Genomic DNA, 126,881 nt, shown 5'->3' with positions numbered 1-126,881 from the left:
TTACCTTACTGGAAATGAGACACTCTAGTCTCTTGTGTGAAAAATGCAAAGATTTGTCCAGTTTACTAAAAAAAAAATTGTAACCTTGGGACTAGGTCAGTGACTTGTTATTCAAAACTTCATCAGTAATTCTCTTGGAAAAATGAATTTAATCAAAAGTCATCAACAGCCAGGGAACTTTCAACTTTGATATCCTTATTGCCTATCCCTAATATGAAGAAAAAATTGTAAGAAAAGCAATAAACTAAGCTTTATTTTTTTTTAATAGAAAGTTTTAGGTGGTGGTTGTCAGTAGAGGAAGGCTGTATTTGAGAGTCCTTAAACACATCTGACACATTTGCAGAGTTCAGTCAGTGAAATGATAGCTGTCAGCTACCTCATGTCCATGTTATGTAACACATCACAGTATATGACGGAAAATTTGACTGAAGTGATTTTACCACTATGTATTCCTATTCCCTAATTTTAAATTAATTTAGATGTTTTGGATTCCACTAAATAAACTTTCATTATGCTAGCACTGCTAGTCTATATGTAATCTATTAAAGTAGAAATGGAACTATTCAGCTCTGAGAAATAAATGTTCACTTTCAGGAATCTCTTTAGATTAAACAACTGGAAGAGATTGAGATACATTGCCAGACTGTCATATGGTTGGTGACAAGATTAACAGACGACTAGTGTGAGTGTGGAGCCATTGAGAAACTATCTCACTCTTCACTGAGTCGCTGAATATAGAAAAGTGTTGGCTTTCTGTTTGCACCACATGTTGTCCAAGTTAACTGTGCAATGTCTGTTCCTCCTAGTCTGTTATTTGATTATGGATCTCTGTGGAAATCTGCATGCCAGTTCCAGTTTTTGAGAGCAAGATCCATTTTGCATGTTGCAAACAAGCTGTACTTGAATTTCAAATAGTCAAACTGATTGTACAAAGGGGTAGCTAAAAAACCACTCATAATAATGAAATCTAAGCAGGGGAATTTTGAAGCAATTGTCCTATTGAAAAAAGGCCAGAGTTGTAGAAGTGTACAGTTTATCATTAAATAAACTCTTAAAATGTCCATAGATTATTGTACATAGGTCAATAGGTGAGACCCTTAAGGATGATTTCCTACTATTAAAGGATTCAAAACATAACTGCTTGTCCTCCAGTTGGGTCACATTATGATTTGATAAGTCCAGTTTTTTGTCTGGTAATTTATTTTCTGTGCTTTTTTGGGGTTAACTCTTTAAACCAGGTTTTAAAAAATGTATTGTATTATGATATAATAGGATTTTTAAGCATGGGTTTCCAATGGTTAGTGGTTTGTAATTTAATAAAGAAGTTTGTGCTTTTTTTGTAAGTACAATACTAGGGTAAATAGAGCACCAATTTAAATCAAACCACGTGGGGGAGAAAAATCAAAAGCTTCACATGTAGCGCATTTTCAAATTATGTTGGAGTTGGTATAATAGAAGTGATCTTTAACTGGAATTTAAACTTGTGCTGTACTCTGATACCTAGCAAATGTGTTAAATTAAATTCTGCTGGGTAAATGCATAACAGGAGAAAAATTTACATATGTTGTATTTATTTCATATATTGTAGTGACTTACTGTTTAAAATTTAATGGGCTGCCCTTTATTTCTACTACCTGTGCTATTAATAATATTCTGTATTCTTTTACATTTTGCAAGAGTATTGATATAAGGCCTGATCCTGCAACATGCCTGGCACACTCAAATCCCCTTAAAGTCAATGGTATTTGAGGATGTGTATGTAGCACCTTGCAGGGTTGGGACAAGAGTGAGAGTCCTTGGGATATGGATGCCCAGCCAGTCTTAAATGTTCATTGTTACTGTGAATACATGTAGGGCTGTCGATTAATCACAGTTAACTCACGCGATTAACTAAAAAAAAAAAGAATAGTGATTAAAAAACTTAATCACAGGTTTAATCATACTGTTAAACAATAGAATACCAATTGAAATTTTAATAAATATTTGTGGATGTTTTTCTACATTTTCAAATAGTGATTTCAATTACAACACAGAATATAAAGTATACCAGTGCTCATTTTATATTATCATCTTTGATTACAAATATTTGCACTGTAAAATGATAAAAGAAATAGTATTTTTCAATTCACCTCATACAAGTACTGTAGTGCAATTTCTATTGTGAATGTACAATTTACAAATGTAGATTTTTTTTTTTACATAACTGCACTCAAAAACAAAACATTGTAAAACTTTAGAGCCTACAAGTCCACTCAGTCCTACTTCTTGTTCAGCCAGTTGATAAGACAAACAAGTTTGTTTATATTTACAGGAAAGAATGTTTCCCGCTTCTTATTTACAATGTCACCAGACAGTGAGAACAGGCATTTGCATGGCACTTTTGTAGCCAGCATTGCAAGGTATTTACATGCCAGATATGCTAAACATTCATATGCCACTACTGGCTTCGGCCACCATTACAGAGGACCTGCTTCTATGCTGATGATGCTAGTTTAAAAAAAAATAATGCATTATTTAAATTTGTGACTGAAATCCCGGGGGGGGGGGGGGGGGGGGATTGTATATCTGCTCTGTTTCACTCGCATTCTGCCATATCATTCATGTTATAGCAGTCTCGGATGATGATCCAGCACACGTTCGTTTTAAGAACACTTTCAGTGCAGATTTGACAAAATGCAAAGAAGGTGCCAATGTGAGATTTCTAAAGATAGCTACAGCACTTAATCCAAGGTTTAAAAATCTGAGAGGGATGAGGTGTGGAGCATCCTTTCAGAAGTCTTTAAAGAGCAACACTCCGATGTGGAAACTACAGAAACTGAACAACCAAAAAAGAAAATCAACCTTCTGCTGGTGGCATCTGACTGAGATGATGAAAATGAACGTGCTTTGGATCATTATTGAGCAGAACCCATCATCAGCGTGGACATATTCTCTGGAATGGTGGTCGAAGCATGAAGGGGACATATGGCATGTAAATATCTTGTGACACCGGCTACAACAGTGTCATGCCAAACACCTGTTCTCACTTTCAGGTGACATTGTGAACAAGAAACGGGCAGCATTATCTCCTGCAAATGTAAACACACTTGTTTGGCTGACCAATTGGCTGAACAAGAAGTAGAACTGAGTGGACTTGTAGGCTCTAAAGTTTTACATTGTTTTATTTTTGATTGAAGTTTTTTTGTACATAATTCTACATTTGTAAGTTCAACTTTCATGATAGAGAGGTGAATTGAAAAATACTGTTTCTTTTGGTTTTTACAGTGCAAATATTTGTAATCAAAAATAAAGTGAGCATTGTACACGTATTCTGTGTTGTAATTGAAATCCTTATATTTGAAAATGTAGAAAACATCCAAAATATTTAAATAAATGGTATTCTATTATTGTTTAACAGTGCTATTGAGATTTTTTTTTTTAATTGCTTGGCGGCCCTAATTATGATTAATGGAGTGTGTGGGTGACATGCGGCCAACATTACAATGCAAGTAATGTATTTTGCCCTAAAACCAAATTGTAATCTACAATAAGATAAATATTTGGATTATTAATTGGATACTTTTAAATGTGTGGGGGTTTGATTTACTTAGGTGGAAATGTATTTCCCCACTGCAACAGCCTCTGGGAACATTTAAGTAATCAGAACAATAGAGCAAATATGTGGGACCTGATTCTCTGCTTAAACACTGCTGCAAAGGGACTGTAAAACTGACCACCTGAGAATTCTACCAGTATAGAGGCAGTTTAGAAGCTGTACACTAGCCCCTTGCAGCTCCTGATGTAGGCAGTATGGCCAAAATATGTCTACACTCTTGCTAATCTCAGCTGCAAAGATTGCTTAAAGCTAGCTTTGGCCTATCTCCTCCGTTTGTTCAGGTCACACACAAAGTGCATTCCAGCCAGACCCTCAAAGGGCCATAATATTTTGATAAAGTATTCATAAGAAATGCGGCTCTAAAGAATCTGTTTTCAAAATATTCTAGGAATTTAGGAATTGCCATATCAGAAAGGGGCAATGGTAACTGCAGATAAGCTTATGAAAAACTCTTGGTAAACACTGAAACCCAAGAAAACAGATGGAGAAAGAAAAGACAAAACATTCTAGAGACCAACCAAAGACTAACCAGAAGGGACTTCTTGGGAGACATCTGGCATGAACATAAGAAAGGCCGTACCGGGTCAGACCAAAGGTCCATCTAGCCCAGTATCCTGTCTACCGACAGTGGCCAATGCCAAGTGCCCCAGAGGGAGTGAACCTAACAGGCAATGATCAAGTGATCTCTCTCCTGCCATCCATCTCCACCCTCTGACAAACAGAGGCTAGGGACACCATTCCTTACCCGTCCTGGCTAATAGCCATTAATGGACTTCACCACCATGAATTTATCCAGTTCTCTTTTAAACTCTGTTATACTCCTAGCCTTCACAACCTCCTCAGGTAAGGATTTCCACAAGTTGACTGTGCGCTGCGTAAAGAAGAACTTCCTTGTATTAGTTTTAAACCTGCTGCCTATTAATTTAATTTGATGATCCCTAGTTCTTGTATTATGGGAATAAGTAAATAACTTTTCCTTAGTCCTCTTTTTTTAGTCCTCCCAATAATAATAGATGCTTCAGAAGGATTTTTAAGCCCCCGAAATGTACCTCAATAGCCTGAGACAGGCATGCACACTTTTTTCTGAACTGCTTTGGTGATCACTTTATTCTCTAAAACAGGGGTGGGCAACCTCTGGCACTCATGCCGAAGGCGGCATGCGAGCTGATTTTCAGTGGCACTCACGCTGCCCGGGTCATGGACAACGGGCTGGAGGGCTCTGCATTTTAATTTAATTTTAAATGAAGCTTCTTAAACATTTAAAAAACCTTTATTTACTTTACATAGAACAATAGTCTAGTTATATATTATAGACTTATAGAATGAGACCTAAAAACGTTAAAATGTATTACTGGCACGCGAAACCTTAAATTAGAGCGAATAAATGAAGACGCGGCACATCACTTCTGAAAGGTTGCCGACCCCTGCTCTAAAACATGATGCTTGAAAACTTGTGTTTTGTATCACAAGATGCTCCTTGGCATGCCTGCTGAACAATTTTTTGTACATTTCAGACTTTCCTTTTCTGTTGCAGACCTGATTGGTTTTGGGCTGAAATGACCCAAGGCATACATCATGTCCAAATGTTGAAAACATAAAAGTAACTTATGTATGCTTCCAACTTGGGAGAAAATACAGGAAAGGATCACATATGGCCAAGGAAAGACTATACCTTTTATTAGTTAATATTCAACCATGCCCACTAAAGGTGTTTTGCATTTCTATTTTTATCTTTTTTGATAACTAATATTACCCTTTCTATAAGAATGAATGTGATGTGTTCAGTGGTTAAAATCAGCAACTTTTTTATTTTGGTTGTGGTTCCATTATTTATTTAAAAAAAATACAGTGTATTTAACACATCTGTACCCTTGAACTATATAATGCTAAACTGTTACAAATGAATATACAGTTAATTTCATTCTATGGATTAATAAGTATGTCATACCTGCTCTTTAAGTAGCATCCTCCTATTTAAGTAGTTTCATTGACAATGTTTTAATTTAGTTAGCATTTTAAAAAATGATGAAATGTAAAGCAAGATCACTTTTATTATTTATGCTGTTGTCAAACTCTATAAACAGATAACCTAATGGATGATGGTGAGATAGTGCCTGATTAACCATTATTTGGGATTTCCTGATGTTAAGTGCTAATGCATTTTTTCTATACTAATTGATGACTTTCCATCATTTCTTATGGAAACAACCCAACCTCCTGCTTTTAATATATACAGTATGTATAATATATAAACATGGTTTGTAGTGTGTATATATACTGTACATCACAGATAAAAATGCATGTTGTATATCATATTTACCCCAAAATACCCCTAAGGAGGAGTTATGTAGATATAACCAAGGAAGATGTTTTAATCAGCTGCATTGTGTGTATATCTTTTTCTCTCCACAGTGATTCTTCAGTTATGGATATATAAGTAAGTAATTTAGTATGTTGGGTGTTTTCATTATGTGATAGGGTCATTCAGAGGGTATGTAACTTTTTTAAAAATGCATCAGTGGAAGAAAATAAAAGGTAGACTGGTTCCCTCTTGTTTTAGCTGGATAAAGATTCTCTAGGAAGTGAGCCTGGTGGCTGTAAAGGCAGCTGTTACTGCCTGGACAGTCTTCATTGAGAAGACATTGAGTTGAATCTTATGCAACAGACCTGGAAAATTCAATTTCTGTCATCCAAGATTAAGAAGAATGAAATACTCTGTACCTAGGATGAGCAGCTGAAAAAAGTAGAATTATGGAATTTTGCAGCTTTTGCCCTAGAGAGAACCCAATCACATGAGGTGGCATCACTGATTTTTTTTTTTTTTTTTAAAGAAATATGGTGCCCAGAGGCCTCTGAAGGCCTTATATCCCTTGTGGAAGGCAAAAAGTTGGTTAGGAAGCAAAACTCCAAAACACAACTTGCAAGATTGGGCCTAATAACCTGTGGATTTCTCACAGTAAAAAATGAATATCCTGAAAGTAGCAAAATCATAAAACAAAATTGTTACGGGGGGTAACGTGTGTGTTCTTATCCAAACTATTTAACTATCTTTGACAAATAAAGTTTTTTTTGACTGAATTTCTGTCAACTCTGAGATGGATATTTTTGGCAGCAGTTCGTATTCAGCCATATTTTAAAGGAACATACCTATTTTTTGAGGGGTTTTGTTTTTTGTCTTTTATATATAGATACACTGGTCAGTTTTGCACATTTCAGGAAGATCCTGACATTGGGGGTTGCAGGTATCTGGAGTAGAGGTCATTGGTGGTGGGCTGCCTTTAAGGCGAGCCCTGTTTCCTGTGATATAGTCTACTTGTGTGTGTTTCAAAGGAAAAAGTAAAGCAATTCTCAGTGTTGGATTAAAGGTCTTCTAAATAGGCTGTTCTGTGGCTCTAGACTGTGATAAAATGGGTATTTGAATTCCCTCATTCTGATGCACCAGAAAAGTAGTGCATTCTATTTGTGGCACCTCATTAGAATAACTCCTTTAAATGTTTTCCCCTGGCAGAAGGAGGTTAAATACTTAATGTATCATGTTTGTTGAGGATGGACAAAAATGCATATGTGAAATGAGAGAGAGAGGAAAAAAAAATTTTTTTCCCCCATGTTCGTCCTATTTATAATTTCAGCATACATTACTAAATACTATAATGGGCCACAAACAAAAGAGACACTAACAATAATATGCAAGAAAGTTGTTAAGAGCTTTTGGGTGCCCTCTGAGATTGATGAGAAGACTCCTATTGGCTCAATGAACATTGAATCAGGCCCTGAAGATATAAAAATACTCTCCGTTCAGTTCAAAACTGAACGAAATAGGTTGCTAGGCATCACAATAATAGGTTTTCGTATGTGTAATTAATTATTCAGACTGCCAATACATTAGGCAAATAGTCTAAACTAATCAGATTATATTAATTGGTTTTCAATACCTTCTATAAAGATCAAAGCTTAAATTTAGCCATATTGCGTTTCTCTGATATAATTTATAATGAAGCAGTTATCAATACTGGAGATGATGAACTTGAAATGTGAATGTTTAGTGTGGTATGATTTTCAGAAGTGGTGAGCATCCACATCTCCTGCTGACTTCAATGAACTGAATTTGACTGTGTCTAATTTAGAGCCAGTGTAGAGAACTGAGCACCAGGTCATAAGCTCATGGTAACCAAGCTAAACAGATGTGTTGGTTCATTTGGAAAGGTTGCAGTTTTTTCATAGCAATTGGCTTCAGTCCTAGTTTTGAGTATGAATTACAATAATCTAGACCAGAGCTCATGAAAATGTAGATCATAGTGGCCAAATCTGTGGCTGATAGGATGCAGTACAACCTTTTGGCTAGTCACAAGTAGGTGTTTAGCTATTTAGGCATCCAAAAGGACCTCAAGGCTGCTAGATCAATTTAACAATCTGAGGACAGATGCCCTCGTTGTTAGGAAGTGCTGTTGAGTACTCAAGTTCTTTGAGAGACTTCACTCTTCCTAGTAGTATCACCTCTGTCTTGATGCTAGATTCAGCCTTAGCACTAGCCAGCAGCTCCATGTGCTGTTTTCAGCAAAACATTGAAAAAAAAGTAGAAGCTCTTTGGGTAGGGGCTGTCTTTTTGTTCAGTGTTTGTACAGTGCCTAGCACAGTGGAGTCCTGTCTATGATTGTGACTCATATGCGCTATGATAACGCAAATTAATAGTAGTGCTGTTTATGTATGACATGAAGGAGATCTAGAGCTGGATGTGTTGGTGTGCTTCTGGCACTTCAGGCAGTGTTGTCTTCGAAGTCTTGCCATGGCACTATGTAGATACTGAATAACATGGGGGAGAGGATTGAGTCTTGTGGGAGACTCTGTGAGGAAGGTTTGGGAGGTGAACTAGCATTTCCCCATAACAACCCTCTAAATTCAATCTGAGAGGAGGGACCTGACCCATTTTCCATTCATCTCTTCCATCTTTCAGAGGTAGGACAGGAATATTTGGTTTTCAACATTATTAAATCTGCAGTGAGGTCCAGCAAGATGAATTTTGGCACATTTCCCTTGGCTGCGGAAAGGAGAAAGTCACCCCCTAAGAGCAACAAGTGCTCTCTGTGCCCTAGCCTGAAGCCTGAGGGAGAAGAATCTAAGATACTGACAAGAGATGATATTTTTGCTAGATTTTTTTGATTAACTTGTTTTAAAAAGGGAGGCTGGACATTAAGTGGTTTGAGTGATGGCTTCTTTAGCACTGGTTAGACTTCCATGTTTTTACATGTATGACAGATTCCCCTTGTTAATAGGTGCCCCATGAGGTCTCTGTTTGTCTTTTACAATCCAGGAAAGGCAAGTGTTGCAGCTGGTGGTTCTGATTGGAATGAGTACTTCCATAGCTACTATTGGCATGACGGGGCTGAAATCTTGTGAGGAGAGTTTTTGGTCCTATGGCTGGTTTGTTCCCCTTGATGGCCCCGAGGCTTTCCCAGATAGAACCTCTTTCTGGAACGAATTGTGTTCCCAGATTGAATGGAGACTGTCTGGTTTACAAGCAATTTACAGTTATTTTAATTTTGTTTTCTAAACATTGTTTCTTTCCTCTTTACTTTCTGTATATGTAGGATTATCTTTTAGCATGACTGTCCAAACCAAAGTACTTTCTACCAAACCAGAAAAATCTCTGATCTCCTGCCCTGTAGTATTGCCCTGAAGCAGTACAACTTATTTGCAATATTTAATCTTTATGCTCATACCAAAAGTGTTAATTTAACCATATATTTTATATAAAATTCAGCATCATGTGTGAAACTCCACAGGATGAGAATTTTTACCACAAATGCAAACGTTCTTGTTTGATATTTTTCCTTCCTTAAGAAATATGGTTTGCCATTTGAAATACTGGAAGAACCTGGTTGCAGATTTTCATGCTATTGTGATGTTTATAGATGTTTCTCGATAATGAGATGTTTTTGTCACTATTATTGATGATATTTACATTTTTCTGTTAAACCATCACTCAGAATGTGGGTATTTAACATTGATTTGTTATTTTTAAATCCCATAATAATCTTAACCTGATTGGTAATGGATTTGGGTTTTTAGTGACATCTTGAACAGATAGAATATAAAATTCAAGCTGTCCATTAAACCGTTTTGCTTTCAATCTGTCAGAGTTATATAAGCTTCTAGCGCTACTGACTGATAGTGATGAACAATACTTCCCAGCGGTTTTAAAAAAATACAATATAGTTGAAAACATACTGGATTATCTCCTTGAATTTGATTGAAACTTCCTTGTTATACAAATAACATAACAAAGTTACACATCAATCTCCAGTGCTCCATTGTATTCAGAAATTAATTCCACATTCCTTTTGTGATTTATCTAGACTGTATGGGTATAATGATGTACTATTATCTGTTTTACAATAGTGCCCAAGGAAGACTATGCACTGTTGTGCTAGACATAAAGGCATGATCCCTGCCTCCCAAATTCTTATAATTTAAGAAGATAAGTGATATATGGAGGGCGAGGGAGATGGATACAATTAAGTATATACAGTTTTTATATGTACACTATATATGTTTCTTAGAAAACATCTCACCTATACCTAATTTGAACTGGGGTGCCAAGCAACTGAGCATGTGTCTGGTGTTTGTACACCTTCCAATACAGAGAGCTGAAATTACACAGGAGAGTCACCTAGATAAAATGGCAACTGGGCATTTCATACCTACAGAGAGAGCTGTTGATGTGATATCAGAACTATGAGAGTGAACCTTGAGTGGTTCGATATTACCTAAATCAAAAGTTAGAATTATAGCCTAATAATTCAGGGTTATAATGTGTAATACATCTTTTTGTTTAATGTCTGGAACCTGTTTTATTTCTATATTTTCAAAGTGAACATGCGAAATCATGGCAACAGAACGTATATGCAAATCAAGAGTGAAATACCCCCACCACCACTAATGGACTAATGTTGGCAATAGTCCATCAACTTCCTTTTCCCACTAACTAGCAAGACTGTCTCACAGTTGCGTGGCCATATCAACACACCCCACTAATGGCTTAGATCAGTGAGTAGCAGTAGTTCAAGTGCCTCTTTACAGGTCTGCCTCCAGTCCCAGCTTAGCAATTTAGCTTTGTTAAGATGTTGGGTATGCAGGGCCTCACCAGAGCCCATTCAGCTGTCTGTCCTCTGTGTTGCCTCTCAATCTGCATTATCACTTGCTGCAGAGCCCATATGTGAATGGGACACAAGAGAACTTAGGATCCTAGCTTCTTGGAAATGAGCTCCTTCCTCGCTCTGTGAGCAGAGTAACCCCCAAAATCCAAGTTCATGTATATTTATGGTGATGCCAAGTGTCTGTAAAGGAATTATGGGTAAGTAGCCTATGCAAATGAAGTTCTCTGTGGCAGCACCTTTTCCTTCTGGGGATTCTGGCCTTAGGGTTACACAAGCACTTCTTCATTCTCCTGCCAGAAATCTCTCCTCTGCTCTATTGTGAAGAATTTCAACATCTAATACTGTGGTGGCAATGGTAGAATTCACCAGTGACCACCTTCCAGAATTCAGTGGAGGAGTCAGCTTTGGAGGAAGGCCTAAGACCAAGGAGAGAGTTCCCAGCATGGATTTTGGAGAAGAGAGACTCTGTCATAGAAGGCAGTAGAGCTCTTCTTCCTCATTCATACTATGCAAGACAAAGATGTGTACCCTAAAAGGACCTTCGTTGAATAAAAGGGAAAATTCATGCTCACCCATGTTAGAAAAAGCAAAGTAGATGGTTTAATTGTCTAATCATGAGGTTTGGAACATCTAGACTCTTTAGGACTCGAGTTTGAGTTCTATCATGGATGAAAAAGTCCTTCATCCTCCCAGTGGAGATCAAACTGAGCTCCATGCAATGACTTTGGTCCACAAGAAAGAAATTTCTTAATAAAAAATTTCCATAGGCTCATATGGAAGCATATTACAGGGCCTAGCCGGCCCTCCAAAGAACTGTCTATCCGAAGGAATTAAGCAGAGTTTTAATTTCCGAAAAGGGACATAAAAACATTGACCAACTCAGAGGCCCTCGAAAGCACTACCCCTGTATTGGATAGACAAGCCCTTTCAAAGTGTTGAATGTTCTCTGTTGCATTACATTTTTTACATCTGCACCGCACAACAAGGTGGCTTCATTAATTTGCCGCACAGTTCACTGGCTTTTGGAGGGGTTATGTCTAGATTTGTCTGACTGGAAAAGGGGTTCTGAGCCTAAAACACCACCTGGCACCTAAGAAGAGCAAAGAATAGAGCTCAGCCCCACAAATACAGGAGACTGACTGACTCTCTCTGTTTGAGATTATGTAGATATAATCTGTCGTGTAAACCAAAAGGTAAACTTGGAATGAGTCATACTTATGCCATCTGTGAGGAACAGCTTAAATTCTGGATACAGGAGATCAGGCTAAAAATCAAGTTATTTAGGTATGTTCCACTCATTTCTATGCCTGTTCAGTATATTTTTATCTTCATATACACAGTATGAACATTATTATATACAGGGCCATTTGTGCACACAAATGTAACCCAAAATATTTATATATATATTGTATAAAATCATTTTATACAAATATAAATACATATACACACACGCATACAAGATGTACGTAAATAAATACATCGGGTGAAATCCTGTCTCCACTGACGTCAATGGGTAGTTTTCTTTTTCTTTACACACTCTCCTACTGCCCTCCTCCCCATTTTGAGTTTGGAGCAGAATTATAAATCCAAGCAAAAACAGCACACAAATTTTAATATTTAATTACAACATACATTTTATCACTCTGATGAGGAGCAAAGCCAAGAGCTTGGCTACTTGTGCTCATTAAAGACCCTAACATTCTTTAGGTAAACGTCAGCTGAATTCCAACTCAGATTATTGTTATGCCTCCCTAAATTGTGCCTGCAGTTTCAATTGGAAAAAATAATCTTTACTCTTTGCCCTGAATTGTTGCATAGTATTTCTGTGTGCTGCTAAATAACTGCTGGGTTCCCCTCAAGTTGGCTGTATTTCAATGGTGTTGATGAATTAGCTCCTTGTTATCATAGCTCTCTCAAGAGTACCTCATGTATTCCTAATGTACCCATTGCAGTGGCATCCCAGCACCAAAGACACAAATTAAGGATAGCACTAACATTTTTCCTAAAGGGACCTCATTCTCCACCTCTCTGACTATTCTTTTTCTCAGGGTTTGAGGGAAGGTCGCAATTCTTTGTTATAATCTGTAAAGTGCTTTTGAAAATCTTGGAAGCAAAGGACCAATATAACACTCAGATACTAGAGCAATAGACACATGGTATAAGAACCTAGGTGGATAGATAATGCAGATGTGAGATCATTATCAAATATAAGATGTATCTATCTGACTTCCATGCATTTCTTCCAGTTAACCAGCAATCACACTTAGTGATTCTTCTTACCCCAGCCATTTAACACTCATCACTTGCAGCCTGACCAGGAAGCATTCATGCCAAATCTGAACAAATCTGCTGTAACTTTTCCATATTGTCTCATTGCAGAGCCAACAGTATGTAGCAGCTGGAATGTAGCAGATCTATCCTCCTCTGTCCTGTTATGAATTACCAAAAGCCTGCACCACAGAAGGCAAGCACACAGTATTATTTTATTTTCTGTTTACAGTAAATATTTCTGAACTACTGAAGTATATGTAGACTGGTCTGCCCTCATCTGACAATTGTACTCATAAAAATGTCCCTGGCCTACAGAGTGGTTGTGCTATGCTGATTTCTGGTGGTCTTTTCTCCCTTCTATTAAATTCACCTCAGACCTGTTTGCCAGAGTAGAAATAAATTTCAGGATTTAATGAGAGTCTCAGTTGAGCATTTTTCTGTAATAGAAAAAAAAGAAAACAAATAATTAAATAGAAATAGAAAAACCAAGAGAGAGATTATGCTCCCTCAGCAACAAAAGTATCTCCTATTTACTGTGTATTTAGGGAAGCAAAGAATCTTACGAATTTGTGTTGTACAGTTAATTTGTTCAAGAATGAAAAATTTCAACCTCTTTACTTGTGCCATTTAAGTCATTTTTAAAAAAATGCTCATATAATTTTCAAATGTTAAAAACCAGAAAGCATTCCAATTCATTTCAATGCCCATTTTAGGGGTTTCAAAGAGCTTTAACATTCATTGTGCCCTACTCTCAAGATTGTACATGATTTGTGATTAAGTATGTAGGCAGGTGTTGGTGATGAATTTAAGTGAAATGAGAGATACAGTTCAGTAGTTTATAATTAAGCATGTGCCTGAGCTGGACACCCTCGGTGTTTGGGGATGTTTGGACCAAAAGCTGAATTCTGTAGCATGGACATGTTTATGCTTATCTCAGATGCACCCTTTTTATGGACAATGCATGCACAGTACAGTGGGTTCAATGTATTGCTTCAAATGCTTCAGCATTCTATTTTTTATATGAGTTAACTAAGACTTTTGAAGAACCTAACACATGTTCAGTTGATGTTTTACAAAAACATCTCCCTTTTTAAAGTCGTCTTCACTTGTACAGTCACTGAGGAAAAGCTAGAATTATTTCTGACTTACCAATCCACAATTAAATCCCTCTATGTCAAGTGAATTTTTTCCCAATTCTGGTTCATACAAGGTCTCAGTGACACAAACAAGCCAGATCTATGTACGGTCACAACAAACCAAACCCACAACATAAGTCAGCCGGTCTCTGTTGAACATCACCACCCTGGTGCATTTTTCCATCTTTACCTTTCATTGGGAAGCAAACTGACTAGTGTGTTCTGTCTCAAATAGTTCTTGTCAACACTCCAACGATTCTTGGGGTTTTGGAAATGTCGTCCCTTCTTTCCTGTAAGAGGTGTGTGGATAATAGTGAAGAGCAGATGCTGCTGATAGAAGAAAGGCCTGATTTGATTCATTCTCTGGATCCTAGGAGGTGTTACAGCAGCAAGCGAGATGGCTTAGCAAACTCTAATTGCAGAAAGGAGGAGAGAGAATGTCAAGCACCCCACGAGAGTTTGGATTATTTACCTTCACACAGCAGAGTTTACAAGAAGTGGCTACAGGAGAAAACGTACAGGTAACAATGCCCCCAATATGTACTGTCCTATTCCTCCTAGATCGCAGGCAATTTGTTTTAATTCTGATTAGCACCAAACTGTAGAAAATCAAAAAAATTGAAGTGTGTAGGTCTTTCTAGAGAATAAATTTTTTCAATTGTGGAAAATTGGGGAGCAAAAAGTCTATCTACTGATGTGTGCACCTCTCCATTGTAGTTTCTGAGTGCCCCACAAATACTGATGAATTCATCTCTGTAACACTCCTGAGAGATAGAAAAGTATTATCTCCATTTTACAGCTGGTGTCTGAGGCACAGAATAAATTATTTGGCTAAGATCACACAAGAAGTTTAAGCTAGCTCTATCTTTCCCTTATGAAAGCTGCTCAGAAGGGTGGGGGTCAATAAGTTAAGTAGATACTAGAATCATGAGATGAAAAATTATTTTATTTGTGGAGTTGGGGAGGCAGAATGATCTTGTGGCTTATACCCTGGACTGGACATCAGACAACCTAGATTTTGTTCCCATTCTAGCTATATAAACATACCCCATTCCCTTGTGCGTCTGTCCTAGAACATTTTCTTATGCCTTTTTCTCCAGCTCATAAAATGGTTTGAGTATACATATTCTATCTCATAGGGGTTCTGAGAGATTCAATTCACTAATACTCACAAAGTGCACTGAGCTAATTATATGCAAGTTGCTACTGAACTGCAAAGCCTTATTTTAAAAACAATAAAGTGAATTGTGAAAGATGCTCACAAAATGATGGGGATAAGGGAATGAGTGGCCTTTTCATTTATTTCCCTGTTTAAGAAAATGTCTTCACGTAATCATAGCCAAGAAGGGAGGCAACTGGACAACTAACCTTTTTATTCAATGTCACTTCCCTGGAAATCCTTATACCTTACTGAGCATGCAACTAGTATAACCTGTTGTTCAATTTGTACAATTTGGAAGGAAAAGGCATGTTAAAGACTTTGCAAGGGATTTGGGGGTACCCTCTTCAGGGGAAATTGCTTGCAAATATCTGACCTTATATTCTAAAGCCAAAAATGTTCTCTCCTGAAATGTTTTATGAGCCCAAGAAATAAGTAAACTCTGTCAGGGATGATTTAGCAGTAAATGATGCCTTATGCTAACCAGGAATTATTCGTAAAACACCATAGATATGCACTCTATTTAAGGGATATATGAACTGGATGCAAAGGCATAATTTTATATAATTTATGCTTTGTGTCAATGCATTAACTAAAACTGGGGAAAACACAGTAAAACTTTTGAGGCCAAGATGATAGAGATAAAGCCACTGCTGCCATTCAATATTTAATGCTACTTAATAGCCTCTATAGCACTTCTTATGAGTGCAAACGTTAACTCAGATGAACATGGGACTGATGGCTGAGTAATATGTGCCCCGTTAGCCCTCACATAACTAAACTGCATTATTTCAGCAAACATTCTTTAGTGCTGGGCACTGCCTGGGCCCACCTGGAGGGAGATTATAGTGCCACCAGACCCCTATGGTTGTGTATATCTAAGATTTTAGAGCCTTTTTTCAATGAATTATTGGTAAAAAATCTTGCCCAGGATGGTAGTGTCCTAAAGTTTGTTTTATTATGTGATTGATTGCTCTGAAATGAGTTGGTGACCTCAGATCACATCACAGGTATTCCCCCTGAGAAAATCTTCACTACAGTGGATGCTTATTGGGAGCCCCTTCATCTCTTAGCAGAGACCAAACGTTACACAGACCTGAAGAGACTGCCAATGGGGTGGTCCCTTCAAGTCAGGAACGGGGCAGAGTGGGGATATGTGCAATGCCAATAGAACAGATGTAGCATGGCCGTGGACAATAGAAAACTTCAGTTTTCAGGGTTGTGAGTCTGGCACCTCCATGAGCACTCAATTCACTAGAGAGGAGGAAAAACACCTTACTTGTTTTTGGTGCTCAGATACAGAAATACTATTTCTTGGCCCTTAGGTTAAAAAGTTTTAACATCCCTCTGTGTGTTTGTGTTATGTTGTATTTACTATAAAATGTATTTTGAGGTAGCACTATCTAGCTCCTTAGCCAAATGGAACTGATTCCCAAAGGAAAATGGCTTTTTGTGAATATATGTAGTCTTCTGCTTAATATACCAGGTTTGTGTGGTTTGGCCTCTTTCAGTCACAGATAATAATCAAAACAAGCATACCTTTTTGCAGGAGGCAATTTGACAAACCATCCTGAGCTCGCTGCAAAGGACTAATGTTACTATTCCATCTTTAGAACTGACTGGGATCGATGGATGTTGATGGGGCTAATTGGAATAGGAGTAGGAATGCTGGGATTCCTGACACATCAGATAATTGACTATCTCATCAAACTAAAATGGGAACTGGTGAAAAATTACCTCCAGGTGAGCAGAGGAAAAACAAATTGGCCTCTCTTTTTACTTTGTTCTGATTGGTAGTAAAACTCCATGAACATGAAGTTTTTACTCAGCTACTCTACTGGCATCTTCTGTCAATGATTTTTTTTTTTGCTGAAGAATTTCTTCCTTTAAAGGCTTGAATGAAGCATCTGCTGACTAACTGGCAAATACAATAGCTGACATTCAGTACATGATAAGCTGTTGGTTTAGCAAGTCTTCTGCATATACAGGCAACTGTTCGGTAAATGCGATCCATAACAAACTCTTCTGGACTGATCTGCAGATCTGAAAGGAAAATGAAACCAGGTTTAATTTTCTAGAAAGCTGTTTCCATCAATCACTGTCTCAAAAGACTTCTATTTCTATTAACCAAAATTTAAGAGATTTCCCCACATATCTTGAAAAAGTAACACTATGCATGTTAGTTACTATACACCTATGTACCAAATTATGGGCCCGTTATACAACCCCCTACTCTCATGAGTAATCACACGGCCAATGTGATTTATTGCATGAGTAAGGATAGCTGGTTTGAGAATCAGATTTGCATCTGAATTTTAATACATTGTGTCTTGAAATTGGAACTAAATACATACATGCCTATGGTAGCAGTTAGAAATAAAATTCATCTGCATCACTGATAATACAAAAGCAGCTAAAGGGTGGCTTGGATGCTTATGCTTCAGGTTTGTAATGGCTACACACTCTGGCACCAAAGGTACAAATCCTGGTGGAGTTAACTCAGGCTCAGTCTTTCTAAGACAGACAAACTGAGTACCCTGCAGTTTATTGTGTGCGTGCTTGCTTGATTGGAGGCGGTGAGGACCTGATGGATGGGAAAAGAAGGAAGCTGGTTGTCAGTACTTGGCAAGCCCACAGTTAAGAGGTTCATAACAGGAAGGAGCTTTCCCATCTTTGGCAGAAAAATGTAGACATTCTAGGCTGGACTCTGATACCTTAGCACAATGACCATGGGTATGGACAGGTGTTCAGATATCCGTGATGAGCATGGTATGAATACCTAATATCTTTGTTGTATGTCTCATGAGAAGTCAGGACTTTGAAATAATGCTTCCAAGGCCTTCTCAGCTGAAGGGAGCTCTAAGCACTTCAGGAAAATGCAGAGGTGGACTTGACATCTACAGGAAATGGGGGATGAGAAGATCAGTGTACCTCTGAGATATGAAAACAATTAAAAATGGGTTCCAGTAGTATGACCTATATGATGCTCTGAGTCCGAGTCTGCCAAGAAAGCAGACTTTGTCCCCAGGCATTGTAACCGTCCTAGTACTGGATCACAAAATTTTCCTTTGTGTGTGTCACTGCTTCCAAGCAGCAGGCAGAACTCATCCCACTATCCTTGTGATGGTGGTGTTGCATTACAGTAGTACCAGAGACCACGCTAAGATCAGGATCCCTTTGTGCTAGTTGCAGTACAAACAAGTATTGAGAGGGTTCCTGCCATAAAGACCCCACAACCTAAATTCATTCTCCAACTACAGAGCAGCTGAATTCAGTTCTGTGTACCTTACCTTCCTGTTTTGCCACTCTGTACAGTACACTAGAAAAAAGACCTGGCATGAGGTGCAGACAGGAAGGCTGAGGTGGCCTGCTGTACTACTATGATTTGGGAAACAAAGGGGACAGCTTTGGCTTGCATACACAGTGAATCAAAGTCGAACAGTCGGGAATTTTATAAAGTATGTGGGTGCTGATGTGCTTGTGATGAGTTCTGGAGACAGCATGACTGCAGTTAATCCAAACACAAACAAACCAACCAACCTTGGCAGACTGAAACATGTTTAAATTGAAAAGACTGAGTATAAGAGATGTCACTTTATTAAAGAAATAACAGAGGGAACTATCTAGATGAATTTACGGTTAGTATTATTGGGTAAAATTTAAAGAGTTATCTATTGTAATAGATTCAGGCCGCAGTTCAGGAAAGCATCTTTATTCAGTATAGCACTTAAGCACATAAGCAATGGAGTCAATGGAACTTGAGTAAGTTCTGTCTTGGTTTGGGGCCTTCAGGGAACACTAAAATACCCTTTGCTATGTTGTATGGGCATGGGCAAATTGGTTTGGAAAACTAAGAGCCACTGTGAACCTTTCTCTTATCTAAAACCCAGACTCAACCCCATATTTTCAAATAGTCTGCAACACTTGCTTCTCTCTTTCCCGTTTTCATTCTTATATGCTGTAAATTGTAGGACTTGCTACAGTGGGTTATGAAAGAAAATGGACAAATGAACAGAAAAATGTATCTCTAAATATATATCACTATCTAGTGTTGGCAGAGGGTTTGAGACAGTACACATACTTGTTTTCTATACCATTGCTTATGCTAATAAATTATTTGTAAAACGCAGAACGGCAACTTCCACATGACCTGGATTTGCATACTTGGGTCAGGACTGGCCATGATTGTTGTATCTTCAGGGCTAGTGGTGGTAAGTATGTCTCTTACTCAACTACTGTAAAATATCAGTGGAGTTCTGAGAGATGGAGGCTTAATTACAGAAAAGGAGTCTTAGAACATATACCCCGTATAGTCCTCACTGGGAAACAGTCAGAGGCCTAACACAGGTCTATAATGCTGAGATCAGACACATCCCTTGCTCTTGTGTTTTTTTGTTATGTCAGTGCCTTCTAAGTGCTACTATAGTTAAGCATGATCAGAATTTCTCCATGATTTCTGTTTTACTGGCTATGTAGGGAATCCTGGGATTGATATCCAGTCTGAGATCCAAATTCAGGCCCTGTGAGCACATGCAATTCCTATGGCAGTCTTGGGCAAAATAAATGTTGGTGTAAATGGTTGTATAAGTTATACTTTAGGTATACATTGGTCATAAAATGGATACAAGTGGCAAATTAGCGTAGCTTGCACAGAGTTGGAGCCTGATCCTAAAATAAACACTCACAATGACTTCAAATGGGGTTTGGCTCAGACCTCTGTGTGAAATGAGTGTGACTTACATTTCCAGTTCTTCTTTAAGGCTCCAGCACCTCTATCAGACTGCAAAGCCAACACAGAAAGCCCGTTTCCCATCTACCATCTTACTGGGTTCAATTTAGTCACAAGAAGGCAGCTAGTAGCGTCAAGGGGGAGAGGGAGAGAAGAGAAAAATAAACATTTAATGGAACTTTCCAAAAAAGCTAAGGAAAAGGTATATGTGGGATACACTTATCTATTTGCTTAATACAGAAGTCTTGAGCTATGTCAGAGAAGGAACTGAAAGAATGGATGACTTGATAGAACAAGTAACTGTAAGTTGTGAGAGAAGTTATGAACTGTTTGTGAAAGCTGCAATTATTAGCTGCAGGTGGATCTGAATGCCTGTATTTGGAAATCATTTTTGACTCTCTCTTTACAGTTCTTTTGCCCAGCAGGTGCACCGTATGGGCTTCCAGAAGTCATTGGGTTTCTGAATGGTGCTTCTATTCAACACATTTTTAATGTCAAGACTTTTTTGGGGACGTTTGTTTCTTGTGTGCTGGCTGTGGCGTCTGGGCTCTTCTGTGGACCGGAAGGCCCTATGATTCACTTAGGGTAAGGAACACGATGGAAGAGTTTAAACTGTCAGGGTCTGATTGTCTGTTGCTTTACAGCGGTGCCAAGTGGGTGTAAAATGCTCAAATCAGACTTGTTTTCTCACAGAAGTGGTGGTATTTGAGGCCTGCTTTGCACAGGGTAAATGACTGCACAAGGTGCAAAAGAGTGGGAAATTGGATGCTCAGGTTCCATAAGATCCCTAGATTAAAAAGAAGACAACCCACAGTTATAGTCAATAGTGACCACAGAATTGGTCAAAACTGCTTCTCTTTGCAATTCCCACAGGATAGTAGATTGCAAGTCAGAATGGAGCTGTAAATTATTTATATCCCAGTGTAGTGCCATATTTGTAGTTGGGAAAGTAATATCACAATATGTTCTTGCTGAAAGAAACATTCAATTTTATTTTTTTCCTATTTAAATAAAAAGAAACAAACAGAAATCCTCCCAGTCCTTCAGCTGGGTCCCTGGGAGAGGAATCCTCTCCTTTTATTTCCTCCTATTAAGCAGTCTCATGAGTAGAGGTGATAGTCAGGTTCTTTCTGCTTGTGTAGTACATTTCCTTTTTTGGCTGACCTATTAGGGTTAGGGTAAAGTATTTATCCTTGAGGTTTGCTCTCCTCATCTCCACGAAACCCCTTTCCTCCACTCGTATCATTTTACTTGTACATAGGTGCAGCAGCCCTCAAGGATTCAAAAATAAGAGAGTAAGGTTTAGTCAGAGGCGAACACAACCATTTCAGACAATGATTACCAAGGCCAACCCCCCAACCTAAAGCAAATACTCACCAGCAACCACACATCACTGAACAAAACCACTAACCCAGGAACCTATCCTTGTAACAAACCCCGATGCCAACTCTGTCCACATATCTATTCAAGTGACATCATCATAGGACCTAATCACATCAGCCATACCATCAGGGGCTCGTTCACCTGCACATCTACCAATGTGATCTATGCCATCATGTGCCAGCAATGCCCCTCTGCCATGTACATTGGCCAAACCGGACAGTCTCTACGCAAAAGAATTAATGGACACAAATCTGACATCAGGAATCAAAATACTCAAAAACCAGTGGGAGAACACTTTAACCTGTCTGGTCATTCAGTGACAGACCTGCGGGTGGCTATATTACAACAGAAAAACTTCAAAAACAGACTCCAAAGAGAGACTGCAGAGCTAGAATTGATATGCAAACTAGACACAATCAACTCCGGTTTGAATAAGGACTGGGAATGGCTGAGCCATTACAAACGTTGACTATCTCCCCTTGTAAGTACTCTCACACTTCTTATCACACTGTCTGTACTCGGCTAGCTTGATTATCACTTCAAAAGTTTTTTTTTTTTTTTTTTTTTTTTCCTCTTAATTAATTGGCCTCTCAGAGTTAGTAAGACAACTCCCACCTGTTTATGCTCTCTGTATGTGTGTATATATATCTCCTCATTATATGTTCCATTCTATATGCATCCGAAGAAGTGGGCTGTAGTCCACGAAAGCTTATGCTCTAATAAATTTGTTAGTCTCTAAGGTGCCACAAGTACTCCTGTTCTTCTCCTTTTCAGGTTTCTTTTGTATGCTTTACTTTCAGACTTTTGTCTCCAGGCGCTCAGTGGCTGCAGCTATAATTCCCCCCCCCCATGTTTAGTTTTGTAATAGTGACGCATGATCCAAAAAAATGCAATCAAATTTCCATAAAGAAAATCAGAACAGTATTAACTTAAAATAGTGGCATAAAGAATTAATTTAATTGAATTTATTTTTTAAAATATCCAATTTTTATTGTACATCAACACACACAATTTTGTTACAAAGAGTTTTATACAAAGAATATAAATATTTTCATGATTTTAAATGTCAATGAAAACTGTTTTCTTGGATTTAAGTGCAGCCCTGAAGCATTGTCTGGGACATGGTATAGTAAATGAAACCATTATGCATCTTCCACTGGGAGTGAGACTGCGTTGCTCTCAACGGTGATTAAACTTGAAATGGATGATTGAAATGGACTATAATTAAGGTTAAGATTTTGTCACGGAAGACCTTCCAGAGACCTCTGTGACATTTTCTGCTTCAGCCCCAGGGCAGTGTGGCTGGAGGTGTCAGCTGGCAGGGCCCAGCAGCTCTCAGGGGCTAGCTCTAGCGGCCAGCTCTCAGCCACTGCAGGTAGTGGGGAAACCCTTCAGCACATGCAGGTGATTGGGAGCCCCCCCCACAGCTCCCAGCCACTGGTGATAGCAGGACTTGTGTGTCCCAGCCACCATGGGCAATGGGGGCCGGGACCCTGGAGCCCAAGCAGCTGTGGGTGCTGGACCCTCCTCACCCGTGACCTGTCTGTGACTTTTACTAAAAATAATCGTGACAAAATCTTAGCCTTAACTATAATCAGTTGTTGTATGCAGTGTAGTTGTAGCCATGTCAGTCCCAGGATCTTAGAGAGATGAGGTGGGTGAGGTAATATCTTTTATTGGACCAACTTCTGTTGGTGAAAGAGACAAGCTTTTGAGCTGCACAAGCTCTGTGTGGCTCGAAAACTTGTCTCTTTCACTAACAGAAGTTGGTCCAGTACGGTACAAGATAATACCTCACCCACCTTGTCTTCCTCTCTCTCTAATCCATCATGTCAGTACTCTTAGGCAGATGCTAACATGCAGCTCATCAAAGGAGCCTTTAGAGTCTTTCTTCACAGTACATGTTGTGAGGGGCCCTTTTAATCTCTGAATTATTAACTTGGAAGCCTTTCCTTTAATAGCTTCCTCTCTTGTGTCAACAGGACTTTGCATATTGAAAAGCAAATGTGTTCTACAGTCCCCTGTTACACTTGCTGAAGTCAATTTAGCTTTGCTGCTCTGCAGCAGCTGAGGATCTGGCCCTTTTATCTTTAACTTCAGTTGATATGTGAATAGCATATTAAAAATAACACTAACTTTTATATCATTATTTTAGGGCAATAATAGGGTGTGGCCTGACCCAGTTCAAGTCAGACATCCTCGGAATTCAGCTGCCCTTCTTCACCCGGTTTTGGAATTCAGCTGATAAGTATGTAATTGATCAGATGTAATTGTTTAAAAAGTCTTCTGAGACAGAATTGCCATATGCTGACTCTCTCAAATCAGATGTATCAAGGGGTTAATCAAAAAGCTAGGGACTAATAGAACCTGGCAGAGAGTTGGAGTGAATGATCTAATAAGATTCTAGTCATTTCAGATATTTGTGATCTTAGATGGAAAATACTGGGAGATATTCCTGGCCCTCTCCATCAGAAAGTAATCTCTTCCTCCTTCTGTGATTTCCATAGGTGAGCTGTGCTGGGCTCTAGCAAATGTTGAGCCATAATTAAAACGACTTGTGATAAGTATGTAGGTTGAATGCTTATGAAAACAGTGTGCTTAACACGTGGGCCCTAATTCTCCATTGCTTTGCACCTCGTGTTGTCATTCACACTGCTACAAAGTGAGTGTAAAATACTAGACTTTTGAATTTAGGTTTGTCTAAATTAATATAGCATTAAGATACTGTGACAAAGTTCCTCCTCTATCTTGGTGGGTCCTGCGCTTATTGGCGGATTTTCTTGCCTCAGAGATTCACCATGTGGGTTGGGGAACAGCCCAGAGACCTTCCCCTCTGGGAGAACCCACAGTCCAGGTCAATTGGGAGGTTTGGGGGGAACCCGGGCCCGCCCTCTACTCCGGGTTCCAGCCCAGGGCCCTGTGGACTGCAGCTGTCTATAGTACCTCCTGTAACAGCTGCATGACAACAGCTACAACTCCATGGGCTACTGCCCCATGGCTTCCTCCAAACACCTTCCTTATTCTCACCACAGGACCTTCCTCCTGGTGTCTGATAACACTTGTGCTCCTCAGTCCTCCAGCAGCACACCCTCTCACTCTCAGCTCCTTGCGCCTCTTGCTCCCAGCTCCTCACACTCCCACCACAAACTGAAGTGAGCTCCTTTTTAAAACCCAGGTGCCCTGATTAGCCTGCCTTAATTGATTCTAGCAGCTTCTTCTTAATTGGCTCCAGGTGTCCTAATTAGCCTGCCTGCCTTAACTGGTTCTAGCAGGTTCCTGATTACTCTAGTGCATCCCCTGCTTTGGTCACTCAGGGAACAGAAAACTACTCATCCAGTGACCATATATTTGCCCTCTACCAGACTCCTGTACCCCACTGGTCTGGGTCTGTCACAATACTTATATATTTAGTTAAAATGTTTTTTCTTTCTTCCTGGCTATCCTGAGGATTCCACAGTTTCAGTTCAATCTACACATTGTGCATAGGAGACACAGGCTTGTTTCCCTTTTTCCCTGCTGTAAAATGATACAGACTGTTCATACTTTCTTTAATCTGAATCTTCTCTGATAATGAACATCTGTGGGCTGGATATTGCAAACCTGCTTTTGTAAATACTCCCACTGAAGTCAAAGGAATTACTCACATGAGTAAGGATTACTTGCATCAGTAAGGATTTGCAGGGTCAGGCTCTGTCTTCTGGATATTGCTCATTAGCTCATTAAAGTAATAAATAAAAAGCCCCATATTATACTGGGTTTTTTTGTTTTTGTTTTTTTTGTTTCCAAGGCAAGGGCAAAGCAGGGCAAAAGCCTCATTTGCCAAAAGAAAAGGCCATTGTGAACTATTTGTGGCTCACAGGATAATCATACAGTACAGCTCGTACGATATGTGATATGCTTTGTCTTTAACTTTCATCTTCAGTTAGTGAAATAAATCCTGAGACATGCTTATTAAAACAAATTGTTACTCATGGAAGAAATTAGTAATTGCTTTAAGAGGAGCAGTAAAAGATTTTGCTTTTGTTTTGTAAAAGTACAATATAAGATAATTAGAGAAGAATTGATTTACAGAGACAGGAAAACTCCTGAGAGAAACATATCATCTAGAAATCCTGTTTATACAGAAAGGATTAACTGTGAACAGCAAGCTCATCTTAGCTTCTCCTCCTTGTTGTTGTCTTTTGGAATGTGGGATGAGAAGCATGCTAACTCCTTTCTGGTGTATTTTTGGAGCAGCAAATAGGTTTGGTACCCTTTTTAAAGTCTTTTAAAATAAATGTTATAGCTTCACAGATGAAGCAACAGTTCAGTAAGTATTCAGGCATCATGTAACCCTTACTCCAGTAGACAGTACTAGTTGATATGTATAAGGGCACGTCTATAAAGCAATTAAGAAAAACCTGTGGCACTGAGTCTCAGAGCCTGGGTCATCTGACTTGGGCTTGCAGGGCTCCGGTTGTGAAGCTGAAACTTGCTGTGTAGACATTCCCGGTTGGACTGGAGCCCGGGCTCTGAGATGCTCCCTCCTTGCAAGATTTCAGTGCCCAGGTTCTAGCCCCAGCCAAAATGTCTACACTGTGATAGTTAGCTCTGCAGCCCGAGTCCCACAAGCCTGAGTCAGCTGAACTGGGTCAGCTATGGCCATGTTACTCTAAAAAAAAAACTATGTTAAAAGAAGGTTAAGTTTCCAAAGTCAAGCAGTCAAAAATTATGAAATGCCAGACTTAAGATTGCCTGCATAGCCTTAACTCGGCCCTCTTGTGCATATGCATTATGATATAGCCTTTAGTGACATGGTCACCTACTATTTTTTCCACCACATCTCTGCATCATTCAGTGCACAGGATGGACAGTGCTCACTGAACGAGCAGCAGTTCAATAATTTGTTTTCTCCTTGTTTGTGTGGTCCCAAGCCTTATTTGCTACATGCTGTTTAAACCTTGCTCTGAAGACTGAATTATTTATTTCCTGATTGGCTTTTTCTATGGCTTCACAAACAATGAATTAATTTATCTTTGTAAAACCCCGGTGAGGGGAGGTGGTGGTATTATCCCCATTTCATACAACAAGATTAAAACATTTTAAGATCAGAAGGAACCATTAGATAATCTAGTTTGACCTCCTGTATCTCTCTGGCCATTAAATTTCAACCAGTTACCCTAGTGTTGAGCTTAAAGCATATCTTACAGAAAGGCATCCAGTCTTGCTCTGAAGAGATCAAGAGATGGAATCATAGAATATCAGGGTTGGAAGGGACCTCAGGAGGTCATCTAGTCCAATCCCCTGCTCAAAGCAGGACCAATCCCCAACTAAATCATCCCAGCCAGGGCTTTGTCAAGCCTGACCTTAAAAACATCTAAGGAAGGAGATTCCACCACTTCCCTAGGTAACCCATTCCAGTGCTTCACCACCCTCCTAGTGAAAAGGTTTTTCCTAATATCCAACCTAAACCTCGCCCACTGAATCCACCATTTCCTGTTACAGTGGTTCCAGTGCTGCCTTTGCACTGCAACCTTAATTCTGGTATTTCCTAACTTTTGTGTGCTCGACTCAGCAAATTTAATGTTCTTTTAACATGGCTTTTTCAATACAACTTCCTTGATTTTTTTAAGAAAAGCAAACTGAAAAAAAAAAAAAAAACAGAAATTCAATCATGTGAAACTATATTGACTCCCACATGGTTCATCAGTAGGGTTTGGACTTTTAGATCAACAGCACAGACATCTGCTACTTGAGCTAACAGAGTAACTATAGCAGTAGTAGGTTGTCATACTCTTTGTGGCCCAGCCACTAGAGGGAGGTGAGGCACATATTTTCCCAGTGGGTTCCACAGCCATTTGACAGCGGGGGAATGGTAAGACTCAGGAATCATAGGTTTTATTCCAGATTTATATGGGAGTCTACTGATGTGGTTTCAGATCCTTCTTCCCCTTTCCCTCTGCAAATCTGACCCCTTTCTGCCGTTGGCCATTCTAGCTTATCCCAGTCTCCCCTCCATGTCCTAATCTTCTTCCTTGCCCATCTGCAGTCCAGGCCACTTCCTTGTCCTTCTCTTCACTGCAGGAGCAGTGAAAAGCCGCCAGCTTTTTTGCTGCCCTAGGCAGTGGAAAGTCCCGCCCCCGAAATGCCGCCCCGACAGAGGAGGCGGAAGGTCCCGCCCCCGAAATACCCCTGATGACCGGGGCGATGGAAGGTCCCGCCCCCGAAATACCGACGACGACCGGGGCGGCCGAAGATCCTGCCACTGCAGTCGCCGCCCCCAAATGTTAGTGCCCGAGGCGACCGCCTAGGTCGCCTGATGGGTTGCGCTGGCCCTGCTTCACTGCATGGATGCCAGTAGTAGAAGCATTGAGAGCACAAAAGAGACAGTCGTTCTCAGCTTCTATGCCTGTGTCATAGCAGCTCCCAGCAGTGTTGAGGAGCAATTGCAAAGAAAATCCTGCTCTGCCCCTTCAGCCTCAAACTGGAGCATGCTCCCTGAAGATGGAATGTTCAGAGAATTTAGCAGTCAAGTTCTAACAAATTTCTACTGAGCGTGTGCAAACTGAGATTTTCAGAGGCCCGTAACTTGACCAAATTTGGGTGGATTTTCACAGCGCTGGCAAAAGGCACATCCCTGATAACAGTGTGATACTCCTCCTGGTTCCCCTCATTGCCAAATTTCAAATCCCTGCTGCAAAGCATGGAGGCAGTAGAGTTTCACAGTTAAACAGTTGGAAAGAATTTTTTTATCATTGGCAAAACAATGTATTTTTCTTAAAAAAACAAAACAAACAAACAAAATACCGATGAATCATGTGAGTTGAAAATGTATAGAAAATTTCAGCCTGACCAGACACCCAATATGGGAAATTGCCAGACTTTTGGGTTGAAAAATTATAAACCAATGAAAACAGGGTGTTTTAATAGAAAGTGTTGAGAAAACTTAACTATGGTGTCGCTATTTATAATACATGCAGTGCTCTGAGGAATCAAGAAATTGGTCAGCCTACAAAGACACTCTAAGAGTTCCTAATGCAATGCACTAGGAGAGAAAAGTTCATTGGGACAGGGTTAAAAAAGAGAAAAGCTAATATCTTACAAAGCAAACAGAAAAATCAATCAGTTAACCAATCAACACATCCCCTGCTGCCCAGTCCACATCCCCTTTAGGCCTCAGAATATGACCCTCATAGTATTACTAACACATGGATTCACAGCTAACAGTTCTGAGAGTTATGCTTATCTTTGGGCTCACTGACCCCTCTTTTGGCAGCTTAGTTTGACATGGACCTTTGTGTCCTTGGCAGTTGACTGAAATCAGCTCACTTCTCCTATGCCACCGAACAGCCACTAGTTATTACTGTTGTTGTGGATCAGGTTTGAATTTAGACCCCAGAGGTGAAAAGCTCTATGTCCCCAAAACAATGCCCTGAACAAGTCAGTCCCCCTATATTTAGCCTTTAAAAATATATTTGCTTTAACAATAAATAGGCAAGGATTATTTTTTTACCATTGTTGAGTTTTCTAAACATATAAATCTTAAAGCATGCCTTGCTGTGCCTCACTGTTTTCTGATGAATTATTTTTCTCCATGTTGTAGGAGGAATTTCATTACAGCTGGTGCAGGAGCAGGAATAGCCTCGGTATTCCGTGCTCCAGTGGGTGGACTCTTGTTCACATTGGAAGAGGTGGCCTCTTTCTGGGACATCAGACTGGCCTGGCAAACTTTCTTCTGCTGCTTGATGGCTGCCTTCACTACGGATTTACTCTCTTCATCTCTTTCTGGGTTTGTTTACAGAGGTCATTTTGGATTTTTCAAAGCAGAGAAAAGAATTTTATTTTGGGTATGTATCAAACGGACTATTTTTGAATACAAATATAGCTCATGGATTTATAATTTATACGGCAAATACTCATATCTCTTTGGGCCTGGAATCTGGGAAAAAATAATCTGTGGCACTAGTCCTGTTTTCTGTCTGAAGTGAAGAATCTTGAGAAGCATAAATGGGAAATTAGCCTATGAAAATTAAAAATAGTTTATGGACTGTTTTTAAGCCTTTAGGGCTCTAACAGCAATTGACACTGACTGAAAGACCCCTTCTCTTACCATGCCATACCGCATACCAGCTAATATTAAATGACTACCTCTGACAGCAGCATCATTTCTGATGAAGCACTTAGTGATACAGTCTTAGGCCATGTCTTAGCTAGGAAAAGAGGTGTGTTCTTACCAAGTGTTCATTAACAAGTGGTAACTAACATGAGATATATCCTAGTGAAGCTGAGGCAGTTTGTAGTTTTAAATGTATTAGCAATTGGAAGTAAACCCTAGGCTCCACCTTAATGCTGGAGATAGCCAGTGAAATCTCCAAGGTGAGAGAGGTTGACAAAGAAGGGGGAGGGAGCCAGCCCAGCCAGGAAAGGCACTAGCATCTGAAGAAGTGGGCTGTAGTCCATGAAAGCTTATGCTCTAATAAATTTGTTAGTCTCTAAGGTGCCACAAGTACTCCTGTTCTTTTTGCGGATACAGACTAACACGGCTGCTACTCTGAAACCTCTAGATTTAAAGCTGCACTTTCCTGTTGTCACCTTATCTGAGGGGTAAATTTCCCTCCCTGAGCAGGCTACGCCTGTGGGTAGCAAGTGGGGAGAATTGCTGTTTCCAATTTTCCTTGACGTGCGTCTGGCCCAATCAGTTAAACTTTCTCTCAGAACCATCTTCTGTATGCAATTTTTTTTTCTTAAGCAACTTCTTAGTCTCCTCCAACCTGTCCAACACAGTTTTGGTCAACCATTAGTTAGCAAAATTCAGCTGCCTTATAGAGTTTTCTCTATCTGCATGGGTGGAAGCTTAGATAGGTTTGACTATAGTTATTTTAACTGTTGCAGTTTTTGCTGAGCTGGCATTAGAGTGAAACAATGCCAAGGGCAATCTTGTTGATTTCCACACGTGGTTTCTGCTTAATGGCTCAGCCTCGGAGTGGGAACTGCATTCCTGGTAATTAATAGAAAATGGTTAGCTCTTAACATAACAGAACAATTATTTCCGAAGCCCTTTTCCTTCCCCGTGGGGATCCTTGCATTGAGCTCAGACTATTAGATGGCCAACAGCTTGCAGTGCTTTTGGCTGGGATTATCAAAGGGTTAGCTGCCCAATTGTCACTGAACTCGGAATTGGGCATATAGCTCCTTTTTATTAGGCTCTTTGAAAATCCCAGCCCCAGCTGTTACCAGAGAACAGTATGAGGTTCCCTGGGATATGCAAGAAACATACCAAAAAATGTGAGGTATTGGGGGCAAAGGTATCTTTTTGGCATAACATTAATATCCATACATTTTCAACCTGCTGCGGCCAAAATCTGTGACATGTTTTTTAAAATTGGATGATACTCAAAACAAAGGATACATTGGAAAAATAGCAGTTTTAGGCAACAATAGGTAGGGAGACTTTGGTGGTGGTTTAACACTTGGCTCAGCTAAGTCTTGAATAGCTTCCTGGTAAGCTCTCTTTGTTGCTGTTTACCCAGCTGTTTCATTTTGTTGCTTGTAAATGGATACAAATACAAAGAAAAATAAATAATACTTGGAAGACACAAGTATTTATTTACATACAAAAAGATATTGTTGAACATGTCAGATCATGGCACTCCAAAAAACGTCCCATCCCCACAAATTTTGTTTGATCTCAGGAAGAATATACAACAACAGACATGAAATTCCATAATTTCCTTTGTTTTTCAAAAGCAGCATGTATATAAAATAGCCATAGGACAATAGCTGTCAATCTTTGCTCAAGTACAGTTGAGGGTTTGGGTCTGTATTCTGCAAAGTGCTGAGTGAGTGCCCTTGGTTCCCACTGACTTCAAGCAGAGATAAGAGCACTCAAAACCCCATAGAACTGTGTGGTGTTGGTCAGATTTGAGATCCACTGGACAAGCTGTGTGGGGAAGTTTGCACAGAACAATCTTGCAATATCCCTGCCTCTAACCAGTGCTTAGTAATACTTCTTCATGAGTACCAACAATCATCCCCCACCCTAGAAGAAGAAAGACTCTGCAGATGCTACTCAAATATACTACTCTTTGTTTCTGAGGGGGGGATGTAAAACCCCTGAAGTGGACAATGTTTCCTTTGAAGGAAGTTAGGTATATATGTATTATTATATCTCAGAGAACTGGAACAGACCCTGAAAGGTCATTGAATTGCGTCCAACCACCTGCCTTCACTAGCAGGACCAAGTACTGATTTTACCCCAGATCCCTAAGTGGCCCCCTCAAGGACTGAGCTCACAACGCTGGATTTAGCAGGCCAATGCTCAAACCACTAAGCTATCCCTCTCTGAGCTATTGCTTTCTTTTTTTCCTAACCCTAAGTAGTTAATGGTTGGCTAATGTCCTGAAGTCTGAGGGTTTTGATATTCTTTTTGAATTTTTATTCTGTCCAGTATTGCAGTGGATATTCTTATTATTCAATAAATGTCTCACCCTATTTTGAATTCTACTAAGCTTTTTGCTTCAATAATATTTTTGACAGCTACTTCCTTCATTCTCTTTCTTGATTTCTTCCTGCTACTCTGTTGTTTCATGTTCCACTCTAACTCTCTCTGGTGTGTGAGCTCTCTAAAAGACTTGTAGATTATTAGCTTGTCTTAACCTATAAAAATATTACGCAACTGTTATGTATTGCTTTTCATCTGTTGATTATAAAGCACTTTATAATGGAGGTAAGTATCATTATCCTTATTTTACAGATGAGGAAATGTAGGCAGGGAGAGATGAAATAACTTGCCCAAGGTCACACACCAGGCAATGGCAGAACTGGGGCTAGAACCTAGCTATCCTGAGTCCCAGCTGAGTATCCGCTCCTTAGTGCATTCCTCATAAGGACAGCCATACTGGGTCAGACCAAAGGTCCATCCAGCCCAGTATCCTGGCTGCTGACAGTGGCCAATGCCAGGTGCCCCAGAGGGAATGAACCTAACAGGTAACGATCAAGTGATCTCTCTCCTGCCAGCCATCTCCACCCTCTGACAAACAGAGACTAGGGACACCATTCCTTACCTATCCTGGCTGATAGCCATTAATGGACTTAACCTCCATGAATTTATCTAGTTCTCTTTTAAACCCTGTTATAGTCCTAGCCTTCACAACCTCCTCAGGCAAGGAGTTCCACAGGTTGACTTTGCGCTGTGTGAAGAAGAACTTCCTTTTATTTGTTTTAAACCTGCTGCCCATTAATTTCATTTGGTGGCCCCTAGTTCTTGTATTATGGGAATAAGTAAATAACTTTTCCTTATTCACTTTCTCCACACCACTCATGATTTTATATACCTCTATCATATCCCCCCTTAGTCTCCTCTTTTCCAAGTTGAAAAGTCCTAGCCTCTTTAATTTCTCCTTATATGGGACCCATTCCAAACCCCTAATCATTTTAGTTGCCCTTCTCTGAATCTTTTCTAATGCCAGTATATCTTTTTTAAGATGAGGAGACCACATCTGTAAGCAGTACTCAAGATGTGGGCGTACCATGGATTTATATAAGGGCAGTAAGATATTCTCCTTCTTATTTTCTATCCCTTTTTTAAATGATTCCTAACATCCTGTTTGCTTTTTTTTACTGCCACTGCACACCGCGTGGATGACTTCAGCGAACTATCCACGATGACTCCAAGATCTCTTTCCTGATTAGTTGTAGTTAAATTAGCCTCTATCATATTGTATGTATAGTTGGGGTTATTTTTTCCAATGTGCATTACTTTACATTTATCCACATTAAATTTCATTTGCCATTTTGTTGCCCAATCGCTTAGTTTTGTGAGATCTTTTTGAAGTTCTTCACAGTCTGCTTTGGTCTTAACTATCTTGAGCAGTTTAGTATTGTCTGCAAACTTTGCCACCTCACTGTTTACCCCTTTCTCCAGATCATTTATGAATAAGTTGAATAGGATTGGTCCTAGGACTGACCCTTAGGGAACGTGACTAGTTACCCCTCTCCCAAGGCTGGCTCCAGGCACCAGATGAGAAAGCACATGCCTGGGGCAGCACATTGTAAAGGGCGGCACATTCCGGCCGCCCTGCCATGGTTCTTTATATATAATTTTTTTTTGCTTTGGCAGCCCGGTCCGCAGCTCCGGAGCCCCCGGACAGCTCCCCGTGCTCCGCCAGTCCCAGCCCAGCCCTGCAGGGGCACGGACCCCGGCCCGGGGGTCAGGAACTAGCGATCCCCACCGCTTACCATGCCGCTGGGCTCCCTGGGACGTGCCACTCCCCACCGCCTGCACCGGCCTCCGCCTCCCGCGCCGCTCTGAGCCTGGCCCAGCCGAGCTGCCTTTAAAGGAGCGGCTGAGCCAGCACCTCCTGCAGCCCCCGGGGGCTCTGCCTGCCTGGCTGAGAGAGGTACCCCAAGGCTGGAGCGGGGAGCCCCTCTTGCCCGGCTGCGAGCGGGCTGCAGCGCCTGGCTGCCCACGGGCGGAGGAAGCGGGCGGATGCCGCCCTTCACCCCCTGCGAACCGCCTTGACCACGCTCCCTGCGGCCGCCCTTTTTTTTTATTTTTATTTTTTTTATTTTTTTCTTGGGGCGGCAAAAAAGCTAGAGCAGGCCCTGCCCTCTCCATTCTGAAAATTTACCATTTATTCCTACCTTTTGTTCCCTGTCTTTTAACCATAAGTAGACTTCACTGGCCCTGATAATTTTTCATTGCGTTTCTCTAATTCTCTCCAGTTTGCCTCTGCGTTTCTGGTAATGTAGTGCATGCAACTGAGGCAGTATTCCTGGTTGTGTAGAGAGGATTCTTACTTGCATGCTCCATGCTATGCTGACTCTGCATGTTCTGTACAAAATTGTATTGGGCACTTCTGCTTCCACATCATATTAGACTTGCATCTAACTTACTGTATCTGGTACCCCTTATCGCTGCAGGCTTTTATTAACTTCAGCATGCTTATTTAGTTACCAACTTCCTTTTGCATTTCTGGAAACTTTTTTTAAACCTCCTGTTTCTAAGCTGTTCCTCATGAAATCACAATAGCCGCTCCTTTTATAGAGGTACTGAAGTCTCCTGCTTTCTAGTTAGAGCATCTTTTAGAATTTCCCAGTCTTCTTTCACACTGACACATTTTAATACCTCTGTCTTGTGCATGTCTTTTCACAGATGTCAATACCACTCTGTTTTTTAATTCCTTGACATTTTCTGTCCTGAATTGTAATATATTTGTACTGTTGTGTTCTGTGAATTCAGTACCCCACTCAAACTAGTTATCATGACCTGCGATGGAAAATGTCTCATTCTGCCATACAGTACTGGAAAAGTATATAAATACACATAGCAGTTGTGAAAACAAACTGGAGGTTGACCCAACACAAAAGGAGAACACCTCTCTGTAACAAAAACACACAAGAGGGCAAAATATGAGAATGACCTCTGTTTTTAGTATTTGTAGCCCTTTACAAGCTCTCATATTAGGACATCTTCAGAAAAAGGCAGTGGATGCTGGCCCTCTCCATCTTCTTTTAGTGTCAGAGGAAAAACTGGATAGAATTACCAGCACATGACTTCTGCTGGTGTTCTATAGGTTTTGGCTGGCCAGATGGTACAGATAATCAGAAATATTTTCACTTCAGTTAGTTTGGGGCTCAGGGGAAATTTCACTTCTTTCATGTTTGTGGCATTAACCAACACAGTTTATAATGAATAAACTCTGAATTGAAAGCTTGTGGGTTATGTTTCTCAAGAAAAATATTTATTTTCCTCAGTTTCACTCTACCCAGGATAATGTTACAAGAGGAATTTATTACATGGCAGCTCCATGTGATTTTGCAGAGCTCAAGATTTTTAGGTTTCAGAGTAACAGCCGTGTTAGTCTGTATCCGCAAAAAGAAGAACAGGAGTACATGTGGCACCTTAGAGACTAACAAATTTATTAGAGCATAAGCTTTCGTGGACTACAGCCCACTTCTTCGGATGCATATAGATCCGAAGAAGTGGGCTGTAGTCCACGAAAGCTTATGCTCTAATAAATTTGTTAGTCTCTAAGGTGCCACAAGTACTCCTGTTCTTCTTTTTGCAAGATTTTTAGGAAGCTTGACTTTATTTATTGTTACTTGGACCACTGGGTTATTTACAAGTGTGAAGCTCATTGGGGCAGGCGACAGATGTCTCTGTGTGGGCTGGTCTCCGATTGCAGCTCGAACTGTCACAGGAACTAAGATCTACCAATACACTTTGCCCCTTTTTGTTCCAAATGCAAGGCCTATGTGCTTGACCTGCCTTTGCTAATACAAACGCACAGCGTACATATAATATATTAAAACAATAGTCCTCCTGCAATTTCTCCCAGGGAAAGGGAGGCAGAAAGAGAGAACCACACATGATGTTAGTCACATAACTTAATGCAGTCTTGGAAGGCACTCCGATACTTTAGTGCTGAGGATGGTGTGAGAAACTGAACAGAATAGAATTCTTGATATTTCAGATTTAGCAACTGCCCTCTATATTTAATTTTTTATACTACCTATTTAACCAGTTAGGTCTGTAGACAGGTCATTGTTCTAAAGAGGATGATTTCGTTGTAGCAATTGCTGAAAATAATTCCAGGGTTGTACACTATGGACAGATAGCATGTGTCACAGTACTCTGTGTCTGTGCAAATTTTTGGAGACTGTGTTTGTCCCCTCCATAGTCTTTCCGAGTGCACCCCCGTTAGGTGTCAGGCCTCTTGTCTTCATTTTTTCTGAGTTGGAATCCCATAATTCTCCCACTCTTAGACCTTGTCCCAGGGCTACAGCGTCCTGTGTACCAACAGTGAGTACTTAGCAGTTCCAGTTGGGTTTAGCCCCTGCATGTCTTTCCTCATAGGTGATTTGCCCAGTGGTTAATACAGTGACCAGGCATCTTTCTTAAAACTACGTATTGTTTAATCTTAACAGTAGGAACAAAGCATAAGACAAAAAGGGTTTTAAAACAGTTACATCTATACACATCTGTCTCACTTGAGGCTTGCCATTCCCTGGAAGATAAGGAAGACCTGATTACTTCAAACCTCCTTTGCAGCCCCTGACAACTGTCCCTGCCCACTCTTCTAGTGAGTCACCTTTTAACTGTTTTGTGTCCTTCTGATCTGTCTGTTCCCAGCCTTGGCAAAATAGCAGTGTAACCTTGGGTTGGAGCAAAGGAAGTAGCATTTACATAGCTTAATAGCCCGGTATTGATTCTTAATGACCCCTGCCATGTTTACTAGGAGGTTACTGGTCTAGATCACATTGTGTTGCCTTCCTGCTGGTTTCCTAACAGTCCTGCTATAAACCAACATATGCATACAGTAAATATTTCCAATATAAGTATAAAATAACTGTCCAAATAACTAGGTCATACACAGTATTAATAAACAGTTACAGATTAGCTCTACCTCCAATTTTACTTGCAGTTTATTCAGTGATTTTGAAACAGATAGTTGCAGATTGAAGCTTAATAAATGATTATGAATGATGAGGTGGTTTAAGGTATAGTGAGTAAAATCCTGGTCCTGCTGAAGTCAAGGTCAGTTTCTGCATTACACTCTGAAGTTCTGAGCTCTCTCAGTAATAAGAGATGCAGCACAAAGATTTCTGCCTGATCGACTGCTTCTACTCAGGGAAAGAGGGGCTGAAGAAGGAGCTGCAGTACTGAGCCTTCAGCCTGATTTGATCAAGTCCTTTCCAATCTTTTTAAAAATTAAAACAACTGGCTGGTGGAGCTATGTGCTGCCTGGGCTTGTATTTTCTGATCCTGCAAGGTTCTGAGGAGACGGCTCTTGGCTCCTTATGGGAACATCCCTAAATTTGAGAACTGCACTCCTTAAGCTGCAAGGAAAGATCTGTTTCTTATAAAGTAAATTTTGCTTATTTGTTGCATTGTTATATCATGTTTCACTTAGCAGAGTAGCTGCTGTATTTCAAATCACTGGCAGAATTCTCAGAACGTACTGTCTTTCTTTTCTCCTTCAATTCAGGTTAAAAACTTGCTGGATATGAGTGTCTTGGCCTTCGTTCCAACCATTTTCCTTGGACTACTTGGAGGACTTTTCGGAGCTCTCTTTGTTTCCCTAAATATAAAGATTAATAAATTACGTGAGCGTTTCTTTAGCTCAATTCAAAAAACATCCCTCAGAAAAACAAGCAAGCTCTTGGAATCTGTGCTGGTTCTTGTAAGTAAATGTGTGTTTCTCAATTAAAGATTGAAGTCATGTTTAAAATAGTTCAGGTAAGAGTGAAGGCCAGTCACAAGTTGGCTAGATGAAACAGCAGATGACAGGGAAAAGTGACTTTCTGGTGCATGATTTAGCACAGTTGATGTGCAATGGGCAGAAGGGACCCAAAATGTTGTACAGGGATTTTCAGCTTGTGTGTACATGGGTAGGAGTGTACAGTGTTTATTTATTGTTATTATTCATCATTTATTATTTTTACAGCACTTACCACGTTACTTTCCGTGCTGCCCCAAGCCATTCCTTCATTCTCATGATGCTACATTTATTTAGCAGTATGGAGAACTGTTTTGCTGGGTTGATGGCTGTCACATTCATTTTTGGTGTTTGGATGGTTGCCACCAGTAGGTTCCAAACATTTCCTTTCTCCTTATTTTTCATCAGCAATGACAGACCACCTTGGCATTTGGGAGAGGCATGGTTGCTTGCATCCTCTCTCCATCCTCTCTGCCCTCATCGAGGGGTGACATGTTCTCCTCCTTGGCCTTTGGTATCTTCAGGTGGCAGTCTGGAAGGCCTGTTTCCCCTCTAATCCACTTGTCATTTTGTGGGGTCAGTCTATTCCCCTGCTTTGGTCCAAAAGAATCAATTAGATCCCTCTGCTACATCTGCACTTTTAAAACGTAAAAGGCAATTGGGAGTGTATACCCCTTAGGATTGTGACATATCCAAGTAACATGACACACCATGAAGAAGGATCTCTGTTTGTTGGGGGAATGATAGATGCATGGGGCGTAAGGGTTGGAGAGGACTTCAGAACTTTTGGATGAATTTTGAGAACTTTTTAGACGTTGCTTCATAGCTGGATTGAGGCCTGGGCTAGATGTGAAGGGATCTATCCTATTTACAGTCCTTGGAGCTATCTAGTCTCCCACTGAGTACGGTTTTCAGTTTGTGGGAAGGATTTTTCCATAAGAACTAGAAAAGTAGTGCAAGCCTAAAAGGTTTCCATGTGTGTGTCTATGTGTGTGTTTCCATCATTTTCAATTTCAAAATTATGGTGAAAGATATGGAGAGGGGGTTTTGGGGTGGAGGTGGTGAAGTGTTTAGAATATTCTTCTGTACTTTATTTGTAGATTACTCTGAGTTGGATTTCTCCACCAGTTTTATCTTCTGAATGCCCACTTCCCATTATTTTCCTTTCTCCGTTTTTTGCAGACGTTTGCAGGGTTTTCAGATATTTTAAAGTGTCTGAATATTCCTATTGTACTTTTTTTCTTCAGAGAAACGTGTGCAAACCAAAACCTCATGCTGTTGACATCTCTTAGGTGACGTGCCAGTATATTTACTGAGTTCAGGCTCCCTTCTGAAGAGGAAATGTTATTAAAGGGCACTGAGCGCACCCATGCAAATCCTTGCCTGCCCGTCTGCCCAAATGACCCTATCAGCCAACCTCTGCTCTGAGACAGCAAAAGGATATTGGTGTCACAGGAGAACAATGGTTACTGGTTTAATTCTTCTATGCTTTTTGAGCTATACTGACATTAGGTCCTGCCCTACAACACAATTGCAACCAGAGTAGAGAGTATCCATTTATAACAGTTGTACCCCATTGCTATAGGCAGCATCCACCTCTGTTATAACAGGATATATAATTATAAATAAATACATAAAAAATATACTGTGGCCCTGGGCAAATTTCAAAGTTTTAGAACGTGATTGGATCACAATCCCATTGTAGTTGAGTGCCCCAAGGGGACGCTAATTATTGTTATGGTAGCGTAGAAAAGACAATTAAATGAGGCATTAAACCATGTGTTCCATAAACCTCTTGAAACCCCTGCCCCTTATCAATCTCTGATGTTTTACTTCAGAATTTCTTGTATTCCTTTACTTACTTACCTCATTTAAAAGAGGCAAGAGTGAGATGGTGTTCTTGCCCTAAAGCTTAAGGGCTGGTCTCCACTACCACTTAAGTCAATGTAACTAATGTCGCTCAGGGGTGTGAAAAAGACACCCCCTCTAAGCAACATAAGTTACATCAACCTTAGCGCTGTCCACACTGGTGCTGTGTCGGTGGGCGACACTCTCCCTCCGATATAGCTTCCACCTCTCACAGAGTAATTATGCTGATGGGAGGCTCCAAACAGAATTGCAATGCCATTGAGGCCTAATAATAACCAGGGGCTTTTTTTATGTCCGGAAAGCTTCATGCTTTTCCTTGGTGCGTAATGTCATGAATTGCAACTATTCATTTATCATTTGTAGATTGTCTGAGCTATGGAAGCCTCTCTTTCTTCCCTCTACAGCTTCACCTGTTGTTGCCTTCTCATAAATACATTACAAACTCCTTGCATGAACTACTTACATGTACGAACGCAGACTATTACTTTATCAGGACACAAGATGGGTTTTAAATTTACGACCAGCTAGCCAAGATCTGGGATCAGATATAAAGAGAAAACAAGATGTAATAAAAAGTTTATTTTACACCACTAAAGGGCCAATCCTACATGATACTGAGCACTAGCAGGATTCAGAGAGTGTCACAATTACCAGGTGAGCTGTGCTTTAGATCCCTCTCAGTCAGTCTTGAGTGCACACCTCACGTGGCAGAGCTGGCTTGCCCTGCACCTCACTGTGTGTGGAACCACACAGTACCACCACTCTTAGTCTGGATCTCTGGACTGCAGCCCCACCTCCTCTTGACCAAATACACTAATAAGAGGCCCAACTGGGATTAGGACCTATAAGTCCTTTCACCCTTGGGGTGGCCTGTGACAGCAGCTGATTAAAGAGACTCAAATAGCTTCTTCAAAATGGCGCATTATTTATTCACCCAAAGATGTATAGTATGCAGAGTAAAGGGCTAAAACAATGAAAAGCCTATAAGCATGGGTCTTATTTACATCTTAATCTTTTCTTGCAGGTTTTGGTAAATTCCCTTCAGCCCAGTTACCCCATCTCTGGTTGCGAGACGCAGACGATTGTTGCAGCTTCTCCCTCCTTCTGTGGCTATGTCTAAACTTGGAGCTGGAGGTGTGATTCACAGCTTGAGCAGACATTGAGCTAGTACAAATAGTAGTCTAGTCATGGTAGCACAAGCAGTGGCAACAGTGGTACAGGGATAGCTGCCTTGAGTACAAACCCACCCGGAGCTTGTGGGTACATACTGAGGGTGACGATCCTGTGCTACTGCTGCCACACTACTATTTTTAGTGCGCTAGCTTGATGAGAGGTAGCCACGAGTATGGCTACTCAAACTGGGAATTGCACTCCCAGCTCCATCTGTAGAGTAGCCTATGTGTCTGTCAGCCTCTGTGTTAGCCTCAATCTGTGGACAGCCCTTTCTACCCCTCCCCTTCTGCCATGAATCCTTTAACTGACAAGTGTTGTTTTTTTAATCTCTCTTTTTTGATATCTTAGCACTGTGTAACTTTGCTGGCTTCAGCTCCTTTACAGCTAATTAACCTGGCTACAGTGGGATGCTTCTTATCTAGGTCATTGTTTTGCCTTTCCTGTTTGATTCCTCTAAATCCCCTTGTGATCTCACCTCATAGCAAGTAACCCAGCATAAACACACAGAGGCATGCACAGTATTCCTAAAAATAATACAGATAGTCCTCAGTTTGAGTCCATGGGAATTGAGCGTGTTCAGCATCTTGCTGAAGTCATCAAAATAGCCCAAATGTTTTAGCTATTAAAATAGCTTTGCTTAAAGCTTCATATTTCCCATGGTTTAAATATTTCATCCCTTCCCCCCCTTTACTTTTTAAAATAAACATTTTATCTAAGTTCTTCACCAAAGTTAATGAAAGCAACAAAGTGAACTCCTATTCAGATTCTTTCCTTTTTATTGGCTTGAGAAGGTCCTTCTTAGGTTACAAGCCTTGTCTTATCATGTCGTGGTCAAAGGAAGGCAGGGCAGTAGTGATTTGATCTGAAAGAAACCATATAATGCATTTATTAAAATAATGTAGAGTCAGGAAACTAAAAGAATCTATGTCACCATGACTTTAATTAACCAAGACTAATCCTATATAAACAAGTCAGCATTTAAACTTGGAAAGAAATCACAGTGGTATCTCCCACTCCCACAAGATAACCCTAAGCACCTTCCCTTTAACGGGAACTGAATTCCTAATCTCCAGCCCTTAGAATAGGGATGGTTGTCTTTATAAAGTGCCCTCCTGACCTATGGCCATATTTGCTTCTCCATAATTCATAACCTTTCCCTGTAAAAAGGAAATCACAATGTGGATAGTGTTTGCCAGGAATCTAGGGAACATATCTTTCCTTTTCTTTATATTTTTATCATGATGTCTAATTGTTAAGTTCCAAAAGCTCAGAGTTTCCCTAGGTTGGGTAAACAGTTTCATGGCACATTTTTTTAAATTATCAAAACTTTTAAAAGTTGCTTGACTTAGCAATGAAAACCAGCCACAACTGGAATCCCCTAGCCAATCACCTGTCTAACACCCATGTACAAATTTTGGGGGCTTTGGATAAAGTTTGAGCTGGATCTGAACCATATCTGATTTTGATTTTGCAAAAACAAAACCCAACTTATGTTTTGTAAGACCCAAACGATTTCCAGTTCAGTCTGTCTGTTTTAGCAGGGCTGTGGCCATAAGCTTGTTATGTTTGCGATATAGAGAAACAAAGACTTGAGATACAATTGTATGACAAGCAGCTATACTTGTAGATACAGTTGTATCTTAGCTCCTTGGTTTCCATAAATGTACTACCTAATGTGTTTTAATAACTATAGAATCATAGGGTTAGAAGGGACTGCAGAGGTCATCTAGTCTAAACCTCTGCCAAGATGCAGGATTTGTTGTGTCTAAACCATCCAAGACAGAGGCTCCTTTTGAAAACCTCCAGTGAAGGAGTTTCTACAACCTCCCTGGGCTGTCTGTTCCATTGTCCTACTGTTCTTACAGTTAGGAAGTTTTAATCTAAATCTGCTATGCTGTAGTTTGAACCCATTGCCTCTTGTCCTGCCCTCTATGGCAAGAGAGAACAACTTTTCTCCATATTTTTTTATGGCAACCTTTCAAGTATTTGAAAACCTCTATCATGTTCCCCTTCAATCTCTTTTTTTCCAAACTAAACATACCCCGTTCCTTCAGCCTTTGCCCATATAGCTTGCATTCCATCCCTTTGATCATCCTGTCACTTGCCTCTGCATCCTTTCCAGTTTCTTCACATCCTTTCTATACATTGGTGACCAAAATTGGACACAGTGCTCCAGCTGAGGCCTAACTAGCGCCGAGCAGAGAAGTACTATCACCTCCCATGACTTGCAACCTGTGCCTCTGTTAATGCAAACTAAAACTGCATTTCCTTTTTTTTGCAACAGCATCGCATTGCTGACTCATGTTGAGGTTGTGATCCACCACAACTCCCAAATCTTTCTCACCAGTGCTGCTGCCAACCTAGTTATCCCCCATTTTGCATTTGTGCATTTGGTTTTTCTTCCCTAAGTGTACCACCTTACTTTCCAGAGTGTGTCTGAATGTCTCACTTTATGCCTAAAAAAGGGCACTTTTATAATGGCCCAGTGTGTTTCAGTAGTTTCCTCACAGACACCTGCCTAGTTGTAGGGCAGATTTATTAAAAAAAAATCTTCTCTTTCCTTATAGTAATTTTACCTTCATTTGGCTAGAACTGTAGATGGACCTAAATCATAGTTCAAGGTCCAACCAGTTTTGAGGTTTGGGGCAGTTAGGATCAAGATCTCAGCATTGTGGCTTAGCCCAGTGCTGATTTACAAACTGGGGGCGGGGGGGCGGGCGGGGGCTTTTAAACAAGAACAAAATAATCAGGAAAAAAACCCTCCATTAGTTTTATTTTTAGTATCCTCTTCCAAATGGTACAATAGAACTAGCAGAAGGAACGTGGATGGTGAGGGCTCTCCTTCATGAAGGATTACAGTGCCTGGCTAAACCTGATCTCTACTTGTCTGTGTACAATATTTTATCTAATTTATTTCAGGCATTTGTAAGGTGCCCATCACTACTATAGTGTCTAAGAGCTTTCTTGCATCTGACGAAGTGGGCATTCACCTATGAAAGCTTATGCTCCAATACATCTGTTAGTCTTAAAGGTGCCACAGGACCCTCTGTTGCTTTTTACAGATCCAGACTAACACGGCTACCCCTCTGATACTTAAGAGCTTTCTGTCAGTGAGCAGCAAAACAATATTTCTTTCAAACCTTTCAGAAGTCTCTCCTGAGTGGATTGGTTAAGCAATGAGGCTACAAGGCAGAAATAAGTACCTGTGTACTATGATGATGAGTGCGGAAACATGTCTACAAATAAGTAATACTGTAGTAAAATAGAAATAGCCAGACATTACAGAGTTTTAGGGGGTGGGCTTGGGGCTTTTTAAGAGCACAGATAATTTTAAGATGCCCCAAAGTGTGCTAGATTCTTCCCAAAAGGTACACAGAACACAGTTTACACAGTTTCAGTTTTCAGTCTAAGATCTCTGTTCTGCAAGGAGCTCTGTTTGGGGTATAACCCATCTGTGTGTGTGTTTTACAGGTGCCCCTCTATGCCGATCCACAGAGAATAGGAGTCGATATAGCCTCCAGCTACAAAACCTTGATTCTTTAACTCAAGCTGTAGCAGCTCAGCTCATGCTTTTAGCTCTGGCGATCTCCAGTTCAATCCCTATGGGTTGGCCAAGGTGGTGGCTGTCACGGGTGGACTCCCATTGACTTCACTAGGGTTTGGTGTGGACACAGTGGTCTGACTGTGTGTGGGATGTTTCAGGATTGAGGTTTAAGTGATTGTAGTCAAACAAGATAGATCTCTCAAGATATGTTGGGCACATCCCACAGAACAATCTTCTTGCGATAGCTGCTGGTGTTGGTGATTCTAGATCCTTCACGTTTTCTTCTTCTGTGTTTCTACCTCACATGTTGATGTTTTTGACTTTTTACACCTGCAGGTGTGTACCGTCACTGTTACAGTCTACTTGCCATATTTCTTTTCTTGCACTCCAGTCACGAGTCTGAGAACTTTGCAGCTGAAGAACAGTTCAGAAATGTAAGTGTTGGGAATGGCACAAGCATCTTTGTGTGAAATGCTAATTATTACTACAGTATTTCCATTAGTCTCTATGACATCCAGGGATAAACATTCATATAGATGCACCAGAATTGGGTGTTTGAAATGCAGAATTTTATTTGTGCACGTGAACTTTTCCAATGTGGCAGTTGGGAATGCAACAACCAGTGCATGCTTAAAGACAAATGCAAAAATGAATGAGCAGGCCTGGGGGTATGACCATTCATATATTTGAGCCTACAAGTGCATTTTCAACTTAGGTTTTGCTTTAAAGTTTATAGATGATAAATATCTATGTTTGAGGAACTCAGAAGTAAAGAAAAATTCTTTTGCTCTCAACTTCTAACAAATCCATTTACTAAGGGGCATATTTGGTTGTGAACTTATATAATAATTTTCTTTTTCTTTTAAACTTCCCTTGCATTGCTTTGTCCCTAATTTTAAAAAGCAACGACAAAAGCCCGCCATTAATTGTGACAAAACACATAACAAAAGTGAACAAATCAGTTTTTCAGAAACAAAAAACGATATAAATCAAAGTAGAACAAGATAACAGATACCTAACAGCCCTGACTATACAAGAAATGCATGGGGTGGAACTTGGTGCAAAGCAGAGAGCCCATGCATTAAGCCATGCAGAAGACTTACTTTAAGATCTTACCTGGAGTTTATAGGGGTGGAGGGCCCTCCACTGATCCTCTGGAATGAGGTGCATTTTACTTATCCGTGTCTGATCCATTAAGTGAGACAAAGTAATTGGATTAATGTTAGTACTGTGGTAGCAGCCAGAATACCCAATCAGAATGGGTCTCCACTGTACCATGTACAGTACAAACATCTAGGAGTACATGGTCCCTGGCTCAAGTAACTTACACTTTAAGGGCCTGATTCAAAGCCCATGGAAAGATCCCACAGACTTTTGTAGGCTTTGGATTAGACTGTAGTGGACTGAACCTTCAACTTGTTCCATCTGTACTTATGACTCTCACTTGACTTGAACAGGCCTTTGCATGGTAGAAGGGTACACCAGCAAGGAATAAGTTTCAGGTAGGGGCCTAAGATGACAAGTGTCATGTGAGAGTGATACAATCCAATGTATGTAAATTTTGTAGAGATGTTCTATAGATGAGCCGCCTCAGGTTTGATTTTGATCTTGCAGCCAAGTATATTTCTCTTTCTAGCTAATATCTGTGAAGAATCTAGGGGATTTGGACAAAGTTTAAGTTAAATGACAGTTTATCTCTGAATTTTCACCAGTTTACAAGGGTGAATATGGTACAATTACACTGTAGAAAAGGATGGCGGGACATTATATTATATTGCATTAATTTTATATGAAGATTTATTTTCCACTCATGACAATGGACTCTGAGTGCCTTACAAAAGTCAAATAAAAATGCAGACATATATTACTTTGTATACTACTAGTTTCAGAGTATCATTTGATCTATGTAACATGAATAAATGCTGTGTGCTGTAGTAAAAATTTTCTTTTCTTTTGGAAAAACATAACTTGTCACCTTCTTAATATCAGGATTTGGCAAACTTATCACAGCTCTTTGGATCTTTATAGGGAAAAGCCTTTTCCTTCACCTCAACATCTTTTTTTATGTTTTAAGGGCTAACTGCTTGTAAAATGTCATTTTTTCAAAACAAAGCTGTTTTTGTTCTAAAGTTGTATAGAAAGTGCATCTGAAATCACAAGAATTTTGTCTTTTTGCCTGTCTTTGAATCAAAAATTGTCCAGCTGATCCGTGTTAGAAGCTGTCAGTCTTTGCGCCAACTTTTAGTCTGGTGCAGCTTAAATAGGCCCAGTCATAAAGACTCCATCCCAGTGAAACTGGATAGACCTAAAGAGAAGTAAATAATAGGTTGTCATGAACTCTACCAGGCTATACATAGTCTCACCAGGCTTCCGGCTATAATAAACCACAAGAATGAAAGTGGACTAAAGCCTTGTTCACGATTCTCTTAGAAACAAAGAAGCAGACAGTGTATGACTGAGATCCATTGATCCTTGCAATTGTAGGAAGTTAGTATTGATCATCTGGGATATACCTATTCCAATGTAATATGACCCCTCACTGAGTGCTCCAGAGGAAGATTTATAAACTTCAATGTCTCCACAAAAATAGCAAAAATTCTTTCCCCAATGCCTTTGTTTCATAGAATACATCCTATCATAACACATCTAGGCCAGGCCTACGTTAGAGCTGGGCAAGTAACTGATTCCTCAGTTCACTGGCAGTTTGAAAAAACCCCACAAACTAACCAACCCTGAAAAATCAAAACAACAACAACAAAATTGCAGTTGGATCAAATTGAAACGGAAAATTCTGGAAAATGTTGTTGAATTGAAAAAATCAACAAAAATTAGTTTCAGTCAAACAAAATATTTCATTTCCAGGGCTAAATTTTTTAAAAGAAGGGCTAAATTCACAAAATGGCCAGGAGGACCACACTTACCCAGGATGTGGAAACTTGGGTTCAGTTCCTCCCTCAGCCTGACAAGGAGAAGGGATTTGAACTGGGGTCTCCCACAGTGCAGGTGAGTGTACTAATCACTGGGCTATGGGATAGTTTGGGACAGAATGTGCTCAATCTCTGTTCTTGAAGCTGTTCCACTGTGTATAAATAATTAAATAGCCATTGGAGCAGGGACTTGAATTTGGGTCTTCCACATCTTAGGTTAGCACCATAATGGTTCTTTCTCTTTGGCCCAATTACTATTCAAATATTTTATACAAAATGGATCAGCTCCTGCAGGACAGATTGAGAGAGACCCACCCCAGACTATCCTATTGCCCAGGGTTAGGGCATTCTTGCAATATGGGAGTGATAGAGGAAAAGACATGAGATGTTGCTGATGAGTTTATGGATCAATTACACAATTTCTGACCCAAGATGGGGACAAGAAGGTTGTTTTTCTTGGGCTATTGTGTGTGTGTCACGTTTTAAAAAATTGGCAGTTCATTTCTTTTGTGTGGGTGAGACTGATGTAAGAAGGCAAATCAAAAATTGGGTTGAATCCTGTGTTCCTTTGGTTGCCAATTTGGGGTCTGTAAGAAACTTTCCTGCTCTGGCTAGAATCTTGATGTTTTCACTTTCTTCTGGAGTTCTGAGCAGGGATCAGGTGGGCCAGTCACCACCAATTTCCTGCTGTTGGTGGAACAAATGGGGTTCACATTGTTTGTGGTAAAAGCAAAAATATGGTGTGTACTTTTCAAACCCAATGAAAGAAACAATCCCTGCCCGAACACACACACACACACACACAGTCTAAAAGGACAAAGAGACAGGGAAGAAGGGTGGCAAAAGTAATGCTATGTACAAAGAAGGCAATCAGGATGCTGACAGGCCCATCTCATTGCTTACAAGTTTGTATGAAATGAAATACCTGGTACCGACAGGTGCACATGGCTCTTCTCTCTTCCTTGCAAAAAACAATCCAAATGGCAAACTCCACTCTGGTCTTGGGGCCCCTGTGATTTGGATTTACACAGAGAGAAATATCTATTAGGAACAATTTGGTGTGCTAATGATATTTTACAGTATTACAATAATACTCACCCTGTAATGAGGTCATGACCAGATTGGGCACTGGATTTTTAAAATAGAATTTTTTTTCTCCAGCGTTGTATAGTGAAACCCATGACTCCTTAATTTTGGAAACTTTAGCTTTTTCAGTGGCAGGAGAATATCTAGTGGGACATGACTACTAATAAACTAAGACCAACTTTAAGGGAGTTGTATTGGGCTACTAGAGAAGATACAGAAGGGCATTCTTTCCGGGGGATATCTATCAGAAGTGTCCAATAAATATATTCTGCACAGATGCTCTGCATTACACTCATCCATTTAATATTCTTTTCCCTTTAATTTTTAAGCATAAGCCCATTTGAGAGAGAAATTTCGGAATATAGTTGTCCATCAGGCACAGTGTGGATAGGACCAGATGGAGTCAAATATTCCAATCAAACCTTTAATGAAGGTAAGGAGAAGTCTGCTGAATGGTGGCTAAGAATAAATTGTGTTTGTGTAATTTCAACTTGGTCTCCAAATATCTTTAGCTGCAACGTAGGTTTTCTTTAAAGTGGATTTTATTTTCCTTCTCCAGAGACATGCCAGAAGAACTGAGTCCCCCATTTAAAATGTGTGAGTTGGGACGCTTGTGAATTATAGCATTTCTGAGGTTTATAGGGGAGGGAAAGAGAGTCTATCAGAGAGTCTAATAAAGGGAGAAGCCAAGAAGTTCCTTTTTCTTGGCTAAATGGCTACTGTTTCTCTCCATTTAGGTCATCTAAAATAATAATATCACAGTCTACAGAGGATAAACACAAATGGTTCTCATTTTCCTGAAGTCTTGTATACCTCAACTAGCACTGTAGACTTAACCTATTGGCTATGAACTTTATTTAATCATAATCAAGGTTGAAAGTTACAAGAACTGTTAGTGGGTATTTTTAAAGGATCTATTTACCTTTCTGTACTCCTGCTTTTCTTTTTTCTCTCCCTTGAAGCAGCTGCACTCCTAGCTGAGAACGGTAAGCGAGGAATCATGTACTTGTTCAGACGTGGGACGCATGAAGAGTTTGGATATATCTCTCTCATTACAGCTCTGGCATTTTATTTCCTTCTCTCTTGCTGGACTGCGGGTTCTGCTGTTGCTAGTGGCCTGGTTATACCCATGTTGTAAGTATTGCATATGTAAATTAATGGTTATATATAGGAAAGGCCTATGTTGGCGAGGCAGTAGTACGGGTTGGAAAATGAAGGCTACCAATAGGAATGCTGTCATTGCTTTGACTGGGTCACCTCGCTGCAACAGGGTCACTCAGCAGGAGTTTAGTTGGGTAGAGGGGTAAAATTGCAGAAGGGAAATGAGGGAGAAAACATCCCCATATAGCTATGGATGGGGCATAACCAAAACCCTAAACTTGGAAACCCATTACATTTGGAGCAAGCATTCAAACTGGTTTCATCTCTATAACAGTAGTTTGGATTCAGACTTTTCATTTGGACCCTGTGTCCATAATGGACTGAATTTAAACCGTCAACCTGAATATGTCTAAATGTTGGGGAAGTTTGCATCTAGGTCTTGCCTTTGTGGTTCAGACCAATGTCTTCAGTGAGTAGGTTCCTGCATACTAGTGCGGAATCCTTACAGTAATGGTGGGAGGATGTAGGATGAATACTGATATAGTAAACCTATAAAGGATGAATTGTTGATGACTGGAGAATGGATAACCAAGGTAATATCACTTAGACGCTGAAGGAATCCCTACGTTTGAGATAGTTTTGTAATATGAAATCTTCTGTCTTTTCTTTGCCCAACACTTTTTTTTTCCTGAGAGTTGATATCTAAATTATTTTTCACTAGAAAGTAGTTGCTAAAAGCCTGGCACATCTTTGCTTAAGTAGATATCGGGTAGTCTATACGTCTAACAGCCAATTCCTGTGTCTATGAACTAGTAACCTGACATCTACGGCCCAATATATCTGGACGCCAGACATCAATAAAATATATCCGTTACACAAATAAATGAAAAAAATTGAGTAATAGTGAGATATGATACTCTCCAAATCCTTCTAACTTCAGGTAATACAATGCCTCTTCTGACAGAGGGAATAGTTGTACAAGCCCAAGACTTTATTCAAGGCTTGAATTCTTTGTCAATTAAATTTCTTTTACAAGAAATAAAAAATTATGACTAAACCCATCAATTTTACCTTTATGGCAAGGCTGTCTGTACTGAAAATTCTTGTGCTGCAGTGTAGCCTTTTGTTGAATGCAGGGGACTGGGACTCGGACTCCTGGGTTCTATTCCTGGCTTCATCAGTGATTCACTGTATGACCTAGGGCAAGTAACCTTTCTTCACTTCAGTTTATCCATGTGTAAAATGGACATCATAATATTGTCTGTGCCTACTTCACAGGGTTGTTGTGAGGTATATTTAATGCTTTAAAAACCATTTGGAGATTCTAGGCTGGAGCTATAGAAGTGTAGATTGATGTTATTTGGATTGGCCTGATTGATATACCCCAAATCCCTGCCATCTGAAGGTAGTCTTCCTTTAAAATGCAGCAATGGCACAGCTACACAGCTGTAGTGCTTTGGTGATGACACTACCTACGCCAATAGGAGGGGTTCTCCCATCTGTGTAGGTACTCCATCTCCCTGAGAGGTGGTAGCTAGGTCAATAGGAGAATTTTCCCATCAACCTAGTGCTGTCTGTCCTGGGGATTAGGTTGGTTTAACTGTGTTGTTCAGGGGTGTGGATTTTTCACACCCCCGAGTGATGTAGTTATACTGACCTAATTTCTTAGTGTCGACCAGGCCTTAGTGTATGCCTCTAAACCCCATTGTCACTGAATGTTGGAGAGCATTAAATATTGCATCATACTATACCCCTTCTTTTTGAAAAGCAGTTGATATATTAGCCTCTTCATAGAAAGTGAGGGAAATTTGGTAGGTAATTCAATACTGTACTAGAGGCTATAGTGATAGGCACTAAATCAGTGCCATAACAAGGCCCCAGAGGACCCTATTGCAAGAATAGATTGGGACCCAATTCCAAAATCCACTCCCCTTGAGCTCCTGCATAGCCTCAATCTATCACCATCATCCTCTAATCCCTGCCTCGAACTTCTGCCTCCCTGCCTTAGTCCAGCCCTTCCAACCCCCAGCTGCTGCCTAGATACTCCCAGTTCCTGCCTAATTCCCCATAGCCTCAACCTAGCCCTCCCATCCCCCAGCTCCTGCCTAGCTTCCCTCCAGCCCCTTCATGACTCCCCTGTAAATCCACAGTTTGCCCCATGGGCCTCCCTTGCTCCCCTCCAGTTCTGATCCTGTCCCTCCACAGCTTTCCCTCAACCCTGCTCCAGCCTCCTTCAATCCAGTCCTCAGCTCCCCCAGCCCTGATCCAATTACTCTCCAGCTCCTGTTTAGCTCCCCTTCTGCCCTGGTTCCTGGAGCTGCCGTTCCCCAGCACCCCAACTTGGTCTCCTCTAGCTCTATTCCAACCCACTGCAATATTCTATACCTTGGGGGAGTGTCCTGGAACCCCCATATTCCTCATTTTTATATAATTGTGATCTTACCTTACAAGGCATGCCTTGTAAGGTATCAGGGGAAAGGTTGTGATCTGCTGAAAGTCATTTCTCTATCCATATATGTATAGCATTAATGCATGTGAAGTTATGAGAATTGTGTGGTATGGCTGCCACTAAAACATGCTGTAAATTGGAAAATCAGCCAGATATTAGCTCCCCAGAGGCAACAGGAAGGAAAGTAACCAACACCTGGGTGGGGTATCAATCAACCAGTGCAAGATGGTATATTCCTGGGGTACAGTGCTCGAGCTGGGGGGATTTGGCTGGTATGATTCATGAGTGGCTCTGGGAACATTCATGCAATCTAGCTGGGTGTGGGGCTCCACATACAGTTGTGCTGAGTGATTAATACACTGCTCTACAGCCAAAATGCTTCTGAAATAAATGTAGTCAAACTTTACTAATTCTGGGTCACTGAGGACGAAAATGATGCTTAAAATTGTTGATTGGTTCTAGTTTTCAAGATATGCTATTGGGTCAGTATATACGACCCTTGACTTGGGAATGGCGGAGGATAAGTGAGTTATAAAGGGAAGGGATCTCAATTTAAACCAGAAATGACTAAAATACATCTTTGACTGGATCTATAAATAAATCTATGACTGGGTTTGGACAGTACTTGCTTTTTAGGCAAAACAATGAATGATGCAATCTGAAGGTGATATTGCGTCATACATGATATGAATTGCATCATGTTATTCCTAGAAGTCATGGATGATGCAATCATAACGAAGCTTACATCACTCTGCTGAACAAATTGCTCTATATCAGCTCTAGAAATCATACAGTGTCGTGCTCTTATTTGTCAGTGTTTGATTTTGCAAAGGGACACATTTCAGTTTAGCCAAAGTGAGCAGAGATGCCTCGTACTTGTGTGAACAGTGCAGATAACTTCTGCTATGTTTGTGGTGAAGTGACTTTTGCATCACAAAAGCGCAGTATAACCACTGTGTTAAGAGAGCCTATCACCATTATTTTGGCTGCAAAATTGGAGATCAGGGCAAGAGGTGGGCCCCACACATATGCTGCAACACTTGTGCAACAAATCTTCGCCAGTGGTTGAACAGGAAAAGGAAATCTATGCCTTTTGCAGTGCCAATGATTTGGAGAGAGCCAACAGATCATACCAGCAATTGTTACTTCTGCATGGTGCCTCCAGTTGGGAAAGGTGTGTCAAAGAAGAAAAAGTGGACTGTGCATTATCCAAACATTCCATCAGCTATACGCCCAGTACCCCACGGAGAAGGACTGCCGGTTCCTGATGCACCAGAATCATTCTCACTTGAGTCAGATGAGGAAGAGGATGAAACTTCTGGTCCTGAACCATCAATGTCACAGGACCCACATTTTCTCCCATCCTCCTCCTCTGAACCACACCTCATAACACAAGGTGAACTGAATGACCTTGTCAGGGATTTGGAACTACCCAAGAGTAAGGCAGAGCTGTTGGGCTCCAGACTACAGCAGTGGAATCTCCTGGCAGGTGATGTTAGGGTTTCCATGTTCCGTGACCGTCAAAAGGATCTTGTCCCATTCTTCTTCATGGAAGGTGATCTTGTAGCCTGCAACAACATCGATGGTGTGATGGCAGCCCTCAACATCGTTCACGATCCAGATGAGTGGAGACTGTTCATTAATTCATCGAAGACGAGTCTTAAAGCTGTTTTACTGCATAATGGCAATGTTTTGCCGTCAATTCCAGTTGGTCATGCAGTCCATATGAAGGAAACCTATGACAACATGAGACAACTTTTGAGGTGCATGAACTATGACCAACATCAGTGGCAGCTTTGTAGCGATTTGAAGGTTGTTGCTCTCTTGCTTGGTCTGCAGACTGGATACACAAAGTACTGCTGTTTTCTCTGCGAATGGGATAGTCGTTCAAGAGATTCCCCCTACATCAAGAAAGATTGGCCACTCCGACAGTCATTGGAGCCTGGGAGGAAAAGTGTTCAGCATCCACCACTTGTTGAATCCAGGAAGATTTTGTTACCACCCTTACACATCAAGCTGGGTCTGTTGAAGAACTTTGTCAAGGCCATTGACAAAACACAAGCAGCTTTCAAGTACCTCCGTGGAAAATTTTCAAGGTTAAGTGAAGCTAAGATAAAGGAAGGTGTCTTTGTTGGTCCTCAGATTCGTGAACTTCTTCGAGATGATGCATTTGACCATGCACTGCGTGGCAAGGAAAAGACTGCATGGAAAGCCTTCCAGTTAGTGGCAATAAATTTTCTCGGAAACAAGGCAGACAACTACAGGTTGTTGGTGGAAAACCTCCTCAAGGCATACAAAAGCCTTGGTTGCAACATGTCACTAAAGATATATTTTTTGCACTCTCATCTAGATTTTTTTTTCCCCACCGAACTGCGGAGCAGTGAGCGGCGAGCACGGTGAGCGATTTCACCAGGACATTGCAACAATGGAGAAACGCTATCAGGGCAAATGGAGCCCGTCAATGCTTGCAGACTATTGCTGGACAGTGACAAGAGATGCTCCGTTTAATGAATACAAGAGACAAGCCAAGAAGCGCCGAGTAGACACTGAATAGGACTAAATTATGTACAAAATGGTTTTTTGCCTTTTGTTTCATAATAAATTGTATTTATATAACCCTTTTGCTGATTTTTAAAGTGTTACATAAACAGGACAGGTGAAATATTATCATGTAAAGCAACCATAAACACATGAAAAGACCTAGGTTTACAATTTATGATTAAAACTCTACTATCTACACAATATACATAGACATAAAATGTAAAAACTTAAATATCTTAGAAACAGTAGCCAATCGGTTGTTTTAATTGTCATATTTGAATTCAGCACATCAAAATGCATAATAAATAGCACATTTTATCTCTGAAGCAGACGACTTCTCAAAAATTGTAGACCAGTGTTACAGCACCTGGCGGGGCTTGCTGTGGGTCACTAGCAAGGCATTGTGAGAGAGAGTCCAGGCTGGAGAGAGTTAAGGGGGCACAGCGATCCTACAGTCCTAGGCTGCACCCCGGGTGGGGGGGATCCCATCACAGTGGTGCTGTGAGCAGGATGAAATACATAGCTCGTTGTACTGAGCAAGATTTGCATTTCATACACTGGTGTAAAGATTTTAAGTAAGGCTTTAAGTGTGGTGGCTAAGGACAGTCAGGAGGAGGCTACCGGTTTGTTATTTTCTGTTTGCTTATTTCGGGAAAGGGGACTAGGGACAGAAAAACAGGAAAAATGACTGAAAGCAGTGAAACAATTGCAAAATTGGAGCTTTTTAGACTACAGATTGCAGAAAAGGAGAGGGAGCACCAGAGACTCTTGCAACTGAAAGAACTGGAGATAAAGGAGAAATGGGAAGAAAGAGAGCGAGAGCGGGAAGAAAGAGAGCGAAAGCACCGACTGGACCTGCTAGAGAAGCAGAACCAGAACCCACTGACCCCAGCGATTCCCATCGCTCCAAAAATCTGCAGATGGGACCATTTATGTCCTGCATACAAGGAGACAGATGATATTGATGAATATCTGCCTACCTTTGAAAGGCTGTGTGCAGTGCATGAGATCTCTGGTGTCAAGAGAGTTCCTACTCTGATTGCAAAATTAACTGGTAAAGCTCTGAATATATTCAATGAAATGCCTATTGAGGATGCTTTAGACTATTGTAAATTTAAACACGCTGTTTTGCAAAAAAACCTGAAATATATAGAGTTAAATTTGGGAATCTTGAGAGGGATATTGGTCTGAGTAATGGGGAATATGTGAACAAAATGAAAGATTTGATGGGAAAGTGGGTGAGGGGCAAAGGGGGTACAAGCTTTGAGGGAATGTTGGATCTTGTTGCTCAAGAGCATTTCCTAGGCGTATGTTAGGCTGATGTAAAGCGGTGTCTATGGGACAAAGATGTAAAGTCTGTGGAAGAGATGGCTTCTCTTGCTGATCCCTTTGAACAGACCCAGGCATCTATTGAAAACATACCACTGAAAGAGGTGTTTCAATCTGGTGGGAAAGGAAGCTCCCATTTTATCCCTAGCAAGAGGGAGGATGGCTGGGAGGCTGGGTACTCACCTCCCCTAAACCATTCCTCTAACCCTTCTCCCAACTCTCCTGTAAAAGCAGAAGAGCCCCAAAGGTGCTATCAGAGTAATTCCATTGATCACCTGAGGAATAAATGCCCTGTGCTAGGAGGAAGCAGGCAACCAATAATTCATGTTAGTTCTGCTGTTCTCAACACAGAACCCCCCCAGGCAATCAAAACCTATCATATTGGTTTTGTGAGATTAGCCTCTGCAGAACCAGACATGGAGCATGTTAAGATTGTCGAAATTAATGGCAGGGAGTATTTGGGGCAGAAGGATACAGGTGCCCAGATCTCTCTGGTTAAGCAGAGTGTGGTCCCAAAGGCCAGCATATTACCTGGCCAAATGGCAGAGATTGTGGGGGTGGGCGAAAGCAGATTCCTGGTACCACTAGCTAAAATCCATGTGGTGTGGGAAGGTTTGGAAAGTGTTTTGACTATGGGGGTAAAGAAACACCTCCTAGTCGACCTGCTCCTTGGTAATGATATTTTTCGTGTAGCTCAGGTTAAGGTATTTGCCTGCAACAAAAAACAGTTTTATGCTGGGACCCCCGAGGGAAAGGTAAGGTCTCAGGAACTGCTGAGAGAATGGGAGAGAGTCTCCTTGATTCTTCTGCAGCGGGGGAAGCCACATGCTTCCAAGTGGGAGGGTGGTTGAGACCAAATCCTGCATTGCAGCTGGAGGCAACACCACATCACATCAGGAAAAGATGGAGGTGTAATGCCTGCCAGTTAGCTGTCAGCAAGTTGAACCAGACCCAGACCCCACTCTAGGGAGCATAAAGAAATGTATCCTGTGGGAAGCCCAGGGAAAGGTGATGGGATCTCAGAAACCACTGAGGGGGGTGAGGATCCCTGCGACTCTGTAACACAGGGAAGCAGCATACTTTCAAGTATGGGAGGGGCTGAGACTAGCTCCTTTCCCGCAGAAGGCAACATGCCTTCAGGATTGGGGGTTGGGGGCAGGAGAGATGTTGTCAGTGACCAAGAAAACTGTCCCATTTGTTAGCTGGCAGAGTTTTGAAGCTGAACAAGAGACAGAACCTTTCCTAGGAAGCACATAGAAAGGAAAAGTAATCAACACCCAGGCAGGGTATCAATCAACCCATCAACAACCATTGTCCAGCAAGGGAGCTACAATGTAGTGACTCACCTGCATGAGGCCACACCAGGGGAATTGCTCAACCTTGCCTGGAAACTCAGCAATGCCACCAGACATGCCTGGACTTACATTTTCCAAGCACATGGAGTGAGGGTATAAAACAAACACAGTGGACACATACTGGGCCCTTCTCCTGCCCTCACCTATGCTGCAAGCAACCAAAACACTGAGAAGAAGACAAGACTCTGTTGAGATTGGTCCAGGTTTAAGGAAGAAACCTGTATATTAAGGACTGCAGTATCCAAGGGGGTGAGAAAAACTGCTTAATCTAGATGTTGCCCAGTCTAATAGGGTTGAGTGTTTAGACTGCGTGCTTATATTTTATTTCTTTTGGTAAGTAATTCTGACTTTTTGCCTATCACTTAATCTATCTTTTATAGTGAATACATTTGTTTTACTGTTTATCTTTACCAGTGAGTTTGCTTGAAGTGTGTGGTAAATCTGCTCAGATTTGACAAAGGCTGCTGTATAACCACTTTCCATTGTTGAAGGGGTGAACCAATTAATAAATTTGCACTGCCTGTTTTGAGCAGTGCAAGACGGTATATTCCTGGGGTACAGTGCTGGGAGCTGGGGGGATTTGTCTGGTGCCTTTCTCTGTGTGATTCATGAGTGGCGCTGGGAGCATTCATGCAATCTAGCTGACTGTGGGGCTCCACATACTGTTGTGCTGAGGGATCACAGTGCCTGGAGGGGCTTGCTGCTTGTCACTAGCAAAGCATTGTGAAAGACAGCCCAGGCTGGAGAGAGTTAAGGGGGCACAGCGTTTCCACTGTCCCAGGCTGCACCCTGGGGGGATCCCGTCACACTCACCTCTCCTCCTCCCCCTAACTCTGCTTCAGATGCCTCAATCTCTGCTCCAGTCCCCTTTCCCCACCCTCAACAGCTCTGAACTACTCACCCAGTTCTGCTCCAACCCCCACTAGCCTCCCCCAGCTCTCCCTGCCCCCAACCATTGCTTGTTGTTCCCCCAGTTCCCTGCCCCATGCAAAGTGGCCCATGCTTTTACCTTTGTGCTCTGTCTCTGGGTGGCTGCCATGTCTTCCTTCTCTAGAGCCTTCCCTCCCCCAGCACTTCGATTCCCCCATGCCTTTTGCACACATCCTTGTTGACTGCTCATGCCTGGGGTTGCCCCATCTGGAGGGATCCCTCATCCCAGCCTCCTCTCTGCCCTGTGGGGCCAGCAGGCTCTACTTTCCCCCTGGCTGGTTGGGCCCCCATAACTCCAAGGACCCTGGTGCTACTGGAACAGTGCTATGTTACAAAAGTAAAGCTGACAGAATGAAATGCCGGTTTAGAGAAGAAGAAAATAATCCTGGAAAATAAAGTGTCTGGCAAAAGTAGTGTCCTTATTTTCTTCTCCTCACATGCAGGTACACAGGAGCTGTATATGGCAGGATAGTTGGCCTGATACTTGTGTCCATTTTTGGTGTTCAGACCAATGAACAAGGGGCATGGATTGATCCGGGACTCTTTGCTGCTGTTGGAGCTGCTTCTTTTTTCAGCGGTGTGTCAAGACTAACCATCTCCCTCACAGTTATCATGGTAAATGTATTAAGTTCTTAGATATTTGGCCAACTTGCAGGCTGGGGTGGCCTAAATCTTCCGCTGTCACAACTAAGTGAACTCCACACTCATGACCCACAGACACAAGTTCATAAGTGGGAGGCTTGTTGGGTTAGTTTTATTTTTGGTTTTCTTGGGGTGTTTTTGCAAGGATTTTCATTAGCAAAATATGTTTGGAATTGGCACTTAAATTTAGAGAGAAGAGAATCAATTTCTTGTCTCCATAGTAACAGAGGTGTCAATAATGTACCAGCAAGGGAGCAGAATCCAGGATCTCTCTTTTGATTAGTTTTAAAACCTGGATTATTATATTTAAATATCTGACACCTGAAGTGAGGGGTGACTTTTGTGGGGAGGGAGGTCTTGCACAATGTGTCTTTGTAAGTGTACTCCTGAGATTCCCTCACAACGGGGTGCCCCACTTGTTTTTGTGTACCTCTAATTTTGAGCAGAACACTTTTTCTTTAGAACACACTAGGACTGTTTACATTGGGGGCAAAGTTAAAGGCTAAATGGAAAAGTATTACAATTAGAGGGGTCTTAGCCTACCCTGGTTTCAATACCTGTGCCTAAGGATTGAGCAATTAGTTGTGCTGAGAATGGGAGGGACAGATGAGACTTGAGTTGGCTGAAATTCACACTAGACAAGATAAGTGATGTGGATACCACAGGTTCAGATCCTGTCAGGAAAGACTCAACATTTCATCCTCCCAAGGTACATCAATCATGTTCCATGGATATCGGTGAGTGTGTGGGTGTGCGTGTGTTTGCGTAAGCACAAAAAACATTCAGATGGGACCTTAAACCAATATCCTGTCTGCCCTAATTGATTTGTCTTTAAAATGTCATGATTTTATGACCTTGTAAACTAGAGTTCTAGAAATGGGATGAAAATTAATAGTGGAAAGTGGAAAGTCATGCATTTAGAGAGTAACAACAAGAATTTTTGCTATAAGCTGGGGATGTCTTGGAATCATTGTGGATAGTTCTCTGAAAACATCCACTGCAGTCAAAAAAGCTAGCAGAATGTTGGGAAAGGGATAGATAAGAAGACAGAAAATATCATATTGCCACTATATAAACCCATGGTACACCCACATCTTGAATACTGCATGCAGATCTGGTGGCCCCATCTCAAAAAAGATATATTGGAATTGGAAATGGTACAGAAAAGGGGAACAAAAATGACTATAGAGACATGGAACAGCTTCCATATGAGGAGAGATGAAAAAGACTGGGACTTTTCAGCTTGGAAAAGAGACTTCTAAGGGAAGATATGATAGAGGTCTATAAAATCATGGCTGGTGTGGAGAAAATAAGTAAGGAAGTGTTATTTACTCCTTCTCATAACACAAGAACTGGCGGTGGTGGTCACCAAATGAAATTAATTGGCAGCAGGTTTAAAACAAACAAAAGGAAGTATTTCTTCACACAACACACAGTCAACCTGTGAAACTCTTTGTTAGAGGATGCTGTGAAGGCCAAGACTATAACAGGGTTCAAAAAAGAACTAAATCATTTCATGGAGGATAGGTCCATCAATGGCTATTAGCTGGGATGGGCAGGAATAGCCTCTGTTTTCCAGAAGTTGGGAATGGTCAACAAGAGGTGGATCACTTGATCACTGTTCCATTCATTCCCTCTGGGGCACCTGGCATTGGCCACGGTCAGAAGACAGGATACTGGGCTAGATGGACCTTTTGTCTGATCCAGTATGGCTGTTCTTATGCTTTTGTGACGTATCAGTTGAAAGTGACACAGGAGGAGAAAGACCTGGGTGTACTGGATGATCACAGGATGATTATGAGTCACAAATATGATGTGGCTCTGAAAAAGGCTAATGCGGTCCTAGGATGCATCAGGTGAGGTATTTTCAGTAGAGACAGGGAAGTGTTTAATACCCTTATGCAAGGCACTGATGGGATGTCATCTGAAATAGTGTATGCAATTCTGGTTACCCATATTTAAAAAGGATGAATTCAAGCTGGAACATGTGCAAAGAAGGGCTACTAGAATGATCCAAGGAATGGAAAACCGACCTTATCAGAAGAGACTCAAAGAGCTTGGCTTGTTTAGTCTAACCAAAAGAAGGCTGAGGGGAGATGTGATTGCTCTCTATAAATACATCAGTGCCATAAGTTAAGTGCCAATATGGACACAAGAACAAATTATATAAACTGGCCATCAACAAGTTTAGGCTTGAAATTAGATGTAGATTTCTATCCATCACAGGAGTGAAGTTCTGGAATAGCCTTCCAAGCAGGGCCAGTGCAACCACTAGGCGAACTAGGCGGTCGCCTAGGGTGCCTAGTGGTTGAGGGCGCCTAAAAGCCCGCTCAGGCGAGGAGATGGAGTGGAGGTGAGCTGGGGCAGAGGTGCGCGGGGAGGGCTTCCCGCAGTAATGGGGAGGGGTGCACAGGGGAACTGCTCCCCGCCCCAGATCACCTCCATTCTGCCTCCTCCGCTGAGCACACAGCCTCCGTTCTAATTCTCCTCCAATCGGCGCCGCAAGCCTGGGAGGGGAGGAGAATTAGAGCGGTGCCAGCATACTCAGCGGAGGAGGTGGAGGGGAGGTGAGCTGGGGCAGGCTCCCTGGGCGGGGTTAGCTTCCGTGGGTGGGGTTAGCTGCCGTGGAGGCGGGCCCCCTGGGTGGGGTTAGCTGCAGAGACAGGATAGCTGCTGCAGGAGTGGGGACTCCCCATCTGGTGGGCTGGGTTAGCTGCCGTGGTGGGTGGGGTTAGCTGCTGGGGGGGGCGTGGTTAGCTGAGCCAGGGGGTGAGTTTAGCTGGGTGGGGGGGTGGCGCAAGATGGAAGTTTCGCCTAGGGCGCAAAACTTCCTTGCACCGGCCCGGCTTCCAAGGGGAGCAGTGGGAGGCAAAAAAGGTAACTGGCTTCAAGATGGAGTTTGATAAGTTTATGGAGGGGATGGTATGATGAGATTGTAGCTGATCGGAAACTGCCAATAGCAGATATCCCCAATGGCCAGAGATGGGGCACTAGATGAGCAGGACTCTGAGTTACTACAGAGAATTCTTTCCCAGGAGCATCCCACATGCTCAGGGTTCAACTGATAATCATACTTGGGATTGGAAGAAATTTTCCCCTGGGTCAAATTGGCCAAGACCCTGGGTTTTTTTCACCTTCCTCTGCAGTATGGGGCAAGGGTCACTTGCAGATTTAAACTAGTGTAAATGGCAGATTCTCCATAACTTGAAGTCTTTAAATCATGATTTGAGGACTTCAGTAATTCAGCCACATGTTAGGGGTCTATTACAGGAATGGGTGGGTGAGGTTCTGTGGCCTGCAATGTGCAGGAGGTCTGACTAGATTAGCATGATTATATTATAATATAGTATATAAAATAAAATGAAAAATAAAAAATGCTTAGTTCAAAAAATGTTGAAACAGGACATTTTGACATTGTCAGAATCCTTTCCCACCAATTTTCTTCTGAAAAAAATTTCTAGGGAAATCCACGGGGTTTTACAAAGCATTGTGTTTTTGATGGAACTGTGTAGTCTGACAGTTTATAGTTGAAATTTTTCCAACCAGCTCTATTTGTCACCATTAACCCAGAGGTGGTTACATGTCAGTAATGCTTTATGTATATGGGTTGTAAAGCATTTTTTGGCTCCTTCAGGATGAAAAGTGTTATGTATACATAAAATATTCTTATTTTATTATGAAATGATGAACAGACGCTATTGTTTACTGAAGCCCTCTCTATCCCATGCCCACTTCCTTCCCTTTTAAGTGTGTATGTGCTAAAGTGTTCTTCTGTGAAATCTGGAGGAACTGGAGCTGGGATAGTTACTCCCTACACAGCTGCTTTAAGTTATCTGAAAGCTACAAGATGGCACTAGCCTAATGCCTTTGCCAGGGGCGCCTGGGTTTACATGCACTGGCTCTATGAAAATCCAATTTAAATATCATTTGTATCCTGTCACTTTAGGAGCTTGTTGCCAATCTAGCACCTCAATGGGAAGACAGTTGATTGACGTCTTCCTTAGCTTGGTGCCTGAAAGGCTGTGGTTCACAGTAGGGAAGTTCAAAATTATTTCTTGCCAGAACACTTACCAGTTTGAAACCAGAACTGTGCTTAGTACAATTCTAATAAAGAGGCAGACACTGTAAATTTTGTTCTTTACAGCCCCCCTTCCCTGACTCCTGTTTTTCTGAGTGCCAACTATGAGCATACAGAATTAGCATTGAACTGCTAAGACAACAGCTTGAATCGGTTGAAAAGGCATCAGAAAAATGATTATGGTTGCACTGCAGTGTGCTCTGAAATCCCCTAGGTGTCATGTTCCAACTCCTCTGTGCCTTGTTGTTTTGCAAAGGGAGATTGTGCTTCAGTTCAAGTTCACCCAAAATAAATAGCTGTATTGCTTTAGGAAATATTAATTTTTGAGGGGGAATAAAAGGACTTGGACATGACAATGCGAAAACATAGTTATAAGGTTGTGCCCCCAAACCATAAAATGCACATATTTTCCTATATAGTCTGATAGATTCAAAAATAATTGGGAATGTTTGCTTTGGCTTTCCACATAGCCTTCCATTTGGAAACAGTTATGAATGTGGGGCTTGTAGTGAACAGGTTTGTAAAACGCTTTCTTTTCTTTTTGTGGCAGACCCCACAGGCATTTGGCCACCTCTTCTTTCTTGGCTGCCTCTTTCTACCCCCGCGTGCACTCCCCCCCACGTATTGACACTTGATCCTCATCGTCTGCCCTTTGTGGCAAATGGTAGATGTGGTGATGTTTCCCTTGGAGACTACAAGAAGTGCAAGACCTCTGTCCCCACATCCTCCTGTTGCTTGAGGCTGCCTAATTGTCCTGAGTTCACTTCAAGAGGATGCTCAGGGCACATTTTATTGAAATAGATTTTGTCTCAGTAACTTTTTTGTTTGTGACAGGATGGGGCTGTCCTGGTGTGAGATTAGAGTTCAAATCCTGTACTCTGGGCTTGACTCTAGACAAAAATGGTCTCTCTTTAACTAGTCTAAGTAAAGTGCTACAAGCCCTGTTAATGTGGATGCAGTTATACTGACATAGCTTTCTCCCTAAGTGAAGGGGAATAAGTTATACTGGTATAAGGTACTATTATGCTGATATCTAAACTAGGGTTTGTAAGTTGCACTAACTTAACTATTTTGATAGAAAATAGGGTGACCAGATAGCAAGTGTAAAAAATCGGGTCGGGGGTGGGGGGTAATAGGTGCCTATATAAGAAAAAGTCCCCAAAATCCTGATTGTCCCTATAAAATCAGGACATCTGGTCACCCTAATAGAAAATCACACCCCTGCCTGAAATAATTAAATCAGTCCAAAACTGTGTATATACCAGGCCCTTATCAGTAAGGGCTCCCTCTTCTGGTGGATACGGGGAATGGAGTTGGTGGCATTTAGATGGAGCTATACCAGGGGTGGGCAAGCTTTTTGGGCCAAGGGCCACATCTGGGTGGGGAAATTGTATGCCATAGTTTGTCCACCCCTGAGCTATCTCAATGCTCCATCTCTGGAGGAAGGGTCTGTTTGACACGAGGCCTTTGTAGGAAGGGTGATAAAAAGGAAAAAAAGTGGGATGTCCTTGGGGCTCAGAAGATTTCCCTCATGCTCAGGAAAGAAAGGGCAAGCATAGTTTTACATAAAGCAAAATTAAACGAAAAATATACTCAGAGGACTGGATAGGTCAGCGGCCTGGTAACAGAATACAGAGCATTTAACCTTGGGGAACCAGTCTGAATCTGACTCTAGCCCATAACGAGAAATATTCATTTAATTTTTTTTCTGTGTTCAGAATGAACAACTCCCAGACCTCAAGTTTATAATTTGAGTCTCTTTCTCTCCTACCTTTTCACCCTCTGTATCCCTGCCAGCAGAGGGTGTGGCTGCATAAGTGTGTGGCTTGGGAGTGGTAGGGGAACTCTGGTAGTGAATTAAAATTGCTAACCATCTGATGGTTGTTCAGTAGACTGTGTGACATTGTCTCAGTCCATTTCCTAATAACGGACACACATTCATATCGCAGAAACCACAAATGGCACTAACTGTCACTTGATGCTAGTTCAGCAGCGAATCCAAAGATTTATGGGGAATGGAGACTTACCTAGCATCTCAACCTCAAAAGTGCCCAGATGAAGGCTGAGGCACATTGGTTGGGCATTGCTTGTAGTCAACCAAAGAACATTGCAAATGAACCTCTTGTCCTATACTTTGAGAATAGTTGTATCTGGTCTACTTTTCTTTTCATGTACACTACTTCCTATTGATGTATGAGCATCTAAATGTAGAGCTGGCCTGAACTCCAAATTTCTAGTTTATGGGAAATTCGGACATTTTGAAAATTTCCATGAAGTAGAGATCCTCAGCACTTTTCCTTCTGGAAAATTTCCAACCAGCCCTACCCAAATGTGGAAGGGGCACCCAAATTGTACTCTTAGCATATCTTTTTTTCTCTTAATCTGTAGGTAAAGCTATTTTTAATTAGCTTCTGTTCCTTTACTCCTTCTAGTACAGTGCTTTTTCAAAAGCTTAATTTTTAGCCTAAAGTGTATAGAATATTTGAATATTACACCTGCGAAATCCTGGCACTTCCAGTTCAGCTTTGGTCAGATATTGCAACCCAGCAGTCAAATCTTAGGTGATGGTAACTACACAGAGTCTATCCATTGTCTCCTTACTCCCTACCGTGCTATGGCACTCTTGCGAAATCTATGTCATGTTGCCAATACTGGGTGAAAGCATAGTTTTTAATAGTACATGTTATATGGCATGTACTAGAAGGTCCAAGTGAATGTATTGAGAAGTGTTTTCAACAGGCTTGTGGATCCTTTGCGTGTTCACATGAGATTCTGGTAATGCATCAAATGTTGGCACCAACAGTACGTACTGTAGTGATGGATATCTTAGAAATGCCTAAATAGAGACAAGATTATAGCACAAAGCAAATGATCCACAATTCAGATCCAATTGAATGGCTGGGGATGTGTAAGTACAGCAGACTGGTTATGGAAGATGGGCTACAGCTATTCAAAGCTGAAAATATAAAGTATAAGGAATTTAAAATCAATGTGAATTTTGACAGGAAGCCAGTGGAAAGATTTAAAAATAGGAGGCATGTGCTCAGACAACCAAATGCTTATTAGGATGCAATCTGCTGGATTTTGAATGAGCTGCATCCTATGGTAGATCTGATAAAAGCTGGAGCTCCTGAAAACAAGAAAGCTTTGAAAACACTAAACTTGCAGACCAGAAATTCTAATTCCTCCTTTACTGAGTGAAGCTCTCAATCTGGCAATACATTACAGACAGTGACATGAGGCAATATGATGAAAATAGAATCTAATAGTCATTGGCAGGGACTTTGGTTGTCTATGCCATCTGCAAAGAGACTGTCTTGGGTAATGGGAAGCAGCAGCATCATTGTAGGCAAATCAATTCTGCACTATATGGGCAGGGTTGACATAATGGACCCCAGTTCTCCTGTTTAACAGGTGAAAATTTAGCAAGTGAAAATGGCTAGTTTGTGCAATAAAATCATGGAATTTATTGCACTCAGATTAAGCTTGGACTGTAAACATCAGAGTGTACTTTCTAGCTTGATGAGATTCAAGAAAAATGCCACTATAGATGTGCCTTGTATCAGGCTGTGAGTAGCTGGATTGTGTATTCTCCACTTCAGCCTCCTCCTCTGGGATACATAAGAGCCACAAATTAGATTGCCAGCAGCTGTGGTTTGTTTTCAATCTCCCCAGTTTTACCTTCTGGCATTTCTGTGAATTTTCTCTGCTAGCTTGTGTGTCACTTATTCTGTGCTCTTTCTGAAGGATTTTGTTCCATGTCATTCCCTTCATCCATTACTTGTGTTGATTTTGTTTCAAGTTGTTGAAATGCCCAGTAGTCCATGTAATGTTTTAAAACTCATAAATATTCTGTCCTCTGATGAGAGAGAGTGGTAAGCAAGCAACTTTGTTTTCCTGGGGAGTTTAGTGTCCCTATCAGAACTCAAATGGTTTCTCCACACTGTCGGTTGCACCAGCTGTTACACTCTGTCTACTGTATTATGTTTTATATTGTGCTAATAATCACGGTATCTACCTCTTTACTATGCTCTTTCACTTCCCCTCTTTGAGACTCTAATTTATAGGCAGCATCTATTTTGGCAGAGGGAGGAGAGAGTATACAGGTAGCAGAACTGTAGCCTAGATGATCTATATTCTCAATCTCATAGTTTTCTGCCTAGATGTTCCCCCTTATTTTGTGGTTTTGTGAGAACTTTCTCACTTGTGAGGGAGGTGGGATCTATAAAGCGGGCTGGGTGTTACGTGGGAGAGGGGTTCTTCCCCTACCCCCCCAAGTTGAATGACTAGGAAGGAGTTGGGGGTGAAGAGTGTGAGGTATGCATATGTGGGGGAGAGACTCATTCATCTGCTCTTCCTTCCAAACTACCTGTTCCCTAGCTCCAGTGATTTATTGTAAGGGGGGCGGGTAGTAGTAATTAATCCTATTCTTCCCATACCTTCCTTTTTAATCAAGGTATCTCTTGACTTTAAAACATCCACTAATTCCCCACTGCAGGAGTTTCTCTTTGGCACCACAGCTTTCTCTGTTTTGCATTATTCTTTGTTAAATATATTCTCAAGTGCCCCCAAACTGAATTGGTCCAGAGTTCAGGTTGCCCACTGATATTTCATGCCCTTCCAGAGTGTGGGGGTGGCTGACCTTGAACTTTTGAGGATCAGGTGGTAAGGAGTTGGAGTAATGGGGTGTAGACCTCTAACGAGCAGGAGATATGGGATTGGGGTGCCTGCCCTCCCCCACAGTGGGGCCTTAACATTCTCTCCTGGAGCTGGCAATAGCCAGTGGGAATGGTTTAGTGAGGATGGTACAAAGATTAAGAAACTACCAAAGTGGGTGCGAATTCTCTGTCTCTTCAAGTCTTCAGTTCCAGACTGGATGCCTTTCTGGAAGATATGTGTAAGTCAAACACAAGTTATTAGGCTCAGTACAGAGGTAACTGGCTGTTATAGAGAAGGTCAGAGTAGATGATCTAATGGTCCCCTGTGGCCTTAAAACCTATAAATCTTTTTTTCAGAACACTGTCACAAAATGAGGAGTGTTGGCCTGATAGTGAGACAGGATGGGATTCCCTTCAGAGGTCATCATTCCTTTAAAAAGCAATAAGGTTCATGGTTAGCAGGTATTGCCTGATCACAAACACTTCCTTCAGGAGATGAGTGTTCTGCTTTTGTTGCACCAGCAGTCCTTGCTGGCCCATTGAGCAAGTGCCTAGGCTGAGAATTGACCCATGGTCTCCTGTATGGTGAGAGCAGCACAACAATTACACACTGTTTTAAAAGAAATTAGTTTTATGTTTATGATCGACCTAAACAGGCTTGAAGTTAAATACAGCAAATAAAGTGACTGCAAAAATGGCATGGCAGAATTCCATGTTTATAGAGTCAAATGGGTTAGGGTGGGTTGAACATTTTATATCAAAACTATTTTCTGACAGAAAATTGGTTTTTTGACTAAACAGATTATTTCGCAAGAAGTGTCTGCTTTCCATGGAAAATTCTGACTATTCCTCAAGAAACTGAAGACTCAAACATTTTGATTTGGAAATACTGCCACAGTGCCTCATTGAAATTATGGTTTGGTTGTCTCATTTTACTTTGACTGGGCTCCCCAGCCAGATGACATCTCCCATGATACTTCATGGCTAGAGATTTCTGTGATATAGCACAGAGGAATAGTAAGGGAGAAGACTGGTCCATCATGGGACATGTAGTCTGGCCAGGGAGCTCAATCCACAGAAGAAAATGGGAGCATAGGAGGCTCTGAAATGATAATTTCCATGAGGGATTGTGACAGCATTTCCACATCAACATTTTTGGTTTTTGATTTTTTTTGACAAAAAATGAAAATTTTCTGCAGGGAAAACAGCTGATTTGTTGACCAGCTCTAACACTGGTACCATAAAAAATGGTATAGTTTAGATAGGTGGGGGTTTTCCCTATCTTCTGGCCCTGAAAACTCAACCTGTGATCCAAAAGTCAAACTGGGCTCTTACTGGCTCATGCATAATCACCAGTAGAGAAACATCTCTACAGCTAGAATAGAATTTAGTTAAAAATTGTGTAGATATTGCAAGCCAGAAGAAAATCCAGGTTTGTGTTTTTGATAGTGGTACACACTTGGCTACCTGAAATAAAGTGCAGTAACATTTCTTTTTCTTAGTTAAATAAGTAGACATGATTCTGAATTAGAAATAGACCAAAATCAAAACTCAAGATTCAAAAATCCTTATTCTGTGGGAAAGTTCAGACCTGGAGCTGGTTTTTCCCACTCAGATTCATCTCTGCTGTAAGTGCAGAACTGTGGTGTAAGAAGATATCATTGTATAGTCACTTTTCTGACCATGGCTTACAGTAGATTTAAAGGTTATTTATCAAATGATCTAATATATTCCACTGTATAATTATACATTTGGGATATGTAGTATGAAAATTCATGAGAATTTACTGGGCAGAAGTTATTTTTAATTCATATCTTCTCTGTTTTTAATTTCTTTCAAATTACAAAAAGCAGTTGGATTCTGCTACAAACTAAATCCTTGCCAAAAGTAATTTGTTTCCAAATTAAATCAATTTTGAAGCTACATGGTCATTAAAAAGTATCTGAAACCATTAAGCTATATTTTATTTTTAATTTATGTAACTCTAGAATACAGACGACAATTTTTCCAAATTTTGAGAAAATGAATTATTTCTGGGACAAAGTCAGGTACAGCAAGTTTCTTTCAGCATGGAGTATTTATCATCATCATCAGAATTAAAAAACCCTGGGGTTTATAATACATATACTGGCACTCTCTGAAGTATTGCAAATGGCCAGGGTTCAGTATGCTGAACTCTAGAGCTAGTCAAAATATTTTCAACTAAAAGTATTTTTATAAAAAATGGGGTTTGGTCAAAAATGAAGTTTTTTTTTGGTTTGTTTTTGTTTTCTACAAAATTGTTCATGTTTTCACTGGGTTTTTTGGACTACCAAAAAGAAAATGTTTTGTTTGTCTCAAACTCAAATATTTTTGACAAAAAGGAAAAAATGTTTAATTTTCATTGAATTTTTTCCTGAGGGGATGGGGAATCACAATGTTGTGACTAGTTCTACTGAGTTTCCCTCTCTGGCCTTGCTGCTCCTCCTCCGAGATGGGGGTAATTTAGCAGATGCACAGCAGTGCTCTTGTGAATGCAGAGTTGAGTTCTCTTGTATTTGCTGTCCTGCTCAACACTCTTTTGTACTTACACATGTAACATTGTACAAGTGATGTGCAGAATCAAGATCTGCTCTGGGTTCAGTTACATGGTCATGAAGATACTATGCCTTGCTTACACTAGCATTTCCCATGGCAGTAGTGTGACCATAAGAAATGTCCCCAAATGTGCCAGTGGAGGTACAGTCCAAGAAGTGGTCAGTCCAGGTCAGAGCATATCAGTGAAGAAACTTGCATTGCTGTGATCAGTGTTGCAACCACGGGAGCATCTTTCCTCCTTTCCTGTCCGTTAGTTACCTTCTACAAACATTAATTTTTACTAATGCTTGGGAGGATGAATGGCACTGGGCAGTGATCTGGGAAACTCTGGTTGAATTCCTGACTACCACGTGGACTTCCCAAGATCACACAAGTCTAGCCAGTGCTGTAAAATTGAGAACATAGTACTTCCTTATCTCACAAGAGTGCTGTGAGGATAAATTCCATTAATGAGAGTGAGCTGTTCAGATACTAGGGTGGTAAGGGCCATGTAAGTAACTAGGTAGATTTTTCTTTTTTAAAAAAAGACGTGGGTGGGAAAAGAGCCCCTATCCCATACATTGATATATAGCAGCATCCCTTATGGGAAAACATAAGCGAACATTATAAATGAGCTTTAGAAGATGCTATCAACAAAAATGTCTTTTAAAACATTTATTTGGCGGTCAGGCTTGTTGAAAGAGCTGTATTGCCTTTCTGTCCTTCCAGCCCAGTTTTAATCTCATAACAGCCTCCTCAAAAATGTTTTATATTAAAATGGCAGGCAGTACACTATAAACAGCTTCTAGATGCAGCTCTTTCTGCCAAATGTAACACTAAAAAAGCCCCAAAACAAAAGAGAAAGAGAAGAGTGCATTTACTTGCAAGGCTCATCTTTCCCTTTCTTCTCCTTGCCTAGGAATACTGCACCCGATTCTGAGGGGACACAGACAATGAGAGAGAGAGAGGGCTGTAAAAGGCTTTCCTCACTGTTCTGATGGCAACACAGATTTGTGTGTGTGTGTGTGTGTGTGAGAGAGAGAGAGAGAGAGAGAGAGAGAGAGAACCACCACCACACACCTCAAGACAATGAAATGCCTTAAAGAGAAATCAAACTAACTGAACAAGTGCATTCCAGCTGAAGAAACTTGCATCGGCAATCTTCAGAGAGCAGTAGGAAAGACACTCCTGCCATTAAGAAAGAACTGTTTTGGTATAAATAAATATTAGATGACCTGGAAAATAGGTCACGTAGAAATAATATGAGGCTGCTGGAACTACCTGAGGGCTCAGACACAGGCACTGTAGAGGATTTTCTGCAGGATTTGCTAGTTAAATCTCTGGAGCATGAAGCATTTCCTGCACCACTAGTCATTGACAAGGCACATACTACAGGGACCTCACCCAGAGGCTGCTTTTTGGCTAGCAAGAGCAGACATGCATCCACTCCTAAGACAAAATCAAATTTTGTTCTCAGCTATGCCCATGTAAATATAGAGATACTTTTTTGACTTTAACGGAGTTATTCCAAATTTACAGTGGTGTAACTCAAGGCCAGATTTGGCTCATAGTCTAGTGAACCAGCCAGTCTCACTAAAATACTCTTTGCTGTCAGGAGGAGCTACTATAGTCCATCTTATTCCAAAAAGCAGCACCAGAGCCTCATAGATTATGAAGTCTAGCACCTTTTATAAAGAAAGGGTGACACATGCTAGTGTTTATGCCCCAAATTTATGCTCTAGAATTATTTGAGGGAAGTTCTACAGCCTGTATTATACAGGAGGCCAGCCTAGATGATCACAATGGTCCCTTCTGGCTTTAGAATCTCTAAATCTATAAATGGAATTAACTCCAGTTTTATTCAAATTATCCATACTTCAGAATTGCAATTACTGATCTTTATACCTCAGGATAATCACAAAACCTCAAATATATTAATTATATACAGAACTGGATTGCTGCCCCTTTTCTACCAGAGAAGCTAAGTTTAGGGGCCTGAGGATGTTCCAGTTGGGAGTAGAAAACAGTGATAGTCAAAGGTATTTCTTTGATACAGTTTTTTTTTGTAACCAAGAATGTACAAAGTCCTGTTTCTCTAAACTCAGAAAGAATCAAATAGCAGGATACAGCTTCTTTTGCTCACAGCACCACGAACTCTCCTCAGCCAACACCAGACCCCAAAGCACACTTGCTCGCTTTTTCTAGGATCACACTGTGCTCACAGGCTGTTGCTTGACCTTATTCCTCCTCCGAGTCTCTCTGTTTACATCAGCTCCCCTTCCCCGATACTCAGCAAAAAGCCTTCCCCTCACAGTCCAAAACTTCTGGGCAGGATCTATTAGGCCTTGTTTTAGATGTGGGCTGTTAACTGTCTCACAACTACTGTATTTTAAGTCAAGGGTACATTCACACATCAGTTTGAACAAGGTTTTAAGTCAGCCCATAACAAGGTTTAATCCAGCTCATGACAGGGGCATTTGAAAGGTTCTGGTTTCAGTACTGCTTAAACTGGGCAGAGATCCACTCCTGACTCCTTCCTATAAGCAAGTAATCCCTGTGAACAATGATTTTAAGATTTTTAGCTCAATTGCAAGGTAGGAGAGTTGAAGGGTGTTTACCTGGGTTAATATACAAAGCCCAATCTGGGTTTATTTAGTACAGGGGTTCTCAAACTTCAATGCACCGCGACCCCCTTCTGACAACAAAAATTACTTCATGACTCGAGGATGGGTGGAGGGTGGGGGCAAAGCCTGAGCCCCACCGCTCCGGGCAGGGGGGCCAAAGCTGAAGCTCAACTCAGGGGACCTGCAACCTGAACTGAAGCCCTCGGGCTTTGGCTTCGGCCCTGCGGAGTGGGGCTCGGGCTTCAGCCCTGGGCCTCAGCAAGTCTAAGCCAACCCTGGCGACCCCATTTAAAGGGGGTCGGGACTTCGGGGTTTGAGAACCATCTTCCATCCAAAGATCTCTCAGCACTTTTCTGAGTCTCTGAAAGGAATCGCACATGATGCTTCTCTTTTTCAGATGTTATTCTGCCTTAATCTATTTACAGTTCTCTTTCCAAAGCTCGTCTACTTGTTATGTTTTACCTTTACTTGAGATTCAAGAGCATTAGTCTTTAATGAGCAATTCACCCAATAGATAAATAAATAAATAAATAAATAAAATGCTGAGCATTCTCCCTTTTTGGTGGGCTTCAGACAAGTGCAAATATTTCTGCTCACAGGCGGAGAATCAGACTAGATCTCCCTGAAATTTTTTTTTATCAAAGCAAATTAAAAGTTAGTATAGAAAAGTGTATTTAGAGTTCACAGAAGTTGGGTACATCAATGTCATTAAAATGAGTGTATTACCTAGAGTCCTTTCTATGCTCCAGAGCCTTCCTGTACTTAAACTGTGGGAGACAATATTTCAGAAGATACAGAAGACACCTTTGTCAGTTGGTTCATTTTGGAATAAGATTGCTATAGTAAGGTTAGCGCCGTTCTTCTTTTAGAGAAACGAGCTTTGTCAGACCCCTGTTTTTAGATATTTTGGCTACACATTTGTGGGTCCTGGAGATTACTTGTCTCTAGGATGCTAGAGACTCCTCACTCCTCTCCACGGCCCAGGAATTGCTGAGGACCTGCGAGCTCTGAATAGAAGAATCTTCCTAATTGTGCAATTCTCACAGCATTTGTAATTTGGCATGAAGTCCTTACAAACTGTGAATCTACTCAGGGTGTGTTGCCTTTGTGGAGTCTGATGCACAATTCTCATATGCAAGATGCTTTAAGAAGTAATCTTTTTCAGCAGTGTGAGGAGCTGGAAATCATAACTTTTCAGGACCAGTGTGACAATAGTCTTTTGAGAGGATTTATTATTATTGCTTACTATATCTCAGCATCCCATTTCTACAGCTACCTCCAGCAGAGATGATTTATTAAGGAAGTGACTGACTTTACAGTTCTTAATTAATCTGTTTTTCATCAGTTTATGCTCACTGAACCACTTAGAGTGAATTTTTTTTCAGTGTTTAAGAATAAAGTAATAAACATATATGTCTGGATGGGAGAGACATACTCATTTACAGACTAATCTAAAGATGAATGGTGACAGAAAAGAATTCCTGTTAATGGACGTGGTCTTAGACAGGATAGTTTTCTTTAAAGATGAACTGTCCTGAACAGATATCTGTTCTCCAAATGTTGAAGACAATTACACAGAGAAACTAGGAAACCTGCTTAGGGGGGAAATACACAGTGGGTGTCCCTACCCTGAGAAGGCCTTCCTCATGGCCTGATCCCAAATTAAAATGGGGGGAGTTTGACAATCCACCCAATAGTCAGAAGTGTTGTAGGTATATTATTATTCGGGAGAGAAGATGGCTCAAGTGCTTTGCACAAAATTATGAAAAACAACCTGATCATATCCTATATATAGATCAATACATTTGTTTACTGGAAACTTTTGATGCAAATCTCTGTACCCCATGAGCTGGTACTGACACTGGCAAATACCTTTAGACTGGGGTGGCATAGGTACAACCATTACTGCTTTAAAACCCTTATCCTAAAGGGTGTGTGTGTTTGTGTGTGTGTGTGTGTGTGTGTGTGTGTGTAAAAATAAAATTATACACCTCTACCCCGACATAACACGAATTCGGATATAACGTGGTAAAGCAGTGCTCCGGGGGGGCAAGGTTGTGCACTCCGGCGGATCAAAGCAGTTTCACCTATAACACGGTAAGATTTTTTGGCTCCCGAGGACAGTGTTATATCGGGGTAGAGGTATTAAGTGGTCATATCACAGTCTTGTTGGCATTTCCTCCTGGAAAATGAGAGAAATGATCAAAAGGTTTCTGTTGACTACAGAGAACTGAAACAGCTGTTGAAGCTATGAGTGTTTTTTTGGCTGCATTCAGCTCATGGCAGCATACGCTTAAAGTGGACCAGCTCTGCTTCCACTTGTCAGAAAAGAGAGGCTTTCCTTGGGAAGTGTTTTCATCTCCTTTTCTGTAAAATTTTGTAGAGTGATGGTCTCTAAGGGCATGCCAAGTGCCAGTGTTGCTGCCCAGTGCCAGTCTTTACATGGAAACCATGGGATTTAAGGACCTAGCAGGACTAGAATGCCCATTGTTTAATTCTCCCCTTAAGCGCTAAATTGTCCTATGCTTGTGAGAGGCTGTTTGTTCAGTATCTTCCCAAATTCTAAACCTCCAGGCAGGTGAATATTATATTTGTAAAGAATAATGGTGAATTCTTACAAAGGATTCCTGCCTACCGTGGACAATGTTCTGTAAATCTGGGGAAGGAGGGAGTAATTTCTGTCCCTTCCTTGATTTCTGCTCAATGAGGAAGGCAGCTTGTATGTTTGAAAGATCAGTCATATGTATTGCAGTCACTTGCATCTTTCCTGTTCATGAATGAAATCATGAACTGTGCCTTTTCTGCATTTGTAATAAGTGTAAATATGAAATGACTATTCACAGAAGGTGGTGATTCATTCCTTGTGACTGGGTGCGTATTACTTTTTCATGAATGGAAATAAAAAATCTTTGGGGGAAGTGTTTTCTATATCAGCAACCTTGCGTAGAATGAAGTTCTGTTGTGACTGTATTCACAGAGGTAAAATAAAACCTAGAAACATGTTAACTATAGTTTGTTTGAAAACTGGGGGAGTTTTTTAAAAGCCTGTTTTAAGTAAACTGCATCTTTTAAAATTTCCTGAGCATCTGTCCTTCTCGCTTTGATGTGTCATGCCTGGTGATGCTGTTAATAAAATACATAATTATGTGTTATGTAATAAAACCGAACTATCATGAATGTCACTAATGGATTATAATGACGTGGAGGCCTGGGAAACTCAGGGCCATGAAGCTTACTGAAAAGTGACATGGGTAACAAAAGGAGATATTGTTTTGAAACATTTTGCTAGTAAACTAATTACATAGCAAAAGCAAGGTGAAACTTAAGAGCTTGCTGATCTATGAAGTGCCAGCGCAGAGTGCTTCCATACTCTATCTGGCTTTGGGCAAAGAATTTTTTGGCATGGCCTGTTGCACCCGTGAGACCAAAAGGAAAAAAGTTTGGCTATATATTAAAAATATGTGCACCCGCTTTGAATATATATGTATATAAAACTAAACTACATCTTGCAGAACTGCCCCTAAAATGCTGGTTGGAAAGAATATGTAAGTGTTTTTGTTTGCTCTTATCTTTCCTTTGCTTCCATGTCTTTATCTTGTTCCATCTCCCACTTGCTTTTCTGTCTCTCTCCACACTCCACATCTGTTCTATGACAAGTTTCAGAGTAACAGCCGTGTTAGTCTGTATCCGCAAAAAGAAGAACAGGAGTACTTGTGGCACCTTAGAGACTAACAAATTTATTAGAGCATAAGCTCTAATGCATCCGAAGAAGTGGGCTGTAGTCCACGAAAGCTTATGCTCTAATAAATTTGTTAGTCTCTAAGGTGCCACAAGTACTCCTGTTCTTCTTTTTTGCACATCTGTTCTGTTCTGTTCCCCTCCATGTCTCCTTCTATACTGTAATTAGCCTGAAGATTCTTCTGTCACAGTGTGGGCAGGCCTAATGATCCTCCAGCCTGGGCCAAAGTTCCTTTTGGTGCAGGGCCAGGGCTGGGCTGAGTTGCTGCTGTTGTGCACTTTTAAGGCTCTATACTTTGAACCTCTCTGCAGCAGGAGGCAGATGACACTTCTCTGAGCTGAGGATGCTAATAAAGCATTGTTAGGAGCGATGTATGTTAAATATTGGATCACTTGAATCCATCAGAGGTTTTACAAATCAAGTTCTTTGCTTCTTAAATCTTATTGCAAGACCCCCAAAAAGCATTTTGTATCATCACTTTGCATCATTATCATCACCAGAACCTTGTCCTTCAGCTGTATGTTTTTGACTGGTTTTTGCTGTTGCATTTCTCTGCAGTTAGTGCTAAGAGTGACATTTTTACAGAATGGTTGCTTTTATTGTACTCATGACACTGTACCCTTGTGCTGGACACCTTTGTGTATTGTGATTCCTTCCCCGTGTATTCCAATCAAATCGAAACTCTGTTTGTTCTAGCCTTGTATTCTGTGTGCCTTTGTGTGCATTTTTAATGAGATGCACTGCAAGTCTTTCGCTGCTTACTAGAGTGACCAGATGTCCCATTTTTAAAGGGATGAACAGTCCTGTATTTAAGCCCTCCTGCAGGTGTCCTGACTTTTTCTTAAAAATGGGCAAATTGTCCCATATTTTCTGTCTCCCCCCTTCACCAATACCGGCGGGTCCTGATGCTGGCCGGATCCCTGCTCGCCAGCTGCTCACCCACCAGCACTGAGTGGGAGGGTCCAGTGGCTGGTGTTGGGGTGGGTGTGCAAGGGGGCTGGTGACGGGGAAAAGATGCAACGCACAGGGCTGACTGCTTCCTCTGCTGGTCTGTCAATGCAACCCCCGCTGTGTGCCAGCTCTCGGCCAGCAGGGCGCTCATCCCCTGTCCCATTTCCGGATGGGGCTGGCTGCGCACTGCAGTGGATGGTGAGTGTGGACAAGCGCCAAGCGGTGGCCAGTTATGTCTCCTCTGCTGCCCACCCATTGTCCCTTTACGTGCTCCCCCTCTCTCTGTCCTCTCCTTGCTTTGCCCCTTCACCCCCCCCCCAGTCCTGTTGCTCCTCCATATCCCACCCAGCGGGGCACGTCCCACTCGCCAACAGGCTCCTTCTTTTCCCCACTGCCTATGGCTGGGCTGGCACCTGGGGAAAACCCAAGACCCTCTGGCCTGTGCGCATGTGCCAAAGCCCCGCCCAGCACTGGCATGGGGAAGCCGCTCCGCCCTATAGCTAAGTTCTAGAGTGGTGTGTGTGGGAGCGATTTCCAGCCTGTTCCTGCCCCGAACCTGCAGCATCCAAAGCAGCCCCTGGGGCACCCTCTTCACCCCCCCTCCCTGCCCTGGGTCCTGCCTCCAGAGAGCACGGGGCTGCTCCATCTCCTAGGCACCCTCCCCTGCTGAGCCACCTCTCTGGCTGAGTTCGCTGAAGCCCCTGCAGTCAGGTTCCCTGGGCCCTGGTGTACAATACATCCTGAAGCCTTAAACCCTTCCTGCCCGCACTGTAGCCAGAGGTAGCTGAGTTATGTAAGTGGCCAGCAGCAGCCTGGAAGTGTTAGCTGCCTTTTGACCCTGTGCAGGCAGGAAGGGACAAGCTGTTTCCAGCCACATGGGGTGGGGGGAAAGGGGAGATGAGCTCTGCAAAGACATGGGCCAGGTCATCCCTTCCCCCACTTCTCCTCCTTGTGGCTGGAAGCAGCTCACATTCCTTCCCTCCCACACAGTGCCGAAAGCCTTCTGCTGGCCACATTCTGGTGTGAATCCTGGGAGAAATCTGGAGGGGGGGGGCATGTGGCCTTGCGTGCCCCACCCCCCCATGTGCTGCCTCGGGAAGACACAGCACCAGGTACCAGTAGAGGCGGGTCAGTCCCGGGGGTCCAGCCAGGCATGTAGAGCGCTGGGTAGGTCAGTCATCCCCTCTCCCCCTACCCCGTGTGAGGGAGGTGTACGGGAGTGTGGGTGTGTGTGTGGGGGTAGGGTGTGTGTGTGTGTCTCTCCATGTGAACCCTAAAGCCTTGAAGACAAGAAGGTAAATAAAAAGAATCCAACTACATAGTATTTCTTTTTAACAGGGGCTCAGTCAACTTGATGGTAATTTTAATGTTTGTACTGTTTAGTTCTGATTGATTGCCATTGAGCTCACTTGAATATGAGTAATTTTACCAGGTGTCTCATATTCAGCATAGGGAAATAGTCACCCTACTGCCAGGGGCTGCTCCAGCACATGCCTGGGGCGGCAAGCCGCGGGGGGGGCGGCCTGCCAGTCGCCATGAGGGTGGCAGTCAGGCTGCCTTCGGCGGCATGCCTGTGGGAGGTCCGCCGGTCCCGAGACTTCGGCGGCAATTCAGCGGTGGGTATGCTGAAGGCGCGGGACCAGCGGATCTCCCGCAGGCATGCCGCCGAAAGCCGCCTGACTGCCGTGCTTGGGGCAGCAAAATACATAGAGCCGCCCCTGCCTACTGCTTGCTAACAGTATCATTTGGGAAGCTCAATCTTCTTTAGCCCTCTGAAGCCAAGACCATTTTTTGTGGCAAATGTACTTTAAACCGGTTATTGCTTGTGCCAGTAACCAAAAATAATTTGTTCTCTAATTGGTCTATATGTTAACTATTCAAATTCGTGTGACTATCAGGCCTTTAAGGTAAGAATCAATGGTCTTGGCATCTGGTTTGTTAAAAAAGAAAAAGTGCCTATATCAAGTGACATTCTTGCACAGATCAAAGTTTCCTTAGCATTTATGAATTATTTTGTTTAGCAGTTTGCTCTCCCCTTCATATTCCCATTTTGAATGTACTATGATTCCCAAGGCCTCTGATATTTTTGCCTTCCCCATTTTAGCTTCAGTACCACTTGCTTCCAGGAAAATTTCAAAGCACTGTAGTCATCTCCTTCAGTTCCCTTATCTAATGAAGATTCAGGGGAACTTCATTTGCTCTATTTTTGTCAGAGATTTAGTTTGTCTTCCCCCATGTAATAAAGATGTGACGTGCAAGAGTTCTGGTTACTGACCTGTCTTTATTAATTGGCCCCAGCCATCTGACATAGGCCTGTCTTATCAAAATTAATATTTTTGTTGCACAACAGTAGTTAGAATTCACGGACTCCAGTGGCTAATGTTACACACAATGGCTATTGTTATTCCCTCTGGATGGAGCATTCAATATTTGCAAGTTTCAGAGTAACAGCCGTGTTAGTCTGTATCCGCAAAAAGAAGAACAGGAGTACTTGTGGCACCTTAGAGACTAACAAATTTATTAGAGCATAAGCTTTCGTGGACTACAGCCCACTTCTTCGGATGCATAACATATGCATCCGAAGAAGTGGGCTGTAGTCCACGAAAGCTTATGCTCTAATAAATTTGTTAGTCTCTAAGGTGCCACAAGTACTCCTGTTCTTCTTTTTGTCAATATTTGCAATGCACCATTATAGAGAAGGACCTGAACCAAACCCCTGGATCACAACACCCCAAAACTTTGGGAAATTTCAGATTGCATCTGCACTTTGAAGCTATGGCCCATTATTGCAAATACCTTTTGCCTATTTCAGTGCATATCTTGTCTGCTGTATGTTGAACAGTCTGCCATCTGCAACTGAAAGAAAGGAGGAAGCACATAGGTTGAAATAGAACCGAAGAAGGGATTAAAAACTAGTGAACATAGAAATCTTAATATTAATTATAAAGCAGGACTGTTAAGATCTAGGCAATTTAATGAATGAGATCTCAACATATTCTGAAGAAGAATATAGATGATGGAATCTCGTGTTGATGTTGACGTATGAGGATTCAACAAACACTGAAGAAGAACGTGCATGTGAGTTCAGACCAATGCAAGAACCACAAACATGCTATCATGTGGGACAGACAAGATTGTCCATGACCATTGCAGGCTAAAATTTTGTAAAGATTGTAAATGTGTAACTGAAACACTTAGCAAAATTCTTCGTCTGTCCTTCATGAGAAGTTCTTTAGAATTTAGTAGAAATAATGATCTTTCTATAGAATTATAAACCAGTGTAGAGAATGCTATCATGTAATGCTCTATTAAATTCTATATGATGACTTAAGACTTCTTTAGGAACAATACCATTCTTCATTGCTTTTTAAAATAGTTTCTATAGAATCCTATTGATTTTATGCCTATTAATTGTATAAAAGCTTTTCCATAAGGGAGAATAGCAAGATGCTTTTTAAATAGCCTTAAAAGAAATCCACAATGGAGTCTCCTTCCAAATGAGTGAGTTGTGGCACATCTGATGAAGGAATTTTTAAAATCCCCCAGTTGCTGTTTTTCTTTTAAATGACATTTTACTGGTGTTTTAAAAATAAAGCAGTTGGGTTCTAGGCTTATGAAGACATTCAAAGAATGCTGCAAAGTTATTAGATGTCATTAAGTATGTCCAAACAGAAAGGACAGTCACATGACCCAGTCGTAGAAGGTCACACATACCACACAAAGCCCTTTTCGTGGTCTTTAAATCACCCTTGATGTTATGATTTGGAACACAGAAACAAGGGCAGGATAGGGATGAGAGTGTAATCATCGGGCGAATGTGCTAAGGCTACCAATTTATCAGGCAGGCATACTGACTTTCTTTGAACATATATTTTTTGGGGGGTCCTTATTATTCTCTAGCTGATATTGCAGTTTAACACATACTATTATGCTATAATTTACTTTATCTAAAAATGAAGTAAGGTCTTTGCGTATGTGCATATGTCTGTCTCGCAGCACACTGGGAAGGAAGTTTGAATGGAAAATAAATGAAAAACATATCTTTAGAATGTAAGTGCAGGGGAAATAATGGTCAGTTGGAGAATATGGAGACTGGATAAAAATTACTGTTAGGAAGCAAATGTTTTAAAAAGAAAATTAGCAATGGAATAATGTTGCACTATTATCTTAGCCAGCATAAATATTTGTTAACGGCTCAGTTGTCAGTTAGGCATAAATTGTATTGGTTTCATCCATGTCACTTTTTTTATGATGCTGCATTGCTGTCCTGTAACCAAGAGTGTCGTCTTGTATAGTGAAAAATAGTTAGTGTTTAGAAAGAAAGGGAGAGTGATTACCTTCAGTTTATTCTTACTAGATTTTAGACTATTTTATGATAACACACTGTACACACATATATCACACATCTACAGTCTAGTCTGCAATTGTCAGCCCTGAGGTTGGGGAGAATGAGGAGCAGGGTGCTGTTTTGCTAGGAAAGAACAGCCAGAGAAGCGTGCCTAATCATGGAGAATCCAATGCAATATTTGTAGCTGTAATAGTGTCACACTGCTAGTGTTCTTCCTCCTCAGGTTTTGTGTGACTTGAACCTGGGCTTCTTGTTTCCTTCTCGAGCATCCTTTAGAATGATGTCCTCCCAAGGCAGCCTGTACAAGGAGCTTGCTCTGTCAGGAAGGAGAATTGTGGGGAAACGGTCTGTCCGCCTAATCTATCGTGAACCCAGCAACAAAGGAAAATTATTAATTTGATTTGTTTGTTTTTCTTTGAAAGTATTTGTCACAGTGGCAAGGCATTACAAATCTAGTTACTCCTTCTCTCCTTATTCTGGCCCAATGAGAGAGATTGTCACAAGCCACTTGAAATCTAGGAGTCAAATGTATTTTAAATATAAGTGCAGTTGTTAAAGGATGAGGAGTTCACTTCGACTTTCAGCAGGGAAAGAGAGCGGTGCCCCTCCCTGCTTCCTTTTACCTTAACCCCTGTATTATGTCCAGGAGTTGGTGGTCTTGTTCCAATTCCCACTGGATATGTATCACAGCCATCGCTACCACTGTTCTCTCCAAATATGTCAATAAAGTAACGGAAAGTTCCTCATTCTCCTTTTCAGGTAGAGATCACAAACGATGTACAGTCCTTGCTACTTGTGATGCTGGCTGTCATGGTGGCCAAGATGGTCGGTGACTGGTTTAACATGTCCCTGTATAGCTCCTTACTGAAGTTGAAAGGCATTCCCTACTTAGACTCTGAACCTCTTGCTAGCTACAGGAAAAAACGGTGAGTTTACTAATTTTTCTGGTGTTAAAAGATTATGGGCCTAATTCTGCCCTCAGATACATGGGTGATCTTTGTTAATTTAGGACCTGATGCTCTGGAATATTGAATAAAGGACCAAAGGCAGGGCTTGTGCCATGCAAATACCACGGACAATGCCATGCAAATGAAATTACTGTATTCAATACTCAGACATCACTGTGATACGTGCAATAGCAATGCCTAAGCTAGCTAAGTAGGCAGTATTTAAAAGAAAGGTCTAATTGGTCTAATAGAGATTCTGTGAGACTTGTGAGGGAATCATGATGATTTTTCTGGTTTGGTTATTGGCTAATTTCTCGGGCTTGCTTATTGGCTAATGTGATTCTTGTCCTGGAGCATAGGAATTGCTATGCCAGATCAGACTAGTATTTGGTCTAGTGCATTAGTCTGTCTCTGACCGCAGCCACTGCCAAAAGCTTCATCACTGTAGTGGACACTTATGTGATATCTGACCCACAGGGAGAAGTTATTCCCTACAGGTTGGCTGGTGTTGCAAGGCATGAGGTTTTATAGCCCTTATATTTTTATGTTGTCTAATGTAACTGTGTATTTTCTCATTATCCATATAAATTTCAGTTTAATTAGAAGTCCCCTTGCGCTTGCACTAAGAGAAAAGATAAAACGGAGTGTCTGATTTACTTTCTCTGTCCCATTCATTATTTTTCTCTTTTGTAAACTAAACAGCCCTAATCCTTGTTCCACACAATATTTGCTAACCAGGAGTAAAGTAGAGCAATCTTGAGGAAACTATGAGGGAAAAAGTGAAAGTATTTATTTATGTATCGATCTGGGTTCTGACTGACTGAGATCATGTCTACACTCCACTTTTGAGTTGGAGGTGTAATTCCCAGCTCCAGGAGGCATACCTATGCTAACCATGATTGAGTTAGTGCTCTAAAAGGAAGTGTTTCTGCAGCAGTGCTAGCAGAGGGAGGGGTTAGACGCCTCAAGTACCTGCCTAGTGTCTCGGATGGGATTGCATCTTGGAGGGGTAGTACCTCCTGCCCTGGGGGCTACAGTTCTGTTCTTAGTGCATGAGCTTGATCAGAGCTAATGCAGGTATGTCTACTGGAGCTGGAAATTATACCTCCAGCTCAAAGTGTAGACATCCAAAGTTTCTTTCTGTTTAACAGACTCATTTGAATTATTTTTAGCCAGGTCCAATAGCTCTTCATAGATGTCTACTGCTGTATTGCCTATTTCCTTTAGCATTATGGTCCAGTGGACAGTCTTGATTCCTCAAAGGAACCTTTGGAAGAATCAGAAGTATCAGTGATTCTTACTGTCCATGCTTTGTCACTTTTTATCAAATGTAATGATAGTCAAAAGTCGCTATCAGGCACAGGGGTTACTAACTGCATTTGATGCAAGAGAGAGCTAGCAATATGGTAGGAGGAAATAAAAACAATCTGCAAAATTATGGATGTCCTATGTATGTAACATGGCAAATAAAATAGAGCAGAAAGGGAGATAAAGTCTCCTTTGGTGTTCCAGTCAGATGACATGGCCATGGAAAGAATTACAGCTAGTTTTCCTGGTTCAGAGTGAGGTCTCATACATTTGAAGGCACAGACATAGAAAAATATATCATCTCAGTCATTTCACTCCCACTCTGTTCCCTTCCCTCCTCTTCAGTTTCCTCCTAGGACCATTTTTTTTCTCCAGAGAGCTTTTTGAAACAGCTCAGTTGCTCTGCATATTAATGTTCTTTTAAATAAGACACAAAAGATAGCAAGGTCAGTAATACAGAAACTAGTGATGAACTTACTCTTGAAAACAACTGATAATTTGCATAGCTGAGTTATATATATATATACACACACACACATACACACACACACTTGAGTCATATTTGGAATTGCTTTCTCAAAAGCCATGATAAATTCCACTTGGCTCTTTCAAATAAAACTGGAAGGAACTTTGACTATCTACATGCAGATTTGGTCACCCCATCTCCAAAAAGATACATTAGAAATGGAAAAGTTACAGAGAAGGGCAACAAAAATGATTAGGGGTATGGAACAGCTTCCGTATGAGGAGAGATTAAAAAGCCTTTTCAGCTTGGAAAAGAGACAACTAAGAGGGGATATGATAGAGGTCTATAAAATCTTGACTGGTGTGGAGAAAGTGAATAAGGAAGTGTTATTTACCCCTTCACATAACACAAAAACAAGGACTCACCCAATGAAACTAATAGCCATCAGGTTTAAAATAAATAAAAGGAAGTACTTCTTCACACAACGCACAGTCAACCTGTGGAACTCATTGTCAGGGGATGTTGTGAAGACCAAAATATAACAGGATTCAAAAAAAGAATTAGATAAGTTCATAGAGGACAGGTCCATCAATGGCTATTAGCCAGAATGGTCAAGGATTCAACAGCCTGCTCTGAGTGTCTCTAGCCTCTTTTTGCCAGATGCTGGGTATGGATGACAGGATGGATTGCCTGATGATTGCTGACATTGGCCACTGTGGGAAGATGGGATACTGGTCTAGATGGACCATTGATCAGACCCAGTATGGCCATTCTTACATTAAAATAACTTCTTATTTGGTAATGGAGTGGAAATGAGGGAAAGAGAGAGGTCCTACATTTTTGGCCTTTGGCACCCATAGCTAAAGAGGCCCAGCTTGGGTCTCCCCTTTCCCAGTACATCATAGATGTTAGAGATGAAAAATATCTATTGTATTAGCTCATCTAGTCCCTTAGGAACATAAGAATGGCCATACTCGGTCAGACCAAAGGTCTATCTAGCCAAGGATACTGTCTTCAAAAGTGGCCGGTGCCAATGCTTCAGAGGGAGTGAATAGAACAGTGCAATGTATCGAGTGATCCATCCCCTGTCCTCCAATCCCAGCTTCCTCCCAAGGCTGGGTATAATCAATCCCCAGCTAGAAGATGTGTCAGATATTAAACTGAGACCAGCAAACTATCCATTGACAAACAGGTGAACAATTAGGCCCAACGCTTTTGTTGCCTTTCTTGCTATGGAGCAGAGAAACTCACTTTGTTCTGCATTTCTGAACCTCATTGATCTTACAGTCTGTTACGTTCTGTGCTCTGCATGATAAGGCTCCCAATACAGCTGTATCTAATTCATGGCTGCTACAGAACACCATCACTTCCAGCTATACTGCACACCACTATAAACACCCTCCTTATAAAAATCTAGTTCACTGGAACGCTCAAAGCTGCTAGCTGCCAGGGAATGCTCTTTAATGAGGGTAAAGAGTACTTGAACACATCTATGACTTGGCAACTCTTCCTGCTTTTTATAAGCTACTATACACTTCAGAGAGAAAGTATCTTAGAGGCTACTTTTTAATGGAACAAGTTTACTTAAGAGCTGAGTCAATCTGGTGCCAGTAGTTCTGTTTTGTTCTAGCTTAATATTAGCCTTGTCAAAGTTCTTATATAGTCTCCTGGGTGTTTCTGTATTACTTACCATATAAAGATGTATTTGGGAGCCAAGAATTCTGGCTGCAGAATATGTTATAGTGGGCTCATTATATGTTCCTTTTTTTTTAAAAGTATATCAGAAGTGGTCTCATATTAAAGATCCATGGAATAAGGATGAGATTTTCTTTCCCTGTCTACTTTTCCCTGAGCTCATGCTGCAGACTTCAGATCCAGATATCAAACTAACCAGAGTTCGAGGATTGTTTTGGATCCAAGGTCTTGGTTTGGCTCATTATAAAGATAGGGGCAATTAGTGAATTTCAGATGTGGTTTTGGATTTTGAAAATCCCTAGGCTTTGGGGGTGATCAGCCTTGGGGTTTTGGTAACAACCAGACTAAAAGATTCCTTACTCATTTTGCTGATGGAAGTCTTAATTCAAATAGAGCTTTCCAAGACATACACAGCACATCTCATTAAACCTCTGTTCAAAGCAAATGCATTTCATGCATAATCAGTGCTTACATCCTGATGGGCATTATAACAAAACAAAAGAGAAATGGAGAGAGACATATTTGCACATCAGAGGGCATATGGCCCATCTGTTATAGAGACTTGGGAGCAGATCCTGGTCCCTGCATTGGCAGCACAAAGGGAGGAGAGTGTTTCCGTAATGGAACAGCTGAGGGTTCCCTAGTGTGGGGAAAACCCTGGGTGCCATATAACTGGCACAGGAGACAAGCTGGAAGATGGGTGAGTGTGTTCTAAGTTAATGGCCCCAAATGGCCTCAGTTTTAGGGGAGTGTAAAGGTGGCATAAAGCCATCTTTGGCTGCTCTCTTCCCCTTTCAGCTCCGCTGCTCAGCATAGCTGAGGATTTTAGTAACATTCATTAGCTGGGAAGCTACTGTATGTAGCCAAATACTGTATCTACAGCCTAATAGTAAAGATACTTATTGAAGTACATCCAGTCTCCATTTATAAGTTCTGTTAGTTGAGAGAGGGGTTTTGGTCAGCCCACTTACCTGTGAATAAACCTCCAGGTTCTGAACTCTCAAGAACCATTCATAAAAAATCAGGACTTTGTAGGTTTGTAACTGAATGAGAAATATTGTTTTATGTGCGCATGAATGAGATACTGAAATTATTGCCAGATGTAGTCTTACTACTGTGTGTTCACCTGAATGCCGAATATTTTTTTTTTGAGTTTTTCTAACTGTCAAGTAACAATAGGCAGGGCTATTTTGCAGATCTGATCTGATCTGTCTGTCTATCCTGCTGTCATTCTCTCTCTACTTTACAATAATATATAGTATGTTATTGTGTTGACTGTTCTAGATTTCTCGCAAGGCTGATTTCTAATAGACAGACTTTTTCTATTATGGCACAAATAAATAAATTTTGTTTATTTTTGCCATAATAGAAAAGGTCTGTCATTCTAAAAATCAGTCTCGCTAGAGATATGGAATGGTGGTCATAATGATATATATATCATTGCAAAGTGGAGAATCTCTCTTATAGATTCAAGTCATTTTAAAATATGAAGTTTGTTCCTAGATAATTTTAATGGATTTCTTAATATATTAATATTATATCATTCATAAATCAAGTTGTCCTCTGATCCATTTACAAGATGGCTTCAATTTGTCATGTGAATGGAACTTTAAAGATGTTGTCAAAGCTGGCTTAAGTACAGGACACGTCTGTACAAAGTATGGTGATTCGAACTTCAATCTCCATCATGAATAGTGTTCTCCAGGTTACTTAGAATCATAAAATATCAGGGTTGGAAGGGACCTTTGGAGGTCATCTAGTCCAAACCCCTGCTCAAAGCAGGACCAATCCCCAGACAGATTTTTGCCCCAGATCTCTAACTGGTCCTCTCAAGGATTGAACTCACAACCCTAGGTTTAGCAGGTCTCCTGTTGACATAGAGTGGACATACACAGAACCAGTTATGTGAAGCCCTGGGCGTGTAAGGCCATCATAGAGCTGTTGCTAGTCAGTCTTAATTTGTAGGATGAGTGCCACTTATGCCTCTACAAACTTGGATGCTTAATGCTGGGTGGTTCCATGACCAGTTAGTATGCCAGTGTTCTAACATGCCCAAAGCTTAAACCAGAAAGCACCCGTTTATGCCATACATAATAAATGGGTTAGGGGACAACTATATTGCAGCTGAGTCCCTTGGTTGGTTGTAATGATGGTTAAATGTGGCCTTACATGATAGGCTCTGAGGTGAGAAAGGATAGCCCTTCCTGAACCTAGATTCTATATGGTGAGACCTGGTTTTAGTGAGCCAGATATGGTTGAGAGAGGATATCACATCAGATCACATGCCCGGAGCATTTCTTTCCTTCCCATAAATCTTTGATGTTTCTGATATCAGTTTCTCCTTATCAGATTTACATCTTTGAACCTACCTGTCCTATTTCTTCTTGACATTTTTGCTTTGTACCTTGTCCTTTGGATCTTACTGTGGGATTCAATGGCTGTGTAATTTGTCTGATTATGGTGCCATTCTGGTTTGTAAAATGCATATTTTAGGTCCTGCTGTCTGGACAGGATCAGGTCAGCTGGTCTTTTATCAGGACAGAATTTTCATGGGTGATAATTTACACAATTAAGACTAACCCAAAGGCTTAGATACACAGAGTCAAATTCTGGTCTCTGTTATACTGCTGTAAATCCAGAGAAGCTTTAATTAAGACTGGAATTTGGCTTTGTGTATGTAAGCATAAATCATCAGATTCTGTCTTGGTAAAAATACGTGGGGACTTGATCCAGTCTGGAGTGGAGGTCTTAAGACAAGCAATTTACAAACCAGAAGGGCAGTATGATAAAGTTTTATTCAACAGAGTCACTCTGGATTTATACTGGTGTGAGCACAGAATTTGGCCCACAATATGCATCTTACTGTGCATCTGACCTTGTAGAAGGATTGTCTTTCATTTAGGATCTGATCTTGCACTATTGAAGTCAATGGGTGTTTCAACATTGACTTGAGAGCCAGTAGAATCAGACTTTTACACTGGTATAGATCGGAAGTAACATAATTTAAACCAGTAGTACTACACCAATGTAAAATTGGTGTTAGTGAGAACAGAATCTACCTCGCTAGAAGCATTAGACCTCTCACCAAAGCAGCTTTTTAGATCCTGCAGAACTCTTTCCAAAAACATCTCCGTTACCAGTATAAATCATTTTATGTTGAGGGAGGAGAATGTCAAATCCACACTCTCTCTTGATATGTTTTCTATTTCTGAGGAGTCCCACAAAACCAAAAGGAGAGACTTCTACACACTTTCCACAGAAAGAAATGGACTACAGCAGCACATGGAATGAATAAGTTTTATTTCAGCGGTAGTGCATGAGCCATTCCAGCCTCCTATAGGCCATTATGTAAAAGATGCATTGAGTCACTTCCAGCTGGGGGAAAGCTTGATACAGTTTCTCCTGGCTCAGCTAGAGGGAGACTCCTTTTTGGCTCACCTGCTGAAACTTGCTGCCTGTGGATCAGGAGGGTCACAGTTCAGAATTCAGATGTGGTAATGTGCAGGTGGAACACACAGCAAGTTCAGCAACCGGAAGGGATATTCCACTAATTGGTTAAGCCTGTTCTAATGTCTGGCCTCCAGTTGGCAGACACTTTACTGACATTTTCCACTTAAGAACAACCAAACCCACCAGAAAACCAGATATGCTTGCACAGCAGCCAGTCAGACAAGCCCATTTTCTTGAAGATGTCATTACAAGTGATTTGAATTCAAACAGTTGTTCAGCAGAATAACTAGTTTGAACCAAAGCCTATTGAAGTCATTTAGGAGTCTTTATATTAACTTCAAGGGGCTTTGGATCAGGCCCTTAAATGAGTGTATAAGGGTATATGTTATGGTATCAGAATAAATATTTTAATTATAAATGTTTTAATGCTATTGAGATACAATGATATCTTTAAAAGGTAACAGAGGGTCCTGTGGCACCTTTAAGGCTAACAGAAGTATAGGGAGCATAAGCTTTCGTGGGTAAGAACCTCACTTCTTCAGATGCAAGTCATCCCTATTCTTCTGTTAGTCTTAAAGGTGCCACAGGACCCTCTGTTACCTTTTACAGATTCAGACTAACACGGCTACCCCTCTGATAAATGATATCTTTATTATCCTACTTGGAAACCTTTCCAAATTCACCTCAAGCTGAAATTATTATTATATTTTTTGCTGATTTTCAAATCTATAATTTCTTCTCTATTACAGCCCTTCACACTTTTTGCCTCATCCCCAATAATAATAAAAAATTAGCAATTGTGGTTGTCACAGCAGCAATTATCCTTTATTTACAATAAAAGTGAAAGCACACAGTATTTTAATTAATTTTGAATTATCAGTGCACTCCATAAGAAGTCAAATATCCTTTTCAAAATAATATAAATTGTTTAAAAACATTTTATAATATTTTAAAAATAGTCATTGGAGGACTATTTCAGTACACTGGAAATATGTAGAATCAAATTAGGAAAAATACATGGAGGAGAATTGCTCAGCTGTAGAATAACCAAGGTGATACAATCACGATTATATTTTTGGGGGAAGGAGGAGGAAAGAACCAAATCCTGAAAGTCAATTTTTTTGGTCATGGCCCTGACAAACATACAGCCTTAATAATTATAGATGGGTCAAAGCTATGAATTTCTGATCTGGATCCAAAAACCTATGAAATAGCGGTGGTGCTTATAGATGTAGGTTTTTGGTTAAGAGAATATCTCTAATAATGAGGATGAGTTTTGGCAATTTGTATAGTACCTTTCTTCTGAAAATATCTGTGTTTGTACAGTAAATGTAACCTGGCAACATCTTTGTGAGGTAGGATTTAGTATCATCCTCATTTTACACACTGGAACACTGAGGCTTGAGGGGCAAAACAAGTTTCCTAAGGTCACACAGGATGTTTGTAGCACAGCTGGGAAAAGAGCCCATGGGTGAAATCCTAGCCACATTGACATCAATGGCAAAACTCCCACTGAATTTACTACGGCCAGGATTTCACCCCCTATCTTTTGTCTGTCACTGCTGTGCTTTAGCTACAAGACGAGCCTTTTCCGACATAAAGGGCCAATTCCAAGGACAGGCCAAGTGCCCTCAAATCCACGAGTTTATATTCCCTCATCTTGATGATTGCAATCTCCACTTTTATAGTCTCCCTAAATTTCAGATCTCCAAACTTCAGTTTGTCTGAAAAGCCATCTGATAAACTCTACCTGAACTTTAAAACACTTGTTGTCATTCTGCCCTGCCCAAATACTGGGTTAGTCAGTGTTTCAAATTTTAGTCTGTGCTATTGTGCATCAGCCAGAATGGAAATGTTAAGGTGGCTGGTACAGTATATGGTGGCGGAGGCCTTGCATGAGGCTTTCATAAAAATGGTCCCACAGGAGCCTTCCTCACTCTCTCAGTTTTGAAATAGTTTTACTGGCACAGGCCTGCAAGAAACTCATCAGATTATTGCATCTGAACAGCAAGAGTCAATTTAATTTTTTCAGATTTCCAATGGAAGATGCTCTGAAATGATCTATCCAGAAAATGTTTATTTTCCCGTTTGGATTATGGGGTATTTATTTTAGCACACAATATTACAGATTTCTCTCTCTGTGCCTGTGGACATTTGTTTGGAACATTTGTTTGAATTTAAATAACTTACTTTCTCTGACTCTGATTGGTTATACTGCCAGAACAGTTGGATTGTGGACAGGCCTAGCTTTTTAAGTGAACATTTTTGCAGACTCTTGTAATGGTCTGGAGAATGCAGGGATAGCTGAAGTATAACCATACAACTCTGTGAAATAAGACAGGGTATGCTTACACTACGTAAAAACCCTGCAGCACCAAATCTCAGTGCTTGTCAGCTGACTCAGGCTTGCGGGGCTTGGGCTGCAGGGCTGTAGAACTGCAGTATAAACATTTGGGCTTGGGCTGGGCTCTGAGACCCTTCAAGGGGGGAGAATCTCAGAGCCTGGGGTCCAGCCTGAGCCTGAATGTCTACACTGCAATTTTATAGGCCTGCAGCCCGAGATCCAGGGGCTTGAGTCAGCTGAACCAAGCCAGCTGTGTCTGTGCCATGGGTCTTTCATCACAGAGTAGACCAGGGATTGGCAACCTGTGCCCCGTGGCCCATCAGGGAAAGCCGCTGGCAGGCCAGTACTGTTTATTTACCTGCAGCGTCTGCAGGTTCGACCGATCACAACTCTCACTGGCCACGGTTCGCCGTTCCATGCCAATGGGGGTGCAGGAAGAGGTGGCCCAGCCCGCGCCGCTTCCCACAGCCCCCATTGGCCTGTCCTGACTCCGTGCTGTGCCCTGGAAGTGGCCAGCTCCAGGATAGGGGGAGGGCAGGAGGCTCTGTGCACTGCTTTCACCCACAGGCACTGCCCCCACTGCTCCCCTTGGCTGTGATTCCCAGCCAATGGGAGTGTGGAACCGGTGCTTGGGGCAGAGGCAGTGCATGGAGCCCCGCCCCCCCCCCCCCCCGCCTAGGAGCCAGACATGCTGGCCACTTCCGGGGTGCAGCGTGGTGACAGGGCAGGTAGGGATTAGCCTGCCTTAGACCCGCAGCATTGCCGATCGGCGTTTTAACAGCCTGGTCTGTGGTGCTGACTGGAGCCGCCAGGGTCCATTTTCGACCGGGCATTCCAATCGAAAACCAGATGCCTGGCAACCCTACAGACAATGGGCCTGGTTTTCTACTGGCCTGTTCCTTGTGCCATCATTTATACTGTCTCAAACTGGGTATAAACTGCTACTGTTCTGAATAGCTAGTATTGTATTTTCACTTTGCATTGATGTAAAAGATTTCACAAGGCGAACAGCTAGGGTAGCCAATTTTGGCTGGACATATTTCTGGAGGTTTGATCACATGACATAGTCTTTAATTAAAGACTTAATCTTTAATTCCTAGAGACTCCAGGACAATCCTGGCAACCCTAGGAACAGCAGCAAAGCATCAGGATTTATGTGTTTTTTAAAACATGTTTGTGTTGTTTTCTGCAAATCCCCTAAGCTGCAGAATTTCTCCTTTCCAGAAGTCATAAGTAAGGCTAAGAGTTTGCCGTGGTTATTTTTAGTAAAAGTCATGGAAAAGTCACAGGCAATAACCAAAAATTCAGGGAAGCCAGTGACCTGTTCCTGACTTTTACTGGAAATAACTATGACAAAATGGGAAGTGAGGCGGGTCCAGCAGCCATGGCTGCTGTGGCTCGGGGGTTCCCCCTGCTGCCCACGGTGGCCAAGAGTGCAAGGTCCTCCCCTGGTGCTACTGCTAGCTGGGAGCTGTGGGGTCTCCACCACGGCCCGTGGTGGCTGGGAGCTGCGGGAGGGAGAGAGGGGATCCCCACCACCCATGTTGGTTTGGTGCTGCAGGGTCTCCCTGCTACCCGCAGTGGCTTGAAGCTGCGGGGTCTCCCACTGCCTGGCAGCTGAGAGCTGCTGGGCCTCCACCAGCTGACACATCCAGCCACGCTGCCCCTGGGCTGAAGTGGAAAATGTCCCGGAGGTTTCTGGAAGTCATGGATTCTTCCATGACCTCTGTGACAAAATCTTAGCCTTAGTCATAAGCATTCTCATCCATTCCTTTTTTTCCTTTTGCTCTGAATGTTCTCACAATGTAGAGGGGTTCTGTTTCCCAACAGATATCTGAGATCATGTGGAAATTCATTTGTCATCAGTGTACAGTAGTTGCTAAACAGAACTTTTAAATCCTCTCTGGGAAACAAGTGACAGAGACATTCAGCTAACCTAAACAACACATTTCAAACTAAGTACTGTACTATCTAAATGACTTCTAGCTGGAACAGCCAACCCTCTCAATTGAATAGCTTGAGAAAGCCAGGACCAGAGGATGCTGGGAAGCTTGCCTTTTTGAGATCAATAGATATACTTGTAACTGTATTGAACCGAGTTTGAAGTCTCTGTCAAACCTTTGCCTCCTGATTTAACTAGAAGGCACTCTCAGTAGTACTCAGCTATCCAGTAGATGGCATAGAATCTCCGGTCACATCTGTATTAGAAAGATATTTAAAATAGATCTAGTTCAAACAGTGCATACCCACACTGTAGACATACTTCAGTAGGTTTAAATCTTGCTTTTATTGGTTTAGTTTAATTTGGTAATTTTTAATAAATTAAAATAGCTGTATCTTAGGTGCTTGCATGGATTAAGTAGATCAGTTCTAAAATAAATCTAGCTAAACCAGTGTGATTTTCTAGCATAGGCAAGGTCTTATACTGCTCTTGACTTGCATACATTGACATCAGTGGGAGTTCTCCCTGTGAAATCAATGTCAAAGCTCCCGTTGCCTTTAGTGGCCCAGGATTGGGCTCTAATGGCAGTATATATGATGTATGTATTATTATCCTGACTCCAAAATATGACTAGATCAGTTTTGGAATGCAAGGTTCCTGATTAGGATACTTTCATTGCTGGGCTTTTATTAATGACAGTGTCTACTTTAAGCTAAAAATTTGTGTAAAAGAAAAGGGGTTAATACATAGCTAATATGCACTGAAACCTTTTTATTAAATTAAAAAAAGAAAATGGATTTTAAATGTAAACAGCCCCCTGCTATGCTGCAAGCCCAAGCACACCCGGATTCCTGTCTGGTTGCTTGAGAACCAGAAAGTGAAGGTTAATGCAGTAGAGTCCAGAGGCCCCAGTAATAAGAAGAGCGGGTGCTGTACTTGAATGGAAGTAATGAAACAAATCCATCTAGTTTCACTGTCCAAACTGAGTGTATTTTTTAAAGCATACCTGGTGAACATAACTTATATTTAAACAATTGAACAGTTTTGATGATCAATGGTGTTAATAACACAGGTAAGTATTTTTTACAATTTCCACCTAGACACTGTCTCTTTAAGTTAATCACTCTGAACTTTCAATTATTAGGCGTTTGAATTGTTCTGTCTAAATGCTCTTGGCAACCATCACAAACATAAAGCAAACCCAACAACAAACTCTTGAGAACTATTTATATAAAAGCCAATAATCAGACAGGATAATAAAACAATGGTTTACAAGAAGCCCAAATAAATTCCAATGCCCTTCTGAGCAAGATGGCCTGTAGCTAGTCAATAGGTAAACATTCTCACCACATAAAGTGAGAGATTGGAGTGACTGCTAAAAAGAGGAAAGCAAATAAATCTGAACAAGCAGAATGGCCTATGTTCTCATGCAACTCAATCCCTAGAAAATGGTCTGATTTGGATTTTTTAAAAATAACTTTAAATGCTTTAGTCATTTGAAAGTTGCTCAAAATTAAGAGAAAACTATATTTGAGGAAGCAAAGTGGTGTCCCCTTTGATTAAGTGAGCTGTTGTCTAAGGAAACCTCCATATTATGATTGGATCCTTTTGCGATTTACTTCAATGGGAAAATTTCCATTGAATTAGAGAATAGCAGGACCAGAACCTATATTTTCATTAACCATTTCAAGACAGTCCTGCCTCTTGGGATATTCATTTTTTTACCAAACGCATGTGTCTTGCTGAGTTCCTGTTGATTAAGGGGCAGATATTTTTTATTCTGTATTGCAATTCTTATTACTGTTCATGGGAGCTATGCAAGACATTTGTGCTCTGGTGAAAAAAGAATCTGAAACTTTGGTGTCATTTGAAATACCCCAGTGCTATTGTACGATATATTATACTTAGTGATTCCCATTGGAAAACTTTGTTCTCATGTGTCTTAATAAATGAAGACCTGTGCCATTTCTATTTTAGTGATATAGCAGTATTTAGGCAATGCCACTATCAAATCCAATCCTGCATGCCTCCTTTACTGACACTCAAATCAGAAAGGTCTATAAGATCTAGATCCATAGTTAAGTATCTGTCGTTTCAAGTCTAAATTCTTTAAAGGGACTTTGAAGAGAGACAAATTAAATGTTGTTGCTTAGAATTCAGCCTGGTTGATGAAGCCAAGGGACGCATTGCATAGGTGGATATAACGCCACTTTGTCTTGATGTCCTCGAAGCAGCACCAAATTGGAAAGGGCTGAATTTGGCCAATTATGTTTAAATTTCCCTTTTGCCATATAACTCTATTTTATAAACAATACTGTTGCGTGCTTTTCCTTAAAGCAGTGTTCTCCCTAAGAATAATGGACAAGTTTAAAAAAAAAATGCTGCTGACGTTGAACAGAAAGTCAGCAATGAGGGATGACATTTTTTTCCCTTTAGTGAATTGTCTCACATCTGTAAAAGCTGACTTGTGATAATTCAGGCTCTGAGGTTACAATAGCTGTAATGGACTCTCTTTGTGATCCCAGGCACAGCCAAGAATAGTTAACCATATAACAAGCCAGCTGTTTCTCCTACACTAATGACTTATTTGAGAAAGCTTAAGGACATTTAATGATATTACAATAATTTGAAACATTCATCCTGCATGCTAAATAGCAAAGTTGAGGGGTAAGGAGACAGCAAAACCCAGATACTCTCTGGTGGTGAAGAAACAATTTTTTACCAATAAAAATAAATTGTAGAAGCTTCTGTTGTTCAATTGTAATCAAATAACATTGATTTCCACATTTATTTTATTTACAAATTATATACATCTTTCATTTGCATCTTGTAATGCAGGAAATACTTAATCATATGTTTGCATTCAAATCCAGTACACTATGTGCAGTACATTTTGAAGTAGTATAACTAATGATTTGTGCAGATATAACTTAAGACGGGAAGTATATTTTATTGTAGTCTATTTAAATGTTGGGGAAACAGGGATATTAAAAAATAAAACATTACCTAAATATAGCAATGTACCCAACAACAATTCTGCCAGCCATCTCACGGAGAGTAGCACCTTTGCTTTGTGAGTACTTCCATTGGTTACAATGGAAGAATTAATGTTTCTCAATGAGAGTGAGGATAGAAGAATCTGACCTGGTTCTAGCAGCCTTATTTGCACTGAATAGCATTAAATTCTGCATGCAGACCCATGTAAGTGTGAATAAGAGTGACAGAATGTGGCCACTAGATTTTTATTTGGCCATAAGAACTGAGGATGGTGTGTCATGTCTGTTATTGGCTGAAGCCTGTGTGGGATCAGTAGGAATGGGGTACTGTGTGGTGCAAGGGGACTTGCAAAGGGAATACAGGACTTTGCACCTGTATATGACTTGTTCAAAAATCCAGTCCAGATTAGTAGTGGCCGAAACTCATTATTGTTTCATGGCTACTTAATGCCAAATGGGAAGTGAGTTTGTCATCTCAATTCAGTTCTTCCTAGACAGGTGGCACATCACAAAACCACCACTACAGCTGGCATTATTTGGTACCCTTGTTGTGACTCTCAGTAGGGAGGACAACAACTGACAGCATATAGATAATGCATTCTTCTTGTACCCCTCGAGGTGGTATTTTCAGGTCAGGGTTGAAAGGTACCTTGGTAAGTCAGGATGTAGATAAGTTTATCCTGATGTTAAAGGATTTTGGTCTCCGTGATTATCACATAGACATCTTTAAAAATGAATACGTTATCTAAAAAGAACGACAATAAAATAATAAAACAACACAGGCCAGGTCTACAGATAGCGTAAACTGATGTAGTTCCATTGACCTCAGGGGTCAGGCTCTATCCCAGTATATGTCTTTAGAGGTTACTTTAGAATTTTGCAATAAATATCTTAATTTTACATCCCTTTCCACCATAAAAAACAAATCAAGGCCCCCCAGGTGTATCTACATCATTTGCAATTAACGTACGTCAGAGCTACAACCCATAAAGCTTGCCCGGTACCTTAAAGATGCTACAAGAGACTTAAAAAAATTCCTTACATTTGGTTTGTCAGAAATCTTCAAAGGCTCACCCCCGGTCACCACCTCTACCATGAAAATTACAGCAAAGTTGAGTGGAAGCTAGAATTTTTCCAAAATACTTTACTTCAAACTGTCTAATCTGGGACAGATTTCCAGAGGATTTTAGTTCGGATTAAGATTTTTTTAAAGTGAGAAAAGTAATGGAAGTTGATGAATAGCTTTTACAACATCCTGTCATGCATATGGTTGAATTTATCATGCATCTTAACACACAGAGAGGCAAAGCTTGATAAGCAATTTTATTGGGTAATTACTTTTTTTTTATATTCGCAAATAAAACAGATTGATTTCCAGCTTGAAGTAATTTACTAACACATTATAAACTCGTCAGATGCTAACATGGTACAGTACGCCTCATTTCCTGTTTACTAAATAATCCTTTGGATGTCTGTTTTGTGTCTTTCAGGTTAAACCTGGAATTGTTTTTTGCCAGCGATGTCATGAAGCCTTGTGTTAGAGTCCTCCACTTGAGGGAAAACATTGCCTCACTGGCTCAGCTTCTTGCTAGCACTAGCCACGGTGGATTCCCAGTGGTTTACAAACCCAAGCCAGACCAAGTAGAGGTGTTCCTAGGTACTATTACAAGGTAAAACATTATCAAGCTATTTCTTTGTTGTATGGCCTTTCTGGCCATCTTTCAGGTTATGGAAGAAATGTTTCACACACTGTGTTTACGGGGGAGGGATAGCTCAGTGGTTTGAGCATTGGCCTGCTAAACCCAGGGTTGTGAGCTCAATCCTTGAGGGGGCCATTTAGGGATCTGGGGCAAAAATCTGTCCGGGGATTGGTCCTGCTTTGAGCAGGGGGTTGGACTAGATGACCTCCTGAGGTCCCTTCCAACCCTGATATTCTATAATTCTAAGATTATAGGGTGTAAATACAGGTCTTGGTCCTGCTTTCATTGAAGCCAACAGCAAATCTCCCTTTGATTGAAGCAGATTTGGGACATGGATGTGTGTCATATCAGATATTGCTTGGAGAGCTCCAAAGAGGTGCCCCGATATGGTAATGTGGGTCCATAGGAAGTGGGAAATCCTTGAAAGCTCACAAGAATTATAATGCAGAAAGAATTAGGAGATCAAACTAACCATAAAAATAAGCCAAGTCAAATGAAAAGTAACCTGCTGAATAATCACAATCATCTTCCTTTTTTAATATGTGCTTTTACTGGAATTAAATGCTATTAAGATAAAACATATCACAGTCAAGATAAAACAACAAAGTCAGAAGCGCAAACAACAGATTACTGTAAACAGGATTTAGTCTAAGCAAACTCTGTCATAGTGAGGACTATCAAAGGGTAAAGAAAATCTCCTGATAAAGAAACTATTGCTGGAACTCCATTTCATAACAACACAAGTTTGACTCCATTCCTGCAGGAATGGACCTTAAGATTGGCCTCCATTCTTGGGGGGTCAGAAGTGGAAGAAATTGCAGCTTAATCACAACCTTGCTTATAATTGGGGAGGAGGGGGAGAAGGAAAATAATGCACACAAATGCTGGTAAACAGGAATTCACATATCAAAAAGCAATAAAGTATTAATCCATATAATCACCATAATATAAACATGCAGCTGCTCAGTTTCATAATAATATTATAGTGTCTTGTGCAATGAAAGACACTATGTAGATACAAGTTCCTAAAACTCTTGAGTCTTTTCAAGCTTTCCTTAAAAGAAGTCCTTTCATCTGCTGCTGGAGTTCTACCACCACTGGAGTTGAAGCCAGAAACTGCTTAATAACAACACAAGGATACAAATACTGTATCCAACTGAACTGGTAGAGTGAAGGCAGAGGCTCTTCAATTTAAATTTGACCAGGACTTACTCTTAGAAGAAGTACTCAAGGATCTTTATGGACAAGTCAATGAGATGGCATTTATCATCTGGTTGAATTAACCTCTGGAACAAGACTAAGGGCTTGTCTTCATGTACAGTGCTTTGTGGCACAGCTGCACTGGTGCGCTGCACCGCTGTAGCGCTTTAGTGAAGATGCTATTATTCTGATGGGAGAAGTGGTAGCTATGTCAGCGGGAGAAGCTCTTCCATCAATGTAGCACTGTCTACCCGGGTGTGTGTGTGTGTGGTTAGGTCGGCATAACTACATCACTCAGTGTGTGAGCGACATCATTATACAGATATAGGTCTGTAGTGTAGACCTGACCTCTGGAAGTTACAACTAAAATCCTCTCCAAACTGACACATCAGAGGTCTAGAAAGGCCACTTAGGAGGTGTGTAACATAATCTCTCCATTCTGTTGGAAATGTCTAGCCAAGAACCATTGCCTCTGTTCCTCATAGGCCATGCTGATGACTTCTATAGATTCTTGCACAAAACCTGCTAGCCAAATTACTGTCCCAAATGATGCTCAAATTGAGGCACAGCATTAACTGTTTTTTGGAAAGACTCACATTACCACCTCTAGCCCTACCCTGATGGACTAACATCAAGAAGTGTGTGAATGAGTTCATTGCGGGTTGGGAGAGGGGAGCCTGGGAACATTTAAATAACATCTTTTTCTGTGACTGCCCAGAAAATGTCCTTCCCACACCCGAACCAGTAATGTGTTTTTCCTGAGGGCAATTTGGAAGTAACTCTGCACGTACATAAGGTCGTCTTTAACATTTTAGCTCCAGCAACTTGAGACTGATGAGCTTTCAGGATCAAGCTGCCCACATATTTTGGGCGTTCCAGTTATTAAAGCAATCCCTAAAAAGAGGAGCACTTGATTTTAAACCTTGTACTTTATTATTATTTGTCTATATGAAGGTAGCATCTGCTATCCCCCAATCAGAGCCCCATTTTACTAGGTACTGTACAAGCACATAACACAAAGATAGTCCTTATCCCCCAGAGTTTATAATTTTGCTCTTAAAGGTTTATTTTCAAATAAATAAATAGACTCATACTTAGCAGCTTCCACTTGGTCATTATTGGGCTTACCTGATGGCTTTATGGTCAGATAAAGTTTAGGTGAACAATTAATGGGGCGGGGGGGAAGTGTTTGAGAACATTTGCTTTAGTAAAAACTGACTATGCTTCGCTGAGAGGGACAACACTGTATGGGATTCCCAAAGGGAGGGAAATAACTGCTTAGTACAAGAAAATCGACTGGAAAACTGCACACCAAGCAAACCCAACAAACAGAATGTAGGCACCAATAACATGGAATGTCATATAGATAACACTGATTTGCTTGTTCCCACGTACTATTGCTCTCGTTAATGTTATTAGTAAAGGATAAAGCATTGAAACACAAATCCAGTGGTTGACAAGCTGCAGTGTGTGCTGGTTTGAAGATGTTGCGTAACATAAACAAACACATTCATTTATTTCCAAACTATCCGCTGCAATAAAATGAGAACTCGTGCAAACAACTGATCCAGCCAAATGTTCATTTACAGTCTCATTGTTTCCTTTAGCTCATCATGTTACCTTGCAGCGAGAGTTGTAGGCTGTTAATGAGTATTCTACCTTCACATGCATATCTTAATTCTTTGTACCATGGGAGGAATAACAATAGTTGAAGCCAGGTGGGAACAAAAGAGGCATCACATCTTAAAGAGAGACCCAGTTTTATGAAATATTTCAAGCTACCAATCCCAGGTAATCCTGGTAGGATAATACTAATTTCTGTCAAAAGAAGAGTCATAGCAATTAGAACCATATTTTACAGATGGATGAATGGAAATGATTTTTTTGTAGGATTTGTGGTATACATGATATATTATCTGAGTCTCAATCTGGAAAAAGACCAAGATAATGCTTGTAGGCTGGGGAGACAACCAGAAGAAGTAGATGATGATGTTGTTTTGACTGTCTTAGAGTTTGTTGCTCACGTCAGTGGAGCTCCGCAGGCAAAGACTGCCCAGGGGATGTGCTGAATCCTGGTGTCCTGAAGACTCTAGTTAACAACTTGCCCTCTCCAGTGTCAATCACAGCAGAAGCTTTGCTGGCCAGCTCAAGGTGCCTTGGTGAAATGAAGGTTGTGGACAGTTTCCTTGTATTGCTATGACACCCCTCCACCCTCATGAGTGGAATTCTGTGTAGCCATTGTCTGAATCTATCCATTGAACTTGTGACATGCCATGGGACTGTTAATGAGCACAGATAGTTAGGACTTGATTTTATGACTTACCTCCCATAACACAAGGTGTTTCTACACTGGAATTAGACACCCATGTCTGGCTCATGGCAGCTGACTTGGGGCCATGGGGCTCGAGCTAAGGGTCTGTTCAATTGTGGTGTAGACTTTTGGGCATGGGCTGCAGCCTGAGCTCTGGGACTGTCCCTCCTTGCAGGGTCCTAGAGCCTGGGCTTCAGCCCAAGCCTGAATGTCAGCACCACAATACAACAGCCCCTTAGCCCGAGCAGGAGCGGCGCCAGGGTTTTTGCTGCCCTAGGCAGCAGCGCTCCCCCTCAGAGCATTCGGTGGCGGGGGTCCTTCCACTCTGCGTCTTTGGGGCGCTTCGGCAGCGGGTCCCGGAGCGAGTGAAGGACCCGCCATCGAAGCGCCCCGAAGACGTGGAGCGGAAGGACCCCTGCTGCTGAATTGCCGCCAAGGATGCAAAAATGCCACCCCCCCCAAATCCTGCCGCCCTAGGGTCGCCTAGTGGAAGCGCTGAGCCTGAGCCTAAGTCAGCTGGCATGGGCCAGCCATGAGTTTTTAATTACAGTGTAGATACACCCACTGTGTCTTGTAAGACCATGAGGAGAAATGCTTTTGAACTGATTCAGAGGGAAGAGTGTTGCTTACTGAATCTAAGACCCCATTCTCTGTAGCTCCTTTGATTTCATTTAGACGTCTCCCATCCAAGTACTGAAGCTGCCTGATTCTGCTTATGTTGTGAGATCTGACACGATCACAAGCCAAGATGGTGTGATTACAGGCAAAAAAAATTCAGTTTCAGCATTTTTCCATTTAAAAAAAAATGTACACTCCCCCAAGGTTTTCATATGGACCTGTTTTGACATTGCTATTGCGTTATCAAATGGGTTTCCTCTGGCACAAAAAAATGATGGCAATAGGTAAAAATAAATCAGAAAGAGGAACAAAGAAGGGAAAAGTAACATTTCAGCCATGAATTCTGTGCTGAACTAGCTGCCTTCATGCACCAGGACTTGGAGCACATAATCTTAAAACTATTTCTCATTTCAAGATTTTCAGTCATTGGTGTTTGTCTACCATTTCTCCTCATGAAATAGCTATGGCTGCCCCACAGTGAATATAAAAGCATATACTGAACTTTCCCACACTTTGAGATGCTGGAGATGAAAGGTGCTGTATGAGGGCAAAGTATTATTTATTATAAGTGTGAATTATTCTGCCTCTTTAACAAGAAAAGGCCGGTGAACTTTAGTTCTTACGAAGGCAAAGACTAGAGTCAGACAGTGTTGGCAGGCATTTTGTAAGCTTTCTCACACAGGTCTACAAATGCACCTCAGTGCTGACTTGTAACAAACAACCCTGTTCAGACTTCCAGCCTTGCTTAATAGAGCCAAATTTTGTGTTCGCTTTTGTGATATGGACACACATCCACTTGGGTTTAGGATGAGATCACCACACTTATTTTTGCTTGGGTGACCTAAGCGTGAGGTCTTTAGCTTCCCTGGTTGAGAAAGTCCTATATGAAATTAATAACATATTTGCAATAGAGACTAAAGTTGTTAAAGAGAAAGGAGCTATAACTGAAGCACAAGCTTCCAGAGCAAAGGACTCCTTAGAGTAAGGATGTTGATATTTTGCCACATGCAGTACACAGTGCAGTCCAGGGAAACCCTCACAGAATTCAGATTGAGGAATGTGTGTCTGGAGAACTTGATGCATGGAATTAATAAGAATGGGGAATTTATGCTGCTGAATATAGAGGATTCAGAGTCTGGCTTTAAAAATGCTCCAGATGATCCCAGCTCACCAAAAGAGAACAAGCTATTTTCTATTAGGGCAGGTGAAACAGGATGCTTAGCAAACACAGCAAATGAAAAGCACTGTATAAATGGGTCACTCCCAGAGATTCAGAGGGCTGCAAATTGCAATGCCCTGCTCCTCTGGAAGTAACTGTGTCCAAGATGGGATTTACCCTTGAGGAAGGCCGGAGGTACTGCTGCTACAGTACCATGGGGGTTCTGCAGGAGAAACGAGATGCAGCTTTAAACTCTTGCTGGGGATCAATAAGAGCATTTTCAGCAGAAGCTGCTTGGGAGATGCTCTGACCTTCCAACTGTCTTGGCTGCTTTGACTGTCTCCAGGTCCTCCTGGGGGAGTAGGGGCGGCTGGGGTTCTGAATTCACTTTTATGAGTACAAGGGTAAATTAGAACTATTTTGCCGAACACCTGTGGGATGTAGGGGGTGTGCCATCAGTGTAAGCATGATGCAGTGCAATGGAGACACTGAGAGGTTGCTACTTGACAGATTACTCTTTGGGCTGTACTGTGCCGCACCTTCTTTGACAAAAAGGTAACCATATAATATAAACCATAGTAAAAGTAGAATACACTGGGGATGAGTGTGAAGGATGGCTGCTGGTAGCTGGTTTTCTTCCCCTGGCTATGGACACAGCTGGAATGTGGTGGGGAAGCTGATAGCAGCTTATTGTCTCCAGGAAAGAGACCTCCTTTGCAGTTCTCCCTCCTTTACTGCCCCATAGGACAAAGGGTAACCTTCTTGAGGCACCTACTATCCCATGCATACTTGTCTCCTTCATGCCCACTTCCCTGAGAAACTTGCTGCTACTATGACACATCACTACTTCCTTCTTAGCAGTTCCTTCCACATGCACTCTTCTGTGAGACACATTCACTGCTCAGATCTGGTCTCCTCCCTGCACCTGACAACCCTCAGATGGGCACCATCCTCCATGATATCTAGCACGTCCAACGTTTGTGCCTCCCAAGACGCTTGCCTTCTCCACCCCCATGAAAGCAGTCCTCTCCAACTTGCTCTCCTTTCTTCTTTGAGATGTGAGGGAATAGCACCTTTCACCAGTGTCCTCCAAAACCAGGGATCGCCTCTCAAGACTTAATTCCCCATTGTCCAAGAAAGTGAAAAAGATCCTCCCAACATTCACCCAGGAAAGGCAGGTGGATGGATGGATGGCTTCTCATGGCAGGATCTGTTTCTTCTGCTTCCTTTTGATGAGGTGTCACTGAGGTGGGAGGGAAGGATTTTTCATAGCCTGAGTTCTTCCCACCCTATCCTAATTGCTGCAGCTTTAAACTCTGCTCAAACAGGGCACTGAGTGCCTGATGCTACAGCTGTATCATGGGGATAGGATATTTAATGATAGGCACTTTGTAGGCAATTTGGGTATTGGTAACACAAAACAGGCCATTTTCTTTCTACCTAAACCTGTAGGCTTTGTGTCTTATACAATTTATCTGCTGGAATGGACAGGGCACTTTTCCCTATTTTTGTCATTGCATCATTACCTGCACAGCTGTTATCCATTATTTCCCATTTTAACTGAAGGAATTTTTTTAGGTTGATTTAGTTTGATCAGGAGAAGGTAATTGCACAGAAACCAAAATGTCATAGAGTCTAAGCAGGACTGTACAAAATATGTTGGATCTAATGAAAAACTGGTAAAATCTTGGCTTACTGCCACTGAGTGGGAAATTTCTGGCATTGTGCCCACATGTTGTGTGTGTACTTTTTTCACCTAGGAAACCCCATTTCCTCCCACCCATGGTGTTCACTGAGATGTCAGCATTTATGGTTAATGGAAATTATTATACTTCAGACAAAACTAAAAAAATAAATAAAAGTACACTGCCAAAAATTTTACATCCAAAATGAAACTGTCACAAAGCCCAAACAAACAAACAAACAAACCAGTTTCACTTTGGTTGCAGTTATTTTAGCAGTTTTGGATATGCTGCACGGGACCAGGAATGGCTGTGTCCTGTGCAATTGCCTCCCTCAGATCAAATGACCTCAGCTTAAAAGCTTTCAGGTAAAAATATCTAAGTGATTTAGGTGCCTAAATCCCATTTTTCTAAACTAACTTGGGGAGTTTGTTCCTTTGGAAAATGGGACTTAGGCTCCCCAGTCACTTAGCCACTTTAGTTCATTTTTACCCTTCCTCTAATTGAAAAGGTGGAAACTGAGGTCAAGATTTCAGAAGTGGCTAATGATTCTAAATGCTTCAAATAACGGGTGTTCATCTTCAGACATCTTAAAGGGGTCTATTTTTTTTCCCCAGAGTTGGTGCTTGGCATTGTTTGAAAGTCAGGTTCCTTTAAAGTGTATCATGTTTGGGTACTGAAACATTTGAGGCACCCAAAACCATTAGTGACTTTTTTGAAAATCTTGGCCTAAAAGCTGAATTAGGGCTTGATCCACCCTAATCATGTGAGTAGTCTGTATTCATGTGAGAACTTTCAATAAAACTGGTATTACTTGTATGAGTAAGACTCCTTTTGTGACTAAAGATTGAAAGTTTGCATTCTTGGAGAACAGGAACACTGGTAGTTACTACACAGACAAACAGAGCTGCTGTTACGCTCTCATTAACCGTTCCTACACCACACTGGATGTTAGTACCTGTTTTAGTTAGGCAGGGAATGCTGGCCAGGGTACCCAGGGTTATTCTTTACTCATTTCAGGAAGTGCATCGAGATATTGAACCTTCAACTACACATCCGCTAGAAAATTCTGTTTGACTTCCCATTCAGAGGACACCTTTAATGTCCAATGCTGCAGTCCACCTAGGAGACCAAGCTTTAGTGTGGGGCTTGAACTTCTGATAACCTTCTATCTAGAGGCAAAATTGCTACCAACAGAGGGAACCAAACAGCATTTATATTTGCAACACTGTTATTTGTTGTTGCTGTGCTGGTCTTTCTGCTTCCTTTGTTAGGAAACCAAGTACAGAACACTATATTCATAAACCCTCTATTGATAGTCTTGTTTTAAATTCCCTGCTTGTAAACTAGTAAGGAAAGGGGATGCTTTGTTTTCCTCAATTTAAAGAGATGGTAGAGCAGCTGTTCCAAGTAACAATAATGACACAATTGCTGAGACAAACATTTTCATGATGATGCATGGGAACACTAAATCCAAACCACATTGTTTAGCTATTGCATGCTTTCACTCCAGTAAAGGGGAATGTCACAGACCTGAAAGTAAATCGAAGAGATCATAGTTTAGAAAATATGACAAAGTTGAAAACTTAAAGCTGTATTACACAGTAACATCCTTTAACAGGGAAATAATTGCTCCGAAGTACTGTATATATGTATATTTCATGGCAGTTTATTAGGTATGATTTGTCTCTGGTCAGCAAAGTGAATAGAAACTATTGTAAGTTAAGAATGTTTTGTGGCATGGTACAGACTGCTGATATGTGCTGCTGGGAAAGGAATATGGCACTGTGAAAAGTTACGGATCCGTTCAGGAGAGAATCATAGAAATGCTTCTATGACTTGAATGCATCCATAAGAGGGGACAGTTTTTTCTAGTTTACTTCCATCCACTTCACCAGATGGGGGATAATATGACATGCCTCCCCACATATACACACGCATTCTCACACATCCTTTTAATAAGCCAATGTCCCTATATTTTATATGAGAAGCATTTGCATTTGAAAAGAAAAATGCAGTACAACAGTTTGGGAGCGAATGGAAGGTTTAAGAAAAGATTCTAACATTCATGATGCCCAAAACACTTAATATGTGAAGTAATTCTTGAGTGTGACTGTGGAATGATTAACCTTAATATCAGCAAAGTCTCTCTGTTGGCACCCTCTGAAATAATTTGTCATTTTGCAAGTTGGAGAACCTTTTCCTTCTGGCACTTTGTTAAGAGGATACTAAGTTCAGATCCCAGGAATGCAAAGTTACTCAATCTGATACAGAAGGCTGCAAAGTTCATGCAATACATGGGGAGATAAACGTATTGCATAAAGATTTTCTTTTCTTCTAGAAGATCATCCATGGTCTTTCCATCATCTCTTCTTCATAATGGTGATCCTTCTAGCACTGATCAGTGATAGAAATGAGGCAAATTATGTGGACTACACTTTAAAATGCTGAATTTAAGTTGAGCCAGCAACAAATAAAAATGCATATTACATACATGAAAACTTTGTGTGCTCAAATGGGGTAGTTGACTGCATATAAAGGTGCTTTTGCAATTATTTGAGTACAAGTATGGGATCTGAGGGCATATTGTTTGTTTGTATGATGTCATAAATTCCTGAGTTTGAAAAGCTGGCCCAGTTAGCTTAAATGTGAGATTAAAAAAAATGATACAGTATACAGTAACCTGACATTTAAATTAGAACAACTCACTGAGAGCAACCTATTACTGATTTGGGTTGCCTGTTAAAATAAATTGAATCCAGCACTTTCAAAAAAGCCCTTTGACATTACACTCCTCCCCATATATTGTCAGAATCCTAGGACAGTGTAGCTCATGGGCAATGAAGATGGAGGAAGATTTTGGAGTTTATGACACACATTTTTATTTTGGATCTTAATGTGAAACTTCTTACAAAGAACAACATTATTTGATACTTTCAAAATTAGTGGGCCTGTTTCATTATACAAATAATTGTGCAGGTGTTGCAGGATTCTGCCACACAGCCTTTTGGAATAAATGCCGGAGTGCTGCAGAGTGTATGTGCTTAACTCAAAAAGCTAAATTAAAAACGTATGCAGCCACATGTGGGTGGCTTTTAGGCAAGTGCAGACTGTTGTTAAATGTGGAAATCAAATATGGGCATGGGGAAAACTGGTGTGTGTATGGAAAGACTGATCACATATTTTGTCCTATAGTTTAAATGTGTGGTAAATTCTTCTGAAATTGAAAATCTGGATGGTAGCAAACCAGATTGGGTGGAGGGAGGGACAAATACGAATCCAATTCTGGGCTTTTGCCCGTTTCTAGGATCAAACCAAATGGAACCTTTTGAAGATTCAGAAATATTAAGTTTGCATTTTCCCATTTGTTTTCCAATTTTGGTGTGATCTCTGCATTTTCACATTGAGGCTAGGCCTATCTGTCTATTTATTCATTCACTCATTTACTTATTGCAGTGATGGGGTCCTAATAAATATGTATCTGAGAACTTTGCAACCTTTAAATATTTGACTTCATAACCTGCCGTTGAGGTAGGGAAAATGATCCCCATTTTACAGAGTCGGAAACTGAGGCACTGAGATTAAATATCTTGCCCCAGGTCACATGGGAAGCCTGTGGCATAGACAGTTTTTGATCCCAGAATTTGAGGATCCGAGTCCAGTGCATCAACCACAAGACCATTCCTTTGGCAGTCAGAGTGCCAAAATCTAATCAAAGACTGTTCTTACATGGTTTCCAGCCCAAGTTTGTAGGCTCAAGTGGTTTGGATAAACACTGGCAATTTTGGCTGCTTAACCTGAACTGACCCTCTAACTGTTCTGAGATTTTCCTGTCATAAATGAAAAATCTGAGCTCTCTAGCTGTGCCCTGTACCCAGGGATCTAATCCTCATACCCTCGCTAATCCTCCCTAAATGGAATAAATCATTTCCCCATTTTACAAAAATGTCAGTTTTTCCACAATTTTAAGAAACGCATGTGAAAACCATCTTTCCTAGTTTAACAGCAGCTATGTTAATACAAAGCATAAATAACTCAGAGAAGTAGGCCTGTTTGCCTCAAACTAGTTATCCCTCTTATAGTTTTATTCATAAAGTCTCTCCCGTTGTATTATCTTGTGAAGGCCACATTACAGTGAGTGTTAGAACAAGTGCTTAACTTTTAATGAGTAGTAGAGTTATGACCCAGTTCTGCTGAGGGTTTCCTGTAGGGGGCCGAGCACCCACAATTCTTATTGACTTCAGTAAAAAGTTGAAGGTACATGGTGGCAGATCCTCAGCTGCAGGAAACCGTCATAGCTCCATTGATTTCAATGGAGCTTTTACAACTTACACCAGCTAAGGATACGATTGCCAACTTTGGTTGGACATATTCCTGGAGGTTTCATCACATGACCTAATCTTTAATTAATGATTAGCAGTCCTGGAAAGTTGGCAATCCTAGCTAAGAATCTACCTGCCAGTGCATTGGATGAGGCAATCAGTAGCACCCCTACACAATCAGGAGACCACAGAGGGGCTTCTGTATCATTTTATCATGCTATTTTGAAACTTCTCTTCTTTACTTTACAAAAAGCGTAGCTAGGATATGGAGCCTGGTCTGAAGCCCATTGAAACCAGGACTTGTCACTGAACCTTTGGATCATGCCTTAATGAAGATGCAACAGCGAAGCGGCTCTTTTTGCAGATGGAGGGATAATTATATTAAGTTCCTTCATTGTGCTCTGCTTCATACACGACAGACATTAATTCACAGTCCATATCAAGCCACACATAGACAATAAAATTTCAGAAACGAAATACACACGCAAGAAGCAGTGCAGGTATCTTTGGTGAATTAATGCAGAAAAAATGGGTTTTAAACATCAGTGAACAAACTGAAACAAATACTCCAGGTTCTCTAATTTTCTCAATAAACTCCATGGCTATCCTTTGCATTCATGGTGAAAGAATCATGCCCTGAACGGTTTTGCCAATGATAGGATTGTTTAATCTACTGTCTTTGTATTTATAGCTACTTTTGAGCTTGTATTCCTCTTATGTCACTCCCCCTATGCACAGAATTTGCAGTTTCCTCTGATAAATGGGCTTTTCTGACAAGAAAAGGGTGACACTCTAAGTTGTCAGATACTTTTAATTCCTGAGTATCATGCTGAATGTGACACTTGGAGGTTGTGATAATAATGTGTTATCTTAATTATGTGTGTCCTCATGATGCATGTTTTGTAACAGATATAGTATATAAAACTACAACAGTGCCTTTGAAATGAGATTCATTACTTAAGGGTTTTCTTCCTTCTTAAATAAACAAAGAGTAAACGAACAATTGCTGAGTCCAAGTTTGAATCCTAGCACTTCCTGTTAAGTCCAAAAAATAGTGCAAGGAACATGTTTGGTCTGCTCTTTCTAAGGCTTGATGATGTGATAGGAAGGATGTTGTGTGTAACATCAAAGAGTGATGTTGTTATACCTCCAACGCATGACTTCTGGAGGCCCATATCCAATAATGTACGCTCATTTTTCTCTTGAATATGGCAGGCTTTAATAGGATTGGATTCTTATCAGAAATGTTCCAACAATTTCCTTCATTGTGTTTCTGTGTGCCTTTTTTGACTAGCCAAATTCCTCTCACTGCTCAAAGTCTTGCTAAGTGACTCCCCACTGAGTTTAGTTAAGAACAGTGTTGAGCAAATTGCAAGCTGCCAAAACCAGCCATGAAACCACTGGTGATGAGCAAATGTTTCTGCTCTTTAAGCTCATGGTAAATGTTGCTTGCTTTTTCCTCCAGTCAGACACTGTTAAAGTGGGAAAACAAAAGGGTTTGTATGATGGACAGGCTCAAACCATATCCTGGATATGAACACCTCCAGACTTTGGAAAAGTACCACTATGGATCAGAACTTTGCATTTGGGGTCCATCTCTAGTTTGTATAGCAATGTATTGTTCAAAACCACAAATAGAATTCTGGCCCAGAGATAAGCCATACAGTTTTGCTCCCTGAAGGTGGCTGCATTTCAGTGGTGGATGAAATGATCCCATAGTAGTTGTAAATGAATATCTGGGGGCAGAATTTGGCCCAGGTGTATAATTCACAGTTACTTAATGTGATTTGGAGGCTTGTGAGAAATGTTATAGAATGTGAACCAATAAATATAACTGTGAAAAGGTGATCCTTGCAATCAGAGGGTATAATACATTAAAGACAAGACATACTACATTATTGGATATTCATCTTGTCCGTGTCCCCTGCTGCAGTGAACATATCAGGAGTAGTACCTGCTTTGGGGAAGAGTACTTGGCTGCTCTTCAGAAACAACTGTCTATCAAGAGTTATAACTGCATTAGTAGGTACAGACCGAGGGCTGCCTCAGAGCTTTGCTCTCATTAATAATGTGAAAGTGATTTTTAAAAATGTCAGTGCCAAAAAAGGTTGTTGGGGGGGGGGGGGGGGATGTGGAGTGAGTAATTTTGTTGCAGTAGTGAATATGAGCTATGTTAGTTATTTACTCATTTTTCTTGGGAGGGGAAAGTGTGTTTAATGGTTGGAGCAGCTGACTGGACCTCTACCTGGCTCTGCCACTGATTTCCTATGTGAGCTTGGGCAAGTTATTTCATCTCTTTGTACCTCATCTGTGAAAAGGGCATATATATGCCCCAGTTACAGAGATGCTTAATAATCCTAAAGCTCTTTGAGAGCCCTGGATGAAGGGCAAAATATCTCATTTTAAATTTCAGAAAAGTTTGATGACAAGTGTTTTTCAAAATACTGAGAAGAGAAGAGAAGAAATAAATTGTATTAAATTGTAATAAATACTGTAGCTAATTGAGACAATGTGCAGGAAAGTGATTCTAATGTGTTGTATATTGCTGCATATTCTTTCAGATTTGAATGAAATAAGATTTTTTTCTTTTGCAATATTTTAAGTTCTTGATATACCCCCAGCACATTACCTGCCATAACAAGATTGAGAAACACGCTGTCCTGGAGATTATCTTGAGTGCACCAAGAACAGCTTGAATCACTGTTAAACTGGATCAGCAAATCTCTAGTTACTGTATATTCATCTAAAGCATAAATCCCTCTTTAAATTAATTCCAGGTAACCAAAACTAGTAACTTGGTCACGTCCCTAGCTACTATGGGCAACATGCATTTTCCCCCCCTCCCCACACTTTTTATAAAAAGTCCCGGGAATCAGAGGGAAAAACACTATATTGCCCATATTTTTCATTTTAAAATTCATTAAATATTTTTGGTCATTTTTCCTAATAGTCCCCCTTTATTTAAATTTCTCCTACTGTCTACAAATTGAGCTATGCACTGATACGTATCCTGGAAGTTTCTGTCATCATTTCCCTCCATAGGTGGATCCCCCTCCATTAGGTGCCCCCACTAGCACCAGACATGTGACTCTCCTTCTGGCTGGGGAGAGATGGATGTTCCTCCTGCTGGAGTCTATTATAGCCTTCCTTTATGCCAGCCAGGAGGCTTGCTAGAAGCTTTGAAGGACCCATGCCATTCTGATCATTCCTCCCTCTGGGAACCTGTCAGTGCCTCATCTTCTGTCATCCAGAAGGTTCACTAGAAAGCGGTGATAGCATTCCTGTCGGGAAGTGAGGGATCTGAGGTTGGGTCTCCATCTTGAACCCTGTGTATGGGAGCATATTACACTCCCATAGACTCTGTACTCTGAGTACACTGGGAGTTTATAACAATAACTTGTGAACTGGAGTTTTGATCCTAATTCTTCATTCTCCTTTTAGACAAGTCACCTTGTATTTCAATCTCTTCCCTGCCAAACTCCTAATTAAAGGTTGTGTGATTGCTGTTCCTTGTATCTCAGTGGCCACAAATTTTACATATATCGATAAAGATGGCCATTTGAATTTAACCAGACAGCAAAGATGGATGTCTCACACAGATTGTGGGTGCAATCCTGGTCCCACTGAAGTAATTGGGTGCCAGGATTTCACTTCTTATTTAAACCACAATGAGTCTGAACATGTTTTACAAACATGGGTCTCATGCTTTAATGTGGACATAAGGCGGAAATGAAAAAATCTATAAAAAAAAAAAAAAAAGACAAACCTGACCCCCTTTGTAACTGCAATTATGACTTGATTGGAACAAACTAGATAGACTACTCAAGCAGCTCTTGCCAATCATATTAATTCAGATCAAAAATAAAAATGTAGAGGGGATAAATCCATTTTCAAAAAATGTAGGTTTGGGAGGAGTTCCACACCAAACTGAAACCCGAAGAGAGAGAGACAATTTTTGCTGGAAATCTAGGAAAGCTTTGTATAAATGATGTATTGCCCACTAATATTAGACTCATCGTATCTGTATATTTTTAGCATTGTCAGGCACTGGTTTCTGGAGATTATAATCCATTATGTTGGCCCTTTTTTAATTTGGCTTTGATGGTGAATGTATTCCTTATAAAAACTAGGTTAGAACTATGTATGCTGCTGGAACATGAAGCCATCTTTGAAACAGAGACTAACCACGATTCTCTTTCCTGCTGTCCTTTTCTCCTCTACCAGAAGGTAATCACTTTTCTTTATTTCTCCCTTTTGTTAATTGATGCATATTTGATATGTCCAGGGATTGTACTAGGAATGAAAATAGTTATTAATATGTTGTTAAATAAGTAATAAAATTATAAACTAAATAAAAGGGCAGCCCATAAACAGCCAGATAAAACTGAAATAAGTTACAGGCGCTCCTGGAGCAGCCCAGACTCTGGGAGGTACACAGGAGTGGAAGCCAGGAATTTTTGTGTTCTAATCCTGGTTCTGACACAGTCCTTAAATCAGCTACTCCAATCCTCTCTCTGTTTCCAGTCTGTAAAATGGGGCAGGTAATATTTAGCTTTGTGAGTGTAATCACCTTTGCAAATTATGAGGTTTAATTAATGTTGGTAATGCATAACAAAGGTGCAAAGAACTATAGAATAGCTAAGTACTATTAATTTATCAAAAAGAAGAAAGGATTTAAAAATCCTAAACATGAGATTGGTAAAAATAAATTAGGATGCAGATGAAAATCCATCATATGGTTTAGAGTCAAATTAGAAAGGTTTGGAAGGAGAAATAGAATCTTGCCTATTGCAGATAACGGTGGAGAAGTTGCCTGATCCACCACAGATGACCATGCTGCTGAATCGCTACAGTACAGATCCTCAGTATCAGCAACTCTTCATCAATCTGGTAAGAGTGAAGCCAACTCTAAAAACAAACATTTCCTCCATGAACAATGTATTTGTTATATTTTCTCATTTGTTTATGATGGCTGTGTCAGCCACACTGACTTACATAAACACTGCCAATCCTGGGACGTTACACTCTCAACAAAAGTAGCCGAGTACAAAGAGCATTCCAAAGTTTTAATTCATATTGTATAAACGTAACAGATGTTGATAAAACGAGCCAACAAGAAAATACAACAAAGGAGACCATTTCAAGGGGGCTTTTGATTAAAATACATTCCAGATTGACCAAAAGATACAACGTTAATGGAATAGATCATTTAACTGTCATCATTTGGCTCCTTTAGCATTATAAAGCAAACATAAAGCATTTCCATGTTTATTTCCTAAATACTGCACCAGAATACTGGGCCCAAGCACATTATAGTTTTTGGTGCACTGTACAAGGATTAAGAAAAATAAATAAATAATTAAACATAGCCAGTCTTTGCCTCAATGAGTTCACAATGCACAGAGTAGGCACAGATAAAATGTGGCACGTGGGGAAATTCAGAGTTGGGACTGACTTAGAGGGTTTTTCTTTAAAAAAAAAAAAAAAAAAATTTTGAGCTCTGCTCGACCTCACTGTAGTGATCCTAATGAACACAGGAATTGCCATACTGGGTCAGACCCGAGGTCCATCGAGGCTGGTATTCTGTCTCTGACATTGGCCAGAAACAGGTGCTTCAGAGGAAAGTGTAAGCACCTTGCTTCCCTTCTGGGATAATCTGCCTCCTACATGGATCTCATCCTGATCTGTAATAGTTAGAGATGGGTTTAAACCCTGAGGCATGAGGTTTAATATCCCTTCTAAATTTTTGTTATTAATTCTGATAACTCTGGATAGTCTTGGTGTCCATATACATGTCTCATCTCTTTTTGATTCTTGACCTCAATGACTTCCTGCGACAATGAGTTTCACAGTTTAATCACACATTGGGTGCGAACATATTTCCTTTTATTGGTTTTGAATTTCCTTTCTTTCAGTTTCATTAAATGTTCACTTGTTCTTGTATTATACTATAGGATTGGGAGAACACAAGTTCCTGATCTACCTTCTTGATATCATTATCTTATGCTGTCCTCTCTTTTTCTCCTTTCCAAAGTAAACATGTGACCTTAAGAGCCCTCAGTGCCAACTGGCAAAGGGTTCACTGTCATGTAACAGCTACTCTTAACAGGCTTGACAAACTCACTATGCCTAACACATTGCTGACATAGTATTTACCTATAAAGAGTGTCTTGTAAGGTATCAGATGAAAACTGGTAACATAAGGGTCATTAATATCACTGTGAAACATATATGTTAATACTATATGAAGAATTATGGATACTCACTGATATTATGCTTTAAAGTCAGTAACCAAACAAAAGGAGAAACAGGTTTTCTCCCAGACAGGAGGGAAGATAGTTATCTCCCTGTTTCTAATGTAAATTGAGCATTGTGGAGCCAAATATAATGGGAACTACCTTTGCATGGAAGTCAACAGGAAAAGCCAGGTTGACAGGGGTGTGTGAACTCAGCTTGGGAAGACACTGGAATCTGAACCCCAGTGGTTCACCCTGTCTCTGGGAATAAACTCCCTATGAACCTTACGGAAATATAAGGAGAAGCAAAAGAACATTCTGTTATCTATTTCCTGAGGAGACCCCTGGTAAGGAATAGGGAAAATCATGAAAATCTGGATCCGGATTTGATTGAAAATCAGGTAACTCTACTGAAAAACTCAGAGGGTAAGAAAACGGCTTTAGCCAAAGGATCGTAGCTTGCTAAAGTTATGTTTAGTCTCTTAGAAGTGTGTTATACTTCTGTTTCATTTGTAACCAATTCTGTTTCCATTATCCTTGCTTTGTATCACTTAAATCTCTGTCTTTGTTAATAAACTTCTGGGTTTTATGAGAAGATCTCTGTGCTATAATATTAAGCAAAATGTGAATTAGTTGAATCAAACAAGCTGGTGTGCACACTGTCTTTGGAGATAGTGAACTTTTTTGGGAAGTTCTGTGTCCTGTGTTATGCAGGTCAGACTAGATGATCACAATGGTCTCTTTTGGCCTTAGAATCTATGAAGTTGGTAATTTTTGTGAGTGTCCAGTCACTGGGGCTGGGTACTCCAGGCGAATGATCTTCCAGGGGCTTGGGACCTGCATGTATTACCTGCAAAGCAAAGTAAGGGCCATCAGAGTCCTGAGAAATTTGTCTGGGATAGTTAGCAGACTGGGCTAACAGGGAGTTTAGAACCAGCAAATATCTCTTACTGAGGTAGACGCATGGTAACCTATAATTTTGGGCATCCTGAGAAAGTGTCACAAAACAATCTGTCTTTTTAATCTCTTTTCATTTGTGAGTTTCCCCAGGCCTTTGATCATTCTCACTGCTCTTCTTTGACTGCCCCCACCCCTTTAGTTCTGCAGTATTCTTTTTGAGATGGGGTGACCAGCATTGCACACAGTATTCCAGATGAGGCCATACTACTGATTATATATATATAATAATTTTATATATATATATATAAAATTATTATAATATTCTTTATATTATACCATGTCCCATTCCTTATGCATCCCAACATTTTGTTAGCTTTATTTTTTTTTTAACCACAGCTACACATTAAGCAGAGGTCTTCATTGAGCTGTCTACAGGGAAGACCAGGTCCCTTTTTTGAGTTGATACAGTTAACTTACAACCTGTAATGCATATGTATAATTTAGAGGGCTGTCAAGCGATTAAAATATTAATTGCGTGATTAAAAAAATGAATCTCGATTAATCACACTGTTAAACAATAATAGAATACCATTTATTTAAATATTTTTGGATGTTTTCTACATTTCAAGTATATTGATTTCAATTACAACACAGAATACAAAGTGTACAGTGCTCATTTTATATTTATTTTTATTACAAATATTTGCACTGTAAAAAACAAAAGAAATAGTATTTTTCAATTCACCTAATACAAGTACTGTAGAGCAATCTCTTTATCATGTAAGTTGAACTTACAAATGTAGAATTATGTAAAAAAACCTGCATTAAATAATAAAACAATGTTAAACGGTAGCACCTCCAAATCCACTCAGTCCTACTTCAGCCAATCGCTCAGACAAACAAGTTTGGTTACAATTTGCAGGTGATGCCGCTGCCCGGTTCTTGTTTACAATGTCACCTGAAAGTGAGAACAGGCGTTTGCATGGCACTGTTGTAGCTGGCATCGCAAGATATTTACGTGCCAAATGCGCTAAAGATTCATATGTCCCTTCATGCTTCACCCACCATTCCAGAGGACACGCGTCCATGCTGATGATGGGTTCTGCTTGATAATGATCCAAAGCAGAGCAGACTGATGCATGTTCATTTTCATCATCTAAGTCAGATGCCACCAGCAGAAGGTTGATTTTCTTTTTTGGTGGTTCGGGTTTTGTAGTTTCTGCATCAGAGTGTTGCTCTTTTAAGACTTCTGAAAGCATGCTCCACACCTTGTTCCTCTCAGATTTTGGATGGCACTTCAGATTCTTAAACGTTGGGTTGAGTGCTGGAGCTATTTTTAGAAATCTCACATTAGTATCTTCTTTGCGTTTTTGTCAAATCTTCAGTGAAAGTGTTCTTAAAATGAACAACATATGCTGGGTCATCGTCCAAGATTGCTATAACATGAAATATATGGCAGAAAGTGGGTAAAACCAAATAGGAGACGTACATTTCTCTCCCAAGGAGTTCAGTCACAAATTGAATAAACGCATTATTTTTTCAATGAGCATCATCAGCATGGAAGCAAATCCTTTGGAATGGTGGCTGAAGCATGAAGGGGCATATGAGTGTTTAGCATATGTGGCATGTAAATACCCTGCAACACCGGCTACAAAAGTTCCATGTGAACGCCTGTTCTCACTTTCTGGTGACATTGTAAATAAGAAACAGGCAGCAGTATCTCTGGTAAACGTAAACAAACTTGTTTGTCTTCGCAGAACAAGAAGTAGGACTGTAGCATCTCAACAGTGTCCTTATCTTCCTTAATTGCTCTCTTCATCCACTGGTGATCCAGTGAAGTCACTAATTCTTTTGTGAGCTTTCTACTTCTGAAACATTTTAAAGAATTTTATATTTGTTTTTACACATTTAGTTATCTGCTCCTCAAAATAGTAGAGAAATGTGAAGGTAAAAGTAGTTGCTCATTTTCTTCATTGTGGATTCATTAATTAGAAATTCCCCACAACTGATTAAACTGGCTGTTATCAAAGATATATGTCCAAGATTTTGCTTGGGATTTTTGACGATACTGATTTTAATTTCCTGCAGCCTCTGGGTTTTCCCTGCTAGTCTCCCAAACATTATTGGCCCTATTTAGTTTGTGAGATTTGACTAGATTACACCTTGAGAGGTGATATGACTGCAGACCAGACCAAAGAATACTAAGGAGTATATTATTATTCAACCTTTATTTTTACTTTAATTGAACCTATATTCTATATTTTTACTTGAAAGAATGTTTTCAAAATTTCCTTTTTTTAAAATTCCAAAACAATAAAAAGGTTGAAACTGAAACAAAATGTTGTTGTTGAAATTAACATTGTTTGACATGACACAATTTTTTTCAGCCTTTCAAAATTCCCAACAAACCACAAAGTGCATTATTCACCGAGCTTTAATCTTAACTACTAACCAACTCTTGCTGATTTCCCTATGAGGTTAATCAGTGAGGTGTGTCTGCATTTTTTATGTCACACCTTGTCTGTTTCACACTGTTTTAGTCAGTTTTGCACCAAGAAATGTCAAAAGTTTGACAATGGGAAGCAAGGAAATCTGTTTCATAATAGCAGAAAAAGAAACTCTGGCAAATAGCCACAATAGCAGGTCAGGGCTAATGGGAGAAAAATGCCTGTAGAAAGAGCTTGAGAACGTATTTGAAGTGTTTCCTTTTGGGCCTTTTGGGTGAAATACATCCTTAACTTACACATAAGCCAAAGCATGGAGTCTCTGGTGGTGGAAAGTCTACTATGGAGGAGTTTGTGGAGGACAAAGTGGCTGTAACCTCATTTTGCCAGGTGGCCTAGAGGCCAGACATGGCTGGGGTGAGGGTATGGGCAGGGCAGTTGAGAGATGCACTGATTCAGTGCAGCAACCTCTTGATGGCCTTAGCTGATAGACTCCTAAAGAGCTCCTGGTCAGAATTCAAGCTGACCTATGGGGATGAATCCTGCTGAGGGCCTCCTGATTGCAGTGAGGTTCAATTTGTACTTCCGAGTACTTTCTGGGTGGATCTTGCCCTTCATTAGTCCTTTTAAAAAAAAAAAAATGGTAAAAGACATCTGAATGCTCTCTTTCCTCTGGTTCCAATCTACCCACTATCCAAAAATATTCCTGGAGAGACTACAAGACACACCATCCTCAGGTGGGTGTGGGGAGCTTCCACTGATTTCCCAGTGCACCCATATGCACTTGAGGATAAAAGTTATGAGTAGGATGCCGTATGGATAGGTAAGATATAGAAACTTGGTGAACACCTACTTAAAATACCAATATTTACCTTGGAAACCTACCAAATTAGCTTTAGCTAAATCTAGAAACATTTATGTCTAAGGTGGGATTCAATGATCAGCATTCAGCACCCAGCAGACCTCACAGTATATATTTTTTCTTTGTTTTCTCTCATGCAGTATATATTTCTGATTTTTACTAACATTAACTAAAGAATATTACAGGATGTCACAAATGGGGTTGTATAATGAGAAAGCAGTTATTAAACATCTCTTTGACTTAATAAATACTTGATCATTTACTATTTCCAAACAGGAATTCAGACCATATCAATGGAGCTCAGCTTAGCTGTTCCAGCCTGAGATATTTGGGTATATTCCAGTCATAACAGCTTAATGTGAACTTGATCTTTTAGTAGAAAAGAAAGGGCTCATTACTGTGTACTTTATACTGATTTGGGTACAGCTGAAATAAAAGAAAGTGTAGTAATCTCACCCCCCACCACTCAGGAAGCCTGCTGTAACAGGAATGGCTACACACTTATTTTCTCCAACCCCCACCTTCTCTCTCTTTGTCTTGCAGGAGCCGTACATAAACAAATCAGCGGTGTCGGTTCAGGCTCATTTCTCTCTGCAACGCACATATATCATCTTTCGGACCTTGGGGCTTCGCCACCTGACAGTTGTTGACCTACAGAACCGAGTTGTTGGGATAATAACCAGGAAAGATCTGATGTCTTTCCAGCTGGAGGAGAGGCTGGCGCGTCAGCTGGCATCGCAGAAACATGACTCAGATGAGCAGCCCTTAGATTAGGAAAAGAGAACAGAACTGTGAATGTTTCATTTCTTAAGCTTTGTCACTTTAATTTTTTTTTATAAGCCTGCATTTTTCTTAGGTAAAGGAAAAAATGGATATAACTGTGCTGTTAGATTCCTTTAGGGCAGGGAAGTTCAAAAGGCATCCTACCTGGGCCCGTAAATGTATCCTACCACTAGCTCCCTTGAACCATAGGATGATGGCAAAGTTCATTGACTGCAGATTTGACAGGGCACTGGGTTAGATGGACCATTGGTCTGACCCAGTATGGCTGTTCTTATGTATGTTCTTATATTTTTAAGGCTTGTGAACTAAATCAGGAATTTTCTACTCATCTACCATGGAAGGCAGAAGTACAAGCAGATATGAAGGTTGAGGTTAAAATGTCCAAAAGCATCTATTTTCAAACGTGACATAGTCATTTAGAAGCCTAAGTCCTGCTGATTTTCATTGAGACTTATTTCAGAGTAGCAGCCGTGTTAGTCTGTATCTGCAAAAAGAACAGGAATACTTGTGGCACCTTAGAGACTAACAAATTTATTAGAGCATAAGCTTTCATGGACTACAGCCCACTTCTTATGCATCCGAAGAAGTGGGCTGTAGTCCATGAAAGCTTATGCTCTAATAAATTTGTTAGTCTCTAAGGTGCCACAAGTACTCCTGTTCTTATTGAGACTTAGGCTTTGTTAACACTTAAAGTTGTACTTCTATAACTATGGTGGCATAGTTAGATGCAAAAATGCCCTAGCACAGATGATATTATACTAGTATAAAAGTGCTTATACTGGTATAACATTCTGGTTTGGCGAAGCAAAATAACCTATATCAGTATAAAACAACTTACAGTATAACGGTGTCTACTCTAAGGCTTTTACTGACACATTTATGTCAGTAAAAAAAATCATACCCCTTACCTACATAGTTATGCCAGTAAAACTTTAAGTGCAGACTAGAGGTCAGACTCCTAAGTGTCTACTTCACTTTTAAAAAATAGGACATTGGCTCCTAAGTGACTTAGAAGCTTTTAAAAAATATACTGTGTGCACCTTTCTTTTTGATTTTAAAAGCATGTACTTGTAGGCTGATTTTAAGCACTGCCTAAGGCAGTTAGTTGGACAACCAATTAAAATGAATGGGAATTGGGCACCCTACTTGCCTGAGATATATTTTAAAATCTTGGTTTCAATGAATATGCCAGGCAGGCATAGTCCTGAGACCCTAGGGCAAACTGCTATTTTGGCCCGCAGCAGTGCAAAGTTTGAGTATGTCTGCTCTTGACTATATTTCCTTTCATGTTTGCAGCTATTAGAATGGTCTCTCTTTCTGTACACCCACCTGATGTAATTTAATATGTAATGAGTGTCACACACAGAGGAGATGATCACAATTGTCCCTCTGGTTTGGATGTAGTTGTTATTTATATTATAGCATATTTGGAAACCAGGCACCCAGAACACAATATACAAGGCCCCATTCTTTGTGATTTTTGGTTTCAAACATTATATGCTTCCATGGAAACTTCATTAAACATTGATAAATGAATGTGACAAATCTTTTGGATAAGAGACTGGTAGACTTCCTTTCTGACATCATAATTAATTGTTATTTTTGTTCTGCTAAATAATTTCCCATAGACATGCATATTAAAACCACACTATTGTTCCAAGAGTCCACCATGATTAATGTTATAATGAATACCAAGAAAAACTAGTAACTGTTTACTGGTTATAACAAGTTGCCAGATTATCTGAAAGTAGATTTCCAATATTTGAATTGTGCAGCTTTTAGCCTCCTATTAGTCAAAAGATTTATAGGACTTTCCCTTGATATAGTTCTTCACTTAGTAATGCTGTTTTTCTAGCACTGCAGAGGGTACAGGGTGCTTAAAGTTTACAAGACAGGGCAGAGAATGAAATTTTAAAGAGCTTGCAGTCCAAAGCTATAATTAGGTACAGGAGAGATAATGAACTAGGAATGTCTTGTGGAGCATCTAGCTAGTAGGTGGTGGGGAACACGTGAATTTTTAATCATCTCCCTTTCATACCAGTAATATTATACTAACTAGTATATTGGCTGGATCACTGTCATTACTGACATGTGCTTCACCTACTCTAGGGATGTGGGGATGGGGTGTCCTGAACTTTGTGGATCACTGAGCATCAGCAGGACAGTAGATCTAATCTAGAGTCCTCTTGTGAATTACCCTAAAAAGCTGGTGCTATGAAGCTGGCTTTGATTCCCACTCCCTCTGGTAACTAATAGCTAATCCCATATCTGGAGCATGCTTGCTGTAATTTTGTGCTCTTGGTTTAAGGCCCAGTACTTCAGCTGGTAAATGGGCTCCTTGATTCCTTGAGTGCATAAACAATGCTAGCCCAGTAGTACTCAGTAATTATGTGCCCACCCATGTAGTGTAAATCTCCTTCATCTTTCCACTAATTACATCTCAGGCTGATTACCTCAGGAAAACAGTATCAATTGTGTTCTGTAGTTGTGGTCTATTGAAATGAACACAAGGCTTAGAGAGTAAGATTCATTGAGTCAAATCCCAGCACTGCCACTATCTTATCACATGACCTTGAGCAAGTCACTGAACTTCCTGTGCCTCAGTTACTCCATCTGAAAAATGGGGACGTTACTGGTGCGCCATCTTCGTAAAGGGCTTTGTGCAATGCATATGAAAAGTGCTATATAAATATGAACTATTAATATTAAATTATAATTATTTATCTCATACCAATGATAAAGCAGTGCTAATTTTGCCATCATGACAATGTGGTATCTCTCAGGAAACATTCATCCAATTTACCACACATCACCTAAATGCTCTGTTATGTATTATGGGGATTGCATTCTCCCTCATGTTATGCCCAATATCACCAACAGATGAGGCCTAAAATGGCAAAAGGATACAAGGTAACATGTGCATATACTCTGACAAATAGAATTCCTTTCAACATTTCCCAAGAGACATGAAGATGAGGCTCAAAGGGAGAGATGTATTGTGGGCCCCACAGTCAAAAGTGTCCTACTTAGAGACTCTGACAACACTCATGACACAATATGTACAAAATGATGAAAATGAAATGGCATTCTGCAGTCTGCCCTTCGTGATACTTCATCAACACATTGGCTCTCATGATCCCCACATCCAACATGTAGGTGAATCTTTTGGTGCTTAGGCATAATGATTTGAGAAACAAATAAATTGTCTTATGGTTTTGCATGAGATATGCATTTAGATTATGGAAGTTCACAATTTGCCAACACAAATTCCAGTGAAGAAGGGGGAGAGATCCTCCAGGGAAGGTCCATTTCAAGTCCTTCACCATCATTTTTGGTCTTTGTATACAGTCATACATCTTCCCACTGACTCCATTTTTATGATGTTTGTTTCCCACCACTTATTTGTACCCCAGAATGAAAACCATTTTGCAAATGACACAGCCTTTGTTTTGTCCCGATTTGGGACAGAAAGATCCAAAATAAGGTATAGTGAGGCAAAAAGTCCCCTTTTGAGTTAAAAGGGTTTCTTTTTAGCAACATTGTGTCTGATATAGTAGTTATTACAAATCCCTATACATGAGCATAAAATCCTAAAAAGGGCCATTGCTGAGGTAAATAATTTTCTGCCACATGTCTCCTGGGAGAATGTTATACCACTTTATTACATAGTTTGTGTGGGTCATATGACCCAGGTGTTCTTAGGTACTTATTCCAGTATTCATTGCATTAGTGTTCCTATCACACTACACTGGTCTGATATGTACTTTGGAATTAGCTGTTTAGTGCTTAAAGTGTAACTCATCATAATGCAAGTTCCTTTTTAATTTCCTTGGTTTCTAAATGAGTTATTGGGCTCATTATACTAGTATTATTACTAGTATAATATCTAAAAGGCAACTATGCAAAAGCCAACAAAGAGCTCTATTTATTACAGCCATTACAAAGTATAGACTAACACCACACTTCATCTTTATTTATAGTGCCTAAACTTTTTCTCCCACTCCTGAGTGGGTGGTCTGGTTACAGTGATGGTAAATCATTTACATCACTTTCCCTAAAGTAACACAAAATCCACCCAAATGATGAAAAATGATTTTTTTTTTTTGGTAGTAAGATCCCTTTTGAAAGAAAATCTATAGCATGTATAAGGTATCCCACTGGAACTTTCTTTTCCCTAAACTAATTTTCATATTGTTCCGCCAGCAGTTCCCAATTGTGCCATGTTTTGAGGCTCTCTTTGTACTTTATATTTATTGAATAATATGGTGCAAAAATAATCTGTGTTCACTTTGAACTCTGCAAAATGTTAATCCCTAAAAATGTTACTTTATGGAGATTATCCTACATCAGTGGTTCTCAACCTGGGGCACTTGCTGCCTCAGTCACAGACAGCTGGCTGGTCACAAAACCAAAAGCTTCTGGCTTAGGACTGGAGAATGAGGAGACAGTGGAGAAGTACACACACTATCTGACTCTTCAAATGTATCTTGTTCCCAAAATATGTCGGTTTTTTCCTTTTGTTCTGTTGATCTATGTGGCTTGATTCAGGTGTTAGCTCACTTGCAAATGGGGAATTTATGATTGAACACTTCTGCTTTTAAATAGGCATTATATATTCTTGGCTGCACCTGTTCAGTGGGTTATCACATTCTTTCCAGTGGAGAATGAGGAAAAGTTTATCTCACCACCACACATTGCTTGCTTCTCCAATGGGAAATAATGATACGTGTCCCTGTTTAAGTTACTGGCCAGTGAGAAAGGAGCCTGCAAGACTGGAAATAGCAAAAGGAATATTTATTTGTATGAAAAAAAGGTGTGTTAGTGTCCCGTGGTCTGGGGGAACTGCATGGCACAAGGTAGTATTGGTAAACTGCTATGGACTTTCTTTCTTCCAGGTCCTCTATTTGAATCTAGTTCAGATGATTAAAGCATTGTCATCTGATGTGTATTTTGAAACAAGTGAAAAGTGTAGCTTCTTAGTGAACAGGTGTTCACACCACAGAAAGACACCTTTCCAACTGGTATCCTTTATGCCAGCCTCTTCTCTGAGAAGCCAAAAACTGAATGGGAATGGAAAAATAACTACCCATCGCTGCAAGAGGTGGTCCCCATGGGCTTACATCTGGAGAATAACTGGTGAGGCAGTGCAGTAAAATCTGTGTTAATGTTGCCTGTGCTATACCTGCTTTTTATAAAGACAGGATTTCAATCAACAGAGCTGTCAGTGCACTTTGGGTGATCAATAAATTGATTAACTTCTAATTTTAGGGTAGGGGTTTGCTCTCAGCACAATTGCCTGGGTCTTGGGCATTCTATCTAAAGCTGGTCTGGACTTTTTCAGCAAAACATTTTCTCATCAGAAAATGCTGATTCATCAAACTGAATTATTTTGTGGGAACATACTAGGGTCAGCGAAATCAGGAAGGGTTTCTCAGCTCCACACAGGGCGGGAGAGTGCCCCAAATAGCCACTAGCTCAGTGGTTAGGGCATACGCCTGGGATATGGAAGACCTAGATACATATCCCTGCTGTGCCTGATTTGGAGCAGGGACTTGAACCCAGCTCATTCGCATCCCAGGTGAATGTCCTAATCACCAGGCGATAGTCTCTTTCTCAAGTTTACCTGTTGGAGAGTTCCACTTTGTATAAACAAATATTCCTTGGGCCAGGGAGAGACTGAGTGCATAGTCCAGTGGTCAGGGCATTCACCGGTGATGTGGGAAGACAGGTTCAAGTCCCTGCCCTGAATCTAGCATTTTGTTTGTTGATTGCAGGTCTTCCCTCTGGACAGCAGAGGCTGCTCCTCTGAGAGATGCTGAATAGCCATAGAACCCCACTCTGCAGCTGCTGTTGATTCCTCCCCTCTGTTGCTTTCCTGGGACAAAAGGCAGAGGAAAGGGGCTGCTCCAGCTCGCACCCCCTAGAGGGGGAAAGCCCTGCAGTGTGTGTAGTGGTGGTGCTGGTAGAGAGGAGGGTAGAAGTACTAGGTC

At 40.8% G+C, this 126,881-nt stretch overlaps 1 protein-coding gene across 1 annotated transcript; it reads left to right on the top strand.

The window, feature by feature from the left end:
• Positions 1 to 14,363: 14,363 nt before the first annotated feature.
• LOC128831960 (chloride channel protein C-like) lies at positions 14,364 to 121,408 on the top strand. The gene is made up of 16 exons (XM_054018931.1): positions 14,364 to 14,677; positions 16,929 to 17,058; positions 19,446 to 19,526; positions 20,454 to 20,629; positions 23,583 to 23,675; positions 29,010 to 29,253; positions 37,396 to 37,590; positions 44,549 to 44,646; positions 48,555 to 48,658; positions 49,188 to 49,359; positions 58,374 to 58,545; positions 82,286 to 82,452; positions 98,165 to 98,344; positions 113,797 to 113,893; positions 114,461 to 114,556; positions 120,652 to 121,408. The coding sequence occupies exons 1-16, from the start codon at positions 14,430 to 14,432 to the stop codon at positions 120,880 to 120,882; spliced, it is 2,484 nt and encodes an 827-aa protein (XP_053874906.1). The 5' UTR covers positions 14,364 to 14,429; the 3' UTR covers positions 120,883 to 121,408.
• The last annotated feature ends 5,473 nt before the right edge of the window (positions 121,409 to 126,881 follow it).

The sequence above is a fragment of the Malaclemys terrapin genome, chromosome 2 (assembly GCF_027887155.1).
Source record: "Malaclemys terrapin pileata isolate rMalTer1 chromosome 2, rMalTer1.hap1, whole genome shotgun sequence".
In the NCBI taxonomy this organism is placed as follows: Eukaryota; Metazoa; Chordata; order Testudines; family Emydidae; genus Malaclemys; species Malaclemys terrapin.
Note: the sequence above shows the minus strand (reverse complement) of the source record. Positions and strands in the feature narration are given on the sequence as shown.

Excerpts from the sequence above, each read along its gene's own strand:
- LOC128831960 (XM_054018931.1), top strand. The coding sequence starts at position 14,430 with ATGTCGTCCCTTCTTTCCTGTAAGAGGTGTGTGGATAATAGTGAAGAG. Across the intron at positions 20,630-23,582 it reads GGCCCTATGATTCACTTAGG|GGCAATAATAGGGTGTGGCC; the intron begins GTAAGGAACACG and ends TCATTATTTTAG. Across the intron at positions 37,591-44,548 it reads TGGAATCTGTGCTGGTTCTT|GTGTGTACCGTCACTGTTAC; the intron begins GTAAGTAAATGT and ends TTACACCTGCAG.